Source organism: Mytilus trossulus, unplaced genomic scaffold (genome assembly GCF_036588685.1).
Source record: "Mytilus trossulus isolate FHL-02 unplaced genomic scaffold, PNRI_Mtr1.1.1.hap1 h1tg000373l__unscaffolded, whole genome shotgun sequence".
Classification (NCBI taxonomy): domain Eukaryota; kingdom Metazoa; phylum Mollusca; class Bivalvia; order Mytilida; family Mytilidae; genus Mytilus; species Mytilus trossulus.
Window position 1 is genome coordinate 3,475,125 of NW_026963340.1, and position 144,179 is coordinate 3,619,303.

Genomic DNA, 144,179 nt, shown 5'->3' on the forward strand with positions numbered 1-144,179 from the left:
TGTGTTTGCATAACTAATCAATGGTTATCAATATGATAAAAATATGTGTGTTTCTACGTATACAGTCACATTCTATTGATAGTAGAAACTATATCCTAAAATATATCATTAACACTAAGCTATTTGTTCGATTCAGTGTAGGGGTCCTGTCAGATTGTATTACCTTTTAGTTCTAGATTTTTTACAATCTAGTAAAAGGATTGAAGTTTATCCGGAGCTTATCTAAAATGTCTACATTCCATGCTTTACTCAGAGACTTAAATATAAATTGAATTACACATTTGTCGAATTAATCCTTTTTACGTTTTTTGACACAGTTCTTTATAAGATCTTCAGAATCGAGAGAACTTATGTTTTTTAAACATTTTGCACATCCAAAGAGTTATTGTAGAATTTTCCGTCATCTTAAAGGCTCATCTTAAACATTTTTAACCTAATAAAGTATACATACTGGAAGATGCCAGGAGTTATATGACAAAGGCGGAAACTAACACATTATTCCTAAATCCCGACAATGTTAGGTTTGCCTGAATAATGTATATACTTTCTGAAGGAAATAAGAACGTACATTCCCTTAATATCTGATTGAGGTAATACAGATGAGGATTTAAATTATTTATATAAAGTTACTAAGTTGCAAAATTCAATTTATATATATAGAAAGTAAGACGAAATATACCAAAGGGACAGTCAAACTCGTAAATCTAAAACAAACTGACAACGCCATGGCTAAACATGAAAAAGACAAACAGAAAAACAATAGTACACATGACACAACATAGAAAACTAAAGAATAAACAACACGAACCCCACCAAAAACCAGGGGTGATCACAGGTGCTCCGGAAGGGTAAGCAGATCCTGCTCCACATGCGGCACAAGTCGTGTTGCTTATGTGATTACAAATCCGGTTAATATTCTTATTCGGTAGGTCAAATTGACGAAAGGCAAGGGGATTGTAGTTACGACGTACGGAACATATCCGATATCATGGGTGAAACGGTTATTCCATAACGGTCAAACAACTCGTGATGGCGTCCGTAAAATATTAGAAACGTAAATAGTGTACTTCATGCGAATCTTTTTTTCTGTAAAACGAGTAAGTATTTCTCCCTCATAAATATTATTTAAACTAAAATTAGCCACGCGAATTCTTTACACATTTTAAAATTGGATGACTGTATTGTTCATAAAATAACCAAAATAATTTGCCTACATTTATAATTTGGGGATCGGGGGGAGTACGATGAGGGCAGTCATAGGTTTATGGCACATAATAAATAAAGTCTAAAATTTTCAAAAATTTGAAATTAGACAATTACCTAGTATTATACTGTCCAATATCCGAAATCTAAATGTATTGCTAGATTTAGCCTATCAAAGAACCAGCTGAGAACACTAAGAATTGTTTTTGGTCCCGTTTTGACAATTTATTTCTAGAACTTGATTGTCTGGCAGCAAAGTATTAACGAACAAAAGAAATTTGCCAAAATATTATACGGGGGCTCATCAATAACTTTCAACAATCGAATGCCACCATTCTGTAAAAAAAAATCAAAAATAAAGGCTAATTTTATTTCTCCTATCCCCTCTTTATGGGCGTTTCACATGACTGGTCAATTATATATGTTATTACCCTATCAATGACCGATTTATGTCTATTTTTGTGTCTTTCTTGGGAAAAGTGGTGTATAAAAAAAATCTTCCAAAGCTAAAATGATCAGTAAAGAAAAATTTACCAAAAAAAAACAACCTGAAAATTCATGCATTTACTTCTTAAAAGAAGGCTAACGCTAGGTATAGATATATTGTCAAATGCCAGCCTAGTTTAGTGAGCTACGTCATAAAAGAATCATTTCTTTTATTTAATTACTTTGTCTGTATGTTCATTATTGTATACCCCGTATAATTACTTATTCGGATTATTAAAGGCCAATCAATTAAAACTTAACTTTGCAATTTATGATTTGAATATTTTCCAATAATATCTAGTGTAATTTTTTTCATCTTAAATCAAGGAACAACCATGTCAAGGTTTTTTCCCTTTTTAAACCTCAAACATTTTCCAAATGATAGCTAAAGATTTGATGTAAAAACGTTTCAACATCATAATATCTTGAAGTTAACCACACCAAATGATATAAGATTACAAGAACGTAATATTATGACACTACCACATCATATAAAGTAGTTAGCACTTCAATGTTGACATGAATATCAATTATATGGTAATTTTTATAAATTACCTGTTTACAAAACTTTGAATTTAAAAAAAAAAGTAAGGATGTTCTTATCCAAGAAGAAGATTACCTTAGCCGAATGTGGCACAAGTTTTTGCAATTTTGGATCCTCAATGCTCTTCAACTTTGTACTTGTTTGGCTTTTCAACTGTTTTGATGTGTCTTATGTATACAAAACGCTAATAAGCTGGCTAATTAAATTATAATCCTGGTACCTTTGATAATAATTTTACATCCCTGTGACGATGCTGGTGGACGCTTCCTCCCCGAGGGTATCATCAACCCAGTAGTCAACACTTTGGTGTTAACATGAATATTAATGATATGGTCATTTTTTTTTTAATTTCCTGTTTACAAAACTTGTAATTTTTCGAAAAACTAAGGATTTTGATATCCCAGGAGTATATTACCATAGCCGTTTTTGACACAACATTTTGGAATTTGGAGTCACCAATACTCTTCAATTTTGTACTTGTTTAGCTTTTCAACTGTTTTTATCTGAGCGTTACTGATGAGTCATATGTAGACGAAACACGCGTCTAGCGTTGAGAATTATAATCCTGGTACTATTGAAAACTATTTGACGATGATGTTCAAGACTAAATAGTTAGTTTTTTACTTTTGATTAAAATTCTTTAAATGGTTGCTTGTCGTCGTGGTTAGTTCGACTATCACTCGTTAAGAATTATTGTCATATTTTAAAATGCTAGAAAATCCTGCATTCGGACTCGCTGGTTTACAGATAAAGAATATGTTTAAGCTGAAACCATTTAAACACTTGTTCAAAGGATTGAATGGTTTAAATGTTTTCAAGTTGTTTCAAGATTAAAACATCGTTGTCAATTTGACTTGGTTCTGTTTTGTACTGAAAAAAAGTTGACTTTTCATTAAATCGAATGCATTAATCAAAGACTGTCATTGGTCATATTTGCGTTCTAATTCCACATTTTTGTGTTCAAAATCATTGAAATAGTGTCAACAAGGCTCATGCTGTTCTTTAAACAGCATGCGCCTTGTTGACACGGTGACGTAATTGATCACTTTCTTTCTGTCCGCCATAACCCAGTTTAAAAATTCTGACGCTGTTACATATTCATTAGATAATACTAATTGACAATTGATACTTGGTGTATTATCCAAGAAAAGCTATTAGCTGTTAGAAACACAAAAAATAAAGAAAACAATTGTATTAATTTACTGGTTTGACATGAATAAGGATGTATTATTGAACACTAGGTCGTCTTAATATGCTATGTACTTATTGATAAATCATATTTGTTTGATAATATATATGAACATGTAAGTATATGATATCAGGATTTGACCTTCCAGGAAATATTGTTCCGCCATAGACGTGGCAGGGTACTTATGCTTTCCCAAACAAAAAAGCTAACAAACACAGACTATAGTGTACTTGCACATGTTGCAGTGACTGACAGCTAGTGTAAAGCCAATAAATCAAATCCAACATTTAGAAAAAAAATAGTGTATAATTACCAATTGGAAATACATTCATCTGGTTAATTCTGTACGTTAAGGTCAAGTTACAGTAAATGGGCTATGTCACAGATTTCAGTAAAATTTGGCATACAACTCTGACTCAAAAAACTTCAACCGAAAATCGAAAAAATATTGCATTTATCTCAATTATCATTTGAAATATTACTGATTGAATTCTTACAAAATGGGTGAACATTTGTATAGAAAGCACATAAAATCGACGAAAACCCTTCTAAAATTTGTCTTAAAATCGCCAAATCTCAAATTCTACTCCATAGATTTTTCTTAAAAAACTATATGTTGTTTATACATAAATTTCCAATATAATGATGCAAAATAAAGATAGGGTCACCGACTTCGTTTTTACGATATACATCTTCAAAGTTGCGTTCTTTGTGAAAAAATCCAACAAAACGTCGAAATAATCGTAACGTTATCGCGTTACAGGCCGTATTTACATTGATTTTTGACGTTTTTCACTACCAACAAGGTAACACATTGATAATTAGACAAAAAACGAAGTCGGTGACCCTATGATTATTTTATATCATTAAAACAGAAATTTATGTGTCAACAATATATAGTTTTTTAAGAAAAATCTATGGAGTAGAATTAGAGATTTGGCGATTTTAAGACAAATTTAAGAGGGTTTTTCGATGATTTTATGTGCTTTCTATACAAATATTCACCCATATCAAAAGAAATCAATCTGCAATTTTTCAGATAATAAAAGAGATAAATGTATTATTTTTTCGATTTTCAGTTGTAGGTCAACGAGCCAAGGTTGTATGCAAATTTTTAGCAAAATCTGCGACATTGCCCATTTACTGTTCCTTGACCTTAAAGGTAATGAAACCACGATACAAGACATAGAAAGTGTGGATTGTCAGCAGAAAGTAAAATCAAAAGTATTTAACAGCAAGGGTTTTTCAAAACGGAAAGTCCTTTATAAAATGGTAAAATCAATTGGTGGGATGTATAAGGACTTCAAATACATTTTATAAAAATGAACTAAACAGAAAAGGTTAAACTCATACTAGAACCTAATAAGAAATCTTAACAAGTAATTAAGATAACCAACAACGTCAGTACCGATAATATATAGTCCATTATCATCATGTATTATTTTGAAGTTGATTTGAAATATTTCTCAACAAGATCTTCCAGCGAAATTTTAGGATACTGAGATAACAGCGTTGCTGATTTTTGGCTATTAGACCAGACAAAACAAATGAGCTCCTTCCTCAACGTTAGATACTAGTTTGTCTATCTGTTTGTATTTTAAGCGCATTCAAAAATAATCCAAGAATAACGAACACACAACCACTTTTGGCCACACATTCTGCATATCAAAGAACTTCTAAGACACATTTTTTAGGGGACCATGGATGTTTTATTTTGAGGGGAAATGGCGGTCTCTATCTAAACAAAAAGCATCAGTTTCTAGTTGCAGACAACATATCACGGCTTTTGTTTTTGTTTGCGTACCTTGTAGAAACGTTCAGTTTTACCACTGATCAGTGTGTTCCTCTCTTTAATATGCATGAAGAATTATCGACCATAAAATACTTTATTTTTCAATGAACATTTATCAACATACTTAATTTCAAGAAAGTATAAGACTATTTATGCTATATCTCTTTTTATGATTGAGATGGATATTTCAACATATGTGTAAACAATAAGATGAAAATACATTCTCTTTTTGTTGTGATTTTATTTAGGGGAAAACTTGCTTAATAGTTATGTGTCACTTATTATAGCTAAAACCAGACTATTTAATCAAGCTAGATTTATGTGATCCACTTTTCAAGGCAAAAACGAGTAGTGATAAACAACTTTCCTCAAACTAAAGGATATGCAGAATAATGAGAAGACTTAGCATAGGAAAGATAATCGATCTAAAAAGGTACACTATTTTAAAATGCTCTAATTGAAAATGGGTTTGTTGTATATCATTTCTTGTAAAATAATTAACAACAAACTAAATTAAAAGATTTGTTTTTAATTTTCTTTGTAACAATCTTAAGTTAGTATAGAAGAATATCATGCAGTTTTTCCCTCTGCATGTAAACCCCGTAACGTTTGTATCCAAATTCGTTACGTTTTTTAAAAGCATACGTTGTTTAAATTGAAGAACGATTATTGGTATCAGATTTTTGGAATACTCCTATATAATATACCTTAATTAAGTATATTAGGTTTTGGGTAGTGTTGTGATCCCGCTAGTATGTTTAACCCCGCCACATTATGTATGCATGTGAGAAACCTGCAATTCAGTGGTTGTCGTTTGTTGATATGTAACATATTTGTTTTGCGTTCTTTTTTTGTACAAACATTAGGCCTTTAGTTTTCTCGTTTGTTTTGTCTCACATTTGCCATTCAGGGCCTGTTATAGCTGACGATGCAGTATGAGCATTGCTTATTGCTGAAGGCCGTATGATGACATATAGTTGTTAATTTCTGTGTCATTTGATCGCGTATGGAAAGTTGTCTCATTGGCAATCATACCACATCTCCTTTTTATTTGTAATAAATCGAAGAGGAAAGTAAGACAGGTCATCAATTTACTGACATTTGTTTTATTATTTTGATGTGTTTGAGATTTTGATATTCAATTTTATGAAGAAAAACAATTTCGTTTTGATTTATCCTTGATTGGTTATTTATTTATCAAAGGGGTCAAAACACGACTATAGCCAACGTATTTATATGATCGGTACACCTTATGGCATCTGTTTCCATCTTCATCATTCGATATAACATGGATTAAGGACATAAGATGAACAAACATAGATTTATAAGTCTTACCTCTTTCTGCATTCTTATTTATATGTGTCTGCATCTCGGACATTGTCGCATTATCGTATGTTTCCTTTACTTCCATCTGATAAAGTATACCAGCTGCTGTCGAATTAAGATGTTGTTCAAGTCGCAATAGATGTTTACTAGTATGTGCTTCTAAATCTTTTAACTGATTGCTTGCGTTAACGTATAATTCGCTTACTAATCTTTTTGAATCTATTGTCATATTATAAAGAGCTAGAAAATCCTGACTTCGTGCCCGTTCGCTCACAAATAAAGAATGTGTTTGATCAGAAACTGTTTGAACGGCTTGTTGCAGAGTTTGTATATCCTGCAATGGTTTAATATTTCCAAGTTTTTTTAAGATTAAAACATCGTTCATAATTTCGCTGGTTTTGTTTTGAACTGACACAAGTTGGTGCTTTACTAAATTGAAATCCATTTTCACTGACTGAAGTTGATTATATTTGCTTTCTAAGTCAACATATTTTCGTTCAAGGTCAACAAACTGATGTTCTAATGATTCGTATGCTTGGTTTTGAACGCTTTGATTTTCGCACTTTATAAGTTTCTTCTCGACAATATCAAACTTTTTTTCCAGTTGAGAAGTTAGTATTGAAAGTGACTGGTCGACATATAGCCGCAACTGTTCATCTCCTTGGTGTCTAGCCTTACTTTCAGCAAAAAATACAGACGTCGTAACATATTGATTCGATGTTCCTGATTGACCATTGGTACTTCCGGATTTATCCAGAAGAAAGCCATTAGCATGTAAGAAAAATAGAAACAACGTAAAGAACTGCATCGTACACATGCTTTTGACAACGAATAAAGTATTCTATAATATAATGTTTGTAGACTTAATGATAATGTTTGTTTCTATAAAAACGTCTATGTTTGTGTATGTTATCAAAGCTTAAATACAGTAAGGTAATTTTTTGGTAGCTAGAGTCCGTTCAATTTACAAAGGGTAATACAAATACAAACTTAATCTTAAAATATCAACTCTATGAAAAAGCTAATCGGGAAAAAAGTTTCTTGTAGGAAAAAGCGATATTGTCTAATATAAAATGTAAATATGCAGACGGTCCATGCTGAAAAATTTGTTTTCGGTAACCAAAAAAATATACTAAATTTGAAACATAATTGCTTAAACATGTTAAATACAAACAACATTTATATCTAAATATATATTCAGTTGTTAGTTATTAAAATATGCGTATGACCGTGTAAAATTAAGAGTGCTGTGTTTTTCTTATCAACATAAATAAACAAATGCTATCATTTCTTATATGAATGTGATACTTTCAAAATATGAAATAAGTAGTTGTGTTATGTCAATATAAGAAGAATTGTATGTAAAAAAAGCAGTTTTAAGGTATTTGTTAAAATTACTAACTGTGCTTTGTCATGTTTGTAGCATCTTTCCAATTTTTTAATTGGTGTTGGAAGCAAAACAACACAAATAAAGGTTATGTAAACATCGTAATTAATTAGCCAAGTATCAAAATCATTCTTCATATATGTAACATCTAGTTAATTTATTCATTAACGAAACAACACATATCAGATATTCTCCCTACACACGCATGGAATACTTTCTCTATTGAGAAAAAGTAAACTAACTTAAGCTTGTGCCTAAGATGTATCATACTGTCCTCGATCAGTTTGATTCTACAAAATCTTACCTGTATTTTTCAATCTCGTGTTTTATACAGATTAAACCGTTTGTTTTCCTATTTGATTGGTTTAACACTACCACTTTATATGGTCCTATATGTTGCGTGTTGTTCAGTTGAAACCGAGACTGCATTTTCAGGGCCCTACTTTGACCTATAATGGTTTACTTTTAACAAATTGTTACGTGAATGGAGAGTTTTCACATATTTTGATATCTTTAAATCTTTAAAAAAAATCCACTGTAATAACTGCTTACCATTCCTCTAAAACCGTCTGGCTACTTTATTGTTTCGCATAGCTGATGCAACTTCAGTACATGGTGCAGAAGGTAACAAAATCAAGAAATAACTTATACAGTTTGTTACTAAAAGGTAGAAGTTTATTGGCAAAGCATCTGAAAAGAAGCGTCCAAGTGGCGATCAGCTGGTTATGTTCATTGAAATGTTAAACTGCCAACGAAAAAAAACCCGTGATAAATACATCTTCTGCATTCTTGGAATATAAGGGGGAACATCACACCTCTATACCTGAAAGTGAGGTAAATTTACAGATATAGTTTTTTCTGGGACAAGTTCGTGCGTGGATGTTATTCCACTATATGAATAAACGTACAGTGCACGTGCATGGTTGACTCTCTTCTATAATATTCGATAACGTTCAATATCGTATGGAGAGTTATCGGTCCTTGAGAGCAACAACATGGGAGACTGCAAACGTTTTATAATTATTCTTCCGCAAGCGTTAACACATTTTTTCTGTACGTGTGCATACATTTAGATAATTATGTTTTTTTACTTATAAAAATATATATAACAAAAGATTTTCATAGTATTAAATTATGTCATAAAAAAGTATTTGTTGACTATTTATTTAAGAAAGGAGTTTAGTGCAATCGAACTATTTTTTGCACTCGATGATGCATGCGTTTTTACATAGTATAGATCGGTTACTGGCCAAACACGAACGTTACGTAATGGAAATTTCCCATGCAACCGGAATGCCCTCACGATCGTTCGCTCTAATAATGCAAGTAATTTAAAAAAAAAAAAAAGGTATAAACTAATCTTAACTGTACACTCTTCACGATTTTTTGTTTGAGAATTATTCCCAGTAATCGGTGCTTTTTTCGAAAAAAAAAGTCCGGTGACATTAATACAACATTCGCTGCACTATTGAAGACTGCTCACTTTCAACGAGAGATTCATCTGAACCAAACGACTTTCTTTGTTGCAAACAAAACTGCTGTTTACAATTTTGCCAGATCAGCTTTTTCAAGAATCACTATAAACTGTTGTTTTTACAATATTCCCATTGTTTTTGAAGTAAACAGGACTGTTAACAAACTATATAAAACAACAAGACTTCCATAAAAAATTAGCAGATGTGGTATGATTGCCAGTGAGACCAACTGACACAGAAATTAACAATAAGAGGTCACCATTCAACCTTCACCAATGAGAAAGTCCATACTGCATAGATATTAAAAGGTAAAAAAAAGGACAAATGTGAAACAATTCCAACGAGAAAACTAATGGCATAGTTTAAGTACCAAAAAGTAAGATAAAACGAAAACCAAATGTGTTACACAGCTACAAACAACAACCTCTGAATAACAGACTCCTGTTATCTGGGACAGATACAATACAGAACATGCAGCACATGCTGGGGAATAAATTCATTTGAACCCTCTAAATAATCGGGACTGTGTTGAAACAGTACAACAAAAGAATAAGAATTATAAAAATCAGTAGAAAGAGGTGACTCTTGGCTGTTGTCTTTTTATCACATTTCCCATTTCCATTCTCAATTTCATCCTACCATTGTTAGAAGGGTTCAAACAGAAATACATCTTACAAAAACAGTGAATAGACGTTGACGGCTATTTATACATCAACAGTACAGATTTGAGGCTACTCGCAGTTACCATGGTTACTGACAACTAGTTCAAACCAGTAGAAACTAATTAAAAAAAATATGAATCTTGGACTACAATTTTATGACATCATATTAAATACCATGTTTGTTGATACTCTCATTGTACCGACTTTGTGCAAAATGAAATATATAAATATTTATACATTTAGTAATAACGTCACAAATGGAAGTAGACACGTACTGGTAAAATACGGTTTAGACAAAAATATAAGTTGTGTTATCGTTACATCATCTCGATCAAGCAATGCATGACGGTTTTCCTCTTTATCCGCTAACACTCCCAAAGTAAATGAAATGGCACAAAAGTAAATGACATCAGTAACCACAATAAGCGATAATGAAAATTGACTATAACTTTGTCAATTTCAATAGAACTGAACATCGTTAATCAAACAAAAATAAAACAATGCAGGCACATGACCTGTAAAATAGAAAAGATTACAATCCACCAGTCCACACGCCCTATCTTACCAGAAAAGTAAGTAGGTATCAGAAAAATAATTACTAGTATAGCTTGTATGACGAAATGGAAGCCATGTGTGTGGCAATAACTTATATCAAAATTGCTGTCAGCCTTTTGATCACAAATCCTTGTTTTTATATGTGTTTGGTCAAGTGCTCACAAAGACTCAAATCCTGTGATATCATCGTATTGCCTGTCACAATCAATGAACCTTTAAACAAGCGGTTGTCTTTCGTGTTGTGTCTGCAATGTGTGTTTTTCGTCAATGTTGATATTCGGTGTTGACATGATTAACAATAATGTGATCATTTTTATAAATTTTCTGTTGACAAAACATTGAATTTTTCGAAAAGGTAAGGATTGTCTTATCCCAGGCACATATTACCTTGGCATATTTGGCACAACTTTTTGGAATTTTGGATCGTTAATGCTCTTCAACTGTGTACTTGTTTGGCGTTATAAATATGTCGATATGAGCGCCACTGATGAGTCCTATGTAGACGAAACGCGCGTCTGGCGTACTAAATTATAATCCTGGTACCTTTGATAACTATTGAGGTAAATATAAGCAAGCTAGATACGAGTAGTTGTCTACATTTCTTCGATACAACATTTACTGGTTTGTGTCATGGATGGATACTCCATCATGTCCATGTCGTTCATTTTTCTCTTGTTGTTGATAAAGAAGACAAGCGTCGAAAAACTTAACACTCAACAGAAGGTGTATATTATGTTTATATACTTATTGTTAAAAAGTTACTTTAGTAACGCTGGTACCCTATTTAAAATTGGTTTAGATGGTCTTAATTTAATAAATTTGAAATATCTCAACGTTAGAAACATTTCGACATAAAGGTTTGGCGAATTCGATTAATCATATATTTTACAACCTTTCTTCTTATGCGTAAACAATATAGACATAAGTAATCGAAACGTACGCTTGTATTATTTTTGTTACATATATAGAGTCAAATTAGTAACCGACATTTATTTTCTATATCTGTGTGTATGACCATTATATTCATATTAGTTTAAAATGACAGTAAATGTAAAGCAAATCACATGCAGTACACATGACGCGCAGTTAACATGATTACGCCAAGGTTGTCTATTGAGTTCAACACTTCAGCCGAATTATGTGTAATCGATGCATCATCATAAACTGTCTTTTATTATCTGGGGTTAAACGTAAACTGTGTTAGTGATATACTATGAATAACAGAAAGCATCTTTGTTTAAAAGGATTTGATTTTTAATACATGACAGTTTACTCTTTTTTAGATACAAGGCCAGTGTAGGAAGGTCAAGCCGCTTTACCATTTTTTTTAAATGCTTGATATAAAATAGAACTTTCAGTTATTAGTGCAAACAAAGTATAAATCATAATTGTTTTATGGCAAAGCTATCTATTTCTCTCATGATTACTTGTACTCATAATTAAATACAAGTTACTAATTATAAGCAATGACCATGTTGTAGACATTTTTCATAATGCGATATTGTTAATTTCTAGCATGCTTCTGGTCCAATCTTTCTAAACTTTTAAACTTTGTTTTATGTGCACACCAATACATGATTGCAAAAAAGATTTCAAACTTTTAAATCGTTCAAACTGTAAAACATGTATCTAAACGAATGCGTTCAATTTCACGTTGTATTACTTTCGTCTACAGAGACTTTTTATACTATTGCATGATGACTACGTTGCATATCTATGAGATTGATCTTAATAACTAACACGAAAGGTTTACATGGTAGGAGTCAGGGTTGTTAATAACCAGTTTTTGCTATTGTTCTTTTTCGTTGATGGCTCCTTCACTTTTCATAATGAATAAATGTATTAATGAGTGTCTACACTCTTGCTCATCTGCATCAAAAAGTCATTTGCTTTGCATTCCTAGCAGTAAGACTATTCATTATCTTGAACTCTGGTTCGTCTATATTAGATGTATGAATACACAGCAAAGTTTCAGTCCTAATTGGGCCGTTAGAATAAAAAGTTTCGTACAGAATGAATATCATCCCCGTTTGACCTAGCTACATTCTTCATGAATGTGTCTGTATTAAGTAAGTAGTGTGTAACACATTGATTGTCGTTTGTTGATATGTAACATGTTTGTTTTTTTTTTTGTTTTTTGTACATAAACGTTGGTTTTCTCGTTTGAATTGGTTTTCAATTTCATTTCAAGGTTTTAAAGCTGAATATGCAGTATGGAATTCGCTTAAATGTTAATTTCTGTGTCATTATGGTCTCATGTGGAGAGTTGTCTCATTGGTTTCCATACCACATCTTCTTTGTTATACCACGTTTTTGCATGTCAGAGAACTTTGCTTTGGGCTCATGGATTACCTTTTCTGAGCTTTAATGTATTACCTATGCTCTATTTGTCTTGTGTAAGATAAATTATTACGATATTCGTCCCTGTTGACTTTCCTTACAGAACAGTCTTTTAACCCCGCCACATTTTTTATTAATGTGCCTGTCCTAAGTCAGGAGCCTGTAATTCAGTGGTTGTCGTTTGTTAACGTGTTACATATTTGTTTTTCGTTCATTTTTTTTTTACATAAATAAGGCCGTTAGTTTTTTCGTATGCATTGATTTACATTGTCTTATCGGGGCCTTGTATAGCTGATTATGCGATATGGGCTTTGCTCATTGTTGAAGGCCGTACGGTGAACTATAGTTGTTAATGTTTGTGTCATTTTGGTCTTTTGTGGATAGTTGTCTCATTGGCATCATACCACGTCTTCTTTTTTATATTCTCATTTCAATTTTGTATTCGATCCTGGACTCAAAATATCGGAAATATAATTTGATAGTACACATTATGTAATATCATAAATTCGATTGACTGAGATGAACTATAACAGTTTTCTACTGTTATATAAAATACTCGGTATAAGCCATGAATCTTTAACATAGATATGTGTAACTGTTTATATAGAATAATACAAATATGTCACGGATCGTTTTGAGGATAACAATGAAATATCAAAGATTCAATACATTATGATGAATGAAATTAAATTGCACAACAACATTTGTAAATAGTTATCAAAGGTACTAGGATTATAATGTAGTACGCCAGACGCGCGTTTCGTCTAAATAAGACTCATCAGTGACGCTCATATCAAAATAGTTATAAACCAAACAAATACAAAGTTGAAGAGCATTGAGGATCCAAAATTCTAAAAAGTTGTGCCAAATACGGCTAAGGTAATCTATGCCTGGGATAAGAAAATCCTTAGTTTTTCAAAAAATTCAAAGTTTTGTAAACAGGAAATTTATAAAAATGACCACTCATGTTCCAAATTATCAGAAATTATACAATCTATTCAGATTCTATTCATATTTATTTAAAAAAACGTCAGTACATTTATTTCTAAAAAAAAAACCTGACTCCATTGTCTTCAATATAAATGACGTGCATTCATTTTACTTTGATTATTGTTAATGTAGAAAAATTACCACCATAAAGATAAAAAGACCCAACAGCATACAGCCAAACTTGATCATGTGGGTTTAACTTCTTGGTGATAGTCACTGCACCAGTATGTATTTGACCATTCACATTTTGGCTTATATATGTTTCAGAAATACCAGTCCCATTTATATAAATAATGTAATGCGCACCATTGGTTTGTGACATCACAGACGCAGATATCAAGTACAGGCCTTCATGTTCACATGTAAACTTTCCCGTGGACTTGTAAGCCGAGAGGTTGGTGATCCCTATACTGTTCCTCACATCGCCAAACTTCATTATGGTATTAGTTAATGGTCCCTGTGTCGATGGATGAGCGGTCACGGCAACTGAAATAATTCAGAACATAAATGCAATAAGTTTTAAAAGTAGTGAACTATTTTTAAATACCTTTTGCAACTATATAATATATAACTATGTTATCCTTTAAAGTTGAAGTACAATGAAAAATAAGATACAAAAGACGGAGTATGGTTATGTAGCATTGAAATTGCTTTTCATAAAATCAAAACACGTTCGATAATATGTGTACCGTGACATTCTTGGCAGTTACAGATCATTTATATTAAAAATGTTTGCGATACAAATAGAATTGACTGATTATTTTTTATTAAAAATAAAAATACACAACACCCTTTTCGATTGGGATTTGCATGAAAACTCATTGTCACATAACTAACAAAACAGTTAAAGGAGTAGGTCCGTTAAGGGCTTTAATTTTGAAAGGTTTGGGACACTTTTTAAACATTTAAAAGTTTCTATTTCAATTGATTCGATCAGTTTATGTGAAAGATTTAAACTGATTTGGTCATTAAAACGCTCTAATTCAAGCTTAAATATGAATAATCTATCAAATATGCCAATGAACGGTCCTTTTCAGATGTTTTTTGTCAAAAATGAAAGTGACCGCATCCGTGTTCATCATCCACCTTTATATATGTTTTGTATTATCATCAAATACAACTAACTTTTCAATATTATGAATGAACACGAATGCGGCCACTTTCTTTTGGAAACCGCCTAAATATTACTACATGTAGTAACCAAAATGCTAAAAGTTTGAAGATTTCAGTAATGTAGCATGATTTAATGCTAGAACGCCATATGTGTTACTTGTATTGTCAAAAACAGCTGATATATATGTAGCAGAAGCATTTTACTTTCCAAATTACATTTTCACAATTTTCTAAAACTGCTATATTTTGGGGCCAAAAAGGGGTCTTTCTGAACCTACTCCATTTAGTTAGGTTCAGATTATCAAACCAAATAAAGTTATGTGGTCCAGTTACAAGGCAAACAAAAAGTTCCGGTAAACAATCTTATTTTCAAACTCAAGGTTGCGCAAATCGTTCATATTGTAAGAAGACTATACCATTGTATACAAGAAAAAAATACGAAATTTTAAAAATGAATTGAGGTATAATCTTAGTAAACAATCACAGAAACAATGTTTAGTTGTACTTTATCTCTTGTATAATATATATGTATATAAATACCGACAGTTTTAATTGCTTTTGTGTATCTATTCAAAAAAAGTTCCGTAACTATGAGATAAATAACTTAGTTTGTTTTCCGTTATTTGAAAGCCTTAATTTTCTGTATTGAAAAAGTTACTCTCAATAGAACTCTGGAGCGACATTACATGTACATCCATGATTTCTGAATATTCTTATATAACCCACCTCGTACACCTAAACATATCAAAGAGGAAAGTTAATCAAGATTAATGATTTATTTAGACATAATTTCTTACTGGATGTGTTGTCTATTCTTGTCAAGCAATGAAAGTATGACTAAAGAAATATACATGTTACCTAAAGAATCTTTTCATGCAGTGTTGTTTAATACCAATTCTAATATGACGTCCTTCAAACGCTTTGAGTACATACCCGGTGGTAAAATATGAATATATTGCATTGGCTGTTCCAATCGTACTCCCACTTCATATATGGTTTTTTTATGAATGAAGTAACCGACGTAATAGAATGATGACGTAATAATTTAAGCACTTTACGGGAAAATACACGCTTCTGATACCAAAAATCATCACAACAAAGAAAAGTAAACAAACGATGCTAAAATGTGGTATAAGCCCTTGTTATACATAGAAAACTTATAAGTAAATTATCATTAAAATTCTTCCAAATCTATTTAAGTACGTTATTGTAAATAGTTGGAGCATGTCACTTATTCTGTTTGCTCCGTTCTTTTACGCGTATTTACAAGTGTGTTAATTTATGGGAACGGCAAATATTTGTCTCCACCTAGAGCGCATCGATCCAAAAGAATTGTCGTATTTGTCCTATTAGAATCGAAATAATTCATGGGGGCTTCAAAATATCTAGATTTTACCACGGGTTGTCCCTTCATGCCGATATTTTACCCCTCGCTATTGCTCAGGGTAAAATATTTGTCACAAAGGGCAAACCCGTGGTAGAACTACGATATAATCAAGCCCCCATGATTTATTTCTTAAACATTTTTAATGACAAATAACACATTAATTGGTCTTACCTCTTTCTGCATTGTTGTTTATTTGTTTTTGAACGATTGTCATTGTCAAATTATCGCTGATTTCCTTTGCTTCAATCCTCGTTATAATATCAGCTGCTGTCGAATTTTGACTCTGCTCAATTCTTAATAATTGTTGGTTAGTTTTGGTTTCAAATTCTCTTAACTGGTTGCTAGTTATCGTTTCGGAATTTTTAAAATGGTTGCTTGTGTTTAAGGTTAGTTCGCTTAACGCTCGTTTCGAATCTATTGTCATATTATACAATGCTAAAAAATCCTGACTACGTGCGCGCTCGTTTACAGACAAAGAATGTGTCAGGGCAGAAACAGTTTGAACTGCTGTTTGCAGGGATTGTATTTCCTGTAAAGGTTTGATGCTTCCAAGCTGTTTCAAAATCAAAACATCGTTGCTAATTTGACTCGTTTTGTTTTGTACTGACGCAATTTGACTTTTCATCAAATTGAACTCATTATTCACTGGCTGCAATGCAATATATTTGCGTTCTAATTCCATATATTTGTGTTCAAGATCATTAAACTTTTGTTCTGAAGAATCTTTATCTGGACTGCTTTGATTTTCACACTTTATTAATTTCTGCTCCAGAGAATCAAACTTTTGTTGTATTTGAGAAGTAAGAACAGAAAGAGCCTTGGTGACAAACTGTCGTAATTGTTCATTTTCCTGATGTCTCGCCATAGTCTCGTCTACAAGTTCTGACGCCGTCACATATTGACTTGCTATTCCCGATTGACCACTACTAATTGGTGTCTTATCCAAGAGAAAGCCATGAGCAGTAAGGAACATGACGAAAAAAGGCAAAAAGATCATCGCCATACCTGTTTGACATATAACTAAATCGTATATGATAGAACACTTGATCAAGCAACTATTTGATTTACTTAATGATAAATAATATAATAATATTTGTTTAAATATATATATATATAAATGTTTACATAATTTATCAATTTCTATCAATATGATAATGCGTTATATGTAGCTAGATTGAAAAGTAATCATTTGAAGGATAAAACTGAAAACTCAATCTTATTCGTTATTTTAAATTTTGTGTTACACTGTTGAAAGTGTACTACCTTTCAAAAAATGTCGTTTGAAAGTGCAAACATAATATTTTGGGGCCCTGTTTAGCTTGTTGTTCGGTGTGAGCCAAGGCTCTGTGTTGAAGGCCGTACTTTAACCTATAATGGTTTACTTTTTAAATTGTTACTTAGATGGAGAGTTGTCTCATTGGCACTCACACCACATCTTTCTATATCTATAAACAAAAACTTACTAACTACTTCAAGTGAATGTATGTATATTGGAAATGTACAGACATTACAATACAATATGCACGTGCTGATTGCTCAAAAGAGGGACGAAAGATACCAAAGGGACAGTCAAACTGATAAATCTAAAACAAACTAACAACGCTATGGCTAAAAATGAAAAAGACAAACAGAAAAACAATAGTACACATGACACAACATAGAAAACTAAAGAATAAACAACACGAACCCCATCAAAAACTAGGGGTGATCTCAGGTGCTCCGGAAGGGTAAGCAGATCCTGCTCCACATGCGGCACCCGTTGTGTTGCTTATGTGAACACGAATCCGGTAAATAGTCTAACTCGGTAGGTCAAATTCATGAAAGGGAAGGGGAATATAGTTACGACATAAGAAACATATCCGATATCATTTGTGAAACGGTTATTCCACAACGGTCACCCCTTCGTGATGGCGTCCGTAAAATTTACGAAGGGATGATTTCAACTTCACCATTTGGAACTCTTGGTTTAACGTTTACGTATGAAAAAACTACAATTAATAAATTGAATACACTAAATAAAGATTATTATTCATATGCAGCTATTACAGTCATACTAACGTTCGATAACTCTGCATGTGACTGGTTCAATTAGGATTTGTTTAACTGGTTACCTGATGAATTATTTAAAGAAGATTGAAAAATTTTTTTAGTTCACCTCGGTTTATATCCATTCGATGTCTTCTTTTATGAATATAACATAATATTGCAGAGAATTTAATTGATAATCAGACGACACTAACCGGCATAGGTATTGTCAAAACATGCATCTACATGGGTATTGTCAAAACTTATATCGTGATTAGGTGCCATGTTTGTTTTCTTTGATCACGTTGATGTTATGACTTAATTAATATCTCCTTAATTTAGCTATGTCTAAGGCTATTCTTATAGTTACAATAACGTGTCATATATAATTGCAATATAAACAGTGAAAATAAATTGAATTATGTGCATTAACAAAATAAGTGTGACACTGTGTCGAACATCCTCTACGTTTGAAAATTATTTGTTCGCCATTTTTCAAAATTTTATAAAAATAGCAACAGCATGTTTTAGCTTGATAAAAAGGAACCAATGTTCGATTACATGCTGCTTTAAGGTAAGACAATGACTGAAAAACGCAAGCATCCAACAGTTATTTAATTTTCATTGTAAAAATCGAAAAATTATATTTTTACCATGTCGCCATCTTGAAAAATAATAGCAAATTTTCTGAAAATAGCTTGTTTTCAAATCAATTTGGAAGGGACTTACTATAAAATTAAACTATTCTATATACGATATTTCAAATATTTATGAATATAATAATAAGCACAAAGACCCACAATTATTCCATCTGTTTTGTTTAAATCGCAATTTAAGGTTAAAGACGACAGAAAATCCAATATTTATCGTAGTTGTATGATTTATCAGTGTGAACTATCGAGGCAACAAGACAAATTTTCAAAAGCATTTGGAAGGGAGAAGATCAAAATTTAAACTATTCCAAAAGGAATATTTATATTTCTAAATATATGAGGAATTACTACATAGACCCACACTTTAAGTATTATGAACGTAAAGTAATGTATTTCATCGATTCCAGAAAGCCCCTATGCATTTCTATACAATTTACTTGGGCTTGATACGGGTGATGTGTGCCGTCATAAAAGTCACGTGATGACTGCTATATTAGGATATGGGATGGTATTATAATAGAACAGTGAGAACACGGTGCTATTAAGAAAATGACCTCCTTTACAAGATAGGAGTCAGGGTTGTGGCGACTAAAATTCGTCATTGGCGACAGAATTTGGCGAAAGAAATAAATGTAAGATTTATTTTCAACCATCTTGTTTGTCTAATTTTTTCGGGTGTCTCGGACTTCACCTGATCGAACAATACTCTGAATTAACCTTGAACTCGTTGAGATTTTGACAGAAAATTAATATTCAGCTGATTGCTTTTTGTAGCTATCGACAACAAAAGACTAATTAAGAAAGATGTTGATTGTATATTGTTCGACAAAATGATATGGTTTAATGGCGTCCGTCACGTGTTACATAAAATTTTGAAGCAAAATTTTGACGTCTTCTCTCCTTCGTTTAATGATAGTCACGAAAAGAAAGCTGTTATTATGACGAAATATGTTCAAAAGCTAATCTCTGATTAAAAACTTTATCCTTTGATTTTGATATGGATAATTGACTTCGTTGCAGTGACACACGTGTTTAAAATACAGTTTAATTCTTAAATTTTTCATTTGCGATGAAATAGAAAACAAACTTGTTGTTATTAAGAAATATATCCAAAAGTTTGGGAAGATATTGGAATATCACCTCAAATGAGAGTAACCCTTCAATGTAATGGCTGTGAATGAGGGATCAATTTTTAATGATAAAAAACTTTTGTTTTGTTGTTAAAACTACTGCTTCCATTGTAGTACAAAAAGGCACATATTTTAATTTTGAAGAAACTTTCCCAAAGAACTGTACTTTTTTTTGGTATAAGATGGTTAAAACATGTCCTTGTGGCCTGACATATACTTAAACAATCGACGTTTTTTTTATGCAAGTACAATATAAAATATGATGTCCGGAGTAATCTCTTTTTGGAGGAAACGCATGTAGCCAACACTCTATTTGAGTAAATGTTGTTCAATAAAGGTATCATTTAACTTTACTTTCCGCTTTATAGATAATGTTCTCATTGAGAAAATCTAAAAGGTGACTATGCTTAACGCATCTATCCTATTGCACTAGAGTTAAAAGATACGCCAGATGCAGTTTGCCTCATATCTTGACTATAGATACATTGGCAATGCAGGTTGATTGAAAATTTGAAACTTTACGACAAAAGAGATGATTTCAACTTTAATCTTTGTTGTGAACCTTTAAATTGGGAACATTCTAGCAGCGCCTTGTTGAAAAAAGGACCTTATTTGATAATTTTCCTGTTATCCAAACCTTTTCTCGCATACAATATGTGATGACGCAAGACTGTATTTTAATGTCACAAATAGAACATCGAATTTTATCGAGGAAAAAATCGTTTGCATTGAAGAATACATGAGAGAAAAGTCGAGCTTTATCAGTATATATCATGGTATTGAAATAGACTGATGTAGAAAGTTAGTTTAATTTTATTACTTCATTAATATCATAAAGTTTATTTGAATTTATACATGTTTAATTATTTGTTAAAACTGTAATCATTATATTGTTATTCGGTTCTTATTTTTAATTCTATGACTGATCGGTTACATTCAGATATATGTGACCGTGTTATACAGTCATTTCTTTGCAGAAATGAATGAATTGAAAATAGTCAGTTGTCAGTTTATTCCATTGATATATGCCCAAACCTTTAAATATACGATTATTTTACACGATATGGATTTATTTGGAGAATTTATAAGACGAGGCAGATTTGTTTCGCTTGTGAACTCCCCCTTTTTTTACCACGACATTCATCACAAGCTCTTTTATGCCAGTGAACATAACAAAAGATTTCCATTTTGTTAATCGTTAAGCTTGCTGAAACAAATGATATATTTTCTCTCAAATATTAACTCTGGAACCAACGTTTCTTTTAAAAAGTAACTGTTCATTACCAAATTTTGTTATTATTAGTGCTCGTTACTTTGCAGTCTTAGCGGTAACACATATTGCCGACAGTAAGAGGGCTGTATAGCCAGTCAATGTAGTAACAAACTTTCATTATCATAACACCGGTCCTTATCGTGAGCTATGGTTTATCTATGTTGGATAGTCCTGAAAATGCATGAAATATTTGCCACTGGACGTTAAGCATGCAACCAACAATCAATTAATCAATCTATGTTGGATAACGAATACACTACCAGGTTCAGTCGATATTTGGCCGTTAATTCAAGTTTTTTTCTCAAATGATGAATGACACGCTTTCAGCATGTCAAGGAACTCTCTTATGGGCTCATAGGTTGCCTGCTCTACACTTAATTATTTGTCATTTGACCAATTCATTTATTCTGTGGCATATTAAATAGTCCGCTTTTTATCCTGTTACACCTACGTTACACAACAGTCTTCCTATTTCAATATTTTATTTTATACTTACCTAAAAATATCGGAAAAAACTTGCCGCTGAACCTTAACCATTACACAATGAATCCAGTATACAAATTATGTAATATCCCAGATTGACTGAGATGGACAATAATAGTTGTCTTATGGAATACAAAATACTCGGTATAAACAAGGAACCACAAAACATAGACATTTCTAACTTCTTTACATCAGATCATCCAAATGTTTAACTGATCGATACAGCATGCAAAATAAAATAAGATTGCACACATAAAACATTTATCGGAAATTATATAATCAGCTATTACAATCTTTTTTAACAAACATCAGTAGTATCAAAATAGAGTGATCCAGTTTCCAAGGCAAAAATAACATAAGAGCGTGCTCTGCATATTGTTCATATGATATGGTTATACTTGAAACAAGAAAAAAATATGTATCAAAAGGTACATTTTTACTATTACTCTCTTTGAAAATTAATACTTTGCGTTTTTCTCAAAAGTTTACTTTCCTAGAATTGCAGAGCGATCATAAGAACCACATTTCGGAATAAACCAATGTAACATAACATGATGAAATATTTTAAAAAGTCAAAAAGCAGAGTTATAAAGATGAGAGTTTGCCATTTGTTTGAGCTGATGATTTTACCGATTGATAAAGAACTTTTAAAATACTTGTATTCTACCAAGATATGACTGCAGCCAACGTATTAATATTAACGAACCATCTTTCCCATTTTGAATTAATAACAAATACATAATACTTGTCTTACCTCTTTTTGCATTCTTATCTTTTTGTTTCTGCATCTTTAACATTGTCAAATTATCGTATGTTTTCTTTACTTCCATCTGATTGATTAAATCAACTGTCAAATTTAGATTCCGTTCAAGTCACAATAGTTGTTTTTTAGTATTCGTATCTAAATCTTGTACATGGTTGCTTGCGTTTACGTGTATTTCGCTTACTAATAATTGAGAATCTACTGTCATATTATAAAGGGCTAGAAAATCCTGACTTCGTGCAAGTTTGTTAACAGATAAAGGATGTGTTTGGGCAGAAACTGTTTGGACAGCTTGTTGCAAAGTCTAAATTTCCTGTGACTGTTTTATATTTCCAAGATGTGTCAGAATACTAACTTCGTTGCTTATTTCTCTTGTTTGGTTTTGTACTGACATTAGTTGGTTCTTTATTGAATTGAAATCGTTATCCACAGACTGTAGCTGATTGTATTTGCTTTCAAAATCCGTATATTTGCGTTCAAGGTCAACAGCCTGATTTTTCTCAGGATTCATATGCTTGATTATAAACGCTTTGACTTTCGCATTTTATTAATATCTGCTCGACTTTATCAAAATTGTTTTCCAGTTGAGAGGCAAGTATTGAAAATGACTGGTCGACATACAACCGCAACTTTTCATCTCCCTGGTGTCTCTCCTTACTCTCAGCAAAAAAAAAATGACGCCGTCACATATTGATTTAATGTTCCTGATTGACCACTGGTACTTCCTGACTTGTCCAAGAGAAAGCCATTAGCATGTAGGACAAAAAGAATCAGCGTACAAAACTGCATCTTACACAAGTTTTCGATAAAGAATAATGTAGACTAATCCATCATGTTGACTTGATGAAAATATGGGATTTGTTTTAAACGCATATGTTTGCATTTGTTATCAACGATTATTATAATGTCATATTTTGGTAACTAGATTGGAAAAAATGAACAAGTGGGTCATACAAATAAAAACCTTATCTTCAAATACCTATAATATGTCTTAAATTGTATTTCAAAGTGCGGGTCCCCAAAATATTTGCTCTGGATAGATATTTAAAAAACAAATTCAATGCCTCTCATGTGAGAGCGGCTAAGCTTGGTGATGTTATAATTAAAATTTTTGTCTTATTTTCTTTCGAGGGTTAGGACCACCAGGAAAGGATAACTCTTACTCAGAGTCTGTTTCATTGCAGCATTTTACAAACACATGCAAATATGCAAGAACTTAAATAAAGGCAGCAGTAGTATACCGCTGTTCGAAATTCAAAAATTGATTAAGAAAAATTCACTCCTACAAACTTAAACTGAAGAAAACACATCAAATATAATAGGAGAACTACGACACAACAGAAATACAATATTAAAATGTTACATACACACAAACGTTCTTAAAATATTACAATGGCCATTTTCCAGACTTGGTACAGGACATTTTAAGAAAAAAAAATGTGGGTTGAACATGGTTTTGCGGCTAGCCTAAACTCGCGCATTTATGGCATTATTAGAGTTGACATAAAATACAAATAAACATTACAGTCGGACATTTCGACGAACATGTACTAATAGTTATCAAAGGTACCAGGCTTATAACTAATGTAATACACCTTACGTGTGTTTTGTCTACTTAAGACTCACTAGTGACGCCCAGATCAAATTAGTAAAAAATCTAAACCAGTAATTTGAAGATCATTGGTGACCCAATATCCTAAAAAGTTGTGCCATATACGACTAAGACTCTCTATGCCCGGGATAAAAACAAGTCCTTAGTATTTAGAGTGATTCTTACTTTTGCAAACAGTAAATTTGTAAAAATAATCGTATGCTTGATGTTAATGTCAAAACGGAAGTAATGACTTACCACAGAATAAAAACAAACACGTCGTAAAACAAAAAAATAAAAGCACATAAAACAGTGCAAAGTAACCTTGCATTGGCATCTACAGAATAACGCTGCGCTACAAAATCAATTATCGATAATTTTCGAAAACTTTTATATAGTTCAAAATCAGGTTTGTAGTTATGGCATTTAATGTAAACAATCCTGATATATTGTTCCTATGAGCAGTTGTACAACACGTGTTATTTATAAAATCTTTTCATTCTTGGATAGTCACAAAGTGTACATAAATGAATCTTCAAAGAAATAAAATGGGAACATAAATTGACAAAAGAAAACCAGGAGGTCAGAATTCAAAGTGGCAAATGAAGGGAAACAGTAAAAAACCTACGTTTTAATTTTTGATTCAATATAAAATATCCAAGGAAAATTTCTTGTAACCTTTCAGTGATCTTTAAAGATAACGTCTTTGATGTATCTTATTGATTCAGTTATTTTCGTGGCCATTAATTTTCATGAATTGATGTAATTTTGCATAGTCTTAGATATTTTAGTTCGGGGTTCAGCCGCAGTATGTATATATACCAATAGCAATTTTGTAATTCGTTGAACGCTTAAATCCAAGACAAAATTGGTATCCCACGAATACTAATGGATCTCCAGCATACTTCTGAAGTCTTAACTCCTAAAAGCCAATAAATTTTCCGCATACTAAAAATATCATAAATGTTTGTTCAGTTGTTGAATCGATGGGTCTTTTAATTATCAACTATTACTCGTAACACTACAATAACAGCTGCTAAATAAGGGATACAAAGTCAGTCCTCATTGGAATTCCATTAATTTGACTATATACACGCATGTAAAAATTTCTCCGATTGAAGTGATAGTAATAATGAAGGTTATTCATTTTATATAAACTATTTTATTAGCTTATTTCTTCCGATATCTTCATTTCGGAATTAAACAAAAGAGTTCCAGAAAACGGCGAAGACAAGCAAATCGGAAAATCTCACTTTAAAGTTCTTTTATAAGAAACTGCACCTTAATAAATCTTTACGGCAAGGCTAAAATCACTTGTCGGTCCTTTAATATTTTTGAATTAAATGTCTTTTTCTTGATTCCTCCACTTTTAAAGTAGTAATTCGATGAAAAGATATGCAGTTGCATCCAGTCAGTGTTCCTGCATATCAATGTGTTAACGTTTAAAGGTTGATAATTAGAAGGGAAGTATCGAGAACTGTCGAAACAAGCATCATTTTCTTGAGGCTATTCAAATATCTCGCCCTTCATTGCTGCTGAGGTATTAGAAAAAAATAATAAGATTAATAACTGGAAAACATAGCTACCATTCAACAATTAATCAAACCGCTATGATGAATTGTAATGGATAGTAGTCAATTCAGGGGGGAAGCTGTATTTTCTCCTATAATGTGACTGTTGGCTATGAATGAACTTATCATAAATAACAGGAATGTATACGTCAGACGCTCGAAACGTCTGCAAATACCCATCAGTGACGCTCAAAAAAAAAAGAATGCGTTTAATTATACTGACCACATTTTTCGTTATTGGATACAAAATAATATCAAACATTAACAATTCATTAAACACAAAACGTCAACTTCTACTTACTAATTATAAAATAATATTTAGATTCAGCATTATGAAGATGACAGTTTGATAACTTATTTTCGAAATTCTCAGCAATCAAAATATTAATTATAACTAGCATACGTCTGAATTAAAGTATATTACGTCACAACTTTAAACTCTGAAAATTATTGATTGTAATGTCTTCAAAGTGTTGTCACTTTATTTTCATTATTGTAAACTGGGAATACAAGGCACCATAAAGATACCAAGACCCACCAGCGTACAGCCAGACTTGATCATTTGGATTTAATTTCAGGGTGATAGACACTGCACCATTATGGTCGTTTATACCAACATGATTGTCGATATAAGTGTTGGAGATGTAATTACCATTCAGACTAATGAAGTGATGCGCACTACTAGTATACGACAACACAGAAGCTGATATCAAGTACAGGCCTTCCTGCTCACACGTAAACTTTCCCGTGGTTTGATATGCCAACAGGTTGGTGATACCTACACTATACTGTACATTGCTGAACTTCATTATGGTATTACTTACTGTTCCTTGTGTCGATGGATGAGCTGTTATGGCAACTGAAATAATGTAGAAAACAAATATGATTAGAACTTGAAAGTTACACTATACATTTTTATGTACCATTTTGTAAAATATTTATTTTCTGACTTTGCTGTAAAAAGTAAAATCACAAAAATACTGAACTTAGAGGAAAATCAAATCGAAAAGTCCATAATCACATGGCAAACTCAAATAACAAAACGCATCAAAAACGAATGGACAAGAACTGTCATATTCCTGACTTGGTACAGACATTTTCAAATGTAGAAAGTGGTAGATTAAACCCGGTTCTATAGCGCTAACCCTCTAACTTTAATGACAGTCTCATCAAATTCCGTTATATTTACATTGATGCGTTAAATAATAAAATAAAATAGTCAAAATATGGGTACATCAATCATCATCGTATAAGAATATTCAAAGGAAGAATTTAACAGAACACAAAAACATCTACTATCTACAAACACATTCATTGATTTGAGTGTCTGACGTCAGAAAGTTTTATACGTCATATACATTTGTCATTCAATGTGCATACAAACAATTTTAGAATTCAAATAGGCAATGTTAGCATACAGAGATGAAAATAAATCAAACGTATGCAAGAATACATTTCAGAAATAGACCTAGATTTAAACGTCCAAAAGTTATATATAAAATTTATAAGAATCCACAAATAGTTAATTCCACTACGCGATTGAATGATTTTGACGTTTGTGGTTCAACGTATATTGTAATTCATAATAGAAATAAATTATAATGACATATAATAGAACAATATCATACTGACGGGATCTTTTAAAGTACAGAGTCACGTTATAAGAACAAAAGAAATACAAAAAGTCGCATATAAAAAAACAAACCATCAAAAAATGAAAGCCAATACAAACACATTGACGAGATGTACAAGTATCGAGCCACGTCAAACGGATATCCCATAAAACCATTCAACAGTAAAAGTAATATTAATAATAGAACAAATTTAAGACAAATGCAAACAATATAAAACACGTTGTTAAGATGATAAACAACATCAGTACGCAGAATCTATGCATCAAGAACATCGTGTATTATTTGAGAAGTTGATACGGAATATTTATCAACAAGCTCTTGGTACCTTCCAATGAGCTTTTCTTAGAAAAAAGACGAGACGTTATTTGACATACCCCTGGTTCATCAACTTTCTACTCAGATACTGATGACGTTTTACAAAGTCTAAGTAGGAGCTGCAAGCTCTGGAATATCGAATAAGTTGGGAAATATATATCCCATATGTAGGTTAAGTTGGTATATTGCTACTAAATATAAGGTCGGGGAAATTTATAATTTCAAAATTAAAATCGTCTCGTTTGTCATAGAGTCTGGTACTGAGATGACTGTGTAAGTCAAATTCGAGATATTAGTCTAAAAATGAGGTGGAGGAAGCCGTGCCTGTTGTTTCTTTAATCTCTAGTTCTGGGGGGGTATATTTGATGGAACCCAATCATAAAAGTTCGGATTGTTTATGGAAAGAACATCATCAATATATCTAAAAGTGATATTAAATAATCTGATTTTTTTATCCTCTTGTTTTTGACAAGTGTCCGGAGGAGCTCCTATTCATATGAAAATAAGAAGAGGTCGGCAAGAAGAGGCACACAGTTTGTTATGGATTGCTGTATGCAAAAACACAGAATATGTCGATGTAACACTAAAAGTGACTTATCTTGTTAAGAATATACATAACAGTAAAGGAAATTTTCAATATGTTATTCAAACATTTATCAACACACGTAATTTCTAGAAAGTGTAGACTATTCGAACCGCGACTATCACTATGGTAAATGAGAATTATTATTTTACATATGTGTGAAATAAATACATGTAAGATTGCTTAAAATAAAACAAAATGTAGGGGTTAAAAACACGCAAAGAATTTGGAGACAAACGTTTAAAGTTTTGTATTTAACACTAAAACAACGTACACATCTTTAATGAGAGCCTTAAGAGTATAGCTTTTAATACATATTTTAAAGATCTATTTATCACCACACAAATAGCCCTGTACTAGGTACTCCCTTCCGCAAAGATAGAGAAAATTATTGGATAAGGGAGTTAGGGACTGCAATGCCATATGGTTGCAATGACAATATTAAAGGAGTAGGAAATTTGTCAAGTCCTGCCTGCAGTGATGTTAATGTAATGGGTTTATTTAATACTACCTTACGTCAACAACGTAGTCATGGGCAAAAACATTACCATCGGCCTAATGTAAAAAAGTCTTCCAAATCTATATCACCATCTGGGAGCTTTGATGACCTTCTTTCACATCTTCATCATCCACTAGGGTTACATTACATAAGAACTATTCTCTTTTCACTGCCAGTTAATTTTATTAAACGTTTGAGAGATTATGCACTTGACAAAGGAGGCACCAATACATTTTCTTCAATATACAGACTTGTCAGTATTATTTGTGATGTAGCTCTTTTCCGTCTTTTCAAACCAGTAAGATCTGAACCTTTACATGAAGAAAAGAGGAGATTCCTTCCTGTTGATTTTGCCAATAGAGGAATCGATGCAATCAATATCTGCAACGTTCTACATCACAAGGAGGTAACATCTAAAATTCCTATTTATTTTCAAAATCAGTATGTTCCTATTGTATCCTACAGTTACACCAAAACCATTGCACCTAAAATATTTAACTATAAACAGACATTGCAGGACCTTGACTTAGAACAATACCTTAAAAACCCTCAGACATGTGACTGTTCCCACTCGCCTTATAATTACAGCCCCTCTGGTCATGTTATAACTGGGGATCTAATTATAATTCAACATGAAAATCTCCGAAAGGTGATTTCTCATGGTCCTAAGTTTAGAGAACCCCAACACATCAATTGGAACCATAACTTCAAAATAATTATGGATTCTATTGAGGACTACGCCAGAGCATGGGCTAAGCGAGAAGAAGATGAACTGGACACTTTGTCAGAATTGGTTAAAACTATCAGGTCTCTGATAAAACGTCGCATTCACAAGTTGAAAAACTGTGTGAACGATCGACCAAAGTCCGTTTTCAGAGACAAAGAGGTCATGAAATGTCTATCAACTCTTCATGATAAGTATGTTGTTGTTCCTGCGGACAAAGCTTCAAATAATATTGTCTTTGTATGTAAATCGTATTACTACGAATGTCTTGTAAAAGAATTGGGTATAACGGAGCACTCAGGTAACATACAAAGACATATCATTTGACAAGGATGAGATTTTAGCAAATCATAAGTCCTTCATGGCTTCAATAAACATTACATTGAACACCAAATCGGAGGACTTACCTTGTTTGTATTGGATACCAAAGCTTCATAAAATTCCGTACAAACAACGGTATATTGCTGGCTCATCTTCATGTTCCACTAAAGAATTGTCTATTAGATTGACTAAAATTCTGTCCGCAGTGAAAGAGGGTCTTCAGAAATACTGTGAAACTGTTTACTCGCGTAGTGGTATTAACCATATGTGGATTCTTAAAAATTCTAAAGAACTTCTAGACAATTTCAAATCTCGGTCTCTTTCTGAAATAAGTTCAATCAAAACTTTTAATTTTTCAACCCTGTATACCACCATTCCCCATGTAAAATTGAAAAATCGCCTAAAAGAAATTATCCACAATGCCTTTCAACATAAAAATGGTAGCATACGCTATAAATTTATTACTTTGGGATTTCATAAAGCATATTTCGTTAATAGTGACAAACAAAAAGGTAAATCATGCTACACAGAAGAACAAGTAGTCAGTATGCTGGAGTTTCTTATCGACAACATATTTGTTGAGTTTGGAGGTAGACTTTTCCAACAAGTTGTCGGCATTCCTATGGGAACAAACTGTGCGCCTCTTCTTGCCGACCTCTTCTTATTTTCATATGAATCGGAGTTCCTCCAGACACTTGTCAAAAACAAGAGGATCAAAGAAGCCAGATTATTTAATTTCACTTTCAGATATATTGATGATGTTCTTTCCTTAAACAATCCGAACTTTTCTGATTGGGTTCCATTAAAATATCCCCCAGAACTCGAGATTAAAGAAACAACAGACACGGCTTCCTCCGCCTCATTTTTAGACTTATATCTCGAATTTGACTTACACAGTCATCTCAGTACCAGAATCTATGACAAACGAGACGATTTTAATTTCGAAATTATAAATTTCCCCCACCTTAGTAGCAATATACCAACTTCACCTGCATATGGGATATATATTTCCCAACTTATTCGATATTCAAGAGCTTGCAGCTCCTACTCAGACTTTGTAAAACGTCATCAGTGTCTGAGTAGAAAGTTGATGAACCAGGGGTATGTCAAAGAACGTCTCGTCCTTTTTCTAAAAAAGTTCATCGGAAGGTACCAAGACCTTGTTGATAAATATTCCGTATCAACTTCTCAAATAATACACGATGGTCTTGATGTATAGATTCTGCGTACTGATGTTGTGTATCATCTTAACAACATGTTTTATTGTTCTTTTATTTGTTTTTGTTCTATTATTAAGATTACTTTTACTGTTGAATGGTTTTATGTGATATCCGTTTGACGTGGCTCGGTACTTATACATCTCGTCAATGTGTTTGTATTGGCTTTCATTTTTTGGTGATTAGTTTTGTATATGTGACTCTTTGTATTTCTTTTGTGCTTATAACGTGACTCTGTACTTTAAAAGATCCCGTCAGTATGATATTTGTCTATAATATGTCATTATGATATATTTCTATTATGAATTACTTGTATACGTTGAACCACAAATGTCAAAATCAATCAATGGCGTAGTGGAATTGACAATTTTTGGATTCTCATAAATTCTATGTATAACTTTTGAACTAGTTTGAATCTCGGTCTATTTCTGTAATTTATTCTTACATACTTTTGATTTTTTAACTCTGTATGCGTACATTGCCTATGAATTTTTTTTTAAATTGTTTGTATGCACATTGAACAACAAATTTATGTGACGTATATAATTTTTCTAACGTCAGACACTCAAATCAATCCATGTGTTCTTAGACAGTAGATGTTATTGTGTCCTGTTAAATTGTTCCCTTTAAAAAGTTTTGGATTCTCATATATTCTATGTATAATGTTTGGACTAGTTTGAATCTCGGTCTATTTCTGTAATTTATTCTTACATACTTTTGATTTTTTAACCCTGTATGCGTACATTGCCTATGTAAATTTTAAAATTGTTTGTATGCACATTGAACGACAAATTTATGTGACGTATATAATTTTTCTGACGTCGGACACTCAAGTAGATCCATGTGTTCGTGGATAGGTTTTTGTGTCCTGTTAAATTGTTCCTTTTAAAAGTTTTGGATTCTCATAAATTCTATGTATAACTTTTGGACTAGTTCGATTTCTGTAATTTATTCTTACATACTTTTGATTTTTTAACCCTGTCTGCGCTCATTGCCTATGTAAAATTTAAAATTGTTTATAATCCAGGTACTTTTGATAACTATTGTATGCACATTGAACGACAAATTTATGTGACGTATATAATTTTTCTGACGTCAGACACTCAAATCAATCCATGTGTTCGTAAATAGTAGATGTTGTTGTGTTCTGTTAAATTGTTATACGATGATGACTGATGTTCCCATATTTTGACTATTTTATTGATTGTGACTGTTTATTTAACGCATCATGTAAATGTAACGGAATTTGATGAGACTGTTATTAAAGTGAGAGGGTTAGCGCTATAGAACCAGGTTTAATCCACCATTTTCTACATTTGAAAATGCCTGTACCAAGTCAGGACTATGACAGTTCTTGTCCATTTGTTTTTGATGCGTTGTGTTTTTTTATTTTGCCATGTGATTATGGACTTTCCAAATTGATTTTCCTCTGAGTTCAGTATTTTTGTGATTTTACTTTTTTCTTGTATCGTTTATAACGTTCTCATTCTCTGAGCAATGTGCAGGGTCTTTAGTTTAAACGAAAATTGTTTTCCTACATATTCTATTTCCCCACTAAACAAGATCACACAACTCTATTTTGATATTCATATTAACGACATATGTTTGCATAGGTAGCCTTCGGTATTACATGGATAAAGGACATAAGAATAACACGAGGATTACTTTGTCTTACCTCTTTTTGTATTTTTGTTTATGTCGTTCTTCATCACAGACATTGTCAAATTGTCCTGTTTCTCAATGGCTTCAACCTTACTGATTATATTAGCTGCGGTAACATTGTGATTCTGTTCAATCCTAAAAAGTTGTTTATTAGTTTTCGTTTCTAGATTGTTGAACCGGTTACTTGTGTTGGTGTTTAATTCGCTTAAAACTCGTTTTGAATCTATTGTCATATTATACAAGGCTATAAAATCCTGACTTCGTGCACGCTCATTTACAGATAGAGAATGTGTTTGAGCAGTAACTGTTTGAACAGCTTGCTTTAATGTTTGAATTTCATGTAATGGTTTAATGTTTCCAAGTTGCTTCAAAATTGTAACATCGTGGTTTATTTCACTGGTTCTGTTTTGTACAGAAACAAGTTGATTCTTGATTAAACTTAAATCCTTATTTACTGACTGCAATTGGGTATATTTGCGTTCTAAATCCACATATTTTCGTTCAAGGTTCATATATTTTTGTTCTAAAGATTCATATTCTTGGCTAGGAATGGTTTGATTCTCGCACCTTATTAACTTTTTCTCAATAATATCAAACTTAAGTTCAAGTTGAGAGGTGAGTAAACCAAGAGATTTGTCGACATATTGACGTAATTGTGCATCACCCTGGTGTCTCGCCTTTGTCTCCGCGAGAAATTCTGATACCGTGACAACTTGATTTGATACAACAGATTGACCACTGGAACTTTGTGGCTTATCCAAGAGAAATCCATGAGCAGATATGATCACAAGAAATATTGGAAAGAACTTCATCGTCAAACTGACAAACAATAAGGTATAATATGTCATTTATTTATATAAAGAGATTTGTTTTATCTAGATCTATGTGTGTTTAAATATGTTATCAAATATAATTTATTTAATGCTATATTTGGGCTTTTAATTCATTTAGTCTACATTTGGATGATATGTCTTTTTTTTTCTTTTTTTTAACGCCATCTCGTGGTTTCGGGTTTCCCGGAGAAAACATCCGACTTTCGATATGAAAACTGACAAACCTAGTCAATTAAGTTTTGAGTCAAATGCAACTGAAAAAGCGGGATGAGAACTCACAACATCAGTGGTTTATGGCTAGTGATTACATTAGTTATTGCTTAGACCACTCGGTGACCGAGGCCCTTGGGTGATATACGTACCAAACATAATATCCATGCGGGTTCATTATTTGTGTTGATGAATGTTCGGATCTAGCAAGATGATTTTTTAACATTCTTCTATTACTTATATCAATATCATTTGCAGAGTATATAAAAGACATATGCCTTCTCTGAACTTTATTTAACCCGTGCTTGCATTTCCTATCATGATTTTCTTGACAGAGGGTTGCTGCTCACAATGAAGCTATTAAATTAAGAGTTTCAAATGGTGAAGTTGAAATCATCTCTTCGTAAATTTAACGGACGCCATCATAAATCATATCGGATATGTTCCTTACGTCGTAACTACAATCCTTTTTCCTTTCATAAATGTGACCTACCGAATTAGACTATTTACCGTATGTGTAATCACATGAACAACACGACGGGTGCCTCATGTGGAGCAGGATCTGCTTACCTTTCCGGAGCACCTGAGATCACCCCTAGTTTATGGTGGGGTTCGTGTTGTTTATTCTTTAGTTTTCTATGTTTTTTCATGTGTACTATTGTTTTTCTGTTTGTCTTTTTAATTTTTAGCCATGGCGTTGTCAGTTTGTTTTAGATTTATGAGTTTGACTGTCCCTTTGGTATCTTCCGTCCCTCTTTTATCAACATTAAATGCGAAATTGGTCAATGAACAAGTGTAAATGTTGGAATGTACAAATTGAATACTTTTCCGCAACTTAGTCGATTGTTGTCATCATAGACGTTATACATTTTTAGTTTCAAAGAATGTATATTAAAAGAATGTGTTTTTGAAGTCGCATCAAAAGAGTCAATTGCCAAGATATATTGATAAAAACAAAATAAAGTTAATTTGCAGTTTGTCAATTAAGATTACAACCATAACATTTGTTTAAGTCAAGAAAAAAGTCGGTAACTGAAAATTGTTTCTCACATTGATGTCTCCATTATCTGGTTTTTAAAAATCCTCAATTGCTGATTCATTCTTGTAGTAATTTAATCTGACCTACATCACAGGTATCATTAATGGACAAGTTTGTGTTAGTTTCAGTGTCTACTGAAGTTATGAAGCTGACAACAAATGCGACTTATAATTTGTCAGTTTTTCATTAAAAGACAATTTGGTATTTATCTTGTAGTTGCAAGTTATTCAGGAGGGCATGGACATCAACTGTTTTAAGTAGTAAAATTAAGTTGATTAGAATTACACCTGTATATTATTACTTCCTTCAAATATTGTTTCAGATTATCATTCCTTCTTTGTCTTAAATATTGGTATTTATTGCATAGCAATATAATATTTCCCACAGAAAGTAACTAAAAGTTAGCGTGCAATAAATTCTATTATTGTATAGCAATATAATATTTCCCACAGAACGTAACCAAAAGTTAGCGTGCAATAAATTCTAATATTGCACTAGTGCAATAAATCTTCAAAAATAATGACGTCATTAACGTTTAAATCTAAGTTTAAATCAAGTTTTACTTTCAAATATTATATTGCTATACAATAAAAGGGTTATTGCATGAATATTGGGGAATATTGTCCCTCGTAGAACATATATTGCACTCGAAAGCTCGTGCAATATAAGATTCTACTCGGGACAATATTCCCCAATATTCATGCAATAAACCCTATAATATTACACTAGTGCAATAAATCTTTTAAAAAATCATGACGTCATCAACGAAAAAATCTTAGTTTAAACCAATTTTTACTTTCAATTATTTTATTGCTATACCATAAAAGGGTTATTGCATGAATATTGTGAAATATTGTCCCTCGTAGAATAAATATATTGCACTTGCAAGCTGGTGTAATATAAAATTCTACTCGGGACAATATTCCCCAATATTCATGCAATAACCCTATATTATTAGAGGATACATCATTTTATATCTTTTCAACAATTAAATCTAGATTACATTGAATATAATTGTTCAATTGTGAACACTTATATATCCTGTAATGAACGCCTTTATTTCTGAAGAAAATAGATATTTAATAAGATTATATAAATTAGGCATATCTGGGATGAAAACTCGGATACCGGATAACATATAGCCGTGTAATTGATAAAGTATATTTTTTAAAGTTATTGTTGTTTGCATAAATATATTTTTAATATGATGAAATATTATATAATGTTAGTATAACTGTTGACTGTCCCTTTGGTATCTTTCGTCCCTCTTTTAGTATGATATAAATATCAACAAAATATTCAAAAGGAAGTTGATATAATTTTTCTTGTTTAAGTTAGAAGTTCGACCCTCACCAGCTCATGTAACCTGATAGAAATTGTAATAATTCCTAATAAATAACGAATTAAAATAAATAAAAAAAAAACATTATTGGCATGAAAATAACACCGAGGCTTTAATATTAATTTTTTAGAAGAAAATAACATAAGTTGGACTTGCAATATCAATATTCTCCTATGGAATAGACCAGTCTAGATCGGATCAACTTATACATGCTATATGAAAGATAAATAGTTCTCCGACTAATATATGCTAGTAACGGCTAGTCAACTCGACTTCACATACATTTTCAACTCGAATAATATTGTACAAAATCGTAATATTTATTTTGATATATTTATCTGTTTTTATCACTGTTTGAATTATTTATCACCGACCGTATATTTATTACAAATCATGCACAACCCAAATGATACACAGATTAGGAAAAATCCATAACTGACCTGAAAGATACTGCAAGATAGTCTATAAATATGTCCTCCTTTCTGGATATAATACTGTAAATTAATTGCAATAACAGCTATACAACATTAAGTTATTGATATTGAGAGTACCCAAATAACTTGCTTTTTTTTTAGAAAAGAAAAAACAGTTAATGAAGAATCAGTTGGGATACTGGTTCCTTAATTATATAAGCTTTTATATGTCACGGTAATCTTTTCATTACATGCCTTGAGTAATTGATTTAGAATATTCGTATCCAGGTTAAAGTATTCTTATTCTAATGTCAGATTTGTTTCTTACTATCAAAGCAATTTCCGTACAAATTGTTAATTATGGGCAGTTACATAGTTATCAAAGGTACCAGGATAATAGTTTACATTTATGTTTTTAAGAATGACATTTTATATATTTTTGACAAAATCAAATCGTTATCATTTATTATCTGTATGCTTTGTAGAGCAAATGTTCGTCTTTTATTATTAACAAGTGTAAGAGTATCCAACAGGGACAAATTAAAGACAAATTATATATAGGTGATGATTCGACTGTACAATATAAGTGCTTTTCTATTTAAGATTAAGAAATATTTCAGTTGAATCAAAAACAAAATATTTAGTATAATCGATTTCGAAGTTTCCTATCAGATCTGACAGTAAGTCAATACATATTATGGAGATAATTTTATTTTTTCTGAAAATTTAAGAAGTACATGTCTAACATTCCAAATGGTGGCATATATATCGTGTTATCCCTTACAATCTAAGAGTATGTTGATACAGGTGGACAGTTGGTGGAATTATGATTAAATTACGATATAAGTTAAAATTAAGATTCATAATGAAAAATGACCCGAATAATTTTAACTTTTTATTCTGCTGATCTACAATTACTTCATTAACCTTACAAGTTGGAAAAAACGATTACGGAAGGTACTAAATTATCCGGGTTACAAGAGTTATTAATATACCTACTACTATATACCATTGGATTTTTAAGGTATACAGAATGATCTTTTGATGATAGAAATATTACATTTAATATAGTGTTGTACAATCTAAAACTCTGTTTGATAGCTTTCGTTTTGGCAATCATTCAATATCTCCTCTTCTTATCTTGAAAATAAATGAGAGAAGTCTAAAACGTTGACATGATTTTGAATTTTATTATCTAAGGTGAGATTTGACGTTATAATCTGTGTGAGTATTATCCAAAAGCGACCTGTGCGACATGGACCCCTGAACCTGCAAATAAACAGACATTGATTGAATGACTGCAGTTAAGGAAGCGTCCATCTAAAAGATGAAATAAAAATTTAAAAGCAAAAAAACAGGAACACAGATTTTATTATGAAATAGTAAATAACCACATCTACATTTTAAAAAGGCATACTCACTTCAGCATTTACATACATGATGACAGTTGCAAATCAAAAGCATTTGTGTCAGTATACTTAGGATTGAACATGCTCTGTAATCCGAAACACATTTCAATTTTTTAAAAAGATGAAATCCTTTTTTATAATTCTTTAAAAGGTGAATGGTTTGTTCCACCGATAGGCATATATGCATGTTTTTTTAATTAGTGGTTAATGGCTTTGAACTAGCTTTTGTCAGATAACTGCGAGTACTATAAAATATGTCCCTACTGTCTTTTTGTTGTCGAGATGGAGAAGTTCCCGGCATCATCTACTGTATTTTTGTCCATCTGATGAGTTAAGCCTTTATCAACTGATTTGTATGGTTCGTTCTTACTTCGTTTTATAGTACTTTTATACCACTGTCCCATGTTAGGAGGAGGGTTGGGATCCCGCTCACATGTTTAACCCCGCCACATTATTTATGTATGTGCCTGTACCAAGCCAGAAGCCTTATGTGTTACATATGTTTTTTGTTCTTTTTTTTTATTTAAATAAGGCCGTTAGTTTTCTCGTTTGAATTGTTTAACATTGTCATATCGGGGCCTTTTATAGCTGACTATATGCGGTATGGGATTTTCTCATTGTTGAAGGCCATACGGTGACCTATAGTTGTGAATGTATGTGTCATTTGGGTCTCTTGTGGACAGTTGTCTCATTGGCAATCATACCACATTTTATTTGTATATAGGTTCACATTATAAAAGCTATCAACTCTTACTTCAGAGACTATACTTGTGTTTGGTATATTTAAAAGACTTTTAAAAGAGGGACGAAAGATACCAATATAGTATCTCACAATTTCCAATATTTCCATCACATAAAGTGTTGTTGAGCACTACCTTTAACTATAGAAGTGTATCTGATACAGAATTGCAAACTAAAGTGGTAAAATTCTCCTTTATAGGAAAGTGGTAAAAATGTAAGAAGATGGGGTATGAGTTTTAAGGATACAACTCTCTATCCAAATCACATGGTGTAAGCGTAAACCATTAGAGGTTAAATTACGGTCTTCAACATGGAGTCTTCGCTCACAACGATAAAGGGGCCCAAAAAAAAAACTGGTGTAAAACAATTTAAATTTAAATTTAAACAAATATATACTAGATCAGTGGTAATGAACGCCATACTAATTTCAAAATTGTACACAAGAAACTAAAATTAGAATAATACAAGACTAACAAAGGCCAGGGGCTCCTGACTTGGGGCAGGCGCAAAAATGCGGCGGGGTGAAACATGTTTGTTCATACATTCCTTTCAGTGCTTGTTTAGATATTTCGAACATTTGGTGTAGATGGGATATCATTGGATGTGCTCCATATACTATATAGACCTATTTCTATGGTTAACAATTGTCCATCGAGTTGACGTTATGGTATATTACGGTTATTTGTGTCTGCTAATATGTGCATGATTGTCATTGCATTCAGTTTTATCCTATCGAACACTACTACACATACGGAATAAAAAAAAATGTAACTATTATTACGAAAGTTTTACCTGTTCCCCTGATATGAAATGTTGGGTTTGCGCCATTATTGTCTAAAGTAAAATTTTCAGTATGAATAACTGTATCTTGATGGAGTAATGTCAACTCGTAATCTCCTAAGAACCCTTTGGCATTTATAGTCGAAGCAACTGGGTGGACTTCATTGGTACGCCAGGTTTTATGAAACAGTTCTTGGTACTTCCTTCCTGCGGCATTTGGCTGTAAAAATAAGAAGCACAAGATGTAAAAAATTCAGAATGTAAATGAGGGAAAAATCAAAGAGACAACAACCGGACTAAAGCGCAGATATTCTACACATTGGCAAGTTTATTTGCTAATTTTAAGTGAATATGTGTAGAGTGTTGTTGGATGTATTTACTATGATGCACTAGCTATTCCTTTTATCGGCTGGATTACAACGATGGATACAGATGGCAGAGAAGAGAATACTGTACAACAATAACAGAATAAAGCGCTTAAAAATAGGGGGATTGAAGAACAAATAAAAGGAGGTGCTAAAATATACAAAATAGAGAATTACAGGAAAAACAAATAAAGAATTGGGAGAAGTAATCTAAAAAAAAATTTAGAGAAATCAGGGATCTCCACTAGATCATCAAACAAGCTAGGAACTAAATAAAACATATATTTCTTCTTAAATCCTGTGTTTCAGATGGAATCATTGTATCCCTTTTTAATCTTAAGTTGTGAAACTCAAAACGATTTTTTTATTACACTGTACAATAACTTTCCTGATTTGAGACCATTATACATTGTTGCTGATAATCTTACTTACATGTAACAAGTTAAAACTACTGAAGTTCAGATAAATTATGTTTAATAAGATAACAATCTTGAGTGTTAAAACATTTAAATGGTGTCTTTAAGAATTAAAACTTTAAAATAAAATGTACTCACCACAATATCGTTTGACGTTAAGGCTGCAGCATGATCATGTATCGACGAGTCTTGAAAACCCCAAAATACAATTCCTTGAATAGCTGAATGACTGAAGTATAAAGTCAGGATGTCTTCCAAGACGGCGGCCTTTTTGTTTTCGTCTACCTCATGAATTGTCAGTTCGGTGATCCAGAGTGGTAAATTAGCTTCAGCTATTTTATCAACCCGGTACTGTGACAAATAAATAATAATTTTTGAGGTTTAAAGTTGGATAACTAGAAGAACGTCACCTCAACACATTATAAATATAGAAAAAGTTTTCACTAAGCATGAAATGTTATATTCAAATTTTGGCGTGTGGTGGATGACAACCGTCCTAATATACAGACACTTTTTCTTTGTTGAAGATCGAAAATGACCCTTTTTGTATTTCAATTTATTTCTTGTTTGTTACTTGACATATTCTTATAGTCACATCTGATCAATATATTATAGCTTAAATAAACACAAGTTCATTATTGACAACAGATGCACCAGACAGACACCCAAGAACCACGATTGTACATTTCATACACATCAAATTAATTGAAAAAAAAGGTTTCACAGTTTAAAAAATGTGCACATACATACGACAAAGTCAAGATGCAGACGTCATGTTCCGTGTGTCCAATGTATTTTTGTCACTTATTTTCAACTTCTAATTTAGGTTTGTATCATGATATGATATCAATCTGATATTCTTTCTGAAAATTTGTTATTATATATGTTTTGCCTTTATAATAATCAAAGAAACCTTGGTCTCGAAAATACCTTCACAACGTCGATGCTACTAGGAACTGAATGAAAGTGACTCTGTACACCAAGTCCATAAATAGGTACACCGGAAGTTTTAAAAATGTTACCCTGGTTTCTATATGCCTGGATTAAAGAATAGTAAACTGTGTTAACATGAAAGAGCACACAAAATACGTTATTATTTCAGAAAAGAGTACGTCTAATCTAATATATCTAATATTAGGCAATAATAACTTGCATGTAGTAATTTATGTAAAATTTAAGGGGAAAAAAATAAAAAAAAATAAGAATAAGATAACTTATATACTAAATTTGGTCCTGGTATCTATGATAAGTTTATTTATCTATTCTATTGGTGTGAAATCTGTTTGAATTCAGTTTCTGCATATTGATGTTTTCCAATTCTTATCAGCAAGTTTTAAATTTTTAGATTTTTCGTCTTCATTTTCTATGACTTTAAAGTTTTCAATCATAAATTTTGTAATAATATAACAGAACGCTACTTCTAATTCGTTATTTAAACGTGGAGCTTGCTAAACAAGGAAGCAGAAACTGCTTACTATTCATTGTGTTTGGGTTGGTTTTCATGGTAAGACAATGTGAACTGATATCATAACAATATGCAGTCATGTTATTACAATGTCGATTAACGTTATTATAATGTGGATTAAAGTTATTACAATGTGGATTAAAGTTATTACAATGTGTATTAAAGTTATTACAATGTGGATTCAAGTTATTACAATCTGGATTTATGTAATTACAATGTAGATCGATGTTGTTACAATGTGAATAAATGTTTATACAATACAATGACACAATTTTAGACATTTTTTCTTGTTTTTGTCATGCCATAGTATTGATTTTCTCTCTTTCTTCGCAGAACTGTCTTTTTTACAGTTATATTTCCCAAATCCAATTTCAGAAATATGTAGATATAAAAAGATATGGTTTAAGTGCCAATGAGACAACTCTCCATCCAGGTCACAATTTATAAAAGTTATATATACATGTACGTACTGTTGTCGCAGAAGAATCCATTACGACGTTAAACTCGTTTAAAAATAGTTTCATGTTTTTATCTTGTAATCGCATCCATTCAAACATTTTCATTGTAATGTTAGGATTAGACATGTGTTGTTCGAAGAAATCGCCGTGCAAATTCTCATTGTTCACGTCCCAGTGTTCAACTCTAAAATGGAAAATACCTAAGTATACTCAAGGTTATACTTATAAATATGTATAACTTATTTAAAAAGAAAACTATGTGTGCATGATATTCTAAGGAGATGTTTGCATCGTTGAAAATCGTACGGCAACATGTACATTACAATGAATATATATGCCACTAACTACCATATATAGTCTCTTTTATTCTTTTATTGGCATCCATATTATATATAATTAGCAAAAGTATGCAAGTGTTCTTGTTTTGTAGACTTTGCATCTGTTTCTGATTTGACGACTAACTTAATAAACAGAGATACGAAGACACTCATCAAAGTATGTATTAAAGCAAATTTAAACCGACTGATCGTTATTCATGTTAGTGTTAAACTATGATTTTCGATTGTTGCTGGGGTGATCGACAGTATACAGTGCTTTTATTGTAAACGCTAGATACCAGGCTGTTTCGACCTTTATGGACGGATAAGCATTGTACCTATCTAATATGCACCCCGTCTCTGCATCGTATATTATGTTTGTAAGCATTATTAAAAAAAATAATAATTGGTGAAGATGAAAGGAGAAAAAAAACATCAGTTTTTAATGCGTACACATTTAATTCTTTATATAAAAGAACTGTAATTATTGAAAAATATTTCAATGGAAATCAAACAAAAAATGTTTTTAAATATAAAGGCAAGAATAAAGACTGGAAACGGTACCATAATTGTAATCACACGTATTGATACCGTCTGAACGCATTAAATGCTGATAGTTTTGAATATACAGTTGTTTTAGTTTTCGGATCGCAATATTCAGTATATTACATATATACCAATATCAGATAATACTTGAACCTAGTACCAGGATCCAGGATACTGTACTTGCAACTTATGGAATTGTTAAAATAATACGTACTTCCCTGTTGTATGTTGCAGCATTCCATGAATTCTAGCATGCATGGCATTATTCAGATCTGATGAAGTCATATTCAAAATCCATTTAGGACAATTATGTTGTACTCCCCAAAACATATTGTGACCTCTGACCTTCATTCTAAAAATGTCATACACAAGTTATTTTGATATAAAATGTGCATACAATCTAGTATTGTTTAGAAATAACTTTAATATAAATAATTCAAAATACATATGAGATTTTGGTTAATGTGTAACCTCAATTCACCAGAATATCGCCTTGGTGGCATTGAGGTGATTACGGAAGGTGTTTGACTCCATCACTGTCCGCTTCTTCAAATAAAAAACTTGAAAATTTGTATTTGCTGCCATCCGCTAAGAACGCGGTACTTAGAAGTGAAAGCGAACACTTAAGCGACTATATGTCAGAAGTTGTGTTTATACTCACATTTTGTTTTGTTAGACGTGCACTATCAACCAGCAGGATTTCATACACCTACATGTAAATGTTGAGCAGGAAGATTTGTTTACCCTTCCAGAGCACCTGTTAACCCTCTGGGTTTTTTTAATGGCTGTTGCTTATTCGTTTTTTTTTATATGCTATGTTTTGTATACTGTTGTTTGTCTTTTAAGTCTGATTTTTGCCTTGGCATTGCCAATCTATTTCCTACTTTTAATTTTGATTGTTTTGCCACTCTTTTACAAACCACTGGAAATATTACTACTAATAGTTATCAAAGTTACCAGGATTATAATTTCGTACGCCAGACGCGTGTTTCGTATACATAGCATAAGACTCATCAGTGACGCTCGTATCAAAATATTTATAAAGCCAAACAAGTACAAAGTTGAAAAGCATTGAGGATTCAAATTTTCAAAAATTTGTGCCAAATAATAAATGCTTCCTGTTTTTGAGATAACAACGTTCCGGATCTTGATTGATTCGTGGTCGTTTTTGGAATGATCTTCTAAGTCTTCAACATTCATATTAGCTTTTCATGTTTAAAAGCATGTATGCTTCGGTCATCACTAAAGAAGCATTAATGGTTTGAATTCGTATCTGCTGTGGTATTTATACTGTTTTTAATATTGTATTAATATTCACTCCTTGTTTAAATATACCATATATATTTTCTATTACGCCTACCCTTTAGAACGGAGAAGGTTTAATGCTGGAATTCCTTTATTCCATATTGGGTGACCCTGTAAAATATATATTCAGTTACACTCAAATACAACAGGGTATAAGGTACACAATCTATTTCAAACTTTATTAATCAGATCCTAATTGTATTAACACATCCCAACTACTATGATCGGCAATTTTCAAACCTTGAAGTTCATAAAATGAATTGTTTTTCAATTAAGGGGGGATGTAAACAAAATAAACACAATAAAACAACAGTGTTGACAAAAATCCATAACCTTTTAATAAGTGTTTACATTACATTTTATTTTATCTGAATACAGAAACCCTAAGCGTTTTGTTTCGTCACAATACATCAATAAAACTTAATGCGTTTTAAATTTAGGAATATCAACCTTTATATGCCTAGTTCTTGTCGTGAAGACTTTCTTAGATATATATAAGAAAAAGTGGTATGAGTGCCAATGAGACAACACTTAGTTCAAGTCATAATTTGTAAAAGTAAATCATTCTAGGTCAAATTTCGTTAAATAATGTCTATTCTCATAGAATATTATGTGGTGTGAACATACCCATATTTGTCATTTCCTACTGATGAATATGAACAATAGCTTAACCAATCAAATACAAGTGAAAATGTTACACTATGTATTTAAATAAAAAAAGCGCTAAAAGCACAATTTGATATGATACATTAAACAGACTGCTGCTGGCAATATTTTAAATAGTTTTCGATCATATAACGATGATTCGGTTGTACTTGATACGCGTCATAGTTTCCTAATAATTTGACTGACATGATACTGCATTGACGGAATGATCCAAATTGGTCTCTTTGTATTTCAAAGCAAATAAATTTTGTAATTAATGAAAATGATTCATACGACCTTTTTTGTGTGTACTTCTGTCATAGTTATAGGGAAATTATAAAATTATTTGGCAAGACATAAATCGTAAAAAAAAATTGATTTTGGGGTTACAAATATCAAATGAAATATTTTCGTGCGAACTAAAAGTATACTCTAAGAGTAGTTTACCTGTGTGAATTCCATAAGCCTCCATTTCAGACTGTTTGCAATAGTAGCCCATTCAAAGTTGTTATATACGAAATCATGATACGCCTTTTGATTCTGATCCATCATAATATCTGCACGCACAGCCGTACCAAATGCAAAGCTACTCTTTACTTGTTTTATCTAAGAAATGTACAGGAAAAAAAAACTTAATATTCATTAGCTTTTAGATGTCACGTTCCTCTTCACTATTATTTCCCCCTCCATACATATTGCTCTTGGCGGCTTTGATGAATTGTTTTCAAGATAAAAAAAAATCCGTTCTAGCTTATTCTAAATGTTTTAAGTTTAAAAAAAGCCGTGATAACAACTCATTGTATTATTAGGTATATGAGTATCAAATACATAGATTTTGTCAAATTACAAAGATCTAACTTTTAAACATACCAATTATTATTCACATATATAACCAATGCTATTTCAACTGATCGGGCGGAGCTTATGTTTCAATTTGCATAATTACAGTCTTATTGAAAAATTTTGTGATAGGTTGATTGCCGTTATGAATAATATTGAATTCTTATCATCTGTTAGTGTCACCAAACGTATATAAACTAAGTAACTAAGTGTATAATATGGGACTAAAAACTGGACACTTAATTGATGAGTTTATCAAAAAACTCCTGTTGATAGATGGACTGATCTTAAATAAAAGAACTTCTTAAACCCCGCCAAGTCAAGTGAAATAATTCTAGTAAAACTTACTTCAATCTTAAAATCACTAGTATCAGCGTTGTCATGGTTCTCAATCCTAAAAGTGATAAAGACGTGCAAAAATTAAGTTATCTTTTTTTAGATTAACAGAAAATATAAAAATCATTACATTGTATCTATGACTTTTTGACTGACTATATATGAATTCAAATGAATTCATACCTGCATTAAGGGAATAATCAGAATTGAAACCCTTCATTTTTTCCTGCTTTCTTTGATCTTTTATTGATCAGCAATCAATTAATTACATTGTATTTCGAAACCGAGTAGTTAATATCCTTACGTAAAAATGTGAAACCGATGTATGTTACTTTTTCATCTCCTGTATCTTAATTCCAATTTTTCAATTTCCCATTTTCCGTTTCGTATTTTGTATTTCTAGTTTCCTATTTTCTGTTTTCCATTTCCAATTTTCAATATCCAATTTCCCATTTTCAATATCCAATTTCCCATTTTCAATATCCAATTTCCCATTTTCGATATCCAATTTCCAGACTTAATTTTACTTAAACATGTATTATTCTTGTCACATTATCTAGTGGTTAATTCGTTAACTATAACTAAACTAAGTTTAACCTCCTTTCTTTGTCATTTCAAAATTTTAAATTTTAAACAATGAACATACTTTATATTGAGAGGAGCTTTCCTGATTTTTTCAATCCTTGCATGTGCTTCTGCTTTCCAGTTTGTGTTTGGTGTTATCTCTTGTAATGTTGCATCGTCCAGTAAATAGTTAGCACCAGCCTCGTTTATTTCAATATATATGGTTATACTGTTCACACCTAACAATTTCAAATTATTTTTTTCATAATGCATATTATATCTTAATCGAAATATTTAAGGAACAACCCCTCTACTTCAAAAACGAGAGGGGTTTTGAATCAAAAAAATGTTTTTAAAGTTTTTCGAAGCTATCAATTTAATTTGTATTGTTTAAAAATTATCTCAATCATATAGGGGGAGTCTGAATTCAGAAATATTCGCCCATCTGCTTAACCACAATATTTTTTTATAGAATTTGGGAACAAAATATTTATTTTTTTTTAAAAGAAAAACATGTCCCCTTGTTTAAGTTAAGTGTATTTTCCTTTTAAAAATAATTCGAAAAAAAACCCACAATGAACGTTTTTTCAGGTTTAAATGTTTTTTATTGATGCAGTTTATAATCGAAGGTCAAGGAATACGTCAAATAAAAGTTTCTATAGTCATTATAAAACAATGCATGGTATTGTGAAAAGTATAAGTCACACATATATCATAGAAAAGAACGTAGCTAAAATGACATTTGCATACCATTCAATTATATTAATAACGATCTGTGACTATCCACCAGCAATCATATGAAATATATGTTAAAAATATAGGCCCCTTTATGTGTTTAATTACAAATAGCAATTACTTATATTTTAACTTGATGGAACACTTTTGAAATTCTGTTTATGAAAGTTTAAAAAAGTACGGTGACCTTTAGTTGTTAATGTCTGTCATTTTGGTCTTTTGTGGATAGTTGTCTCATTGGCAATCATACCACATCTTCTGTTTTCTAAGCTCTTTCTAGAGTGAACTCAAGTAGGTTGTTTAACATGCTGATGTTACCCCTTTGACTAAAAGTGATTTATTTTGAAGAAGATGACCATTTGAATTTGATAATTTTTTAAAAGTCAATCATAATTTAGAATTATCATTTAATTTGTTTTCGTTTCTTTCGAATTTAAATATTTACCATTCGGAACATGAAAATCACCGCCTATTTCTTGGTAACCATAACTGACTTGCTGCATCGGTGAGTAACTTATTCTGACATAGTGAACGTGACCTACAATAGAACATATTATAAGAGACTAGAACACACCCGTGACTGAATTAAAGTATATAACTATATGCGCAAGACTTATTTTTGTATTAGTATTGTCATCTGATAAAAACATGTCGATTATAAGACAGTTTTCTCTGCTTTCAAATCTTTCTGTTTGAACCCGTCTAACTGGAACTTATCAATTATTGGTAATATTAATTATTTGGAAAACAAAAGGTCCTGGAATGGAGTATTTTTTTTAATCAACAGCATTGTCCTAAATTAGTTATAAATAAAGTTGAATTCTTTGATTCGCTGTGTTACGTCATGCCCGCTAACAAATTGAAAACTGTACCTATATGCGTTATTTTTAGTATTCGTATTGTTATCTTATAAAGTCTTACTGATTAAAATACTACAATAGGTAACAATTTGACAATTTAGTAGTGTCAACCCTGTGATGATGGCCCGTGTATATAGCATATCTTGAATACACCGTTTGGTGGTGCACCTGTCAAATGCGGAACGTACAGATAAGGTAACAGATGGATATACTATTGGTATCGGTATCGGACTCGACCCGGAACTTCTTAATTATTGGCATTATTAATTACGTGGAAAACAAAAGGGCCTGAAGTGGTGTAATTTTTAATCTACACCTTTGTACTATATTAGTTATATATAAAGTTGAATTCTTTGATTCGTCGTTTTTACGTGATGACGGCTGACAAATTGGACCTCGTAATTTTAGTATTATAGATGTACAGCCTATTATAATTGTAAGAACGATAACTCTTAGTGCTTTTTGTTTGTTTTGTAAGTTCTAGAATTTTCAAATCCAGTCTGACTTGTCGTTTATATTTCTCTCAATAAGATTTCCAGTAAAGGCATGATCTAAAATGCATCCAGGCAATATACGAACGAATTCTGTTGATTTGTTTGTTTATTATTAAGGGAGTCACTACAATGTGTACTGACTGTACGTAGTTTTACAACACTTTTTAAGATTGAACTTGTTATTTTCATTAATAATCATAGATGTGAAGACTTTTTCAAAGAGTATAAAGTAAAATCACAAAAATACTGAACTCAGAGGAAAATTAATTCGGAAAGTCCATAATCACATGGCAAAATCAAATAATAAAAAAAGTATGGTATTTAATCAAATGTTTGTATTCCTTGAACTTATAGAAAGTCAATAAATAAAACGATAAGTTTAAAAAATGAAAAACGAATTATACCATTTTCATTACTTGCTTCATTTAAAAAATTAAACCATAATTTGGAATTTAAGAGACATCATACATCATATGCTTTAGAAGAAAAAATGTTTATTGTTTTATGTTCATTTTCATGTGAACTTTCTTTGGTTCCTAAACATTATTAATGAATAATTAATATGTGCCGTTAAGTGGATAATATTACATAAATATAAAGTCAAAACATATAAATTTAACATGAATATCATTTTGATCTGTACTTGACCGAATTTGACACTGGACGTTATTCATCGAACATTCAGTCAATCAATTGTACTAGATCGACACTCTAAATGTTAAACATGCTAGTCAATATGGTTACATCCAGTTTAATATGTCATCCAATATAGACATATGTTTTGCCCCTCAGACACTAACCTTTGTAAAAGCGTATTTACGTGTGATGAGTGGAAAAGCAAAAATACAAACTCTTTAACGACAAAAAAGATTGTTTCAGTTTATGATTTCATCGATAGAGAGTTGCTGCTTATAAGGAAGCTAAAAAACCAAGAGTTCCAAATAATGAAGTTGAAATCATTCCTTCGTAAATTGTACGGAAGCCATCACTAGTTGGTTGGCCGTTACGGATATGCTCCTTATGTTGTAAGTACAATCCATCCCTTTTCACCACGAAGAGGACCTACATAATAAGAATATTTACCGGGTTTGTTATAAAATGAACAAAACGACGGATACCACATATGAAGCATCATCTGCTTATTCTCTAGGAGAACCTGAGGTCATCCCTTATTTTTTGGTGGGGTTCGTGTTGCTTAGTCTTAGGTTTCTTATGTTGTGTCCTATGTACTATCATTTGCCTGTTTGTCTTTTTTTAGCCATGGCGTTATCAGTTTATTTTCGATTTATGAGTCTGAATGTCCCTCTGATATATTTCGACCCTCTTTAATAAGTTCGATACATCAGAGTCTCGAACTGTAGAATGCCTTCACTCAATGCTAGCTAGCAAGCTTACACGAGCTAGCCAATTTTAAATTCCTAGAGGTTGCCTTTTTATACCTTAAAACAGTACTTACTGTTTACTGTATATTTAAACTTTACACTGATATGATGGTACATATGTCCTGGGACCATGTTAACGAGTTTTAAGTGTGCATTGAAGAAGTAATTGTGATTCGGTTGTACTTGCACTGTCTGTTCAATTCCAGCCCATCCGGCTCGCCTGAAATATTCAGTATGCCACATTTAAGATATACACACATGTATATGAACGGTATAACCCTCATTATTAAGTGACGATCTGATAAAGAAATTAAAAAAAAACGTTGTTTATTTTTTTTCGATTTGAACATATATTTTTAAATTCAGTGGGATTCATTCTATCTTTTCAGTTTGAAAGTCACTGTTTGTACATCTTAAAATACTACTTATATCGGTACCTTTCGGCCTTGTCACCTTTTTATCAACTAACTAAATTAGACTGATCATTTACAAATATCCACCTTGCCATAGCTCTGCAGTCAAGGTTAGATGTATATAGGAGAGCTCGGAGTTGACATTATTCTATCTTAACGGCATCACATTTTTAACCATTATTTAAAACTTAGGATGCACTAAAAGTGGTTGTACTGTAAAACTTTTTTTTTCTGCCAGTGATTCTAAATTTTTTCTATAATTTTGATATGATGATCGATCGGTCCTTTAGCAGCTAGTGCACACAGTTTACGTTAAGGGGAGGAGTTTCATTCATACTAGTATTGACTTCAGGCAAGCAAATACGTCTTGATCGTTTTGACGTTTATATCTGTTTTACGTCATTCATTAATACATAGTTAGGCTGTTAGTGTGTCTCGTTTAAATTGTTTTTTGTCATCTCGGGTCTTTGCTAACTATGCAGTTTAGGCTTTAACCCTTTTTGTTACGGCAAAGGTACGACAATAATCAACGCACGGTAATATTGTCATATACCAGTGATAATGAAACGAAGAATGCGTCAACGAGACAACAAACCAACCAAAAAGTAGAAGTCCAAGGCCACGTGCACCAATAGGTTTTCAACACTGTGGGGAACAAAAAGTTTCCTTAAATCCTAAACAAATAATGTTACCTAAATTTCTTAAATCAAAATAATGATAGCATGAAATGAAATACATATCGCATCGTTTATGCAAATATATCATGACGACTTCTTTCACATATTATAACTCCTCCAGCCCCCACAAAACGTATTTTATATAATAATTATAATAAAGTACAAATGTGTTACTGATATCATAACAAATTGTAAAGTATATAAAGTTATTCATCAAAACTAAAGGTATGATTGAGCATAGACTTTAAGTTGTTTAATTGATATACAAATTAAAATAGTACCTGTGAGAAATCATAATACTTTGCTTTCCACTCAAACTGTCATGCGATATACTAGCAGTGCAGCCATTACAGTGCCAAGGTGCAACTGCCAAACTTTCCATATTTGCATTTTGCACAATTTCTGCATGAGTAACAGTGCATGCGATCGTTAAGATCAACACAGTAAACATTGTATATATACTTAGCCTACAAATTGTGATCCAGATCCACAATAAATAGATAAGTAAGTTGAGTAAATGTGATATACATTAAATGTGTGCTTACTGTTATGGAATGCTTATCTGGGTTGAGAATATATGGTCATATAGGTACTTAATTGATTTTATAGTGTATACGACCTTGTTTAAACTATATATGTTAATTTTGTCAGAAAGATTCAAGTCAGATCCGTTGTTGAAAATCTATTTTTAATTACTCTTTATGTGTATGTTTGTGCTTCATTTCTAAAATTTTTGCCTTTTTTAAATTTTAAGGTAGCATTCACAATATTTTTTCTTGTATATGACTCAATTTTACATCCTATTAATAGAAAACTGGACTAAAATATTCGCAGAATGGGGTTGAAAAGTTTTGTTCTGTCATTTTCTTTGAATGGGTAATTTCATACATTAAGCCACAGGCTAGTGCTCGGTTGATGTAATAGAGTTGCGTTTTATCATCAAATTTAAAATTTAGTAATTTGATATTTTTTAAGGTTAGGATTTGTCGACATAATTTTTACATTTGTAAACTCCTTATAAACTGTATTAAAAATTGCGAGTCCTTCGTTCGTAATTTAAGAAGACAACGCAAAAGATATCGTAAAGCGTGTTAAGGGGCCTATTATTATTTTTATCTTGGGAAAGAGGAAGTTGGTCAACTTACAGGGGGTCAAGTTTTTGTTATGCATGTGGAAAAGCGCTCTATAACGATCATTTCATGATAAACAAAATAACAAATTCACCATAATCTTTCCCTTTTGACATAAGAAATCTAAATCTTGACGCGTTGATATATGCAGTTGTAATAATGAGACACTAAGGACTGAAGGGAGTTACCCTTTGATTTTTAGGGAGGAAAGTGTGGGGGGTGCTACAGAAATATATTATGTCCTGCATTGTTTTTTTACTCTTTTTATTCGGTATTGCATTTTTTATAACTGTATCCTGACATTTTGTACACAATAATGTCGTCCTGCTTTTTTAGCCAACTTGCATGTGCTCATCCTATCTATTTTTCCCAAAAACTTCAGTCCTGCCTTTTTTTGTAAATTTCATTCTAGCCCCTACCATTCACCCTTTCCCCTCCCCTAAAAATCAATTGATAGTTCGCTAACTATTACTGTGACATTTTGAACGTTGTACACAAAAACCAACACCAAAAAAGATAAATACACTATGAGTTGCAAGTGCGAACATTGTATAACATTAAAATAGTGTTAACTGATTAGATAGGTGATCAATATCTTAAGCTAGCTGCAATCTTTTTCTTTGTTCCATACTAACCTAATTTCTAATATTAGGATCTTCAGGCGGATTTATTCGTAATCAAGTAAGTGTAAAACAAATAGTTTTTGTTTCCTTATTCTATTTCCGTTTAATTTTTTTCCTTTATTACACAAACACCATTTAGAAACTATTTGACCATCAAAAAAATGATCATGATTTTCATGTGCGATTACATTTTCTCGTATTCAAATGACAAGAACCGATACTCGTCGTTTTCGCCATTGTTTGTGGTGACCCTCTTGAAAAAAGTACAATTTATACCTGTTGAAAATCACCCTTATATTGCCCACACTTGAATACCCCATCATATTGCATTTCACGTAATAGTTGTCTGATTATTTTGTCAGTATGAATTGAAGTCGTGTAGGTTTGCTACCATTTGATTTGTCTCTGTGTGTGTATGAGTGATAGGGGGAGGAGGGGGTGATAGTATAAATTAGTATATTTCGATATACTTGTGCTATACAAAAAAAATAATGAAATAGTTGTGCTATTTCTTTCCACATACTTTTTGCCAGTCAATAGTTTCAAAGACTATTACACCGGTTAATAGTTTCATAATGGTTTTTCCCGTATTTTTTATGCTTATTTTCCTTGGACAATAATGATGTCACTGACTTATTTGCTTGGCAACGTCAAACTCTAATACTGTAAACGGTATCATCTGTTTTTGACGATTGCAATTTCACATGCAAGAAGCAATTATTAATGTGGAAAATCTTCGCGCGCAGTTTTTAAAGATCTAAAATATATTCATAATATGGGGTCGGTCGTCGTATTCTAAGTCATGCTAAATTACTGAAATATTAGACGGGTTAAGTGTAAAACGAAAGTGGCCGCATTTGTGTTCATCCAAAATATTTAAATGTAAGATGTATTTGATGATAATACAAAACATATATAAAGGTTGAGGTTAAATCGAAGCGTTTTTAATGACTAAATTAGTTAAAATCTTCCACATAAATTAACTGAATCAAATAAAATAGACATTTAAGTTTTTAAAAAAGTGGTCAATATCTTTCGTCAGATGAACCTTAAATTTGAGGCCAAAATCGGTCCTTACCGTACCTACTCCTTTATCATATGTACAATCTGGACCTATTTTAATCTTTTGATTCGGTTAATGATGTAACATATACCATTTAGTAATAATATATTAAGTTGCTTTACACGTGAAGAGTACAAGGAGTATAGATACTAAAATTATTTTCGATAATAGTTACGGGCAACACTTCCTTTCATACTGTTTTATATTTGCTGTTTTTGAAATTGATGTGGTTCCACATGTACAAAAGGAATCTCGTGACCTTCAATTTAAAACATAATGATATTGGCCCACACCAAAAGGTGCAATAAATTTAAAAACAAAATACAGATAGAGGACGACAAACATTTAATTCGCAAATCACATTCTACGAAATGTATGTAAATTCATAAGGTAAATAGTCCCGTTCATGTCGAGACGAGTTAGGACAAATCCAAGCCAGTCTTCTGAATTTATCCCTAAACATTAAATGCAAGAAACAAATGTTCTTACATGTACATTTAATCCACAAAAAAACTACTGCTCACATTGTTCATGTATTCAGACAGCATAGGACAATTATGCAAGGTTAAAATAACGCGACTTTACTCGCCTCCTTTTGTATATTCAGTAAATGTAATATCAAAGTGTTACTGATAGAAAAAAAAGTTCTTGAACATGGGAAAAGACATAACTGACCTTCCATTTCCCTTTTATAGAAATTTTTTACCAATCCAGTGGCAGGCAGTATATTTTACGAACAACTTTGGGCTATATATTACATTTTTTAAATAAATTTTATATAGTTATTTCTAATTCGATTTCAATCAACCAATAGATTTTTTTTAACACGCATCTATGTGTTTATCAGGTTATATTTATCATTGAACAAATATCTGTTGCTGGATATGTTATCACAATTTTTCTATCCTGAAATTTGGCAAATATTTCATCAAATTGGTTTGCAAAATATTATCATAAATGTTCACATCAGTAGAAAACAAAAACAATCGTAGAAAAAATTGTGACCAAATAAACATATATACTTCCGACAATTCCGTGCCTTTCAAAATATTGTTTGGTAAAATCCGCCCATAAATACTCTGACATATCTTTTTAAAAACTGTTTTGATATAAAAATATATAGCCAAAAATTGTAGGCAGCAAATGCGTATTGCATATTACTTTACAATATTATCTTGCAATTAAAAAAAAAACTGTTTATAAATGCCAGAATTCAACAGCATCTAAAACAAATATCAGTTAACTTTACATTTATGAATCTCCTTGGTCCATCAAGATGCACATTTGTATAGAAAAAAAAATAATCAGTCAATATAGTATTATCAAAATACACACCAGGTCACAGCCCATGTGAATGCCGTTCGCGTAGAAAAAAACTACTTTATAAATCAACATGAAAATAATGTCTAAAAAAGACGACGTCAAAATAATTCGGCACTGGCGACGTCAAATTGTTATTGCTTATTTGCAACGTCGAAACGTTGATTTTTTGATATCTGGTATCAAGAGGGTTTACCTTAACTTTTTAGCTTCAGCTGCGATTCTTTTGTACACAAAACAAAAGAAGAATTTTAAAACAACGTACATTTCATCTTGTGTATGTCAAGTTCTGTGACATTTTTTTCTTTTCTTCAGATGATATATGTACACTTTCAGAAAATTAGTAAATTTGGTACATAAAAACACGTAATGGCTGTGTTGTTCGGTATAATAAAACACCTAATGACTGGTTGTGCGGGTAAAAGCAAGTGTGTTGTCCCTTCGCATATGCCTTTGGTTTTAAAATAGTGTGTCATTCTGGCTTTATTTTTTAATGAAAACTACTGTTCTGTGTTTTTAGTTTAAAATTTCGCCCTGAAATACGCGTTATTGTGTACGTGACATCATGGTGAAATGTAGCAGTTATAAACAATAATTAAAGTAAATAACAAATAGCAGAGAGAGTGATAGAGCAAATTGGTACCCTCGAAAATCATTACCGCCCTCGGCTTTGATTTAATGATTATATAAAACCACAAACATTCTGATAATGTAGTGTCTCTTAGTAATAATAGATTCAGTGATCACTTACATTTGATATATCCAAGTGATCTTGAAATTAAAGATACTACCGACACAGATAAATCTGCTTCATATTTAGACCCTTCCTCGAAATGACTACTGACGGTAGGTTGATTTCCAAAATTTATCAAAAATGCGATGATTTAATTTTTTTCCATAGTCAACTTTCCATTTCTGTGAGGCAACATTCCAGCGGCACCAGCATATGGAGTATATGTGTTTCAATTGATACGTTACTCTAGAGCTAGCTCAAAGGACATTGATTTTATTGAACGAGGATTACTGCTATCTCAAAAGTTGCTAAGGCAGGGCTATGAATCAATCAAATTAAGGTTATCACTCAAGAAATTTTACGGTAGCCATCATGAACTGATTGGCCATTATGACAAAAGTGTGCCAGAAATCATTACTGATACTCTTCCTCAGTCATAGTAACCTTCGATCATTACCAAATTTAACAAAGAAATAACAAGACGGTGCCGTATACGGTGCAGGATATGCTTACTCGTCCGGAGCACCTGATTTCACTTCCGGTTTTAAGTGGAGTTCGTGTTGTCTCTTATTTCTTATTTATAACTGTTGATGTGAATGTCCTTTGGTTTTTTTAGTCTTTGTTTACCATGTTTACTCCTTGGTTTTAATTGTTATTGTCTTATTCCATTTTATTATATAGAAATTCATTCCTTTTGTAAAAAAAATCCACCATCACTGATGTCGACTTTGGTCATTGTGCTTGTGTTGTGTTGTACTGTGATTTCTACAGGTAAGTACAATATCATTAGGATAATAGTTAAACCGTAGAATTAAAAAATATATACATTTAAGGGCAACTTTATTCAAATGTCTTTTTCTAGTTGTTGTCCATTCGTGGAATGTGTTTTATCGTTTGATTTTGACATTTGATTAGGGATTTTCTGTTTTGAATTTTCCTCAGTTTCCTCGGAGTTCAATATTTGTGTGGTTGTACTCTTTGCAATGCATGAAGAATGGACAATCCTTTCTACTTTTTCTGCAAGTTGTAACATATGAGATTTTAAATTCATAGAGATAAACAATGTTTTCAAATTCATCCAAAGTTTAAGTGTTACAAGTTAGAAATCTGCTTATGTTACTTTTCCGTAGAGTATAATTCAAAGAAATGAAATAAAAATGGAAACGGGGAATGTGTCAAATATATCCGACCAATGAGACGAAGAACCGCCCATGGACAAAAAAAAAGAACATAAGGGTAAAATGCATATTTTTTGGATTATTTATTTTAAAGTTATGAATAGAGAAAATCTGATTTTTTTTATTGTAACCTATTATCATACGAACTATGGTATTTTAGAGAAACACATTTCCCCTGTATGTCTTATATGATTAAAATTGTAATAGTTAAATTAACACCCTAGATCACAAAAATATAAGCAAAGCTGGAGTTATAAAAAAAAGTATAAATTCGCAGATATTGTTTTTATACTGTGACGGTAACTCCTCAAAGATGTAATTTTCCTTAATTGACGCATGTTTTATGCGCGTTTGCGTTATGAGCAAAAACTTGAGAAGATAGAGAGAACCTAAATAAACTTAACACTGCTAAAAGATTATAAGTACAAGATCAACAAAGTATCGATTTTAGTCACGAAGTCTATTTTGTCTAAAATGTTGGAGCATATCATTTGTTTTATATGCACATAGACCAACGAGAGCTACATAGATATAGGAAGATGTGGTGTGAGTGCCAATGAGACAACTATCCATCCAAATAACAATTTAAAAATTTAACCATTATAGGTTAAAGTACGGCCTTCAACACGGATCATTGGCTCACACCGAACAACAAGCTATAAAGGGCCCCAAAATTACTAGTGTAAAACCATTCAAACGGGAAAACCAACGGTCTAATCTATATAAACAAAACGAGACACGAGAAACACGTATATATTACATAAACAAACGACAACTACTGTACATCAGATTCCTGATTTAGGACAGGTGCAAACATTTGCAGCGGGATTAAACGTTTTAATGGGCCCAAACCTTCTCCCTTTTTCTGAAACAATAGCATAACATCACAACATAGAAAAACATACGATAAAATATCAATTGGCAGACTTAAATCAATCAAAAACGTATATACTCTTTAGAGCCTCTAGTTTTTTTATGTGGCATAACTCTAATATTGACTTATTCACTTCCTCATTTATATATATCTAGGACAAACAATCAAGAAATCTGCAGAGTTGGAAAATGCAGCTGTGTGCATTGGATATACTGCATATTTCTTATGTGACATCAATGGAGACCCAATGCCTCATTATGATTGGTTTCATGATGGCATGATAATAAACAATACCATGCGTTTTAATATGAGACAAACTCCAAAATATTCAAGGTAAATACTATAAATTACATAGTGTTCTAATGTAGTAATGCTAGTTATCTAATACGATATATACATGATATATGTGATTTACTGACCTCATATATATCGTATTAAGCCACTAGCACAATATTCAACGAATATATCTTATCGACTATCTTAACATATGGCAGTTTAAAGGTGTAATACCACCATTGATTTTCCCCTATTAGTCTTTGTTAAATTGGTACTTTTAAAAAATTGTACAGTATTTACCTTTATTTCAACCAAAGAAATACTTTGCATGTGTAAAGTTCAATCCTTTCCAGTGATACAGTGAAAATTTCACACAACATTTCATTGCATATAAGAAAATAATCATCACCGGAAGTAAACAACCCAATTGTTACACTATTATTTACTGGTTACCTGCTTTGGTAGCTATGTAACCTTAAAGTTCCAAAATATTTGATAAGACCATCAAATAAAAAAAGAATGATGCTTTCAGACATCCAACATACATATTTATGACTCAGAAAAAATTAAGTGCATTAAAATGCAGGGTTAATTTTCTACAACTGTCAATTTCAAGGGAATATTTTTTTAGGCCTGCTTTTGTATGCAACCGGATGTGTCGTACCATGATTTGGTGGTATTACACCTAAAACAAGTGGCTTATCGAAATGATCAAATCTTGAATATTAAAAATCTATTTCCATTTGTGTATACAGAAACAATTGCATTCATCATCAATTTCTCAGTGTATTGAAACCCTTCAGATTTGTCCTCAACACCATGTTGTTTATACAAAGGGATGTAACATAACAATATAGCTACTAACCGTGTTTTGAAACAAGTAAACGTTAGTTTTCTCGTTTGATTTTTTTTACATTGTCTTATCGGAGCCTTTTATAGCTGGCCATGCAGTATGGGCTTTGCTCATTGTTAAAGTCCGTACAGTGACCTATAGTTGTTTATATTTGTGTTATTCTGGTTTTGTGAGGATAGTTGTCTCAATGGCAATCATACCACATCTTCTTTTTTATAGGTCTTCTTACCACATATGAAATAAACACGGTATAAAAACGGTTGCTATTAAACAATTCTATTCTTGGAAATATATATAAGGCAAGATAAATACAAATCCGAAGAATATTTTCCTCCACTCGATATACCAATATAACATTTCCAGATCAAATTTAAGAACAAGCAACATCAAGATACCCTCATTCTGTAAATCGCTTTACCATTTGTTCAGGTTAATTTCGTTCTTTTGTAAACTCAGTATTTTTTTTTATTTATCTATACTGGATTTGGAAACAAGTTTTGTAACTTATATTAAAATCCCTTGCATCTTTGCAGGTGCGAGAGCTGCCTTGTAGTGGCATTAGTCCGCTTTATTTACAAATCTACAAGGAGTTTACGTGGAAGAGATACTTTAGTTGGCCTTGTTCATTTTTTTTTTTTGGATTGAGCGTCACTGAGGAGTCCTTTGTAGACGAAACGCGCGTCTGGCGTATATACCGAATTTAGTCCTGGTATCTATGATTGGTTTATTTACAACCGCTGGGTCGATGCCCCTGCTGTTTGAGACTTATTTCTTAGAGAGTATCACAAGCCCAGTAGTCAGCATTATTTGGGCTTACATGAGTTGTCATTGATATGGTTATATTTCTCAATTAACTAAGGCTTTTCTACCTCAGGCATATATTACCTTAGCTGTATTTAGGAATTTTGATCCTAAATGCTCTTCAACTTCGTACTTTACTTGGCGTTTTTTAATTTTTGAATCGAGCGTCACTGATGAGTCTTTTGTAGACGTAAAGCGAGTCTGGCGTATATAATAAATTTAGTCATGGTATTTATGATGAGTTTATTTTCTCTCTTAACATGGGTCAGCGTTTTATCATCCCCTTCAGACGGACTTCATCGTTCAGTTGCTGAAGTTTTCATCCAAGAACGTGAATCAAGCGAGGAACCTTTGTGTTAGTAGTCCGATGCACTAACCACCACACTACAGTAAACTCTGTATCTGTATTGAATGCAAAATTAACATTGAAAACTACATACTGCAAACAATTCAAATATATGGGTCATCAATTATAATTACAAATAAATATCCAATACAAAATTGGAGATGTAGATTGCTTACTTACGAGAAAAGACTGTATGAAGTCATGCAGTACCGTTCATTATTCAAACAAGAGCGAAATATATGCCTCATATTGGTTTTTTTAATTTTTTTATTTAAATGTACTCGAAATTCATTTTGTCTGTATGTGTATGTATTTGTTCAACCATGTTATATGTGCAGTCTTTATAATAGGTTGAGGATCCTTAATACTATAACCACAGATAGTGGAGAGTACTCATGCAAGGCCTTTAATGCAGCTGGAGTTCTAACATCATCTGGTCAACTTCATATTAGAGCAGGTACCTTTTTACAAGAATTGTATCAAAACAGTAATTTTACAAATCGTTTAAACTTTACTGAGTTAGAACGTCTGAAATATGTATACGCACGAATTTAAATGTTCATGATAAAGGTTAACTATTTTCATATAATTATGTGATATAAAATCACAAGACAAAAACAGACAGAATAGTTTTGGAGAAATTATTACGACGAACTCGTAAAAATAATCGATCGAATTTTACCTTGAATGTTCAATACTTATACGCAATTTTATTTTAATAAGATAATTTGAAAAAAATGTTTTGCATTCGTCAAAACCGAATGTACAAGAATACATTCAATTGAAGTTGTTTTGAAAACAAAAGTTAGATACAAACTCTTAAAAGTTCATGTGGATATTTGTGTAATAAAAAATATTCAATTTGAATATTATCAATATAATGATGAATTTTAATCTTTCTTTAGATTGCTGATGATATGAGTTGGGAGAAAGTAAAGTTCCGCTTCATTGATTAAGTTTGTGACGACGACCAAATGATAAACCTTATAGCATAATAATTAGTATCTTTGATGAGTTGTCTTATAACTTTTATAGCAATGTTCTGGTATGAATTAAAGGAAAACAACTGCTTTAATAAAAAAAAACAAAAAAAAACAAAAAAACAACAAAGAAATACACAAAAAAACAACAAAGAAATACACAAAAAAAAAAAAAAAAGTAACTTGTTTCGAAAGCTATAAGACTTTAAATTAATATATGCAAAACACTTGGAACACGCTTTAAAACGCTCTCTTGTTTATCATTTGAAACCAGTAATTTGTAACTATGCTACAGAGTTGGAAGCTTTATGATACAAAAGGACATACACATAATAGTAACATTCATGAAATGTCCACTTTGTCCGTTGGATTTGGGTCCTTAGTTTCTTATGGTGGGTAGAAAGATAAGTTTATATTATAATTTGTTTATGCAGGCAGTATCAACAGTCCTCAATCAATGGTATCGACCTAGAACCAGTGCTTATAGATTTATCAAACATTTTATGGATTGAGTGTGGTCAGAAGGTTTATTTATCGAGTGTCATTTCGGGACAGTTAAAATTTTCAAAACACGAAGCTCGCAGAGTGTTTTGAATGTTAAACATTTAACTATCGAGAATGGATATTGCACAAGATATGGTGATGCCATTTGTTTCTCTAATAATTTTTAGACGATATGCAGTCATTCTTATCTTCCTTCTTTTTGATTGATCTGCAAAAATATATGTTCTTCTTTTTTTAACGTCGACAGGCATGGTCACTCTTGATCATAACGCCTCATATGGAAATTCAGAGAAAACAAATGAAAATTTGACGTCAAACTCGATTTTGACCAATGAAGAACTGAATAAAAACGAACCATGATTAAATTAAAATGATCAGCAAGTCAAGAAGTTGATAATTCGGCAAAAGGAATCGATGATAGTCCGTTGGAAGGGGACGATCACTGGCTGACCTGTGTTAAGAGGAAGCCAAATCTCTTGAACGTAAAATATACCAGCTAACATGTTTAACCCCTCCACATTATTTATGTTTGTGTCTGTCCCAAGTCAGGAGCCTGTAATTCAGTGGTTTTCGTTTGTTTATGTGTTACATATTTGTTTTTCGTATATTTTTTTACATAAATAAGCCTGTTAGTTTTCTCGTTTGCATTGTTTTACATTGTCTTATCGGGGCACTGTTATGGCTGTCTATGCGGGTTTGGCTTTGCTCATTGTTGAAGGCCGTACGGTGACCTATAGTTGTTAATGTCTGTGTCATTTTAGTCTTTTGTGGATAGTTGTCTCATTGGCAATCATACCACATCTTCTTTTTCTATACCAGACTAGTAGATTTCAAAAAAGAGCAGGATAATGCCGCTACAAGGCAGCACTAGCACCCGTAAAGTGAAAAGGGTCAATATAAGTTGCAAAACTTGTTTCCAAAAACTTTTTAACACTGAGGATTAATATTCGTCTACATTTGATCTTAAAAGGAGTACTAAAGGCTTAAATGAAGCATTCTCAATAAGAACTCCCCCTCCTTTATCAAATTTTGTTTGGTTAAAGGGGGCTAAATAGTTTTGACTTGATGTTTTGGTGTATCACAAGCTTAAACGTCAAGACTGCAAGACTACCATGCAATACTATTATTAGACTTGATATTTAGGTGTATCATAAGCCAAAGATCAAGACTGCATGACAACCATGAATTACTATTTTAGGACTTGATATTCAGGTGTATCATAAGCCTGAGATGAAGACTGCATGACTACTAGGAAGTACTATTTCAAGACTTAATATTTAGGTGTATCATAAGCCAAATATTAAGATCACATGACTACCATGACATACTTTTCCAAGACTTGATATTTAGGTGTATTAAATCCAAAGATCAAGACTAAATGATTACCATGTACTTCTTGAATTATTAAAACACCCTTTACCCAGAACTAAAGCCCAAACATGGTTATATCATCAGGTAACATGATTACTGTATAATATCGAAAAGTTTACCGTAACATGTAAAGAAAGTTTACAGCAACATGTACATTAGCTAAATATAGATAACTGCAACCATTGAAAATCCCACTGAAAGGATAATTGAACCTTTGTAGATATCAACAAGATATATATTTATCCACTGGATAACTTTGATCCGCCGGTTAACTCTGAACCGCCGTTTAAATCTCAACCGCTGGTTAACTCAACCGCCGGTTAAACTAACCGCCGGTTAAATCTGATCCGCTGGTTAACTCTGAACTGCCAGTTAAATCTGAACTGCTGGTTAACTAAACCTCCGGTGAACTCAACCGCCGGTTACCTCAACCGCCGGTTAATTCAACGGCCGGTTAACTCAACCGCTGGTTATCATATCTATATAAATAGGGTGCAAACATTAATCCATCATTCTGCCTCTGATGAAGGTCCGTTGAGGACCGAAACCGGTCAGGCTATCAAACATCACCAGGCGCTGTTAATTATGTGTATTGGTATATATACCTTATTTTTATGCTTGTTTCCAAAAACACTTGGAACAAATATTTTTATACTGAATCGGCTAAAATTAGAAAAAAATTAAAATTCATCCATCAGGAGCGCTTAAACCTAAACATTTGAAATCCAGTGTTGAGTAAATAAATGAAATAAAAAAAAACCAGCAAAATCGATGTATGGAAAGTTTTAAATGCATACTCATATATCTAAATTAACATCACCAAAAATTTGATGAATGCAACTTCTATAGAATACATACACATTTTGAATTTAGAGTAACGGCTTAGTTTAGTCGAAAAATACTACAAATGAGTGCATAAAGGTTATGGTAGTATCATTTGCATATAATGAATCATCCCGCTACAATTGCACCTGTCCTTAGTCAGGAATCTGATGCCCAGTGGTTGTCGTCTGTGTATGTGGTTCATAAGTGTTTTTTTTTCTCGTATCTATGTAGAATAAACCGTTGATTTTCCTATTTAAATGATTTTACACATATAATATTTGGTGCCCTTTATAGCTTGCTGTTCGGTGTGAGCCGAGACTCCGTGTTGAAGGCTGTGCCTTGACTTATAATGATTGACTTTTATAAATTGTTACTTGGATTGATGTCACTCATACCACATCTTCCTATATAGATATAGGCAAACAATCATACACCTTTCAAATTGATAGAAATAAAACGATAATAGAAATGATTCGAATATTATATTATAGCAAGACGCGCGTTTCGTACCGCGTCTTCACAAGACTCATTAGTGAAGCTCGAATCGAAAAATGTTAAAAAGGTAAAATAAAGTACGAATTCAAGTGCATAAAGGACCTAAAATTCCTAAACGTTTTGCCAAATACAGCTAAGGTAATCTATTCCTGGGGTAGAAAAGCCTTACATGTAGTTTTTCAAAAAATCAAAATTTTGTCACCAGTTAATTTATATTATGAATATATTATTGATAATTCAAGTTAACACAAAAGTGCTATTTAGGAAGAAAATTTAAAAAATTTTAAATAATTTTTTTTTTGATAAAACATAGGAGGTTAAAAAATGAAAATAGGGATTTATCATCAGCATTGTGTTATAATCTCAATTACTAGTAAAACAAACATATAAACAGAGAAAACCACAAAGTCATACAACCAATGCACATCAGAAAAAAAAATGTTTTTAGCAGACAAGATGTACCGAGCAACGTCAAAAGGACGTCACCAAAAAAGAAATAGACATTTAAAGTAATGATTTACAATAAAAGAACACTATTACATGCAATTAATATATAAGATGACAAACTACGTCCGTGCCTAGAATCGGACTTAAAGATTATGTGCTGCATATTGGAGTTTTGTGCGTAACTTGATATTCTTTCCTGACGGATGCCATATGTGGAGCAGGATGCTTACCCTTTCGTAGCACCTGATATCACCCTAATTGTTTGGTTGGGTTCGTGTTGCCTTGTCTTTACCTTTCTATGTTATGTCATGTGTAATTTTTATTTAGATAAAGTAAGATGTTATATGAGTGTCAATGAGACAACTCTCCATCCAAGTAACAATTTATAAAAGTATATCATTATAGGTCATATACGGCCTTCAAAACGCAGCCTTTGTCCACAGCTAACAGTAAGCTTTACAGCACCCCAACATTACAAGTGAGTGTAAAACTATTCAAACGGGAAAACCAACGGACGGGTGTAATCCATATATTAACGAGAAACGAAACACGCTAATGAAACACATTAACAGACGACAACCACTGAACATCATATTTGTCTGTTTATGTCTAAGATTTAGAGAAACGACGTTGTTTATTTGTTTTCGATTTACGATTTGTCCTTCTATTATCTCTCACAAACTGGTACATTCTATATTTCCCCTAAAGACAAATCCAGCTTTTTAATAATGAAAATTGGTGTTTGTCTTGAGTTTTGATATTTTAATCAACAGGTCAAAGAACATATTTTATCAAGATTTTATGTATTCAAATTAAGATCAAATATTGCAAATGTATATATTTGATTGTACATTTTCTAGAAACATAATGAAGAAAAAATAACAGTATTTACTTCACGTCGTATAAGAGTTATACATTTGTTTTTCGAAGTGATACATTTTTTTATCGTCAAAAGTTAGGAACTTTTCCTGAATGTGACGTGTAGAATTTGACTTATCACCAATTTGCACTTGATTGAGCAACAAGTCAGATGCCATGGACGAAGAAAGATCTAATAGTCTTTCCGGAAAAAATCGATTTCAGACTTATCACCAGTTTACATTAACTTGAGTTACAAGGCAGGTACAACGAATGCAGAAGGACAGTTGCAACATATGCAGAAAAGTAAAATCACAAAAATACTGAACTAATCATAATGATTATTGTTCATTCATGTTAATGTTATACCTTTTAATGATACAGTTAATGACCATTTAAAAGTTGTAATAAATACTTAAAACCTTTAAGACTTTTTAAATACACATGTAGTAAATAAACATTCTCACCTAGTATCCGAAATAGAGACTAAGAAGCAATATTAAAAGTTTTTTCTGATTCCAATAATACTGATAGTAAAGACCCTTTTCCCGAGACAGAAAATAATACCCACACTTAAATTTTCAGCATTTCATCTACTGATAAACTACTGCGAATGAAAGCGCTTTCCGGTGTTTATATTCCAGCTGTTAAACCAGTAGGGTTTGTCCGAAATGTCAAATATTGACACTAAGCATGCACGTTTGAGGGTCTTTTCAGGCCACGGCAGCAGGAACAAAATGAGGCCTTGACAAAAATCTTACAAAACCATTGAAATTGGCCCTGCTGATGAGAATAACAAAACGTGCAGATGAATGTGAATGAACATGGCGGCTATAAAATTGAAACTACCTGTAAAGACTTAGTTGGATAAATAAAGGGATACATGAGTAGAAACCAGATTCAATTTCTTGGTAATGCCACTTTCATAAATGTGTCTTAAATCCCAATGAGGGTTATGCGTGTGAGAGAGATGCTGTGTAAGATATAGTTCAGTAGAGGGCAAAGTTTTGAGCATCGTCAGTGTAAGAAAGGCAGTTGTAAGTCTGGTAGGTGTAAATGTAGAAGAATGAACATTTTGTGCAACTCAAAGGTGTTACATGTCTCGGTCTTGTAGCAACAAATAAAAACAACGTGTTTCTAAAATGTATAAAAATGAGGTATAACTTACCAAAGACTTAAAGAGGATACTGTGGATTCATTTATTTTCGTAGATATCAATTTTCGTGGATTCAGTAAACATTGCAGTTTCGTGGATATCTAATTTCGTGGTTTTGCCAAAGTCTTCTTAAAAGCCTATAGAACATTTTTATTTACATTTGAATTCGTGGCTGACCCAAGAAATCAATAAAAATTGATATCCCACGAATAAAATTGAATCCACAGTATGCAATGACAGAATTAAACAACAGAGATTGTATTTTGGAAATGAACATATCTATTATTCTAAAAACTTGTTCATTACTGAAATCCTCTCAAAAAAAAACGATGATATAAATTAGTCCAATTTATCATTAATCACTCAAGTAGGTCTCGATAATAATTTTCTAAACGACACATTTAAAGAAAATAAGATTAAAATAATTAGTGTAACTATCATTTTTGTTACCTATATAAACTTTTAAATATCCATCAAATTCTAAATCGAGGCGAAATAATCTGTCGTTCATTTCAGAATAAAATTTGATTTCTACGGATTTGGGGATTAAACATTAACTTCATAAGTAAGTACATTGAGGGTAGTTTAATAGGATTTTGTATGAATTCATTTACTGACAGTAATTTCTTTAGATCGATGTTGTACTATATCAGTTGAAAAACTTTAAAGTTTTTAGTGTTACTCATTTTTAAAGTATTGACACGCAAATCATAAGTCTAATGATTAACATTATCAGGTTCTCTGTTGATAAATAAACCAACAAGATTTTTTAAGGTACAAAATTTACACAAAAGACTTTATTAATGACGTGATTGCTGTATTTCTGTATCGTATTTTTTTATTAAATTTTATGGTCGGTTTGTCTTTTTTGACCAGGACATTACTAAAATACGAAAAAGACTAATAAACACACAAAATTATGCAAAAAATAAACCAAACTGAATATTTAGCAACTATAATACAACAAAAAACTAGGGGTGTTTTAAGTTGTTTGGATGGTCGGCAGAATCCGCTTCACCAGGAACACCCTTAGATTATTAATATAGGTGCATTGCCAAATACACACTAGCATATATATTACCAATCAAAATAATGTTATTAGTATAATGAACGTACTTTCATTGAAATATTTTTTTTTGTATTAAACACAAGCAATGATGGTTGGTGACACGGTTAAAATGTTCATGCTATTTTGAAGATATTACGATGATTATGAACTGTACATTTCATTGGCTTCTAAATCAGCGGGGCATGTATTCACTTGCGGTGCTATCAATATTGTATCAGGTAACATTTTTAATATGGAGGTATTTATTTTTCATGCACTGATGTAAACAGTACTTTTGACGTTTCTTAATTCATATTTTACTCTTCATATTATGACACTACTTCATTGGCAGAAAAGTAAAGAATATTGATATTTTATTTCAAAATTTATATTTCACACTTGATACATTTGATATAGAAAAAAAGAAAATATGGCACGAGAAACTGTGAGACAGCCCTCAACTAGACGACGTGGAAGTTCGAAATTATAGGCCACCGTTCGGCCTTCAACAATGCACAATATCTATATCTGAAAGTATGCTATTTATTTTAGGAATGCTGGTTCTCAATGCTGTCCAATATCGTACTTTGTTTAGCCTTTTTTAATTAGTTTGGATTCGAGCGTCACTGATGAGTCTTTTGTAGACGAAACACGCTTCTGGTAAGTTGAAAAAGGTTTAAACTCATCCAATCAATACAAAGCACAGAATAAAATAAAAGACGGATAGATTAAGAGAAAAAATAGCAACTTATAATTGCAGCTGCTATTCAGACGTTGTGAAATATTTTATATATACTTCACAAATGACATAAGAGGGTATTGCGTTATAGATTCTAAGAAATGAAATGGAATTTTATGCGACTATCATACAAGTGAGAAGTTAAACTAGTTATAAAATCATGGATAATCAACAAATTTCTACCTAAAATGCCTGTATCCAGTCCGAAATATGACAGTTGTTATTCGTCCGAATGTTGCGTTAAACTTTTTGTTTCTGCTATCTGCTGACCAACTTTACGTTTAGAATTTTCCATTGACTTTTTTAATTTTTAAATTGTTTACTTTCACTTCTTTTTTTTGTATTTTGCGATAATAAATAACAAAACAAAAGTACACCTCATATTTTATTGAATCTCATGGAGCTGATCGTAAATTCTCCACATTAAACCTGCAAGACAAGAAAGGAAATAATCAGATAAACATTTATAATGAATCAACCTTTTTGTAACTTTCTAATATCCTACAAAATAACAAAAGACATTAAGTCGATGCTTGACCGAGGGTCGGTGACACTGCTGGTGGACGTTTCGTTCCCGAGGGTATCACCATTCCAGTAGTCAGCACTTCGGTGTTGACATGCATATCAATTATATGGTCATTTTTATAAATTTTCTGTTTACAAAACTTTGAATTATTCGAAAAACTTAGAATTTTCTTACACCAGGAGTTGATTACCTTAGTCGTATTTGGCACAACTTTTTGGAATTTTGGGTCCTCAATGTTCTTCAACTTTGTATTTGTTTAGCTTTTTAACGGTTTTGATCTGAGCGTCACTGATGAGTCTTAAGTAGACGAAACGCGCGTCTGGTGTATAAAATTATAATCCTGGTACTTTTGATAACTACTAAGTATAATAGTACAGAGTAAGAACATAAAACTTAACCAACGACTTGCAGAATAAAAGAATTATAGATGAGGGAATTAGAACATAAAGATGGCTCGCGGGTATAAATCATTTTTTTCTAAATGAAGGAGTTCCTTTTTCTTTTCTTTAAATGAACTTGATGATGAGTTTTGTTAATTGATTTTGCCATGTGATTATGGTCTCTCCGAATAGATTTTCCTCAAAGTTCAGTATTTTTGTGATTTTACTTTTTATCATATACTTAATATAAAAATGAAATATAAAAAAATGAGTATCCGTTCATTTAAGCTCACAATCTGCATTTGGAAGAATCGTTCATTTTTGGTAATATACTTTATTTTTGTTGAACTAATATGAGAAATATAGGAAATATCGAAATAAAAAAAAACAAAAACAAAAAAGAAAACAAAAACAGAAATCACATAATTTTACAATTGTTAAGTTTCAGTACAGCTTATTAGAAATAATAATTAAAAGAATAAATAGGTCACCGATGAGTTCAAAAAGATGTTTCAAATTTAATTTAAAAAAATAACATGTTTGCACCATAGGATACATGATACAAACATTTGTTTAAGTCATCTGGGGCCAAAGCGAATCGATGTTTGTGGTTGATTTTGTACCATATCATAAAGAAACAATTAATAGTGTAATAAATTTATAATGGAAAAAAAGATTGTAATGTTTGTTGTATCGAGCCTACTTTTATGAAACGTCAAAATAAGTGTATACGCTTTATCGGAATAAAATGTAACACAATAAAAAAAAACTATCAGATAATTGTAAAGAATAGACAAAAATCAAATATCTTAATTAATTAATTAATCTGTTTTATGCGTTACTCAATCAATCGATAAGTATATTAATAATCAATGTAAATTACAAGTTTTTAAAGGGAAATGACTGTTATTTATATATACGTTGTGAAGGATTTTTTTTTAAAGGAGGGGAAACATACAATTGATTGATTGATTGTTGGTTGCTTTACGCCGCATTAGCACAAAAAGGCTATATCGCGGCGAAGGAAACATACAAGGGGGACATTCAAATGTATAGATCAAAGATAAACTGACAACGCCATGGCTAAAAAGAAAATTACAAACAGAAAAACAATAGTACACTAGACAAATCATTACAAAATCTACAGAATAATGAACAAGAACCGTATAAAAAAACTGGGGACAATTTTAGGTGCTACAGAATGGTAAGCAGATCTTTCGTCACGTGTGGCACCCGTCGTGTTGGTCATTTCCTGACTTACCCGGTAAATAGTCTTATTCTGTAGGCCACATTCATTCATAATTGAATTTAAGTCAAGGTGAAATATTTCCTTTACCATCCTTGGATTTAAAATTACACACTACATACTGCACACCCGATGTTACAGTTTCAAGATATATTAAAAATATTTTCAAAAATATAAAAATGATGTGTCTTGTTATCAATATAATAATAGCAAACCTTAGTCTTCCGTTGTAGTTATACTTTCAGATAAAACATTCACATTTCTTCTTGTCTTTACCATTTTACATTCTAAAGGTATTGTCCAATTTTGCCCTCCGGTGGAACTGTACGTTATATTGTTGTTATATGTTATATAACCGTTAGAAATCTGTTAAAATGAAAGAAAAAAGGCAACATCGTAAATATGAATTTAGATATATGAAACATAGACAGACGTCGATTCTATGACTTAAAACAGCTAAAATGTGTATTGGTCATTCGAGCTGTTGTTAAAGTAATTTTTGAATTGGATTTCTAAAAAAAACGGGTTAAACAAATAAGCATAAATGACTTATTTGTTTTAATAGAGATTCTAAAGCTAAGAATAGATTCATACACAATAGTTAGCAGATAACATTTATTTCGAAACAACAGTATCAGGTAACAATATATTTTCGTTTTTGGTAAGGCTTCAGCGCATGGAAAGTCAAAGTTTATAAGATCACAACATATATCGTCTGGTTAGGCTTTTGCAAATATGTATAAAGTCATGAAATTTAACTATGCAATGTGAATGTATTATGACGTGAAAACTTAAATAAAGTAATCGCACCCCGCAGTTGAGAGATACATACTAAAACACGTATTTGTGGTATATGTGCATTGTTTATTCATATGTCACATTGTTTATTCTGAAAAATGTTAAAATACTACGCATGCCATGTACTTCATAAATATATGAACCATAGCTACATTCAGACCCACGCCCTTAAAGCATGAAAAGGTTTATCAAAGTGTTTAAATTAAAATATATCCATTTACTCTCACGAATATAATGCACGTGTTGTTGTCATAAGCAAACCATCCCTCGTTTTTCAAAAACCCTAAAAGCATGCACGAATAACGACTCATGCAATAGAGGCTGAACGAAATTAAAATGAATTCAATCTAGCCGACTCATATAGTGGCGTTTAAATAACAAATATTTGAATAGTAGTTGATATAGCTTACATATTGAATGATACAGCACGTTTAACATTGTTACGAAATAATTAAATAAATAAAAAAAGACGCAAACTACACTTAAGGGACATTCAAACTCATAATTTGAAATAAACATGATACACTGACACCGCCAAGAAAAAACACAAAACCAATAAACAAACAACAGTACACAAAGCACAACTTATAAAACTAAAAAAATAACACAATTGTATAACTTTTACCCTTTTTGTTGACCCACATCCTGTATATTGCTGTCCAAACAAAAGCAAATCTCCGATGATCTGACCATAACAATCAGTTCTGTTAGATAAAACAATGTCTGAATAGTTTAATTGTTGATGAACCATTTGTAGTAATGTTATATTGATAGCTGCGCCCCATCTGTCTGGTTCACAGTTAACGGTTACTGCATCTCGTAAAGAAAATGCTGCAATAGTCAAAGTGTAAAATGTCGTTATGTACGAGAAACGAATTAGTAACATCATAGATATAGGAAGATGTGGTGTGAGTGCCAATGAGACAACTCTCCATCCAAATAACAATTTAAAAAGTAAACCATTATAGGTTAAAGGTTAAATCATACATATTAGAATATTTTTTTTATTTTTTATATTCATTTAATCTAAACTTGCTATGAATTCATTTAAGAGGTTACATGTATTTCTTTCTAAATCCATTATTGAACCTTAATCGTTGGAAAGATAAAAGTTCTTATTATAAAATATTTAAAAAATTTATCAAAATGTAAAAAAACAACAACATAATACAAAACTAACTTACAGTTAGATCATGTTACCAAAATTGCACTAGCTTTCATAGATATTTGCATTTACCAATTGATTGCTGGTTTTGAAATATTGTGTACGTGTCGTTAATAATTTCTTATAAGGAAATATATGCTAAGTGTTTTCCGTTTTTAACATAAAAGAGGTACGAAAGATAGCAGAGAGACAGTCAAACTTATAGATAAAAAATAAACTGACAACACCATGGCTCCAACATACAAATCATAGTACAGAAGACACAACATTGAAAACTATAGACTAAGCAACACAAAACCCACCAAAATCTGGGGGGATCTCGGGTGCTCCCGAAGGGGAATCACGTATAAAGAATCTACTCACGTGACCAATGTAGTTTGAATCCTCTAGCATTGCCTTGTCCATTAGTTTTAAACCTAATCCAAAATTCATCCGAAACAGCGGCAGCTATATACGATGATGTCGAATAGTAACCAAGTTCCGTTCCAAATGGCTGACTTCGTATCTACGAAAAACTTTTTCGTTAAAATGGTTTGAAAATGTACATTCAGGTTTTATGTTGAAGCATAATTCAATAAACAGTTATTGTCTTTTAATTTTGGTACACATTCAAAAAAGATACATATGCATTTCCCAAATTATTTTTCCATATTTCGAATTTTTGCAAAAAATGGTTTTAAGGAGTCAGCCTGAACTCCGATTGTAATTAGTATTTATAGAATGTGGAAGTTGAAGCTTTTTCCCTCTAAAGGCTTCCTTTATATAAGTGGCACAGTATATGTTTATAATGTAGTATCTTTTACATGTATAGCTACATGTAAGAAACAAATTTATGTGAAGCAGAAAAAAACACGCTTCGTTTAGGACTTAACCTTAATGGTTTAAATTGCGACACTGTGAGTTTTCGTTACGTTATAAGCTAAGATATGCATTTCTAGCTGTATTTCAGGCCCATCGGTGGCCTTCGGCAGTTTCCTGTTATTTAATCGGGTTGATGTCTCTTTTACACATTCCTAGTTTCCATTCCAAATTTGTTTGTTCAATTTTTACGATACCTCAAGAAAATCCCCGTTGTCAGCCATCTGTAATACATCTGTAACCATTGAATAAAGTCCAGGTGGAGGCTTTATAATATAAAGACAGTCTGTATTAGAATTGTATGGTCCAGGATAGTTAGCTGATGTTATGCTCCCTGTAGACGTCCTGTATTCTTTAATACAATCTGAAATTGCAGATACTATGATTTAGTATTGAGTCGCATTGTTCGTTTGGATATATAACTGTTAATAAAACATTATTTAAAAAGGAAACATCATCAAAATGTTGATACAAAGACTATATTTCATCGGAAAACTTTTGTACTTGAATTGTATCTTTTTGGTCGTTTCCGATCAGTTATACCAGTTTTATCAACAATGCTTGACAAAAGATCAAATTTAGAGGTGATGACACACGATATATATGTGAAGCAGAAAAATATAGATACACGTGAATACTTTAAAAAAATAAATAAACGAGAAAAGAAGAACACTTGTGAGTTTAAATGAGCTCACTAATTCCAAACTGTTCACGAGTTTATGATTATAAAAAAATTCGAATGTTGCTTTTTGAAAACCTAAAGTTCATTTGGATAGAGTGTATGCAACTTTTATTTAACATCAACATATTCTTCTTCTTTTGTTTTTCCCTTTCTAGTGAAATATTTAGGGGGCAATTTGTATTATAATCATTTGAATTTGTAATCAGATGTTTAAAACATTATATGCATTTTATATAAGAAATCAGTGTATTTCTGATCGTTTTATTATCATGTTGCATTTGTTAAGAGATGAAGCAAAACAAAAAGTTATATACTTGTTCTGAATGCCATCTTTAATTTAATGGAAGGATAGCATTTGTTTTCTTTTTTCTTCCAAGTTTGATGCTAACGTGTTATACTAGATATCGTTTCTTTTTTCCATATATTAAAGCAGTTATTTAAGGAAACAAACACATCAATGCCAGTTCCCTTTGTGACTGAATATCGAAAAAATAGTATGTTAGGATTCGTGCTAAAAATTATTTTATTACTCTCTAAAGTGTTTTGTAGTTTTGATTGTCTTGCGTAATTTTCCACCTATGTATATTATGTGTCAATTGTTTCCCCTGTTGGCGTCATTTCTCTCAATCTGGGTCCTAAAACGACAACTTGTGATTAAAAATGCTTAAAAGCAACATTTCAGTGTATTTAGTTGTCATGGGAATTATTTGTCATCACCTCTAACTAATTACTAGGTCAAACGTATACGATTGCCAAGAGAAATACTCTCATATTTCAACAGATGTGTCTTATTAACACGAATACAAGGTGCGTATTTACACGAAATAAATGTAAATGAGGTACCGCAACAGTGTGACTTTCCTAATCAAAACATATGTTCTTACCAAAACACCTGAGATGAGCATACCGGTGATTACAATTAGCAGTTTTTGTATATGTGCATTGTGATATATGCTCCTCCCAACCATTGCAGTGTATCTGGTCAATACCAAAAGGAGCCGAGTGTAGTTCCATAGTAGGCAGATGGTAAAAGTACGGTAATGTGTTGCTGAATAAAAATATACTTAAATATATTTAGTTATTTTATTTTCTCTATTGATATACTTCGACAAATAAAAAATTTCATATTTAAAATGGGTACTTTAAGTACAGTAGTATGTCTGTTTCGCCAAATATAAAGCATTACCAGGCATTTTTTTCTGCTTTTGCTAGTCATATTCCTTGCATACATCTGTTCCGTTGAAAACAAAGTCAGATAATATTTTCAATCCCATTGACCATCTAAACACACCTTCTTAAATCTCCATTTATTCAGTCAATACGATATATTAGATGTTCTTTTCATTTCAACAGTAAAATTATTATTTCTTTATCCCCTTTTTTTTTAAAGTGACAAGATGAAGCCCTGTTTGAGTGTTTATGAATTCTCAGGATTAGGGGGTTCTGTGTGTGATGTAAGGATTTATAAATTAAAAAAAATGTTTAGATTACAATCATTAAGGTAGCAAAGTGTAACACAGAAAACAGACTCAAAAGTAAAAAAGAAAAGGCTGAAATCCAAAACCACTGACAAAGTAAAACGTCTTAATTGGGCAATCAATGGGACAATTAAAGAATGTAATAGCTATTTCATACAGAGGCGGTGCACATGTGCTTGCTGACTTATATATATATATCAACACTTACTGGTATCCCATCATTGAACATAAAACTTTGGCCTCGGCAAATCCAAAGTTTTTATCACATAGACTACCCCATGCTCCACCGTCAAGGATATCAACACGACCTTCGCCTACCGTCTTCCCTCCACTCAGTTTGAGTTCAACTCCATCTTGAATAAATATTTTAAAGGTTAAGAAGAAGTGCAAAACGAATGATTTCCAAATGTGATCTTAATATCTGTAACTGTTATATCTATTGGGATGCAGTCTGACTTGCATCTTATCACTAATTTAGAAAAAGATCAGTAAAGAAAAGATTTTTAAAATAATCTCAATCCATCTCCCAATTCAATTAGGATCCTGAATATTGAAGGCATGGTGAACATAATTGCTATATTAAGTAAACGGTCTAAATTTTTAAATGACAAGTGTTTTTGCCATTCCGTTTCTTCCTCTTGATTTCGACTTTTTATTACCCCTTCTGTATTTAACAACAGTTTGAAATTTCAATTATTAATCTAACGATACGAATAAACTTTACTAAAGATATCAGCATTGCTAATAAATGTTTCAAATACATTTCGCATGTCAATTGAGTGTGTAATATTTTGTATTTGACAAAAAACATTTAGACACGCAGGGTAAATACAATTGAAAAGGTCGAATTCATGATGAATTTTAATGCAAACTAGCATATAAATCTGTAGATGTGTAAACCTTTTTGAATAACGTATAACATATACTTTTAATCAAGTACACAGAAGTTCATGTAGCTTGTTGTTCGGTGTGAGCCAAGGCTCCGTGTTGAAGGCCGTACTTTAACCTATAATGGTTTACTTTTTAAATTTTTTTTTGGATGGAGAGTGTCTCATTGGCACTCACACCACATCTTCCTATATCTACATTATATACATATCATATATCGTACCTGTACAATCAATTCCGACAACGCTGTCAGTGCACACTGTTTTGTCAAAGTCCCCTTTACACTGCCCAAGATCTGTTTCATTTCCATTACATCGAATACTACCAATCAAAACTGCAGAGGAGTTCCGGGGTAACGAGAAGGAACGTCCACTTACATTTCTTAAATTAGATTAGAGATGTGTAATTTAATGAAATTCAATTAACCAGAACAAATACTACTGATATAAACACAATTGTGTTATTTCTTTATATGACACATATTGTTTATATCAACCTATTAGATACTGATGGTTGCTTTTACATCCATAACTATTTAATAGATGATTTCTCACATGATTTCAAATAGCACTGCTGATTTATTACGTTTCATTTAAAGTAAGTATCACTTTGGAACTGTTAATCATTCTGGAGTTCATAAACATTTTGTTCTAACTTGCTTCACATAATGGTATAGGTAAAGCCTTGAATTAGAATGTATATTCATGTGTTTTGTCGATATCTGAGAAATTTGCAATCATACCATAATTTTTAAAACACTGTAATGGTCAAATTACTCACCTAAATCCAAGCATCCGGCAAACAACAGCGGTATTTTTAGAATTCCAGAATGAATCACATATAGTTCCCCATTTGTTGTTCACTTTTAGGGTCAGTTTCCCAATACCGTTTGTCGTACCATCAACAAGTTTAATATTGTTTCGTCCTAGATATAGATAAGAAAATCATTATCAGGAAAGAAAACTATTCAATACTAACTTAAATATAGGGACATCACTCTATTCTTAATCTATCATGTTATTAATATGATATGGGAGAAACATGTTGCTTACTATCCCACTTTATATTGATACGGATTCATGTTAACCTAACTATGTGCCTGTAAGTGTAGGGTTCGTTCTCGATACTTTAAATCGTATAATAAAAAAGCAATAAATGAGGTTGTTAGATTTGATGTATGCCTTTTTGTGCTTCCTTGTTAAATATTTGTTTAATTTCATATTGATTAAGATTAAAACAGAATGCTGTCTGCGGTACCCCTTGTTTGACAATTTTACCGATTATGTATGTTTGTTTTCTTAATACAGGCACCGTTTTTATCATAATGAAATTTGATGAGACTGTCGTACAAGTGAGTGGTTTAGCTAGCTATAAAACCATGTAAAGAAAAAGAAATCAAATCACAAAATTAATGAACTCCAAGGAAAAATCAAAACGGAAAGTGCATAATCAAATTGCAAAATCAAACGATAAAACACACCAAACGAATGGACAACAACTGTCATATTCATATTCAATCCACCATTTTCTACATAAGAAAATGCCTGTGCTAAGTCAGGAATATGACAGTCCTTATCCATTAGTTTAATGTGTTCGTGCATTTAATTTGCCATTTGATAAGAGACTTTCCGTTTATAATTTTCCTCGGAGTTCGGTACTTTTGTGATTTACTTTGTATGATACAATTTTCATGATTTGTAATACTACTAATCCTAAGTTAGACTCCTTTTTTAATCATTATTTCTAAAATACAAAGCAATAGCGTGGATTGTTTTACAACTATTTAAATTAAATACCATACAAAGTACGTGATGTAAGGCATCCTACTTAATCAAGCATAACATGTTTTACTTTCATCTACTTTTGCATAATGTGTGTAGGGAAAAACAGAAACAGACAATGTGACTTGGATGGAGAGTTGTCTCATTGGCGCTCATACCAAATATTCCTATATCTAGTGATTTCAGTATTTAGAGCCGAATTGACCTTTCAATGGTATGGCTAGAGTTAACTTTTGAAAGGTGGATTGCAAAGTGTTAAGATCATTTTTTTTATTTCTTAATATACATAAGTATTTGTATACCTATAGATGTAGGTGCGCATTTAACACCTATGTCATGTGAATGTGGACATTCGTCTCTTCCCCATGGCTTATGTAAATTACAAAATAAAATATTTTCTTCTTCTCCGGTGCACTGTGGTTCCAATTTAAAAGATGTACCATTCCCAGGCCCAAACCAGGAGTCCTTATACAAAGTTGCTGAATTACTCCTGTTGATAAGATAAGTTTGAAGTAAAAAATCATGATATACATGTAGCTTGCCTTTATAGCTTGGTGTCGGTGTGAGCCAAGGCTCTGTGTTGAAGGCCGTACCTTGACCCAAAATGGTTTACTTTTATGAATTGTTATTTGGATGGAGATTTGTCTTATTGGCACTCATACTACATCTTCATATACCTATGATATATATGTTAAGCTTTTTCTGCATATCATATCATTAAAGAGGACGGTCAATGTGGGTTTTTTCACGTTTTAGTAATGAAGATTGTAAGATTCTGTTCACATCAGAATAATTCTACGATATCGTTCCCTAATATATTTTTTCTCTCACTATACTGATGATATTCATTTTGTTTGTGTTTGACTGTTTAATCTTGTATTGTGAGCTGAATATTATAAGGTTTGTTGCATTCCATGCTCGACTTCATCTTTTGTCTTTTTTTTTTTGTTTTATAAAGTCAATAATTTTTCTTTAATGAGAGTGTATACGTCTATTTATATATTTACGTGTATGCAGTAAAAAACAAAACAGACATGATATTCAAAAACTACATTAATACATTACAATATTGTATTTATTTATACACAGCCCATAACTTTAACAGTGTTCGCAATGTACAACTTACCAATAGCCTAAACTTTTACAGAGTACCGTAGCAGCTTCTGTGTTTACGTTCTGATCACATATACTTCCTTGCTCGCCAAAGCTGTTAGTCAAGAACGTGCCTTCCGTCAAACTTTTCCCAGTTAATGAAGATGTTGATTTGACTTTAGGAATACAAATAAATGGTTGTATAAATTTATATAATTTAAAGGTGCGAAAATTAACCGGCTTATGAGGTTTTTTTCGGAGAGGTGGTTGAAATTACATGTTCTTTATTATTACTATTATCTTAATCTTACAATTTAAAATGGAACGTACATTTTGAAATTACAAAATCAAACAGATCGTTGGATTTCCCCTTTGAGTGGTTTTACACTAGTCATATTTTGGTCCCTATATAACTTGCTGTTCAGTGTGAGGAAAGGGTCAGTATTAACGACCGTACTTTGACCAATAATGGTTTACTTTTACAAATAGTGACTTGGGTGGAGAGGTGTCTCATGGGCATTCATGCCACATCTTTGTATATATACTAAAACATGTCAAACAACTGTGGTATTCTTGACTAAGTGCAATCAAATCCTTATGTAGAAAATAGTTAATTGAACCAGGTTTAATAGCTAACTGAAAACGTCATTTGAATAACGGTCGCATTAAATTTAGAATTTCTCTATCAATGGCGACTTTCAAGATAGAATACACAACTTGCATATTACCTCTTTGTTCTTGTTGTAGCCATGTCGGCAGGCAATGTCTTCTGAACAAAACTATTATAATCGATCACTCACGAATGATGTTGGCATAATGTGGTTCCAATAAGTAAAATGGTTTGGGAGAAGAGTATTGTTAAAAGTGAACTAACGCAATTGATGCAATTTCACTTGTCTCTTTTTTGTTAACACGAACAACATATGTGGAGCAGGATATGCTCACATGTCTGGCACACCTTATAACCGTGGTTGATTATGGAGATCGTGTCCTTTAAACTTAAGATTGATATGATAAGTTTTGTAAATTTTTAACTGTCTTTTTTTTTTCTTTTTCGGTTGTTGTTTTCTTTGGTATAGCTTTGTCAGATCATATTTTACTTTGACAATACTTTGTCTTCTGTCTTTTTTTTTTAAAGCCTGCATTTGCCTGATTTTCATGAATATTTCATACTCCATATAGTTATTTGTTCCTGATAATAAGAAAAAAGACTATCTATAAATGTCCTCACCACAATGTATAGATTCAAGTGTATACTTACTCATACACGATATGCCAACATCCTGTGTGTGGTCACATTGTGGAGGTCCTCCCTGTGTCATGCGACAGTGTAACAAATCTATTTCTGTACCATCACAACTTACATTTGAAAACGTTGCCAATCCTTTGCCATTGCCAAAATAACTGTTATGGAAAACTTTTCCCACAATATGACTGCGAAAAAGGAAAAGAGAAGCTATATATAATCAAAACGCTTATAGCTCCAATTTTGGATTACCAAAAATGTCAAAATACATAGCAGGTATTTCTGAACGAAACGTTAAAAGTAACAATTAATTATCTTTCAATGTAATCTGCGCCTCTCGTTACCATGTTGTAGAAAATGCCTAAATGTGATGCTCGACAATTTACATTGATCAGGCCCTCAAAGACAAAGATAGAATAGTCAATAATGACAAAAGAATCACAACATAATTGCCATAACTATAAATGGTCGACGTTTCCATAAATATTGGGTTCCTTATTTATTTATTTGAATAATTTTCAAACTTTTTAAATATAACCAAATGCTTACAGACTGATAGGATGAGGTGACAACAGCTTACAGACATACGTAGCGTCTGCATCATTAAACTTGTCATCACATAAAGTCGACCATGTTCCATTTGTCTGGATTTCTAATCGGCCTTCCATTGTATGAGCTCCACCAGTTAGTCGAATATTTTTAGATCCTTTTAAAAATAATCATCATTAAATATTAAAAAAAGGTCATTGCCAAACGATTTGATTTATCGCCTTAACTACTAGTATCTTTATTGTTCTATAAGTAAGCTCGACTGAATATAGTGTATTATTTTTTCAAAGACTCTAAAGAACGACATGTATTGAAGACGTAACAATTTATTTTTTTTATAAAACAGCTTCCAAATATAAAAGAGGGACGAAAGATACCAAAGGGACAGTCAAACTCGTAAATCTAGAACAAACTGACAACGCCATGGCTAAAAATGAAAAAGACAAACAGAAAAACAATAGTACACATGACACAACATAGAAAACTAAAGAATAAACAACACGAACCCCACCAAAAACTAGGGGTGATCTCAGGTGCTCCGGAAGGGTAAGCAGATCCTGCTCCACATGCGGCACCCGTCGTGTTGCTTATGTGATTACAAATCCGGTAAATAGTCTAATTCGGTAGGTCAAATTCATGAAAGGGAAGGGGATTGTAGTTACGACGTAAGGAACATATCCGATATCATTTTTGAAACGGTTATTCCATAACGGTCAACCAACTCGTGATGGCGTCCGTAAAATTTACAAAGGGATGATTTCAACTTCACCATTTAGAACTCTTGGTTTAATAGCTTCCTTGTGAGCAGTAACCCTCTATCAAGAAAATCGTGATAGGAAATGCAAGCACGGGAATATCGTATCAATTGGGAGATATATACCCCGTATGCAGGTGCTGCTGGAATGTTGCTACTTAGAAATGGAAAGTTCACAATTGGAAAGCTGAAATCATCTCTTTTGTCGTAAAGTTTTGTCTTCAACCGACCCTCATTGTCAATTTCTAGATGTAAGTCAAGATATGAAGCCGACTCAACTGTATCTGTAGTATCCTTTATCTCCAATTCGATGGGATAGATGCGATCCACATAGTCACCAAATTTTGAATTGTTTAGTGAAAGAACGTCATCTATATAGCGGAAAGTAGAGTTAAAGGATATTGCTAACTTCTTATCTTTCTTCCTAAGAAGTTCATGCATGAAGTCAGCCTCATAATAATAAAGAAACAAGTCAGCAAGTAGAGGGGCACAGTTTGTTTCCATTGGGATGCCGACAGTCTGTTGAAAAACACGTCCTCCGAACGTAACAAATATGTTGTCAATCAAGAAATCAAGCATCTTGATAATATCGGTTTCAGAGAATTTTTTGTTTGAAGCAGAATGATTCTTTACAAAGTATGATTTATCCCTCCCTAAGACAAGATACTGTCTACTGTAACAAGATGAAAGAGGATTAGAATGTATGTACTCTAAAAGATCTTTGGATTTTTTAAGTATCCACATCTGATTTACGCCACCTCTATAATAGGCAGTTTCACAATAACTTTGAAGCCCGTCTTTGATTGCTGATAAAATGGATGTTAATAATTTAGAAAGGGGTTTCGTGGAGCACTTGGAAGACCCAGCATTATACCTTTGTTTGTAAGGACACTTATGTAGTTTGGGTATCCAATACAGTGATGGAAGATCCAGTTCTTCCTCTTTGGTTGAAATACCAAAGGAACAAAGAACAGACCTATGATTATCCAGGATTTCCTATTTGGTAAGTGTCGTGAGGGTATATGTTGGGTTTCCAAGTGAATTGTCTATTCCTAATTCGTTTATCAAGCAATTAATGTAATGACTTTTACAGATAAAAACGATGTTATTTGGGGCTTTGTCTGCGGGGACAACAACACATTCATCATGGAGGTCAGATAGGTGTTTAGCAGTCAGCGTGAAAGATATTATAGTTGTTTGATTTTGGTCAGTATTTCAAAACAGTCAGATTAAAGCGCACACATCAATACGAATTATTTTGTAGTGATGTCTCTAATACTCAGACTTCCCCTTTGATTTTGACGAAGAACCTGTTTACATTACATATAAATCAATACGCACTGCATGTAACACCAGCCTCTTCATAGTTGGTACAGCTATGCTTACTCCATGCCTGTGTTCTACAGATATTTATGTCTAATTCGTTACCATAACAAGATAGGTTGTCCAAAAGGATGCTTTTATCACTTGTTCCAAAGAAGGATGCATTTTTAGGTTCTGCAGTAAACGTGCTGAAAATAAATTGATAAAACTGAAAGGTTAATTATATGAATATAAAAAAGAAGATGTTGTATAAGACATCTGTCCACAAGAGACCAAAATTACACATGAGACAAATGTCCACAAGAGACCAAAGTTACACAGACAATAACAACTATAGGTCACCATACGGCCTTCAACAATGAGCAAAGACCTTACCGCATAGTCAGCTATAAAAGGCCCCGATAAGACAGTGTAATACAATTCAAACGGGAAAACCTACGGCCTTATTTATATAAAAAAAATTAAAGTATATTTCCCAGACTCCATAGTTCTTCGAGCTAGATAGGCCATCGTTTTAGAATAACCAAACGCTCTTTGAACAAGTATCAAATACATATTTATGTTCTCATCTATTTGAGCTTGAATGTAAACAATTAAACAAATTCACAAGACATGACAAAAATGTGTAAGGGTTCCGTGGAACCCAGTGTCTCGCCTAGTTTTTCTGTAAATCGCAGGCTCAACAACAATGAGGAAAAAAATTAGTGTTGTCAACGGTTAATCTGTTAACAGGTTAATCGGTCGAACGACCGAATACCGAATACTCAAAACGCTAACCGGTTAACCGGACTTTTTTTCAATTTCGATAGATTTGATATAAATTTGTGCTGAAAATCAAATCATTAAATAGTTATGTTTTATTTAAAAATTGTCTTCGTGGTAATTAGTTTGACAGATTAATTGTCCAGTTAATTGATTGCTATTGTTAATCCTTAAAACATAAAATTAATTAAAGTTCGGGGCAGGATCTTAATATAATTAGTAAACATGTCCAGGATAGTTTGAGAAAGTTATTAAGATTCTAAAAACTTTAACCACAGAGTGAATGTTTTGTTTCCCTGCAGAAAAAACTAAGTCCATTTATAGTAAAATACGGAAAAAATGGAATTTTATTTTTACAAAATTTACTTCTGGAAACTATCTTATGATCATAAACAAGCTTCTGTCAAAGTTTTGTAGAAATCAAGTATAGTTTAAAAAAGTTATTAAAATTTCAAAAACTTTAACCACAGAGTGAATATTTGTTGACGCCGCCGACGACGACGGAATGTAGGATCGCTTAGTCTCGCTTTTTTGACTAAAGTCGAAGGCTCGACAAAAATGATTTTGAAATTCTCAATTAAAAATGTTCCTTTATGAACCATTGTTATGGGCAACCTTTGGACTTTAATTAGTATTTTATGTTATGAGACAATATAGTTAATTATACCCTGGTTGAAATCCAATCATGTTACAAATCACAGCTGCCTCTTTGTCTCCAAAGTTTGTATCGCATATGGTACCCCACTGTCCATTGTGTTGAACTTCAACACGTCCTTCCCACGGACCACCACCATTCACCAGGCGTACTGGTGTAGACACTGGAAACCAAAAGGCTTACATTTTTGAACAGCGGTATACTACTGTTGCCTTTACTTACATATCATAATACTTGTTATATGAAGTCTTAAATATTATTTTGGTAAAACGTTATACATCTGTTCCGTGCTTAATCCAAATTGAGCAGTGTTCATGACTCGTCTTTACGATCATGATTTGCCATACAAAATGGGCGTGTATCAAATTTACGTTGCTTCATGACAGAAGAATCAAATCATATTATGATATACAGTAGTTGTATCATTTGCACTTATACCACATCTCCCTATATCTATAGACATAATATATAGTGTTCATGTTAACAGCTGATGTCCCTGATTTACAAAATAAATTGCTTGGACAAAAATTAAAGAAAGAGACAGTGAAATCGAAAATATGAACACATCATGATGCTGCTAAGTGTTTTGAAGGCCGTAAACACACTGCAAATAGTGTACCATTCAGAATATAAGTAATTTGGTCTGATTGTCTGCTTGTCTGGGATTTTTTATATTATTATTGTCAGTTAATTTTTAAGTTTGAATGTCATAAACAGCCCGGAAATTTGGTATGTGAAAATGATGATTAAATTACAGATATTTAGGAAACATAAATATTGTGTATATTCTCCAAATTTTTTTTTTTTAATGCATCTATCGAAAAAAACTTTGGAAAATAGTATTGAATAATTTCCAATATCAATTCTAAGAGTAAAAACCATTTGAGAACCGAAATAATTACCACATGATATACCAACTGTGTTGTTACATGTTTTGGCTTTCCAGTTTGGAAGACATCCTGAAATATCATGTTCTGTTCCTGTACATGACAATTGTTCCAACCACACTGGTCCTGTAGACTTTCCAAACTTATTATCCAGGAAAACGTCTTTGCTATGAAAATGTAAGGCAAAAACATTAAAAACAAACCTAACTTTCATTGTTTTAAACTATTCTATCGACTCAGGAACAAATGTTCAATTAAATTTAGCCCCTTAATATACCTATCTAAGAAAAAAAAACACCATAAAGTTTCGTTTGTGTAATTGTGAAGACAAATGTTTGTCGTGCTTTAATCTATGCTTTCCGTGTGACAAATTAACGTTAACTTTTGTTTGTCAAATGAATGCTTTGTTTGTGACCATTGATTTTTCTGATATTTTTTTATACTTCCTTAAAGTTTGTTTATATCATCTTGATGGTTTCATGTTGTTTTTTTCCTCATAATTACATCACATAATTTTTCATTTAAAAAAAAAGACAAAAAACAAAGATAATACCTGTCCGTGAATCCAAGCATTTTACAAATGACATCAGCATCGTTTTTCTGAAAACCTTTGCCACAAATTGATCCCCATTGTCCGTTATGAAGTACATCTACGCGTCCTTCGAATCCCATTTTACCATTAACAAGTCTAATCGGAGTTGTTGCTATAAGTAAAATTATGGAAAATCTATGTAAAGCAGACAAAAAAGAGATTTACTTTCCAAATATTCTGATATTTCATTAAAACCCTGCACCATTGGACATCATTTCTAATATTTTCCTGAATATACGGTAATTCTTTCTCCTTGCTTTACATCATTATTTCATTTTAACAAACATTGTTTTACATATTATTTAATAATGTGAATCCAAATCGAGGGGGCATGGGTGGTACATGTGGTAGGAAGAATCGTAAAATTTGAAGCGTGATTCCTTAAGGGCAATTCGGATATTTTAATACTTATATATGTTTAGTCTTTCAAATATTTTTGACACTTTTTTTTAAGGAGGAATGTAAACAAAAGGATGATGAGGATAATAATGTATTATGAGTTGAGTTTCTCTATCGACAATATTAAAATTTTTACTTACGACATCGTATACTCTGATAGGTCATGTTGCCGCATTTCGATTCAAATTCATTTACAGTACAAAGTCCAATATCTATTTCAGACCCTGTACAGCGAGTTTTTACTGGATTTGTATTCAGTAACGTTGTCTGGAATGACGTGCTTTTCAGTAATATTGGATCTGTACTAAAACTGAGATAAAATGGGACAATGTTTTACGAGGCTTAAATTATCATACGGAAGAATTGTTCCAGTTTAAATTATTTTGATTGATTTATGTCTCGAAGTTAAATGTGGTGTCTTTTGCACTGAACGAGCATTCATAGCAGTGTTGGCAAGCTGAATCCAATCTGCAGTTGTGTAATTTTCTAGCTTTTTTCTGCTTTTTTTCCGGGTTGTTGTCTCTTAGACAACTCCGTGTTTCCGTGTGCAATAGTACGAGATGTTTGCTTTCCACTATTTTAACTTTCAAATAACCTGTATATCATCAATCTACGTTGTTCAAGTCATATTCTAATTTAGAGCTCCTGGAAAGATATCTTTATTATTAATGTTGATGATGGCTGTAAGTAATGTCAGGTAAACGTCGTTGCATTGATGCCTTTATTTGTGAACTGAAAATTAGCCATGGTACCAACCAGTGCTGACTATGCAAATAGCTGTTTTTGTTGTAATGACAAAGTCTGACTTAAATTGTCAAAGAGGGTTGTATTGTACCTGTCGACAAAGCTACCAAAAATGTGTTAGTGGTGTGTCGTGAAAATTACACGGCTGTTCCATTGTTAAAAAGGTAAAAAAAAAAAACAATGAACTTCATGACTCGATCTTCCCCATCATGTTTTCCGTCCTGTATACGTTTACGCATGTGTAAACGTCTTTCAGCATGTGATACGTAGTAGAATTTCATAAAATGTTTCGAACAAAAATAACGTAGCTTCTAAATTTGCACCGGTACTAATCTCTTGAATGCAAATTGCCAGTGATTATTCGGATAACCATGTCATTAGGCCATTCCATTTAATATCTGATAATGGTGAATGGATGGTCCTTTCTGAGGGGTGAACAACTTATACATCCTAGGGGTGAAATTGTGGGTTTTTTCAACTGACAGGTACACTTTTACGTAACCATTTCTGAGGGTCTTGCGACAGAAAATAATTTAAAATAATTACATCTTAGGGGTTACAAAAATTCCTTTGTCAGATCTAAGGGGTGCTTTGGAATGTAGAAAGTTTCCTATTATGCACTACCTGGTATTGGATTTAAAATCCTGATGGATACAATCCTTGCAGTAAAACATTCTGATAGGTCAACTTGTCCCATGAAAGTCCATCCACCCAATATGAATAGAATCTCTACATCTGATAATTCTTAATTTATAGATCTGATAGGTAGTTTTTCATGATGTTTTTTTCTGATAGGTATGAACACAAATCTCCCCATCCATCCCCACTTGTCAGAAATTAACTGAAACGGCCCATTAGAGAGAACACTGGCTTAACATTTTGACAAATTGACGTTTAACTTATTGTTCAAATGACTGCGAAACAGATTAAAATGTCGGGCGGTCAATTAAATTTATTTTATAACATTCTACCTCAAATCAGCATACCTCATGTCGAACCCCAAACTTTGACAAATGACCCTTGCAGTATCCATACTTAGGTCGTTAGCACAGACAGGATGCCATTTATTTCCATTGTATATTTCAACTAATCCTTCATTTCCAACTTTACCACCTCGGAGTCGCACTTGGGTATCTTGACCTATTAAATATTTACTAGATTATTAAGGTTATGTTAAATAATGTGTATATAAGGAGTAAAAATAGTTATCAAAGGCACCACGATTATAATTTAATACGCCAGACGCGCGTTTTATCTACATAAGACTCATTAGTGACGCTCAGATCAAAATTGCCAAACAAGTACAAAGTTGTAGAGCATTAAGGACCCACAATTCCAAAAAGTTGTGCCAAATACGGTCAAGGTTATCTATTCCTTGAATAAGAAAATTCTTAGATTTTCGAAAAATTCAAAGTTATGTAAAAGGAAATAAGGCATCTTACATGTATTAATCACACTTTTTGTTAATACTATAATTGAAATACAAAACATTAATACGCAACACTGATAAAAATATGTTTAATATACATGTAATATATTGCATGTTGTTCAAAGTGGAAATGTGCAGTGTGTACCCAGAATGGCAAATAGTGAACTAACAAAGCGTATTTAAGAAAGAAATAAAACTTATTGTATTTAAAAAGTTCTTAATGGTTTATTGTCTATTAAATAGTACAATTGACAAGCTTTACTTTGGATACTTATAGTTAAAAATTATGAATCGCTATTGGTAACCTAGCTCTCATATGGGCGTATATTTTCTAAATATAGATATACACAAATAATAAACTGACCACAAAATACAGCCGCTTTCTGCTGTTTGCAAGTTTTTACTCCAAACCCATCTGATTTACAAAGTGCAACATCTTCCTCGTTACCCATGCACTGTAGTTTATCTAACCAAACCAGTCCAGTACTGTTGCTAAATGTTGAATTTGCTACTCGAATGTTCCTTATAAAATAAGATTTAATAAAAGTTTTGTTTCTCTACCGGACAAGAAGTGATTTCGACCTTCAAAATATAGTACTGTTATAAGAGTTTGCATGGATTGATTCTAACATTAACACAACAAATGACAGCTTGTGAATGCTACTTGTATTGTTCGACATGGTAACAATTACTGTAAAGATAAAAAGTAAAATAGTGAAAATACCAAATTGTAGGAATATTCAAATGGGAAAGTCCCTTATCAAAATCTCAAACACATCATACAATGTGTAAGACATTTGTTATATTCTGGACTTGGTACAAACATTTCCGTATGCAGAACATGATTAATAAAACATGGTTTTATAGCTGTCTCTCACCAGGTTTAATCCACCATTTTCTCCATTCCAAAATGCCTGTACCAAGTCAGGAATATGACAGTTCTTGTCCATTCGTTTTTGATGCGTTTTGTTATTTGATTTTGCCATGTATTATGGACTTTCCTAATTGATTTTCCTCTGAGTTCAGTATTTTTGTGATTTTACTTTTCACATGTATTACAATCGCATAAAATTCAATCATATTGATACTGAACAGAAGATAAATTAGACTACTTTAAAGCATTTGACATACATGTGTTAAAATGAATTGAATAACTAAAATGTGTATATATTAAATAGGTTAGCATTGAACGATACTTCATTTTTCTTAATGAAGATATCACTTATTCTGTACACCTGTACATACCCCTGTTTATATCCCAACATTTTACAGATGACAGCGGCATCTTTGTCATCAAATTCGTTGCTACATATTTCGCCCCATTTGCCCGAATGATATACTTCCACAGTTCCTTCGAATGGGCCTCGTCCACCATAGAGCTTGACCTTAGTAGCTTTATACAAATCGATTTTAAAAGGATAAGTCGGCAACATTTGAAAAAAAAACATAATACAAGCACACAATATATATATATGCATTATACAAACTTTTTTTTTTAATTTTAAGGAACTTTCAGAATCATTTTTTTTTCCATGTAAATTATGAGGAAGATATACTATGTCTTATTCTTGGAAACACATCGAGGCAATGTTAATATGCACATCTAATTAATGTGTATCTTATAAGTCTTTTGTAAAGAAAAGGCCTGTTGGGCGTTCACACTTCTATGCATAATACCGATAATGATCATTATAACCTACAAATTACAAACCATTTTATAATACATTTCGTTAAGATAAAGAGGGAAACAAAATCTTACCACAGTCGATTCCGATATCGTTAGCGTGGTTGCAATGTGAATTTTCCCAGTTTGAAAAAGTACAGTCTTCTATGTCCATTTCCTGACCAAGACAGTTTATATTTTCGAAAAATATTTTGCCTTTGCCTGGTGATATCACTGGTGTTTTTAGTATAGAAGCATCCCTGTAGATACAACATTGAAAAAAATTAGGTAAATGTAATTAAAACAAAAGGAGAGATTTTATCGGATAATTTATCAACTCAACCTATTGTGTCTTATGACTTAGAGTAGAAACCTTTTGATTTAAATTTGTTTTTGCTTGGATATACTTTATTATGAGGTACTTCCAAAGTAGATACTTGAAGTGTTTTTCCTCGTATATTTTTTAAATAAAAAAAACTATTGTTGTGTTGTCATTTGAAATTTCATTGCCTTTTCTTTAATATCACACACAAATATAAACCAAACATCATTACCGTATTAAGAGAATTTGTTATATAGGGATAATAACTGTCATTGCTTTGGTATACATTTTTTATCTTAAAACTTATATACGCATGTTCTTTTTGTATAGTTTATGAAGGTATGATAGTGTGTGTATTGTTGTGTTTTTCTTTTTTCTTCATTTTCTAGAGATATAGGGGGTTTGAGATCTAAAAAAAACAGGTTTAACACCGCCGCATGTCCCCAGTCAGCCGGAGGCTCTGGGTTTTGTTTGTATTTCATTTTTTAATCTAAGTTCATTTTCATGTTCTGGAGTTAGGTATCAGGTCCATTTTAACTAGGACACTGATTGTTAAGAAGCCAGCTTGGGCCAGACTCAAGATGCCGGATATTCTCACTGCTTTGAAAACCAATTGATGGTGACCTTCTGCTGTTTTTGGTCTATGGTCGAGTTGTTGTATCTTTAACATATTCTCCCTTTAAATTTTCATGTTTATGTTATATATCATATATATGACATCAAAAGTTGTAATCAATAAATGCTGATTTATTAAAAAGAAATGTCTGTCGTGTATATAGAAAAAATCTATATACTAGATGTATTATGCCTTTATTTGTTACGTACGAGTTGTTATAACCCAACATCCGGCATATAACAGTAGCATGAGCTGCATTAAATGATGTGTCACATACTGTACCCCATTCACCATTGTGAAATATTTCGATACGTCCATTAGATGGTTTTGTTCCATCAACTAGTTTAACCATGGTATCTAAAAGAAAAGTGTTATGTCCATTTTTCTTTAAAACAAGAACATTGAACGCGAAATGCGGGGATATTATATTACATATATAGCTAATTATTAAAACTGTTGGCATGAATATAACATAAAAGCGCTGCTTGAATAAGGGTATGTAATACAAAGTTTCCCATCGAAACAGGAAGATGGAGAAATGTACCACGAAATGAGAGGATTTGTCCACTTTGTAAAGCTGGTCTTGGAGATGTATACCACTATATATGTAAATGTACCAACTATGAAGTTAAGGATTTAAGGGGGAAGTTCATACCTCCATATTATTTAAAATATCCAAATGAAAAAAAAGTACTTGGCATGCTTAAATATAGTAATAGTAATGTGCTGTCTAAGCTGTCAATTTTTATTCAAAAGGTAGAAAAGATGCTTGTCTAATTTAAAACTGTAATAAACACAAACTTATTTTTGAAGATGTATAATTTAAAAATGTATTATGTTTGTATGATGAACTATGTTGTAATTAATATTGTGTATATAAATATGCTCCTGTTACGCAGTCTTCTGCGGCTGAGTTTTCTCTAATAAACTATCAAACTATCAATATAGTTAATGTTTAAAATAATAATTTAATATATAGTGTTCATAAAATGATTATGTTTTGATATTATTTTGGTCTCGATTGATCAAAATTAGACAATGTAAACTATTTTTTTATTATAGGATGAAACCCTTTTAATGAAGAATATTTCCGTTCGATGTAAATCAAATTGCACGAGCGTTTGATTTAAAAGTTATATATTGAACTGGTTAATAAAATTACTAAGCTATAGAACCAAATATATGCATAGAAGTAGCATCATTACTGGTACCTCATTTGTGGATATCTGTGGTATTTTATTGTTAATGAACATCTCTATTGCGTACTTAACTTAAATAAAAGTAATAAATAACTCATTGTAAAAGATGCAATATTATAAAAAGATTTCAAATGATTCTATTGTTCACAAACTGGATATAGTTAATGCTAGTATATAATGTTATATAAATAAAGGGAACTAATCACAGATAACAGACACATCATGCGAATGTGCGCACTTTTATTGTAAACTAATTTTACTATGAATTTAAGTGACTATAGATTGTAATATGACGTGCTTCCTTCGTCTTGTAAACAAATAAAGGCAACATTAGTATACCGCTGTTCAAAACTCATAAATCCATGGATAAAAAACAAAATCGGGGTAACAAACCAAAACCGAGGAAAACGCATTAAATATAAGAGGAGAACAACGACACAACACCGAAACGCAATACACACAGAAACGGACCAAGCATCAGACAAAACACCACGAGAATAACAAATATAACAACACTGTGATAAAAGTCTCGATATAACTATATTTAGCGCATACTCAGAGATATAAATAAAAATGGATGTAACAACACGTAACTCCATATGTATTGGGAAAAAATAACCAACCCTTTGACGACTTTATTGTTTTAAAAATTGCTATTCAAAAAGATCAAATATGTTTCGTATTCAGGTGCATAATTAACAAATTAATGCAAAGAGCTCGGAGAAATCAACAAAATCAAAATAAAATAAAATTCAGCGAAAGTCTAATAAAGTGTTCTGACCGTATTTGTTCTATTTCAATCGAAATAAATTATGTGAACTAACCGCAAATAACAGAGACATCACGAGAATGTCCACACTGTGATACACCCCATCCTCTTGATCCACATTTTCCAATATCGTCCTCTGTACCATTACATGCAAGCTCATCTAACCATACTCTATTTGTACCTTCTCCGAAGTATGCACCACCAATGAAATAAGGGTTGCTGTTAAGTAAAGGTTATACTAAATAATAAAACGAATAAGCCCATGTGTATTTAGATGAAATTAAATGTTTACGCTTCAATATAAAAAATATTTAATGTCTTTTTCCTCGACAAATCTTTATATAAAGCAATACTTGACATATCATATGGCGTTGTTGTCAGGTGAATATTACACTCGTCTGGTGTTTTATGCATGAATTGAAAGATGATTTGTTTGTGTGCTTATTGTGCAGCATTTTCTATCGATAAAATCTATGACTGCTTTTAATGTAATTTTTGGTTTAACAAAACATTTACCGATTTTTTTAAAACACTGCACGAGTTCATTTAAAATTAATGTACGAAAACATTCAAAGGTCTTCGATCACCGCCAATTACCAGTGGTGTCATTGTTTTTTTTTGTTGTTTTTTGTGCCTTGAACTTATTTACGGCTTATGAGTTAGAATGTTTCTTGGTATAGCTCGCCTCTCTTTTACCTTGTATTATATCCTAGTATCTGACACACAGTAGCAGCATCTGTGGCGTCAAAATTCTTATCACAAACAGTTCCCCATGCATTGTTATGGAAAACTTCTAACCGACCTTCTGATGGTCGAACACTGTTTACTAGTCGAATTTGTGTACCGCCTGCATTAAGGAAAGTAACAAGAATATCTTAAGTATCTATGTTTAAATGTGTAAATGGCTGGATACAGTTATAAGAAGAAGTTAATTTGATATGTGTATTTTCACGTATTTAAGGCGTACACAACACATAAAAGGTTGATGGAATATAGAAAATTGATAAAGTACTAAAATTGTTATTCTTTTACAAATATTTGAGAAAACTTATAATTCTACGTATATATTGGGTCTTGTAAATTTATATATATGTCAAATTCAGTATGCGCTATTAACATGATTAACTTCTGATTTTGCCATCTGATTAGTGACTTTTCCTTTTTGAATTTTCCTCGGAGTTCAGATTTTTGTGGTTTACTTTTTTTCTACAAATGTAAAAAATGAAATTAACAAAATGATGCTGAATGTTGATAAATACGGACAAAAGCGTTGGTTGTATGTCCATTATTGTAACGAAGCGCTATCACGCTCTATACGCATGTGTGTCGTTCACCGCTTTTACGTCCCAATTAATTATAGAAAGAAGCATTAAATTCCAAATTGAAACCTTTACCGCAAATAATTCCAACAGCATGATTTTGTTTACACGTGAGATGTCCCCAACCAGTAAAATTACAGGCCGCAATGTGATTTTCTAGGCCAGTACAATTTAGTCCTGATATCTTTACTTCTGAAGTTCCACTTCCGAAATACGCGGAAGACAGCACAGTCACGTTCCTAGAAGTAAAAAATATCATTTAACAAAATAATAGTGTCAATATGACAACTATGTATAATTAGTGTCACTTGACGGATGCAACATGTGCATCGGAATCTTCTTACCTAACTGGAGAATATGAGATCACCGCTAGCTTTTGGTGAGGTTCGTGTTTTTTTTTTACTAATTTTGTGTGTTGTTTACTATTGTTTGTCTCTTTGTCTTTTTAACCATGGTGTTGTCAGTTTATTTTCGAAGTTTAAATGTCCCTCTGGTATCTTTGCCCTTATTCTTTGACAATTTTCGCTGATACGATTCATTTAAACTGTTTTCTGAAGAGTGGACGATTGGGTACGTGTTTAAAAGGAACACAAAGTAATTGAAGTGACAAATTTAAACAGAAATGAGGACATGTTTTCCATTCAGAAGGTTTCGAGCATCACTGAAGATACATTGATTGTCGAAATGCGTTTATGGTGCAGACAAATTGGTTCCATTGATGTCATTTCCGGAGCACCTGCGATCACCCCCAGTTTTATAGGGGTTCGTGTTGCATAGTCTTTTTTTTGTAGTGTATTCTGTACTATTATTTGTGTGTTTGTCTTTTTCAGTTTTAGCCATGGCGTTGTCAGTTTATTTTCAATCTATGAGTTTGACTCTCCTTCCGATATCGTTCGTCCCTCTATTGTGCTCAATATGATTATATCGTACTATCGCAAATCAATAATTAATATAATTTCTATTTACTCAGTGTCTAGTCCAAGCATTCTGCATATAACTTGACCATCCTCGGTATTAAATGTGTCATCACAAAGTGATCCCCATTCATTGTTATGGAATATTTCTACTCGTCCTTCATTGTAGGCAGATCCATTTACTAATCTTGCACCTATACCTAAATCAAAATATGTTGAAATAAAGTTTAGCGCGATGAAGAGTGATTCATATGCCAGTTTATGTTGACGATTCTATGATAAATTGGTTTCATGAAAGAAAAATAGAACAGAACCATAATGACAATGATATGTAATAAATGACAAAATATCGTATATATTTTATTAGACGATTTGATCATGCCTTGCATGTTAGATGAAGGAAAGATCTGTATAAAATTCCTGTTGACTAGAACAAAAAGTCAAAACGACCTTGCATAGCTCATTCGTGCTGTTGTTCATACGTCTTATGTCGTTTTTATTATTAGCATAGAATGTTATAAGCTACCCATGCTACTGAAGTAGAGCGTACTTGATGAAGTTTTTTTTTCTGTGAAAGGAAGATGGTATATGTACTGTCGTTATTTAAACATAAAAGCAAACTTGTTACACGTCTAAACAAAAATATGCACTTTTGAACACCTATCAAACTATTACTGTTAGAGCTCCAGAAATACAACTTTTAACTACGGATAATTTACCACATGAAATGCCAATATCCTGTGAATGATTACAAGTATTGCGTCCATATTTGTCAAATTCACATTCAGCTAAATCCTCCTCTGTTCCCCAGCATTCTACATTATTCATCCATATTGGTCCATTACCAGGTAGAAAACGTGAATCTTTGTAAACCTTTGGATATCTGAATTATAAATATAAAAAGTGTAACATGTCTTTATTGCCGATGCCGCGTTGTTTATTAGGATTGTCAATTTTCCTATCCGAGGTCGGTGGATTTCTCCGGCCATTTCTGTTTCCTTCAACAATAAAATTTGGCTGCCATGAAATAGTTCTAAAGTGAAGCTTAAAAGTGGTGCTAAAACACCAAAAATCAAATAAAATCTATGCATGTAACATATACTTGCATTTGCGTTCAATCGCATTTATCGTAATGATATGACATATCACACTTGCATTTGTGTTCAATCGCATGTATCGTAATGTTATGACATATCACGATGAAATTTTGTAACTGCTTTCTTAGAATACCATTTATCAAAGTTTCAAAATACATATATATGTCAGTCAATTGGGTAATTTAAAATAAATTTTGACCATTTAACTTCATTGTGAAGACATGGTGAAGATAGTCATTCGCATACGCTTATATTACTAACAAACTACGTAAATTATTGATAATATGCCCAGTATTTCATAAAAACGAAATAATGCGTATTGCAGCCTCCACGAAATCATACATAAATCTAGCTTTTGATAATTCAAGACACATTACTAAGGAACGACTGATATGCAAATTAATTATAAAATTGAGAAAGAGACTGATTTCATAAACTTCACATTGACTTAGATATTATCAGAATTCGATAGAACATACAAAAATGTCGTTGACACAACTCATAATGACAAGTTGAAGTAATTCTTACTCAATTTTGTGTACGATTTGGTATCGACTGCCAGATTAACAGAACCTCATAAGTATAAATGATATGTGTAACTATTATAGAACTACTGATATATCTTATACTTACAATGGGTCGAAACCAAGCATCTTACAAATAACACTTGCGTCTTCTTTACCAAAGTTATCACTGCAAATTGTTCCCCATTGATTGTTATGGTATACCTCTACTCGTCCTTCCGATGGATTAGCCCCATTCTGGAGACGAATTTGGGTCCCTTTTATAACAAACAATATTGATTAAAGATGATGTACTTATGTTTGCATTCACAGTCAGCAAGGTGTAGATTGTATAAGTACCCCTGCTTGCATTCACAGTATCAACGTGTAGATTGTAAAAAAAAATAACATTATTATTTTTGCCCACTATATATGGATGTCATGACTATCATATAAAAACATAGTTATGCAAATTCAATACAAGGATTTTAATATATATTGGAAAGGCTTAAAACAGAATTTTGTATCAAAATGGTTAACAGACGCCTAAGAACAATGTGGTCACAATGGTATTCATTGGTATTAAGCTTATTTGTCAAGCTAAACTGGGATAAATATTCTGCACTTCAATAAATAATATATACCCATGATGCCCTCGAATTAAATATCTTTGATATTGCGTATTTGAATTAGATAGGTAACTTCGTATGTTTCCATTTATTTATCCTTTTGAAGAAAACATCACACATCAAAACAGCCATTTTTTTTAATATCAATATTTGTTTAAAATGTAATGTGACATAAGATCATCTAGAAATACAGTTGTATATCTGAATTTCATCATCAATTATTGCAACTGTTTGTGTACCACACAATGACTTGTATCTAATCAATAGTAGCACTTACTGCATCTTACTCCTGCATCACCCAGACAAGGAACATCTTCCCATTTATCTATACATTGAGAAATATCAGACTCATCGTTTGAGCAGTTCACATTGTATCGAGTTGAATTATCATTAGCCACACCAAAACATGACGAACATACTTCTGGATATCTAAAACAAACACAACGCGATGTTGAGCTATCAAAACAGCATGTGAAAAAAGGCATAACATTCAGTAGGAAAGAAGGCCAAAAGAAACTTAAAAATCAATGTACATGTAACACATACGAAACAATATATATATATATATATATCTGAATCGCTTGCTTAGACATATTTTATCCAAATAAAAAAAAATAGGTTTTTTATCAGTACCAAAATAATCACTCACATTTAAAAAAAAAATTGTCACCAGAGTTTTTTTTTCTTTTATATGTCCTTAAAACGTTAATTATTTAATGTAATATCTGATCTATTCTGGAAAAAAAACCAATAACAACAACACGTCATCAATATTTCAATGCAACCCTCCAACATTTGACGTAATAGCAACACTTCTACCAGAGCTTAGCAGCAATATTTCTATAAAGGGACATGAACAACATTGTCGGTAGGAAACTTCAATATCTTCCCTAATAAAATCGATTTTCAACAAAACTTCAATCTTCGAATTTGTAAAATAAATACACGTGATATAGTCCCATAAATCCTGCACAAACAGCAGTATTTATAAGTCTTGAAGAAAACTGAAAATGTTACAACATGAATCTAATAGATAAGCATAGAGAATCCATTATTTTAAAGTTTTAAAGTTCTTACTTCGTGTATTGTAACATGTAAAGATAGAAGAAAAAATGTCATACTGGTTAAAATGTCAATAATTAAAAAGCAATTAAACTAGAAATTTCTCAAAAAAAGAAAGTTTATTCGCCCATAATTAAAGAAAGATATACATACTCAGATACAATAATACAAATTGATCATTGCTAAACATGTATTACACAGGTAACTTACGGGTTATTATATCCTAACATAGAACACACAACTCTAGCATCCTGTACAGTAAATGTATGATTACACACAGATCCCCATGTACCATTGTGTTGTATTTCTATTCTTCCCTCATTTGGATATCTTCCTCCCACAAGTTTTACATTTGTTGCTACAAGTATAACCAATGCAGTAAATAGCTTACATATCTAAATGCCCAAAGTATTCTTCGGCTTTATGATTTTTGTCGAAAGGGTATATATTAATATTTGTTTGTATATATATGTGTAGAAAGAAATTTTACGTCTCAAATGCGTGTAATGTGCCATTGAGACAACTCTCCACAAGTGACCAACATGACACAGAAATGACTAACTATAGGTTGCTGTACTGCCTGCAACAAAACCCACACTACAAAATAGGCTTTCAAAAGCCCCGAAATGACATAGTAAATCAATTCAAACGAGACAACTAACGGCCTTAATTATGTACAAAACATGAACGAACAATGAATATGTTGCATATAAACAAACGACAACCACTGAATTTTATGCTCCTGACTTAGGACAGGCACATACATGCATACTGTGTGCATGTCTGCAAATCGATATAGCTTATTAAAAATTATAAGAACAGATGAGTTTAATTGATTCCTTTTTAAAAACAATTTTTAAAAATATACTTCCAATTACAAGACCCTTGTACAGCAAGTTTTACTGTTATAGGTTGATTTTGCTCTTTTTGCAAGTCATTCTGTGAAGTCTTCATGCTGTACAGTCAGGGGAAACACAGACACGTTACCATTTGAATAGAACTTTCCACTTCCCGATAAAATTAATATAAATGTGTATGTACGACGATCTATATGTAAAGTCAAATTAAAACTTACTGCATGATATAGCCACTGTGTTATTTGGTGAACATGTTGTGTTCTGTGAATTACTTATACTACAGTCTGCTATATACTGTTCAGAACCGGAACACTGAATATCATCTACGGCAGTATGATCCTGTCCTACATCTATTGAACTCATGGTAATTATTTCTGGTGCGCTGCAATTATAAAACTTTTACATATTAGCGTAATTCATCTAAAAACAACCAGGATTTAATTCCGTGCGATACTTAATTAACAATTAGTAATTTAAAACGCTAATTATATGCATAATCCCTGTCGCTCGTAACAATTTTTCTTTCAATGTCAAATAAAAAGTCCACATTTAAATACAACGGAAATCGAGAAATGTAGAGTCACTTGTATAAATTGACATTTGAACATACATATTACATATATCATGAATGTCAGTGTTAATGAAATAGCCAAATCTTGGCACCTGTAATACAAGACAGTCTCTAGCATTTAATTAATCTTATGAATACAAGTTTGAAGACAAATGGTATGAATAATCAACTATAAGTAAGTACAAATATTTCTAAATAAAGTGTCTACGTTTAAATCGCGAAACCAAGTTTCCTTCACCAGAAATACGAAGTAATTCTAAACTCATTGATTTGAAAACAAAAAGTAATGAGTTGTTCGTGTTCATTGAGGTGATGACTAGAAAGTAGCAAACGGCAACATCAAACACCAGCTGATAGAAGTAACTTTTTCCAATCAAAATTATTGATTATAAACCACTATTTCAAGGCTTTTTGATATAGACGTATATCATACATCTAACGGAATCTGACCTCTAGAAAAACCACATGCAAAATGATCAAACTATACTTTTCGATCAATTAATTTTCAGGTATCTTTTATGTAAAGAGAAAAGTGTTATTAATTGAGTTTAATTGAAGTCTGGAGCTGGCATGTCAGTTAACTGCTAGTAGTTTATTGTTATTTATGTATTGTCATTTTGTTTATTTTCTTTGGTTACATCTTCTGAAATCAGACTCAGACTTCTCTTGGACTGAATTTAAATGTGCGTATTGTTATGCGTTTACTTTTCTACATTGGTTAGAGGTATAGGGGGAGGGTTGAGATCTCACAAACATGTTTAACCCCGCCGCATTTTTGCGCCTGTCCCAAGTCAGGAGCCTCTGGCCTTTGTTAGCCTTGTATTATTTTAATTTTAGTTTCTTGTGTACAATTTGGAAATTAGTATTGCGTTCATTATCACTGAACTAGTATATATTTGTTTAGGGGCCAGCTGAAGGACGCCTCCGGGTGCGAGAATTTCTCGCTACATTGAAGACCTGTTGGTGACCTTCTGCTGTTGTTTTTTTAATTGGTCGGGTTGTTGTCTCTTTGACACATTCCCAATTTCCATTCTCAATTTTATATTTATTTTATTTTCTACCTCGCACTTGACATTTTTCATTATGAAAAATGTATTGCTCAAAAATATTTGGAAATAACTAATTATTTTAAACATCAGAAATTCTTGTAATTTTTTATAAGAAAATCAATATGTTAACCAAAAAACAAATTACGCATTTTGATATCCAAGTGAATGACAGATCACGACTGCAGCGTTCTTGGTAAAACTATGATCACAAACACGTTTCCAAACTCCACTAATTAATAACTCAACTGCTCCTACGCTTGGTTTCCTGCCTCCATATAAACGCACTGGTATATCTAATTTAGACAAAAAACGCACTAATTTAGTTTCAGTGTGTAAATAAACAATGTCTCAACTGAAAGAAGATTTCACATTATCCACATTCCTTTTTTTATAAAACAACATGAAATAACGACAGCTTTGGTGAACCATAAAAGTCTATGAGAATAACAATTCACGAATAGTAAAATTTTACGAGTTTATGATTTAAACATGTATAGTTTATAGCAAAATAACTATGGTTGTTTACTTATATATATCAATGTTTATTCGTATCTTGTACGACTTTTTCAATCTCCAATTTTACATATGAATGATTATTTGTACTATGAGTGCTGCTTTTAAGAGTTCAATTGAACTTACGGTAATAGGGCAGCAACATGAAGTTTGATATATGACATCAAAATAGTTCTGCTATGACGCGAAACAACGGTTAAATTGTAAATTTGTTGTAATGTTTAATACACTTCTAGTTTTATGTCATTTTTTGCAATACATACTGCATTTCACACCAACAGTGTGATTATTCGTACAAGTACTAGGATTCCATCCCTGGTAGCTACACATTGATATATCAGACTCGGTTCCGCTACAGTGGAGGTCATCCTTTATGATAGGTGTTGAACTATATCCATACTTCACCACGCCTGCATTTCTGAAAATCGAAGAAGTTACAGTATTCAAAGTCACAAATAAAGGTGAGCTTATGAATAAAATTTAGTCCTGGTATCTATGATGAGTCTATTTAATTGTTTCCTTTTCATTAGCAATATTACAAATGAAATTCTAATTGATAGACGCATATACAACAGGTGCGTGTTTGTTTGTTTTTTACATATCATTATTTCAAGTTATAACGTAGTCATGCTCTTTAGTCAAATGAAACGTTTATCACTTATGTTATAATCAAATGTTCTTATTAAGTTTCTTTTAGATTTTATATCATACATTAAATACTCAAGGTACAAACTATCAGCTTGTCTTTATCGTCGTCTGTTGTTTTATGCACATCAGGCATAGTTATAAAAGACAATTGAGTTGAGTTTTTTGTTTATCAATATTCGTCTTTTACAAGAACAGATCACTGTTTATCACTAGGTATAATTCATTTGACTTCGAAACTAACATACTTTTCTTCAAATCCAAGCATTCTGCATACTACGTTTGCCTCAGATTTGTCAAACGTATCATAACACATTGTACCCCACTGTCCATTGTAGCGAACCTCTAACTGGCCGTTTGCAAAACTAGTACCACCAATTAAACGAATACGGGTTTCTGTAATAGAAAACATGGATACAAAATGTTTTGTAATGCTATTATCATTTACCTTGTATGTTCTATATGCCAATGTAAGCATAACTAGGAATAAATTAAGTAACATGAATTTTAATTTGCTTTTGAATAACGCTTTATTTTTTTAAAACCCAATATAGAGCTCCAAGTGAAAGAATAAAACCACAACAAACACCTCCACCGGGGACCCTTTGTTCGCAGGATACAATTGGATATTATTAAGTTTCGATATTGTTGAATAGCAACTTACAATTCAAAACTTCAAAAGCGAGTTAACATGTATTCGGTATCCTCGGATAAGAACAGTCAGCCTGTATAGGTACCTACTCAGTGGTAGTAATAACACTGACAAATCGGAAGAATTTAAAAAATGGTTGAGAGTCAAAACTTTAAGAGCACTATGAAAATTAAATAAACATTTTCGAAAACTAATAAGGACAACAGATTAGTATATTAGTCATTCATTGTAGCATGCCTTTCATCTTCAGTTTGGAATAAATTGGTATGTGCTCATTATGATTGTTTTAACTGAAGTATCTGAATAAATAAAACAAAACGATGTCCATTCATTTTAACAACTGATGAATAAGACTACATGGAAGAATGTTATTACATTAAAAAAGATGACAAGTGAAAATACTTTTTATATATAATATATGGGGCGGAGGTTAACAAAAAGCACAAAAGAAACAACAAAGTTACCTCAATAAATACCGTTAATATTTTAGAGTAAGCAGCAAACAATACTATAGGAATTAAAATGAACAATCACGTAAGTGATAAGATTTGTATAGGTAAAACCAGATTCAGAGCCATATTTTTGTATGATTATTGTATGAAGTGACTATCGACATGAAAAACGAATTAACTCAATCTTTATTAATTGTTTTAACAGGTTTATAGTGCAAATACGTTAAAACTAAGGTAATATCCCACCACATGAAACTCCTATTATTGATGGATCTGAACATGTGCGGATATTCCAGCTATGTCGACAACTCCAAACATCCTTTTCAGACCCACTGCAGCGAGCACTGTACATTACATATTGTCTGATACGATTCTGTTGCAACTTGTAGATTTCTGCATATCTTAAATACAGATTTGAATAAACGGCTATACTCAAAGTCAATCCTATGTCTTGATATTCTTTTAAGCAGCATAACGTAGAGGCCTGCTGATCCCTTACAGTTCATAAGCACTAGAGTCATTCTTTCTTATGCCAGTTTACAATAATGGTTTAATGATACACACATAACTGTTCCTTCTACATGAAGGGGTATATATGAGCTGATAACAATCAAATTCATTTAATTTAGCAAGTCGCCGAATTTATATTCAAACACAATACAATAAAGACTGCAATAGATGTTTTCGAAACTCTTTTTTATACGTAAAAAAAAGTAAAATTGGTGAATTGTATACAGTGCAAGATTACTTGAGTCGTTATTATAAATCACACGTTGTTGTGTATGTTACTCGTTAAATCATAGTTGATACGTGTAATCCCTTATTCTTCAAATACGTTCGTTGAAGTGTACACTAAACAGTAATGATATTAGAAGATACCAGTATTTTGCAAACTTTTGGTGTTTTATAAACAATATTTTGTTCAAATTTTCAATCTTAGACTAGCTGATATTTTCTGCCTTTATTTTCATGAGCATTACGGTATCAAATTAAGTGGTGACATTTGCACAATTTCGTAAGAAAAAAAAACCTCTTTATTATGTTGTTATGTTATTGCTAAGAATCGTTAGAATTATAGAAAAGGGAAATTGTTGTCTTTTTTAAAACACATTATTATCCACAACGTACGTACTCTTCAGTATTTCCTAATGATCGGCAGATTACTTTTGCCAATTTGATGTCAGGATTACTGTCACAAATTGGTCCCCAATGATTATTTTGGAATACTTCAACAGCTCCGTTGTAAGGGGTGCTGCCATTTACCAGTCTGGTATTTGAAGCAGGTGCTTGACCTATAAAGAGTCCAATGCGTTATAAAATCGAGTATATACAGTTTACTGTTCTTTTCTCAAAATTGTTAATTGTGTTTTGCTTAACCCAAGTAAAAACGGATGAAGACTTGCAAAATATTTCTGTATTCTAAATTTATAAGCATGTCAGAGGTAAAAGGGGAATCCCGTTTACATGTCTAACCCCGCCACATTATGTATGTGTGTGTCTGTCCCAAGTCATGAGCCTGTTATTCAGTGGTTGTCGTATTTGTTCATTTTTGTACATAAATTATGCCGTTAGTATTCTCATTTGAAATATTTTACATTTGTTATTTCAAGATCTTTTATAGCTGACTATGCGGTATGGGATTCGCTCATTGTTTAAGGCCGTGCGCTGACCTATAGTTGTTAATTTCTGTGTCATTTGGTTTCTTGTGGAGACTTGTCTAATTGGCTCTCATACTGCCTCTTCTTTTTTTTATCTAAAGAATCCTTGTCCGAATCCTTAAGATGTGAACTCACACATAGTAACATTGATGTATGCAGCATAGTGTTTGATATAAAAAATTGACTAATATGTATTTAGACCTCTTAACAAGGTATAAAACCCAGGGATTTAAACATGCCGCATACACTTACCCTTCCGAAGCACCTGACATCACCCCCAGTTTTTGGAGGGGTTTGTGTTGCTTAGTCTTTAATTTTCGGTGTTGTGTCCTGTGTACTATTATTTGTCTGTTTGTCTTTTTCTTTTTAAGCCATGGAGTTGTCAATTTTTTCGATCTACGATTTTGACTGTCCCTGTGGTATTTGTTGCCCCTCTTTTACTTGGTACCTGACACATACCAAGTCCCGAGGATTAAATGTTTTCTGAGAACTTAGTTTATAGATATAGAAAGATGTGGTATGAGTGCCAATGAGAAACTCTCCATCCAAATAACAATTTATAAAAGTAAACCATAATAGGTCAGGGTACGGCATTTAACAAGATGCCTTGGCTCACACCGAACAGCAAGCTATAAAGGGCCCCAAAAATGACTAGTGTAAAACCATTCAAACGGGAAAACCAACGGTATATACGAACTGAAATCATATTTTAATATTCCCTATTTTCTCTGTGAATGTGTACTTATGATTTTTGCTGATTGCGAAACAATAAATGTTTTTGGATTTACACAAGTTATAAATTTAAGTCACCAATGTTGATTTGTTCTTTAAATCAATAATATTTAATTAGATAAATTCTAATTTCCTAGAACAAGTTGAAAGAATGCAGAAGCTAAAAAAGTAGTAAAACCTTTTTCAAATGTTTTAAATGTAATTCTTTTTTAAAACAATAAACACACATTACTAATATGACTAACGAGCTCTAAGATGGCTAAAAATACGGAACCCGTCTAGAAAATAAGGAGGATGGCTATTTAGAGAAAAATTACTATTCTAGTAAATTTTTGGTTATTATTCGGACTTTTACGGTATTTTCGCTAAAAAGCAGTGATAAGTGTTTAGTATTTCTTGTGTAAATTATATATTACTGTGTATTTGTAAATCGTATGTTATATATTTTTTAACATAATTAAACAATTTAAATTCAGTAGATAAATGCATGGTACATGTATCTAACGTGTTTCTAACATATGTTTCGATAACAATCATTGTCAGCAGTAAATAATATAAGTGGTGTCGCAGTACCTCGTTGAAACCTATAGCCTATAATGGATCGGCCTATGAAAAAAGACTTCCAACAATACGTTAAACGTACTGCGTCAATATTACAATACACAGTGTATATAAAGTGCGAATCCAGCTAGTTCATTTTTACTGTTATATGCGGGTATGTCTATTGTAGAATAAAGGATCATGGGAAAACTGTATTTGTTTACGTTTTGAAAATATCAAGTTAAAGGATTTTAAGTTAAGTTTTAACATATTTATATTGTGATATGTCTTTATAATATACAAACATAGCATTAAAGTTCAAATAAGTGTTATGAAAGCATCGTAATATAGCATATCGATTATTGAAAGCGATCCATTTTAACTATAGATGCGATGAATTATCACTGTTAGGGCAGTCATTATTAATGTAGAATTTTCAAAGATGCGAGGAATTTTTATTGTTGAATTATGTGATAAATGCACTTGCAGCAAATGAAAAAAAAACTTAGTTGATGACTTTAGGATTTATGAAACATGTATTTTCAAATTGAAATACAAACTCCTCATTCATTCTTCATCAAATATATAGCTTTTCAAACTTGTAACAAAAGCGATTCTCAAAATGTCATATTGTATTCTTCTGATTACGTTTCTCCTTGATTTTAACTTATATAGGGAATCACTGGAAGGTGACAGCAGCGGGCCCTCTTAGGCTGTCAGTGGGCCCCTACTTATGAAAAATTCTAGTTACGCGAATGGATACTACCGCAGAGGTAAAACCATGCACATTTGGGTTATTGTACGCGAAATGCATGCTACAGTTCATTTTTGTTGATTTTACACCCTTTGGAACTCTATGTGGGCTATTTCATCAACTAGGCAAAAAAATCCCCAAACTAGATACACGGTTAGATTCAGCATGTCAACGAATTCCAAATATCTATATTAAAGGACTTTTGTCTATAAATTTGGACCCCACAAAATTGAAAAAGGGACCAAAAATATAAAAAAAAAATGCATGCATCGGATACATTTGTTCTTGAAGGCATGACTGCAACAATAGGATGAATATACAAAAATATCTTATTCTTGGGTCTCATTGGGGGGTTCTGATCCCGGATCCCGCTTACTGTTTTGTCAGATTCCCGTATTCAGCTTATTGTTTTGTCAAATTCCCGTATCCCGCTTATACTATGCAGTTCTAATTTTTATCCGTGTCCCGCTAGACTTCATTTCCCGTTTTTCACTACACAATCATTTGACTTTCACCTGTCACGCTTGCAAAAACTCGGCAATCCGGCGTGACGCTTATACCCAAATGCGACCCACTATTTTACTCTATTTTGACTCATATTAAGCCCATTATAAATATATTAAAAAAGTAGCGTAGATTTTTTTATCCCTTTTTATCCCGTCTCGTTTCGTTTTTGAGCCATATATAGATGTCGTATGTGACAATGAGACAACTCTCCATCCGAGTCACAATTTATAAAAGTAGACCATTATACGTCAAAATACGGTCTTCAACATGGAGTCTTGGCTCACACCGAACAGCAAGTTATAAAGGGCTCCAGTGTAAAACCTTTTAAACGGAAAAACAAAGGTGCAATCTATATCAAGATGTACTTAATTAGTGGTGAAGTGTCATGGAAATGGATAAAAAAAAATGAGGATAAAGATCCCTATACGCTTTATAAGAAACTAAATGGAATACATTTGAAATTAATGTTATTTCTATTGAATTTATTAGAGTGTTTTAAAACCAAACTTTCCTCCGTAAGTTAATTTTTATCAAATCTTTCTCTTACTTTTAATTATCTATTGTTTGAGCAAGTCGGCTTAATTAAGGCTTTACAGCTAATTTCCTAATGCATGTAAAGCAAAACTTTGGTTGGCTTGCTTTGTTTGTATAATTGTTTATACAAACTTTGTAAATAAGATGGACATTTTTAAACAATATGAATAGGCATAGTTTAACCTGTATTTTTAATATTTGAATTAAATTGGGTGTTATTATAATGATTATCCAATAAAAAAAAGCAAGCAAATCAACTAAAGTCTTGCTCTACATGCTTAAAGAAATGAGCTGTAATAGATAAAATAAAATAAAATTATACAGTGAAAATGCACCGCATATACAATAATAATGATTCGCTCCACAGTGAAAATGAAAGAATAGTATCATTATTCGACAGTAAACATGACTAGCATTACAAAATCATCATAGTGGAATTTAGTTAAATATGAAGAAACTGAATGACAAAACATATTCTACGTTATACAACTTTAATAATTGTATTAAAATGAATATTTTTTACTGCAACAACATCTAACTTGTTAGTTATAAAGCACCTGCACGATCTGTTCGTGAAATGTCCTAAATATTCACCTATTTTGGTATATATTTCACAGCTGGATGACTTTAGGCGCGATAAAACCCCGCTCGCATCTCTTACTTTGTTTTATTAGTATTGTGTATTTCTGAACATATACATTTTAACTAATTTTCTTGATTTTCTTCAAAAATTAAAAAAAGTTCGTCTGTTTATTTATCATTCTACAGTAGACATTTATGGCATATACAGTAAAAATGATATTTTAAGATCCGCACTTTACATACACTGATACAGTATAAAAATTAAATGCATAAATTACCAATAATAAAACTTGTTCTTGCGCGACCTTAAGAAACTTGGAAAAATACAAGTCTTTTCCAATCCAATATTTCACAAAGTAATTCTTTTTGAAAAGACTGATACTTTAATATTTTTACTAACCACACTTCAAAATAGCTTCATAGTTGGAGTAACCATATCGAGCACCATTGCACTGGGAGTAAGAACCGTATCGTAACGAACATTGTGAGGGTGACACGGCATTACTGGGACAACTAGTCATAGCTACCATGTATCCACTACCGCTGAATGCTCCATACTTGGTTCCGCTTGTGAAGGTTGGATTCCTTGTCAAAACAAAGCATAACTGATATATCATTGGTAATAGTACAGTTTCTTTTAAGATGAGTCCAAAAGAAATAAAACAACATTTTAAAATACAATTGTGTATATATCAAAGGATCAGGACCTTGATTGTCAATGCTGTTTTGCATGTTTACACTTAAGTAAAATTCGTTAAAAAATTTAAGTTGAAGTTTTTACATAATCAGTTCTTAAGCTTAGGACCTGATTATTTTTTACTGGTTCATTTAGAAAATAAGTAGTTTAGAAGTATCTATTGTAAAATTATATGATTACTAGAATATAAAGATTAAGATACGTTTATGTTCATTTTTGAAGGGTATAATTATTTCAATTTTTACTCCCACTTGCCGGGAACATTTAGAATTATAGTTTGTGCAGCGTTCGTAATCTGAAGGTGTATCTTGTAATTGCATGTGTTCCTTCTGGTTAGTTTTTTATTTGCTCTATAATGTGTTACTTTTTAAAAAAATATTAACATTGAAAATATTGAATAATGTACAGGTACTAGTACATATTTCAATTTTTAAAAATGGCCTTTATATGAAATTTATTTATAACATTCAGCAATTTTTTCGGTCGAATAATAGTCTTGGAGACGAGTTTTCTATGAACGTCTTTTGTTTAATCAAACAACAGCGTGTAAAAACCAAGATTATACTGTAAAATAAAGAGACGACTTACGTGTCATCCAGTCCTAAAAGTTGACACATTACTTTGGCTTGTGATGTATAAAAGTAATAAGAACAAACAGTGCGGAAAATTCCTCTGTACATGATTTCCAGTCGACCTTCATTACTTGTACCACCAACAAGACGTACCTCAGAAGTTCCGGCATCTTTAATGCAAATTTACAAAAAATAATAATACGATTTCCTTTATTCTATTGTTTGGCAAGAAAAGTAGTTTTATGATTTTGTTTGTCTTCGCACATATTTATAAAAAAAAACATTCATAATAAACAGGACTCAGATTTTCTAGTCCCTGTTAAAAATCGGGGACTTTGTTTTCTAATTTGGAGTACTATAACAGAGTTGAAATTACAAAGTATTATATGATTAGTTGTTAATAAGCTGACGTTTTCAAAATGTGTTTTATAGACTTATGTGTGTATCAAAGTCTTTCTTATTCTTTTTTTATGGCTAGGTCAGTTCGTTTTTTATGTAACATTATTCTACCCTTGTTGCACCAAGTACCCTAAGTCAACCCACTTAGAACAAATTGCAAGAATGAATAAAAAGAAATGTATGCGTGAGATGGATATTCAAGGTCCAACAGGTAAATGTCTATTACGTCCAAGTAATATCAAAAGTGACCTTTCTGCATTAGAATGTCCAGATTAAAGTTACCGTTTTGAAAAGGCTTCTATAATTTCTAACAGAAATAATGATATGAAAAAACAGCAAGACAATTAAATGATTGAAATTTTTAAGGGGAAACATTACAGTTATTACATTAAATGCCTTACGGTTGAACTTTTTTTTTTTATATTAAAACCAATCAAGAAATAGTATGAGGAAGAACACTTACAATGTTCTAAGTACTTTTTATCAGGTTTATTGAAACCATTTATTATCATTTAGGAAATACTCATTGTATATACTACCACAAGATATCCCGACATCTTGGTTATGTTGACATGACGTCCTTCCCCATCCTGCGAATGAACATGTACTGATATCCGTTTCCCTTCCTGAACATCCTAGACGATCCATCAATACTGGTCCTGACGTTTCTCCAAAATGACCGTTTGGATATACCTTTGGTTGACTTTTTGAATATATATCATCAATAAGTTTCATAAATATATCAACTAATAATATATACACATTCGTTATATACGACTGATAAGTTAAACTATTACATTAACCTATAATTGATTATTTGGTTTTTGGTGGATAATACGTAATTTGTACTAAAATGTTTCTCGTTTATCATATACTTTAACGACAACAATCCAAAACGTAACCCGCATATATAAATGTATTCACTTAGATTTCTTTTCGAACGGACGAAACCAATATCAACGTTGGTGCCCGTATGTAAGTGCAGAATGTATAATTATTTTGCCACATCCGGGCAGAACCCAACGACTGTTTCAACTGTTGGACGGCCTGGCCTTAAAAGCTCAAAACTTTGATCAGTGCTCGGAGCACAAAATTCATGCTCGAAACATGAAATCCAGCAATTTGAAAGGTTGATTTTGGAGTCTGAGTACAAAAATCATTCTCGGAAGTTTTATGACCGTGAGGCCTGAATTTTCTCCCTATCCAATGTACCCTCTTTTTCAAGTGGCATTCCAAAATGCTAGCCATTTATCTAGCACGATCCCTTTCACGTTAGGGTAAATTCGTTCTCGGCCTGAATATGAATGACATGTGTGTCTCTTGACCAAAAATAGAAACACTCAATCAATATGACCATTTTTTAAATGTTAGTCATTTAGTTAAGGTGTTGTGTATATATACATCTGTAATAAAACAAGGACCGCCTTCATCATGGTATGCAGCCAATCATAGGTTTCTAATGAACAATTATAAAATCGGTGTGAAAAACCGTTATTCCTTCTTATATATAATTACCTGTTATGGAAACCAAGCATTGAACACACTACCCTGGCGTCGTTTGTATCAAAACTAGTACTACAAATTGATCCCCATTGTCCATTATGTAGGATATTGATAGTACCTTCTTTCGACGAACTCCCACCAGATAAGTATACCTTTGAATCTAAAAGAATACTTATCTATTTAACTAACTGACATTTCATAGATGTATGACACCCTTTCTTGAGTATTTCTTTGCAGATATTGCAATATGATTTAATTGCTACATTTTCCTTAAATAATGGTTATAAGATACTAGTCAGTACATTTTCATAAAATATCACCAGATTGCGTAGTTCGTATTGAAGACCTTTATGGTAACGAAAGTTATCGAAATCATGATACTTTCGTTACATTATCATTTATCCGAATGAAGTTTGGGTAAATAAGGTTTAAAGACGTTAAAACACAGACAATTTGGTAAGATAGAGTCTGACATTAATCATATGATTTATTACTTATATAAGAATAACTACCAAATGTAAAATTGTAAAATTATATTTTCCCTTCAAAATCTGCATGTTGGGTCTGATATCATGATAGCTCCGACAAAATACAATGCGACTACTTCTATTACACGAATTCATACGAAATATATGAAAGAATATATATGCATTGAGGTTGGTTTTTCGGTTCATTGTTCATTCGACTTAATATTTAATTGAAATCCATGCCTTTTGAAAAAGTTTAAATTAATAAAATAACAACGTTAAACGTTTACCACTTAATGTATCTGATCTAGTCTACCCCGTTTTATTTCTTATTATCAATTTCTTACCACAATTAACGTTAACAGTACCGCTACAATTTCCAGTTGACTGTCTGTCATATTTGCAGTCATGAACATCAGTTTCAACACCAAGGCATCTCATATTATACATGGCTGGATAGGAGCTGTTTTTATTATAGCTCTTGCTATGATAATTGTTTGCCCTGCAATTAAGCTTTATATGCATTGTGTATGTTTGTGTCTGTTTCATATATGAAATAATATCTATACTTTTAATTCATTAGTTTCGCCTACTAAGACATATGCATACTTTCATTTGACTAAAGGTATGTCCCTACCCAAATTATTATCTCTTCCTTTCCCCAAATAATACAAAACATATATCAAAACTTAATTTTGTAAACTTTCTAATTATTGTTTTTCATAAAAATAACGAATCAATACTATGTTTTTCTAAAATGCAATACTTATTATCCGTGGCTGAGTGGCTTTTAAATTTTTCATAAGAAAATCATTAATCGTATTAAAACGGAAATAATCGGGTTTTTTTAAGGTTACAAAATGTTCTTTATCGTGTAATCTGAACATATGCAAAACACAAGTAAAAGATGATGGAACTACAACGACATTTTTTTCCTAGACCTTTTGAAAATGTCATGTGCATAGCATATATTATTGTAAGAAACTACATCTAACAATCATTAGAAAACAAAATTCTATACAAACTAAATTACAATATTGGACAGTTTATAAAATTTGTTTAAATTTTTATTGGATGTAAAAATCACTTAGTGCTCGATTTGTTGCGTTTGCGTTGATTCGAGTAACCTTTAGTGACTATAACTGCGGTTTGTATGCAATCAAATTCGCCTGTTGACACATTTCATATATATGTAGACTAAACTAACCCAGTATGATAGCCAAGCATTCTGCAAACTACACCAGCTTCCTCGTTCCCGAATCCGTTGCTGCAAATAGGTCTCCATACACCGTTGTTGTTTACTTCAACACTGCTAGATTGTGATTGTGACGACTTCGATAGTCGCACGTCCAGATCTTTAAAATGTTTGAAACAGTTATATATTATTATATACAAAATATATAATACAAAATACAAATAAAACAACTTTTACAAAGGTAACTCACTTTAACCAAAAATAGAAAAGTGCCTACTCAATGAACACGAAAAAGCTTGAAGCTAGATTGTTAGTGGCATAAATCTGTAACAATATGCAATGTATTAGAGACCTGGCAAAATTTGGATTGTTTAACAACAGTTTTTTCTTATCTTTTAGAAACGTTACTCACGACATGTTATAGCCACCGCTTCTGTGTAATCACAGTTAGATATTCCCCAGCCTCTAAAATGACAGGCAGCTATATCTGTTTCATCACCTCTACACTCAAGGTCATCCATTAGTATTGGTATATTTCTTGATCCAAACGGACTCTTTTTGTAAACTGTAGGATAACTATTAAAACAAACACGAATCTTTAGTACGGTGACCGAGTAAGAAAAAGTCGCTTATTTAAGGTGGTACCTAACACTACAGGGAGATAACTCTGTAATATCAACTAAACGTTTTAATTACGCTGTGTTGTAAAAGGAATGTTAAGCTTCTCAATGATCAAAATTGGTGTTAGTCAAATTGCTATATAACCAGTGTAATTTTTCTGACAAAACGGTTGGTTCAAATTTTTTTTATATTTTAATATTGTTATTAAAGGGTAAAAGAAGATACTTTGACAAAATTTAATGAAAATTAAACGAGTCAAATTAATTTAAGTGAAAGTGTTGGGTACCACCTTAAGGAGTTTAATTGTCATTCGGACTATTTGGCTACAAATCACAGTATTGGTAATCAAAGGTTAAACTTTACATTTTGACTTGTCGTCAAAACATCGTACGGTGCAATTTTCGTAAAATGGGCTTTGAAGTACGGTAGTTTACTTGGACGAAAAAATCGACTAAAAAAAGTTTCGAGGTCAACATTGTAAAATTACATCCGTGATATGATTTCTGTTATTATATACATTGTTGTTACTCCTTATTCGTGTTATTTTAACGATTTCAAATAAAGTTTAGCAAAATTAATTCGTTATTAAAGAGTTTTTGTAAAAGTTTTACACTACGAATACTTTGCATTTAACAGGGTACGATCCAATTTAATTTCATCATTTTTATTACGCAAAATTAAAAATAATTAACATTGATATAATATTTCATACATTTGTACCTTTATCAATCAATAATATCAAATTCATTTGTCTCAGAAGCACTATTTCAGCAATTCAAGCCAGACAAAATTCACAACGCTCATATGACGGAGCTATTCGGACTCATTTACAGCCTCTTATAGATACATATACGCAATTGGGATGTGATGTATGACTTACATTTACCTACTTGGATATGTTCCTTGGAGCAGTAAAAGATATTCAGCTGTCGCATGTAAGAGGAGAACGAGAGGGAAATTGGTATCTTCCTTAAGCTAGAGATCGTCATCTCAAATGTAACATTATCTTTTTGTAACCAACCGTACCGCACAAAGGTGGATACTCGATATTCTTCAATTTTCTGAAAACATTCGATCACCTTTTATAGATTGCTACTTTACTTTTAAGACAGATTCCTGGACATTTTAACAGTACTATGATATGGCAACACAAACGACCGTTATATAAGCCTCAAGAGGATTAGGTGGCACTGTAGGCATAACAAATCAAAAGTATGTGCTTGTCAGTAGATGGACCCTTACTAGACATGTCATATAACTCATTAGTCGTGCTATGCTGAAAATGGATGGAATTGCTGCAAATTATGCAAATCACAAGAAAAAACTAAACCAACAGCAATGAAAAGACATTGAAGAACATGTTATTGCCATTGTGAACCATCTATGATCCATGACGGATCCCTTTGGAGTGGAATCCCACCCTCAATGTCTTATATATTTATCTTTTAAAATGGATGCTTCAAGACAAAGTCGAGGTTATTTGCTCACAGTTATCGAGAAAGACTTGAACATGTCTAAACATTTTATCACTAGTGCTCTTTCTTAAGATCACAAGGATTTTGTATAGTCCAATATCAAAGTCAAACACAAACCTGAAATATAAATCGGGGGAATTACTTTCAGGTCGCATAAATCCATAACTTGTGATTAAACGTGCACTGATTTCGGCAAAATGTAGAGATGATGTTATCATATAACATGTTTTGCCGCGCCTTTTCAAAATGACGACACCATGAGAAAACCATGCAAATCGAATTTTGTGAAGCAATTCGAATCTTAAGTCTCTTGTGCACTTTCCCTACCTTCCTTTATACTATCACTCACAACTTACATAAGAGATGGTATGGCATTGGTTCAATTTATAAATGCTAATAAAACATACGGCTACCTTTCAGCTTACTATCATATAAACATGTCCCAATGAATTTATATGGCGCACACAGTAGCACATGTTTTTGACCGCTACGACACGAACAACTCTATAGAGTCTGCCGAAAGGAAACTCCGCACAGGGACTACATGCAGCTTCCATCAAAGTGTATTAGATTATAAAGCGGAGAAGTATTCCTGACTGGAAATCTTTGACTGGAAATCCCTTAAGATTCCACCTGATGTGAGCTTTACATAGTCATAACGTTTGTTAATTCCGAAATTGTCAAAGTTAATAACTAGTATACTAACACTGTTCATGGCTGTTGTAGCTTGTTCAGCACTCAAGAGAAGGCCTATACCCAATGCCTTAAAGTTTGACACGGAGTTTAAGGAAATGTGAAAAAGTGGAAGAACAATCGATCATACGGACCCTTATACAATTGTAATTGTTCTTTGTGTTCGCTACTATAAAAAAAAAATAGGTCACATACAAGCGAGTTGTGGTTGCAGATGTGGCACATTAGCAGTGTAAATGATAGGCGGAGATTTTCACCCATTCAATAACTATGTGTCTGTCTTTCCCCATCAACTTGTAAACCTTGTGCCTGCTGCACATGTAATTACCGGATGAGACGCAATTTCGTCTCTGTTTGGAGTAGGTATACAAACTGTCTGCTAGACTTCGAAGGACACGCACCACTATTTCAGTTGTTTTTCGGTAATATTGACAATAATGAAGCCCTTGTTTTTGGCATGAAAGATAATTTGAAAGGATTATGATCAGAAATATCTCTTTAAAACCACTCCATCATAATCATTATTCATGTTTGCTACTAGTGAAGATGTCAGTTTTGTCAGGTTACCTTCCTACGAGACGGCACTAAAACAGTATGTTTTACGTACTTCGTTTCAAACTGAAAATTTGGACCGCATGACACATTGCTAAGCCCTATTCGGTCACCTATAGAATACGACTGGCGAGAGTAAAATGATGCATTACACCCCGTGTATTTTAAAGGGCATATGTCAGCAAAATTCTTGTAGGATCTTGAGTTTTTATTAAAGGGAAAATCTGAATGTGAAGATTCCTGAGTTTGTTAACTACACAACCTATATGTCCGGAGATTTAATCATATAAAGGGTCAGAATTCTGTATAAAATTTCAAATCATTTTCTTTGACAATTAACCAGAAGATATAATTCTATTGTGTGGATCTATTTGATTGGAATGTTGAATTGTTTTCGTTGAAAATATTTTCGAATTATTGAGTGCGTTTTAGTTTAAATGAATTTTATGAATGATATTATGCAAAATATGCCTCCATGACAGTAGGATGCAGGTAAAAATGATATTTATCATTTATTGATGAGGTTGAATGTCCGCCGGCAAGGTAACTATTGTAATAAAATATGTGTTGATCTTGTGTAATAGGCCAAGCATTTGAAAAACGCCAATTTCCGGAAAAAATCGATTTCTTATTCATTTTTGTTTTTTAACATTTTCGAGATAAATTATTGATAATTGATATAAGAAAATGTCTGTATCTAGAATTTAAACTAAATTGTTATATATTTCTTCAAATTTTTAAAGTATGGGAGAAAAAAACAGAATTTGATCTTTGACCTCCTTTTATGCAAAACTGTTACCACATTTCTTTTTGACGACATCGATATTTCAATAGTACTAATTTTTCCGAATCCAATGATATACAATATAGCCATATAGTATGTTTGACGATTAAATCTGAAAAATATTGGGTCTGGTCACCGTACTACTAGTGGTGCTTTGAATCTATCATATATTCATCATGACATAAAGGAGTACATAATGTACAAAATGCATGTTTAAACGAACACAATTATTTCTTGATCCAAACGGACTCTTTTTGTACACTGTTGGATAACTATTAAGACAAAACCAAATCTAGTGGTTCTTTGAATCTATTATATTTTCATCATAATACAAAGGAGTTCACAATGTACCAAATGCATGTTTAAACGATCACAATTATTTGTAGTAAATTTCATGTTCAACTGATAGTTATTAGAATATCTTTAAGGTTTCAAATTAAAATTAATTTTCGGGAATCAAGCGATAACGGTATTGTTTAATAAGACGTTAAGACTGTGAGGTGAAATTTTAAACTTGTGATGGCCTTCGTAAGATGTGGATATTTGAGTTTAATTTGTTTTCTGTAGTCTACGTACGATAATAGCAACAATGTGTCATGTTATGCTTGTTATGTGACTATCCAAGCTAAGATATTGAAGGTGTTAATTAATAATGATTTGTCATTGACCTATGTACGATAAGGACATCGAATTGTCTTGTTATACAGATGCTGTAAATGATTTAAGTCCACTGTAGCAAGGGATTAATTTTTAATGATCAAATGCGCTACATTCGTCATTGATGGAAAGATATTTTCATACTGGTTATTTGATTGCTCCTTGTACGATGATGACAGCAAATTGTTATTCTCTACTTGTCATGGTTTTGCCCTAAGTATGACGTAGACATATGTAGGTATTTTTCTTGTGGTCATGTAATTTCTCGACGTACGATGTAGACAGCAAGGTAATCTTTTTATACTAGTCAAATGATTGCCTTCATACGGTGTTGAGAGCAAGATTTTCTTTTAAACTGGCACGAATATGTGATTGCCGAAAGTATGATGTAGAAAGCAAAGTGAAGGTTATACTGGTAGTCTTATTGTCTACGTACGATTAAGACAGTGGTGTGTTTTCTTAAGAATGACCATATAATTGTTCAATTTACGAAGAAGAAATGCAAGGTGAATGTTATACCGGTAATCGTATCGATAAAGACAATGATGTGTTTCATTTAGGAATGACCATGTGATTGTCAAAAAGTAGAATGCAAGATGAAGGCTATATCGGTAAGTTTGTTGTATACGTACGATTAAGAAAATGATGTGTTTTTTTTTAAAGAATTATCATGTGATTGTCCAACGTACGAAGTAGAATGCAAGGTGAATGCTATACCGTTAATCTTATTTTATACGTACGATAAAGACAGTGGTGTACTTTTTTTAGTAATTACCATGTGATTGTCCAACGTACGAAGTAGAATTCAAGGTGAAGGTTGTATCGTTTATCTTATTGTAAATGTACAATTAAGAAAATGATGTGTCTTTTAAGAATGACCATGTGATTGACCAACGTTCGAAGTAGAAAGCTATGTGAAGGTTATACCGGTATTGTTTTTGTATACGTACGATTAAGACAATTATGTGTTTCTTTTCAGAATGACCATGTGATTGTCCACTGTACGAAGTAGAAGCAAAGTAAAGGTAATACTGGCTTTTCCCGAGCATAAAAACGACAGTGATATGTTATTTTAGAATGGCCATTGTATAATCTTACGTACGAAGTTGATAATCCAAGTGTTCTACACACAACCTGTGCATCACTGATATCAAACATGTCATCACAGATAGATCCCCATGTACCGTTGTGATACACCTCTACTCTACCCTCAGATGGAGATTTGCCATTTGACAATCTTATTTGAGTTGCTATGCAAGATAATAAATAAGTTTGTCAAAGCAGAAAGAAGAATATCGCAATTGTTATTCTTTTAATTGTTAACTGAAAACAAAAATAGGAATGTATGTGGAATATTACATATACTAGTATGTATCTACTGTTATGTTAATCACAATGAGTGCTTTGGCTTATATAATATGTATGTCTTTTTCTCATTGTTGAAGAACGTACGATTGCCAATAACTGCTTACATTCACTTCTTTTGAAATTTTGTTGGATATTTAAATATATATTGCAATTTAACTACATTTGATTATTTTTATAAAAAAGATGACTTTCTTGAGTTAACTTTTAGCAGATACATTTTACTTCGTGATCTTTTATCAGCGTCTTTTTACACATACCGGTTTTTGATATTGGTTGGAAAAAGGGATAATGCTATCATTAACGTCTTCCTCAAATGACACAATTGTCCTTAGATTACTAAAAATAAACAGTACCTACCACATGAAATCCCGACATCTTTATCGTGTTGACATCCATTATGTCCCCAGTCGTTAAAGCTACATTTACTGATGTCTATCTCACTTCCACTACATGACACATTGCTCATCCAGATATCACCTAGTCCCTGTCCAAATTTGGATACTGGATAAAACTCTGGAATTCTTTTAATTCAAAACAAAAAAATAATTTATCGTTTCTTTTCTATTAAATAAACAGGCGTTTATTAAAATGGATTAAAGCTTTTAAATGTTATCACTAAGTTATTTGTCTTTGTGATTTCCATTGGTTTTTTTATTCGATTAAACCAGTTTTCAAATGAACTTTAAACAAATGTTATGTTACGCTTTTGTTTTTATTTATTACATCCGAAAAATGCATATCTATAATTAATCATTTTTTGTTTCTGTTTTAAGGAAGTAAAATTTATACATGATTACACACGTGACGCACATTTTCAATTAATGTCTAGTATTGTTAAAACTGCAAACATATATCTTAAACTAAATTAGTTACGCATAACATTTAGATACATCTATAAGCAAAATATGTTATTCAATTCAATGTTTTAAAACTCATCACACGTAGTTACACATTTGTTTACAATTAATACAGCTACATGGTACAACTATATTGCTAGATTATTTTGTCTTTAATACAGATCTCAATGAACATTCAATGGGTGATATTAGGTTGATATCAATTGTTTACTTTTCATATAAATCCTGTTTAGGTACAATCATGTTAACCAGTCAACTAGAATATGTGAATAGAGTTGTGAATTGTTGATCGTTGATTGTGCATTGTGATTTTATCGTTTCAATCGATTTGATTAGCATTACATTTTTCGACCTATAGCTTTTTCGTTTGTATATTTGTCGTTTTATATTATTTTTAAAAAGACTAAGCGCTACTGTCAATTGACGCTTTCACGTGTGACCCGTTTCAAAACACACATGATACGTGTCATACATATATATACATACACATCTTTGTATCCCAACATTTTACATATAACCATTGCATTTTGTACTGTAAAGTTATCATTGCAGACAGTTCCCCAATATCCATCATGGCTTATTTCTACTCGTCCTTCTGACACAGTTGTACCATTTGATAACCGCACCATTATATCTAAGATGAAAGGAACTATAAATGTGGTATCAATGATTACAAAACCTACTATAGCTGGTAAGTACGTCATCAGCCATGTTTATTGGATTTTCAAATTTGCTGTCGACACTTAGGATTATGCCAGGCAATGGGCTAAGCGCGAGAAGGAAGACGTAGACACTCTATCCGAATGGATTAAGGAAGTGAGGTCGTTAATACAAATCAGAATTAAGAAACTGAATGGGTCCATCAATGCCCATGCTAGGTCAATCTTCAAAGATCCAAATGTTGCTAAACACCTATCTGACCTCCATGATGAATATGTTGTTGTCCCCGCAGACAAAGCCCCAAATAACATCGTTTTTATCTGTAAAAGTCATTACATTAATTGCTTGATAAACGAATTAGGTATAGACAATTCACTTGGAAACCCAACATATACCCTCACGACACTTACCAATGAGGAAATCCTGGATAATCATAGGTCTGTTCTTTGTTCCTTTTGTATTTCAACCAAAGATGAAGAACTGGATCTTCCATCACTGTATTGGATACCTAAACTACATAAGTGTCCTTACAAACAACGGTATATTACTGGGTCTTCCAAGTGCTCCACGAAACCCCTTTCTAAATTATTAACATCCATTTTATCAGCAATCAAAGACGGGCTTGAAAGTTATTGTGAAACTGCCTATTATAGAGGTGGCGTGAATCAGATATGGATACTTAAAAATTCCAAAGATCTTTAGAGTACATACAATCTAACTCTCTTTCATCTTGTAACAGTATTAAAACATTTGACTTTTCTTCTCTTTACAAAAGTATTCCACATTCCAAACTAAAAGACAAATCAAAAGAGTTGGTATTACTTTGCTTCATAAAAAAGAATGGCCAACGTAGATACAAGTATCTTGTCTTAGGGAGGGATAAATCATACTTTGTAAAGAATCATTCTGATTCAAACAAAAAATTCTCTGAAACCGATATTATCAAGATGCTTGATTTCTTGATTGACAACATAATTGTTACGTTCGGAGGACGTGTTTTTCAACAGACTGTCGGCATGCCAATGGGAACAAACTGTGCCCCTCTACTTGCTGACTTGTTTCTTTATTATTATGAGGCTGACTTCATGCAGGAACTTCTTAGGAAGAAAGATAAGAAGTTAGCAATATCCTTTAACTCTACTTTCCGCTATATAGATGACGTTCTTTCACTAAACAATTCAAAATTTGGTGACTATGTGGATCGCATCTATCCCATCGAATTGGAGATAAAGGATACTACAGATACAGTTAAGTCGGTTTCATATCTTGACTTACATCTAGAAATTGATAATGAGGGTCGGTTGAAGACAAAACTTTACGACAAAAGAGATGATTTCAGCTTTCCAATTGTGAACTTTCCATTTCTAAGTAGCAACATTCCAGCAGCACCTGCATACGGGGTATATATCTCCCAATTGATACGATATTCCCGTGCTTGCATTTCCTATCATGATTTTCTTGAAAGAGGGTTACTGCTCACAAGGAAACTAGTAAACCAAGAGTTTCAAATGGTGAAGTTGAAATCATCCCTTCGTAAATTTTACGGACGCCATCTCGAGTTGGTTGACCGTTATGGAATAACCGTTTCACAAATGATATCGGATATGTTCCTTACGTCGTAACTACAATCCCCTTCCCTTTCATGAATTTGCCCTACCGAATTAGACTATTTACCGGATTTGTAATCACATAAGCAACACGACGGGTGCCGCATGTGGAGCAGGATCTGCTTACCTTTCCGGAGCACCTGAGATCACCCCTAGTTTTTGGTGGGGTTCGTGTTGTGTATTCTTTGGTTTTCTATGTTGTGTCATGTGTACTATTGTTTTTCTGTTTGTCTTTTTCATTTTTAGCCATGGCGCTGTCAGTTTGTTTTAGAATTACGAGTTTGACTGTCCATTTGGTATCTTTCGTCCCTCTTTCAGTTCTTACCGTATGCTATTAATGTAAGTTAATGAATTGGAAAGTTAAAACATGTAAAAGCTGCGGGTGTATTATTTTGTTTTAAAGGTGAATACAATATCATTGATCCTAAACTATTCATATTATATTCGACGACGCCTACGTAGTCATATTTCATTACTTTGCAATTTTTATTCGATGCTATTTATACTTTGATATGATTTTTTCTGTTTTTAAATGAGAAATATAAGTACATTTCATGTTTTGTGTACATATAGTTACCACAGTTTATTCCAACGTCATCACCATGCTGACATTTTGTCATACCCCATCCGCCATTGGTACATAGGGATATGTCAGATTCATGCCCGAAGCAATCAATGTTGTCCAACAAAACACTTCCATTTCCCTTTCCGAAGTACGCTGATTTATATATAATTGGATGCCTGCAGTATATGGAAGACATTAACTTCGTACGGTTGTTGAGGTTTTTTTGTTGTTTGTTTGTTATTTCTTCTTGCATAATGTTGTATGTATTATACGCGAACATTTCAGTTATTTCACACGACTTCGATGTTAATTTTTAATTTATATCTGAGGGTCGTACTCTGGGCTTTAACATATTTCATCAATTTCATTTGTTTTGGTATTTTAGGGGAGGGGTATTATATAATTTTCAAGATGAATAAAAAATGAAATGTTTCAGAGTTTTAAAGTCAAATGGGTCCAAACCTAATAGTCAATTTTGTCTCGTATCAATTTTTCCAGCGCAATTATATTCCTATTATTAAAGATTAAAGTATAAAATTTGTTTTAATTGTTATTGTCTCACAGAATACATTGAACAAGAATTTAGTCAAAAGATGAATGTTTTAATTAAATTATGTCATAAGCTATACATAATAATTTGCATGTTGTACCAATCATTCGGGCTACAGTTTCTCGTTTTGTCTGATATCACATACATTTAAAAAAACAATATTTAAAGAACAACAGTATTATAACTCATATTGAACTTATCTTCTATAATAATAATTTTCCTTTTTTCTTCAGCTTACAGATTTTCCTTTCCGAGCATTCGACAAACTACACGTGCATCTTTTTCATCAAACTGATTTCCACATACAGTTCCCCATGCTCCGTTATGAAATAATTCTATTCTGCCTTCGTATCGACTTTTTCCGCCTTCTAAATGTATTGGAGCTTCAAATACAAATAATAACTTTAAAAGTAACTGTAGTGTAGTCATAAACCAGTATATACATATTTTTGATATCATTAATTAGCCTAAAAATTGATAGTCAATGTTTTATGCAACTTTTTAGTATTTACCAATTTATTTATTTTTGTCGTATTATGCATTCATCAATTTTTCTGCATAATTTATAAGCTATTTGTTTGTTTGTTTGTTATAAGCTGCGTACTCAAAAAGTCAAAAATACTACAACATGCTCACAATGTCAATTTCATATTCATTCGAGAGGAGAAGAAACATAACAGATTACATTAAAATGGCTAGGGTATTTAAATATGACGTTTGAAAGAAAAATAAAAAATCAGTTATTGGTGCAACATGTGCACATGGCGGTTTTAATTGGATTATTGAAATGAACAGTGCCTTGCTGTTGACAACTTATTACTAATCGTTTTTGGCTTCGTTTGTCTGGACGACATTTCCATCGCTAAAGCAGTACAACGTTTAATTAAATTCAACTTACTGTGTTGGTGTGTTTCCTTTATGGCAAGTAGAAGTATTAACTGTAAATAATTGAATCTCGTTTATTGACAACTTTAACACATAACTACAGTTGTTTTATTAACATGTTATTCAATACATCCTAATAAAATATATTTTTAATACAAATTCAAGAGACACAAATAATACTAATGGATATTATAACTGATAAGCCGAAAACAAACCGAAATTTTAAAATGAAATTAAGACAAAACAACGATAAGAAAAACAACAGCACTCAATAAACAAAATGTAAAAATATAGACTGAGCAACACGAATCCGACAAAACGGTGTTTATTCAAGGTGTTCTGAAAGAATAGGCAATTCCTGTTAAATGGGACATCCTTAATTTGTATACATGAAACTTACCTCGTTCATGTGGTGAATAGCGAAGAGATCAAACTAATCTATTTACTAAGTAAATACATTTCAGAGTTAAATTAGAACATTATTGACAATGGAATATATCAGAGAATACGGATATCATATAGATGAATGAACAATGAATACAAAATGTTTTTTACTATACCTGAAATGCAGCAATGTGAATGACTATGTATGATTTCATTTTATTGTCAAGTGGAAGGTCATTATATAACAAATCGCTTATCTGACCTGGAACAAGATGTCTGGGTGATAGTTCCTTACTTAATATTCTTAATTTATCTGACCAGAAACCTTATCATTCGTGTGTTGTAAATATAAATATATACTAAGTATAGACTAAATAGCGAATATATTTTAGATAATATTTTGACAATATGACAATCCATCAGAAACGTTTAATGTCTCTCAATTTATCAAATATAAGGCTAAACAGATTGTAAGATTACCGAAAAGATGAGTTTTACTTTGTGTATTGCTGTGTGCTTGTTTAGTCTACATTGGCTAGATGTATGGGTGGAGGGTTGAGATCTCACAAAACATGTTTAACTGCGCCATATGTTTGCGCCTGTTCATTCCTTATTTTATCTCGTATGTGTTTTTGTATATCTTTAATTTATTTATATCTTTTTTTATTTAGTGAAAACGTCCATTTTCAAGAACATGTTTTCGTGTAGAAGCCAGTCGAAGCCCGCCTCCGGGTGTGGAATGTTCTTCCCGTGTTGAAGACCAATTTGTGACCATTGGTTGTTATGTGCTCTTTGGTCGGGTTGTTATCTCTTTGACACATTTCCCATTTTCATTCTTACTTTATGGATAAAATAACCATTTCATACATTTTCAATAACAATTTTGTATGTATATTTGTGTTAGGCAATACCCAGCTATGTTTTTTCTGTATATTTTCCTCATATAGTCATATGATCATTTCCAATGAATGGTATAGGAAGGATTTTACATTATATTACTAGATCGAACGATAAAGAATTCTTTATTGATAGATTTAACATAGATTTATAAAATAGTATAATGAATAAGCAATGAGTGGGGTTGTTAAATTTGAAATATGCCTCTTATGCTTCTTTGTAAAATATTTGTTTGTTTTTATTGTGATTAAGATTATAACACAATGTTGACTGCTGTGCTTCTAGTTTTGACATGTTTACCTTTCATGTATGTTTGTTCACGCATCGAATTTTATTGCGACTGCCATACAAGTGAGAGGTTTTAAAACAGGTTTAATCTACCATTTTTATATACAATATTACCTGTACCAAGTCAGGTTTATGAAAGCTGTTATCCGTTTGTTTGATTTGTTTTAGCTTTTGATTTTGCCATTTAATCAGTGACTTTCCTGTATGCTTTTTGCTCGGAGTTCAGTATTTTGTGATTACGGAAGGATGGACGGTCATATATAAATGCTTTGGTACTAACATGATTTAGAAAAACTCTTTTCGAAAATATTAACTCCGAAACCAATGACGTAAACTGCTCTTAGCTAAGTTTGTATGAGTCTTTCATGGTTATCCAATGTGTATTCTTATTTACACACTCCTGACTAAAACGTTTGAAATTTTATTCACTCTCATGATGGCGGCAAAGACATTCAGACAGAATAAAACGTGCCCTATTATTTTCAATGATGATCTATAAAATGTATTATCCTCAAACATTTACCAGCAACCTTACACTTTTCAAATAACAGAGCATTAATGTTGATCATTATTATTCTGCAGTGTACTCGATTTTAAAAACTAATCAGTTGAAATTAACCTACATCATAGTGTGCCCAGTGCTTGTATAAGTTTTCTTATTGTTTTTATATTTGACAGTGTCGATCGGGCTTTTGAAACCATTATCATTAAAATTCCTTTGCGAGATATGATTTGATATTTCTTGATATTGTCATTCATATATATCAAATGTAGTTGTCAACGCATAGGTATGGCGACTTCTAGTTATGATTTCAGCTGAAACGGTCCCGGGAATCGCAAAAGGTGCGTGTTTTCTGTTCAATGTTTTAAGGTACGTATCAATGTGATCGCGAGTGTCATTGTGTATTAATGTACGCGTTCAGATTTTGATAGACATTCATATTCTTCTGTCTTCTTTTTATCAAATTATAACACTACAGTAAGGTATTATAAACGCCTTTGAACGACAAGTAAATGAAAAGATTTGTTTTGTGTAACGAAGTTATAAACCATTTACGTTTTTTGCATAGCTTTCTTTTCCAGTTTAAGATTTAGAAATTTTGGATCTAATCTTATTGAGTGAGGAAATTGGTATTATAAAGTACAAAGTACTTCAAAGATAGTGTTGCTTTAATTAATCAGTTTCTTATAAAACATGTTGTAATTTTGTCTTTGCTGGTAGATGATTTATTCTTTATAAAAACGATTAATTAAACTCTTAAATTTGATAAAAAGTTTGCCAATGGATGTGTTTCTTGTCAAATAATAAAGGTAAATCTTCAGAATGGTCTCACACAAGGTCAACAAATAAGCCATAACTGTCAGATTAATCCAATTTTATTACATATGTGTGTATTGTTTAAGAACAAATTTGATAAATTTTAGGTTTTTCATCTCATTTGTTTATTAACTTTTGAAGATAACAATTTTGATACAAAATAAAGAAATATCTTCATTACAAGTCAGTTTGTCAGCTAGCCTGATTCTCATACAATGGATTTATAAGTATTTTATCTTTCTATTTTGCTAATATCTGTTCTTGAAGCGTTTCTTTTAGAAACAAATATTTCACACATTGGAGATAAAGTTTCAACAAATCGTCAATTGGTGACAGTTTCCGAATTTTTCGACACAAAAAACATTTTACAACACGAAGATAATGAAATACGTCAAAAGGTTATTCAAATACAAAATGATATGAATCAAGAATTTAAATTATTAACCTCCCAATTACAAACAGAACTGTCTTCCCTTCATCAAAGATTAATTGTCTGCGAACAAAAGAATCAATCCGAAAACGTGACTTTCGAAATAAATCGAAAATATTGGGAAATTGAAAACCAATTTAACTATTTGCAGCTGAGTTTTGAAAACTTTAAACGACAACATGAGAATGATTTATCAGTCATCGGGAATAAGACTGTCCATTTAGAAAAGGAATTAGAGGATATTAAACAGTTAAAATCAGTTAATCAACTTTTAGATTTTCGTGGGATGCAAACAGATGTTCAACGATTAAACAATGAAACACATCAGTTGATCATCAAGGAGCACGCAAGAGGTCAGGACTTTTTAGCATTATTAAACCTGACTATAAAGTACAAAACGGAACTGGACCAGATACGACAAAAAGGTACACAATGTTTACTACTTATTTATTTATAAAGACTAAAAACAGAAGCAAGTCAGAAGTATGAAATTTTCTATCAATTCATTTCGTGTGTTTCAGATTTTGATTTTTTTACGCATATAAACCTGATTGTATAGATAGCTAAGCCTCTTACTTATATTACAGTAGCGTACATGCATTTGTGTGTGTGACCGAAACAAGAAGACGTAATAAGTAAAACTGTCTAGATGTTTTATAATTTTCTAAGAAAAATGAAACTTCTCAAAAATAGGCATCCACCAGAACTGTTATACTCATCCCGACTGGCCATGAGCATGATGAATTTGAATAATAATTACACCTTATATAAGAATGCCAGCTTTTGATTGGCTGATAGCCAGTGTATTTTTCGCATATTCTAACATTTCTTCCTCATTTCAAACGAATCTGACTATTTTTCCCCACTGCCGGTGAATATGCCTCAAATACCAAGGTATTTGCCATTTTGGATATTCCTTGTTTACCCTCGCATCTTCCCGCCATTTTATTTCTTTCGGATATGACGTTAGACAACGCGAACGCGTATAAGTACATGTATAGTTCCCGCGGTATATTTTATGATAGAACTTGTCCTCAAATAAATAAATTTCCTTTTCCTAGTACAGAGAGTTTAAATTAAAATTTATTCGGTTTTATTAACCAGATATATCATATTATGGAGGGGTATTTGCAAACAATACAAGTCTTGGGACAAAATTTCCCTTGCCTAGCGGCTCGGGAAATTTAAGTCCATCGACTTGTACTTTTCGCAAATACCCCTCCATAACATGATATATCTGTTCAATATCCACAAAGCAAAACGGACGACCGTTCATGCATTTGATTACTGAATATAAATTCATAACCCAATATAATCATCTGATTTGATTTATTTAAATTAATAAACACATGCATTGTTAAAATATATTTATTGCATGTCTTTGTATTTATTACTTAACGTGCATCTAATGTAATGTTTGAATGAATGAATGATACCAGTATAACTTACATTTATCATTCGGGCGACACTGATGAGTCTTTCGTCGACACATTGTGCGTCTGGTGTAAAAAAAAATAAGTCTGATATCTATTATGATTGTAACATTTCCAACTTCCTGTTTTGATGATTTAAACCCAGCGAGTTTTGTTGTGTAGTAACTCATCACAATACGTTATGGTTTGTAAGAATTAACTTTAAAAAAAACAGTCAACCCGAATATTTATGAACAAAATCTCCTGTGTTTTTCAGTTGCTGTTTTTGCATGTGCTCCAGATGACTTAACGTATTCTAGTGGACAAATTATCAAGTTTCCGACGATAGTAACGCAAATAGGGATCAATAATATATCTGAATTTCAGATAACCGGTAAGTTTACTTGTCCGTCGGAGGGACTATACTTGATTACCGTTGGGATCTTATCAGAATCAAATCCCTCTAATATAAATATATATAAGAATGATCAGATTGTTCTTTATGTTTACTTCTCAAATGACAACCAACACTGGAACCTTGGAACTGCTGTTGTGGCACTAGAGTTACAAGTGAATGACACAGTTGATGCACGTTCTGCCAACAATGTGATTGTCGATAATGAGGGTTCGTGTATCACAATTATAAAAGTAAAATAAAGTTGTATACTGTGTTATCTCATATTTAATCGAGTAACATGTCTGTGTATCGTTGTTCATATATAGATGATATAATATTATTATTACTGGTGTGTTATTTATTATTTTATTACTACTTCTAACAAATCTTACATTTCTTTATTTCATTATTTATTTAAAGATGCCATGATATATCTGTTGACATATTAATGTTCTTATGATTACTTTTTCACTTGATAAAAGATTTTTCAAGATTATATATTCAAGACAAAACGAAGAACACGCTATAAGCAAAGGCTTATCAAAAGTGCCTTTGATGCTTGACTGTCTCTTTCGTGGACGTTACAGATAAAAAAAAAGATCGAAATCGGCAATATTCAGACTTGAGTGAGACAAATGTTCTGTTGTAGATATAAGAAGATGTGGTATGAGTGTCAATTAGCCAACTCTCCATAAAAGTCACAATTTGTAACAGAAAACCATTATTAAATGTAGGTTAAACTATGGTCTTCAAAACAGAGCCTTGATGTCTGATTCAAAATTATGATCGTTAAAATATTTAGTTTCAAGTAGATACATTATTCGCTACCTTGTTGACTTTCTCCACCAATAATACAAACAAAATATTGATTACTGTCCAAAAGGATATATCGTGATTTTTGCGTCAAAACGTTGCTTCCCTAAAAAAAAAAAAGGCGTAGTATATGAACAGATACAAGTAAAATGTATATCAAAAGAATGTATAATTGTCTGAAGCCATTTTATAAGATATGCTTACTACAAATGTTCTGCATAATAATTCACACAAGAGAAGATACAGTAAAACCGACTCTAAAATAAATAATCAATAATCAATTTGAAACAAAGACGTTATACATACTTGTTTTTTTTTCACACCGCAAAACAAAAATGGTGTACGTCAAATTATTCATTAATTATATTCCTATTTCGAAGTGTGCTTTTCGGAGCTAGAATGGATTAATAATATGTATGGTTAGCAGAATAGTCCCATCAGATTGGTCGACTAGTTCCACAACCAGCACGGTCTTTCAAACATTATTCATGTATTTCGGGAATAATAATGTAAATATTACTTTACTTAATAAAATACATTCACTTTTCTACATTGGCTACAGGTATAGGGGGAGGGTTGAGATCTCATAAACATGTTTAACCCCGCCGCAAATTTTGTACCTGTCCCAAGTCAGGAGCCTCTGGTCTTTGTTAGTCTTGTATTATTTTAATTTCAGTTTCTTGTGTACAATTTGGAAATAAGTATGGCGTTCATTATCACTGAACTAGTATATATTTGTTATGGGGTCAGCTGAAGGACACCTCAAGGTGCGGGAGTTTCTCGTTACATTGAAGACCTGTTGGTGACCTGCCGCTGTTGTTTTTTTTCTTTGGTCGGGTTGTTGTCTCTTTGATACATTCCTTATTTCCATTCTCAATTTTATGATTATCTATGATCATTTAGGTCAAGATATCTCGCCTACCATAGTCATAATTAACAATTTTATTTCTGTTATATCAAATGTAAGTTCCCAATTGCGGTTTTATCTTAAAAATGAAAATTAAGACATCATACTAGTATTTGAATATTTCGTTCAAAAACTTGATTTGGCATATCATTATTACAGCACTGCAAGCACATCATTAAACAAAGATGTACTAAGTATTGGGGTGGCCAACAGTTTGTGCGTTACAGTCTTACATGTAACAAAATCGTTAAACCTGATACCTAAAATTGAGAATGGAAATGTCAACAGGGTGAGAATCTCAGGTCAGGCTTCAGACTCACATATTTCGGAAATCAATGTGCTGCTTTCAAAATCCAAAAATATAATCAAGATCCATAACCAAAAGACTTTAGTGTGCATACATAGATATCCGAAATACTAATTACTATATGAAAATATGCAAATGGTTTGATATTCATTTAAAGAACTATTGAAAAGTTCAAATCAACTTCGAAGTATTTGTCACTACGCTCGAGCTCCCTTTGTAACTTACGTGCATATAGTGCATGTTTAATACCATTGACAAGTGATAAACAATAAACTTTCAAGCTTCAATTTCAAGACTGCAATAATCATGATACAATGAAGTCTATAAACAATAATAGTGAAAGACTTGAGATATCAACGATTTAAGAATAAGGGTTAGAAACGGAGTAATACGAGGCTTTGTCTAGCTTTTTCCCCGTTTCGGGCCGAATCCTTATATCGTTGATATGTCAAGTCAATGCACTATTATTGTCTTCATACTGCAATCTAGAAAAAAAAACATTTCAAGTGTTGTTTATTGTGTTATTGCTATTTATTTGATTCAAACATTTGAAAAATCCCTCTTAAAAAAGGCTTCATATCTAGCGGAAAAATATACAACACAATGAAATGTATACATTACCTGTTGAAACCAATCGATGGTGAACGAATTCGTTTGAGTACATTGGATAAGGACATGTTAAATGAGTCGTCACGAATGATTAAATATTGTTCCGGCTCTACTATTTGAATATTCATAAGAAAAAGTAATATCGGGTCAGTGGCTGTAAATAGAACTAGTGCAGTATAGATAAAGATATCACCTGCAAATTTTGTATGCGCTTACAAAAAGTCATACTTCGCGGCTTCAACCTCTACACTAGTGATATGGTCAATATGATATTATATATTCGATGTTGTTAATCAATCAAGAATACATATTATCAATTGATTTCAAACAATATTTAACAATGTACTTAGCAAAGCTATTTTGTGATTGCATTTTTAGCAAACCAAGGATAAGATACGACGAATGATAAAAAAAATCAGATATTTTATAACATTTTTATTTCAAGCGGGAGGTTTGGTTAGCTATCATACCAGGTTCACCAACCATTTTTTCTAAAAACAAAAAAAAATAGTCCTCTATCAAGTCTGATAATATGACAGGTAATATCAAATAGTTTGTTTCTATGTAAAACTTGCACATTTGAACTTCCTTTCAAATTGGAAGATTACACAAAATGTTTTAAAAGTTTAATAGTTTCTTTGTGTTTTGCAACTATTACGGGTGCTTCATTTGATTCAAATCGCAGGACAAAACATCAGCTTGCACCAAACTTAAAAACACTCAATTAAGCACCCAGTTAGCAAACTCAAATCCAGTGTTACAACTTATTTCTAATACTCATGCATATTATGTAATCATAAGAACAGATTCATATAAAGTCAAAGATGGAAACGAAAAAGTAATTGCCGTTGGCTCAAAGAAATTAATTATTCACAGCTACCTTACAATGATACACGGAGAAAAATTTACCAGTAGACATTGTCTTCTCGGAATTGTTTCATTGAACTGACCAAGTTCTCTATGATAACTTTCAGTTTGAAAGTTACGCAAGACCAATTAGCCAGCTGTCACGACGTTTTGTCACAATACAACTTGACATATAGCATTGGATCGACCCAAGCATATCAATACTGATGCACTGTCATGAATAGACTTTGCAAATTATCCAGTGCAAGAGAACACTATTCAGTCTAACTGGACCGAATTTTACCATAATAAGATAACTGTATTGTATTTTAAGCTCCGACGGCATCAATTGCGGATTTGATGGTCGCAAATTAAGTTTACTGGCGACGTGTTAGCGGAGAGAGTAAACGGGTATTTGCGACCATCAAATCCCCAATTGATGCCGTCGGAGCTTAAAATACAGTATTGTTATCTCCATTCTAATGGAACTGACAGAAAACAACGTTAAAACATGTATTTAAAATCTTTCATATGCCGTCTGCGCTTGCACGTACGTCCCATAGCATCAATTGTCAATTAATGCCATGTAAATAAGTGACGTTATACAATCAAAATGAACGTTACAAACGTTGTTGCATTAGAATGAATGAAATCAGTCGATATAAACAACAAGAATTATTTCCAATAGATAACAGCAATAAGATGTGTCTTAAAGAATTTCCGTCGAAAGTTCAGATTATTTGCCTTCATTATATTGGAGGAATCAACAAAATTACAGACAACAGATGAAAATGAAAATTATCCGAAAATAGGTACCGGAGAAACTTGAAGATGAAACGGAAAATCTGCATGTTCAGTTTAACCCAGCAGTGTATAATACTGTTCATAGTATTGCGACATCAAGTGTTAATTCCAATTTAACAGTTGAAGATCATTGGAACCATGTGATACAGTATTCTTCATTCTAAAATAGAAACCATCTTTACTAATAGCGGTCTCTTTTCGAAAAAGAACCGGTTGCCTAAAATGTCACTTGATTTCATAACAGGAAAACGGTATGCAAACAACAAACATGACCAAACTAATCTCCGGGCAATCAAAGCAAACATCTTGATACCGATTCAATGATTCAACAGTAACATATCCGCAAAATGTATTTAAAATCAATAACGAATATTTTGTTTCCTTATGGCGTAAACACTCGACACGGACAAACTGTTTGACAACAATTATACTAATGGGTTCAAATATTGTCAATTTGTACCACTCAGTTTTGTATGAAAATTAAATTATGTTTTAAGAAAACTACTATTATTATAACCAAATCGTTTAAATAAATAGAACGAAAAAAAATAATATTGCATTTAGAAAATTGAAATTCCACAGGTACCTCACGTCAGAAACATTAATATTTTGTTTGAAAAAAGACCCATTTTATAATCGTCAAGACTCCAGTATTACATTAAAGGATGTTATAGAAAAACAATCTGTATTTAAGGTAGGTTGGGTGTCTTCTTCTATCTAGCATTTCAAAAAATAACAGATAACAATCGGTCTAGATCTCTTATAAAATGTGCAAAATTTGGGTGTAGAATGTATTTCATGTGTAAATCTGTTAATGTCAAAATAGCAATGTATGTATCTCATTTTTTAGTAGCATTTTTTTCCCTTGTCACCATCTTACGGTTTTTATATATCTCAACTTGTACGATTCGCTCGTGTATGTAACAATGTTTAAGATTTTAACGAGAGAAATTTATGTATTACTGAAAAATTATTACACAAGGGTTTTCGATATCACAAACTAGTCAAAACATTTACTAAATTTTATCATCGGTATAAACAGTCAGGGGCATTACTTAAACAAGTAACAATTAAAATTACCTATACAAGTTATGTTGAAAACGAGGCCAATTTAAATATAACTTATAAAAGTAATTTTTCTGAATATTATTTTTATAGGTGTCCAAGAATTCAGATTTTACTAGCTTTAAATAATTTTCACAGTTATCTGGTTATTTTTCCCTTGATATATAAAAACTAATTCTTCAGAAACACTAATTAACTTTTCGAAGCACTAATCTTTCATACCGACGCTTCTGGGTGAAAGATTGGTCTCTTGGGACTATTAAATTATCATTTCCCTCTAAAATCTTGAAGATAGACTGATATAAATAGAGAGATACTTGTCAATTAATTAAGATCTGAAGTTATTTATAATTTGTAACCTAAATTAATTACATATGTGCCTTAGTTAAGTGTTATTGCTATTTTTTTCAAAAATGTTTAAAATGACTTATTCAAGTAATATTTTTGTCATTATTTTCAAAGTAACCTTTTATCTCTATACTCCTCTCAAATCTGATAAATTCTTTATTTTATGATATAAAATGTTGTTTAAAATCATGAAAACTACATTTAGTCTATGTTTCTATTGAAAATTTAAATAACTCTATCAAGTAACTTTATTATTTTTAAAATAAAAAAAATACTTATATAAGTAATTACAAAAAATAACTTGTTTAAGTAACGCCCCTGACTGATAAAGACATCATTCGTAAATATAGCTGAACCAGACTTCTTATGCGTTCAGGTATTTCACATCCAATTTTTTATGGAAATATTCTTTATAAAGCACAAAGGTGTCAGTATTAACCTCAGAAACTTACAAAACCTTTGAATAGACTTATTAAGAAGGGAGACAATTACGATACTGTTGTCAAGTCATTAAAGATTGCATATTTTGGCGTTAATATTGAGTCACTGATTAGGTCTTTTCGTCGGAACTAAACACATGTATTCTAAAACAGTTGTTGGCATGACACAGGTTATGTTCTTTTCATATATGTTATGATGGTATGATACTAAACCCCTAACGGGAAGGATTTTGCCTGATGTTCATATGATGAAATCATAATCTTTCAGTCAGTTTAATTGAAGTCTGGAGCTGGCATGTCAGTTAACTGCTAGTAGTCTGTTGTTATTTATGTATTATTGTCATTTTGTTTATTTTCTTTGGTTACATCTTCTGACATCAAACTCGGACTTCTCTTGAACTGAATTTTAATGTGCTTATTGTTATGCGTTTACTTTTCTAAATTGGTTAGAGGTACAGAGGGAAAGTTGAGATCTCACAAACATGTTTAACCCCGCCGCATTTTTGCGCCTGTCCCAATTCAGGAGCCTCTGGCCTTTGTTAGTCTTGTATTATGTTAATTTTAGTTTCTTATGTACAATTTGGAAATTAGCATGGCGTTCATTATCACTGAACTAGTATATATTTGTTTAGGGGCCAGCTGAAGGACGCCTCCGAGTGCGGGAATTTCTCATATTTTTCGCTCCATTGAAGACCTGTTGGTGACCTTCTGCTGTTGTTTTTTTTTGGTCGGGTTGTTGTCTCTTTGACACATTCCCCATTTCCAAAAAACCGTAGAAAATGTTCGTGGTTTTTTGTGGAAACAAGTGAACCACGATTTGAAATATTCCACGAATAACAAATGTCCTAACAGGTTGTATGCAGACTTTGGCTAAACCACGAAATTACATTTCCAGAAAAGGCAAATTTTCTGTAATCCCGAAAATTGGTACCCACGAAAAAAAATGAATCCACAGTATATAAAACAAGGATTTCGTACTAAATTAATTGATTGATGTTATGGCAAATAACAGGACGAAAAAACTTCAAACAAACTGAATAAGGTATAAAACAAAATTACGACGAGCTTAACATGTTAAAAAAAGTTTGGTCAGTTTGCATTGCCATTGTAAAATGACAATGAGTTGAAATTCGTTAAGAGGCAGTTTACCTTTTGATCTTTAAATAACTACACCTATGTTGTTTGTTTAACATACACTGTGCTTGAATCTTTCCCGAACAATTGAACGTACCATTCACACAGGATACAGTTGCATATTTATACTTCCGCACGCTAAATGGAATCTCCATTTAGCCGGTGTTATAGCCGGACAATAACACCCGTTGCCAACCCTCCATCTTTGTCCTGAAAAAGTTTTCTGTTTATTTCAATATTTTGTGTTCTTATAACAAACGGATTAAAAGTTTGTCAAAATATAACATGTATAACAACATCTAGTTATTTTACTTCGAACAAATAATTAAAGACATTGTTCATTAGACTTGCATGTACCTTTAGGAGCACATCTATGGCATTTAGAGGAGCAGTATTTAACCTACTAAATAATAATATGATTAGACTTAAGAGAAGGCAATCAAGTTACACTGTATTTTGTTGTTGAAAATGCAACATATATATATATAACCTGACAGACAATGATATGACATACTGTAAAGTGCCATTACAGCTTTTCTATAAAAGCCTGCAAAGCAAACCTTTGATTATTTATTAATACCTTATAATTGTAAATTTCTTAACACACAGAAACAATATGCAGAACAAGGTAAAAAAAGCTATGTTCAGTATGAGAAGAACTGCATCATCATTATGTTTAAATGTATTTACAATGCTTAGTCTTTTTGATACTTATGTTAGTAGTATATTAATGTATGGGTGTAAAATATGGGGCGTACACAAATCTCCTATGATAGAAAAGGTCCATTTGGACTTCTGCAAAATGTTATTGGGTGTCAGAAGAAAGACCTCAAATGTGATGATTTATTTTGAATTAGGTAGATTTCCACTGCAGTATGAGCGTAATTATAGAATAATTAAATTTTGGTTCAACATTTTGAATAGTGACAATTGTATATTAAGGTCTTGTTATAAAGAAGTTGTGTGAAATTGTTTAAAATGTATGAATTGGGCAACATATGTAAAAAGATTGATATATAGTCTTGTTATGAATAATTTGTGGAATAATCAGTGGTTTAGGAGTAATAGAGGATGCATTTCATTTTATTCTTCAATGTAGTAGATATACTGACTTGCGAAAAACAAAATATAAAAAATATTCCTGGTCTAGGCCATCAACTTTTAAATGAATAAAATTATTATCAGGTGAAAACACAAAACACCTTTGTAACTTGGGAAAGTATATACATTTCTCTCCTAAATTAAGAAACAGTTTATTGGAATAAAAGATATTTTGTATTGATGAAACTTCTGACGTCACCTATTGTTTATTATGCATATTGTTTGAAATATGCCATATGTATACACTGTACATGTACTTGATTATACTGATGAGCTGAAAGACTCAAAGTTAAAAAAGAATTTGATTAACTGGCTAGCTTCGTTTGTTTGAATTTGATTGGACAATAAACACACACTTCATTTTAAGGTGCAGTTCCACATTGAATGTCAATTAATTTAGCACAGCTGCAAAAAAAAAATTCCCCTGGTGGTCCTTGAAGAAAATTTGCTGGTCCTCACTATTAACTCTATTGAAAGATACTAAAATTGTGTCAGTACTATGCACAATTTTGGTAGTAAAATCCTGAGGACCACTACTTTTGGAGAACACTATAATTGTCAAATGAAATCCCAGTATATAGTAATTAAACAGATTGAAACTACATCTACCTAGTGTTATTTGTCTGATATCTTTAATTTTGTTTATTTATGGTCTTGTCAGTTTATTTTCAAAGTATGAGTTTGACTCTCCCTCTGGTATCTTATTCCCTCTTTTGCAGACAAAATAAAATTATTTCAATGGATGGTAAATAAACTGTATTAACCATATCAGTTGATGTAAGATGACTGCTTTATAAATGTGTTCACACAATGAAGGGCCTAAAATCAAGAAAATTAAAAGTGACACATTCCATACTAGAACTTCATCTGTGTTTTGTGGAAATTAGGCTTAGTAAGCATCATGTTTGAGTTTCAAATATAATGTTGAGGGAGACTTAACTTCATGAACAGAAACAACAGATTTTGCAATCTTTCTATTAATAAAGGGGTATAACTTGGTGACACCACCCAGTTTCAAACTTGATCTGAGTTTTCAGATAATGATTTGATTTTTGGTGTTTTCACACCACTTTTAAGCACCTCATTTAGGCTATTTCATGGCGGCAAATTTTATTGGTGGAGGACGCCGGAGTGACCAGAGAAAACCAGAAACCTTAAATAGGAATACTGGCAATCATAGTCAATTTGATTTGAGTCATGTGCACCCGTATGAGCGGGGTTCAAACCCACAACCTCAGTGTTGACTGTCTAGTAATTGCAGGAGTTACTTTTTAAACCACTCAGCCACCGGTGCCCCTGTTGTGATAATGAGCATTGTGTATAAGTTGTACATAATATTTGGTTGATGCTAACTTAAGTAAGAGAATGGAAACGATAAAAGAGCGTGGACAAAGGTACACTTAATTCCCCCTTTGCATAGTGAGTAGTCATTAAAACAATATGTACACTTCACACTACATGTAAATTGTAAAAATATTCGAATTAGCTCTCTCCGCGATATAGCCTTTTTGTGCTAATGCGGCGTAAAGCAACCAACAATCAATCAATCAATCACACTACATGTACATTTCTTATTACTTTGCTCTTACCTATTGTCAGTCAATGAATTTTTCAATGGCTTTCTTTTTCTGTCCATCTTTGGTTTGACAATAATTATGCTTGGAACAGGAACAGCTTTAATCTCTGTCCCACTTGGCTTTCCACATTGCTGTGTTAAACTAGTGCAGCATAATTCTGCAGGTGGCTCTGTGAGACCCATCATTTGCCATCAAAATAATCCTTGTATTAAGCCCACAATATGGGAACAGCATCCACTCAAACTGTAATAAAATACAGAAACATGAAATATGTATTTTCATGCCAAATATATAAATACATGTACAAGTATAACATGTACAAGGGGCAAGGTTTACAAAAAATAGGTCAATACTAGTATTTACCACGCCAGTGGTAAATACCAGGAAATATTGGTAAGTTCTGGTTGCAGATTTAAATTTTTAGTGGTCGATTCTATAAAAAACACTCTCTACCTGGTCAATTATTGTCATTGTCAGTAATAAAATAATGAAAGTGTTCAAGTCATTTGATGCATTTATTTCTATATTTATTTTAAATTCATTATTATAAACATTGATTTAAATTGATACATTAGTACATAATACTTAAGTAAACGATAATAACTGTTTCGTCCCTGCCAAGGGTACTCATCAGGTGGCTTTTTAAAGGCTTCCACCACAGTTTTCTTTTCCTTTATTTCTTTTCTCTTTTATTCTTTTTTTCTTATTATATTCTCTTTTTCTGATTCAAATATTTGTATACCAATATATTATGTATATTTAAGGGGATATATACATGTATACATATAACATAATTTAGTAGATTATCTTGGTTAAGCATGCAATTTGATTGTTTACCTTTACAAGGGTATAAGGGTCCACATGCATGTACCTTCAACAGTCCCCCACCCCAAACAAAAAATAAAGGTTCCGAAATTTGAAATCTGGGCACCAAAACATAATCTAATATTTTTTTATAAATCTGTTCGAACCTGTCCTAAGGGGATCAATAGATACATGTATTTAACTCTGACAGGAAGTATATCATGTACATGTATATTGAGCCTACATCATTATAATATATGGTATACATGTGAAGATCTTGAACAAAAAATATACATATTATATTTCTTAGTGCATATTCTCGTCTGTGTATTTTCTATTCCCTCCCTAGTTTGTAAGCTCAAAAATGGCCTACATTGTACCTTAATAACCCTAAAGGTTTTTTTTAATTTTTCAAGAGGCATTTCACACTGTTATAAATGGTATTTCCCTTACAATAGACAAAACCATTGTATAAAAATCACAAAGAAGTGGGACAGTTCCCCTTATCTTAAAGGAACATACTTCTTTTGTGGGAAAAAGAGACTTGACAGAATATTTTTGTAATGTCAGATATACAACTAACAACGGAAGCGCTGTAACCTTGCTGTCAATCAAGGGGTGCGTCTATATTGGCGAAATCTCGAAGTACATAGTTACAGACAGAAGATGTGGCCATAGCCATGTAGTAAATAAAGGGGGGCGTTACCTTTTATGGTTGAGAGGATTACATGGATTATGATTACAGCTGAATCGACATGCAGATAAAATTCATGATTGAAAAATAAACGTACCCTGCAGTGCATGAACAGTTGGAAAGTTCTATCTGTCCTCCATTAACATCGATCTCAACACTGTGTGGGATCTCGTTCTTTCGTTGACTTCTATGACATTTTGCGGAGATGTTTACAGTCATCCAGAATACAGAATACTGTCTGCCCAACGACTTGTTTCAACATTTTCACATTATGAATGTAACCCTCGCTGAAATATTTGAAACCAGTCTGCTTGCATTTCAAAGAAATTTCACAATTAAGATACCCCAACTGGAAATTGTTTGGCAGATCAGACAAACTTGCCGCTCGGTAAGGCTTGGCGGTCGCCATCTTTTTCGCTTTGTTTGTCTGAGTCTCCGTGGCAATAGCTAATTAGCATAAATTGGTGGAGCATAACCCAATATGGGCGATAGGTGAATTCTCAAACATGCAGATAATTTAGACAGGCATATATGATGCTATTTGAATTTAGTACAAATGTTTGGAATGCTTGGTTTGCAGTGATCTTTGCTTTTGTTATTTCTCTAACTTTAATTAATGTTAAGACCACTAATTAATCTCAGGATAAGGTAAACAACACTCCCGCTTTTCTTAGAAATGATATATCAACCTTATATGATAAGCAAGTTTTACTTTTATAATTACAATACCTGGAAAATTTAGCTCTTTATTTTTTTTGCAATATCTCTTTTTATTTTTGTTTCAGACCTACGTATTCGTAATAATTATAAACATAAAGGTATAAAACCCGTACAAGACATTTTGACGTATTTCCATGTCCCAATAAATCCCCAGCTTTCCATAAAGAGAAATTGTTTTACCAGAGGTTCTTCGTAATACCAATATCAAGTCACCTTGTACTTTTGTAATCATGTTTTGCGATCATTTCTAGATTAACAACTTAACAATGAAGTTTTCGGTTTAGATTTCAGGACACTAGATTCTCATCCGTGTTAATTGGAGACAAGTATTTTTAACTTTTATCAATCACTTACAATCTTTTTATATTATAAATAATATGAGAAATTTCACGTTAATTGTTTCTATTTCCTTCAAACGAAGCGTTTTCATATCATGTTATATCTTTTTCTAATTATGAACATATCAATGACCACTCAAGTGAACACAGAAGTGCTGACTACTGTTGATTCATAAAATCTCGCGGGTACTATGTTTCGTGGTTTGAAGAACACTTGAATATTCATATATATTTAATTTCGTGTTTTTTGCAAACTCTGCATACGTTCTTTTAGAAAATATGTAATTCGTTGAACATTTAATTTCGTGATTTCCATGTACCCCCGAAATCCAGGAAAATTTGTATCTCACGATTCGGAATATTAATTAATTCATAGTACTAGGCTGATGATACGCTCGGGGTATTAAAACTCCACCAGCAATGTCATCGACCAAGTGGTTGTAAACAAACTCATCATAGAAACCAGGATTCAAATTTTAAATTTAAAGCCAGACGCGCGTTTCATCTTTAAAAGTATCGCCAGTGACGCTCGAATAAATATGTTAAAAAGGCCAAATAAGGTACGATTTGAAGAGCATTGAGGAATGAAAATTCCAAAAAGTTTTGCCAAATACAGCTAAGGTAATTCATTTCTGAGGTAGGACAGGGTTAGTATTTCCAAAATTCAAAGTTTTTTTTAACAGTTAATTTATAATTACGAACATATCAATGATAACTCAAGACAACACAGAAGTGCTGATGTAATACTAGGCTGGTCATTCCCTCGGGGAAATAAAACTGAAACAGCAGTGACAAAGAACTAGTTAATGCGTTTTACCATTGATATGGCCTGTAAAAAAATGTATGTACTCAGGGAAATTCCACTCACATCAATTTCATTGAATTTTAATTCATTTCAAATTTCACGTCAATTTCTTGTGAATTTGAAGTTAACTTTCAGACTTGAGTAAGGTTTTGAATAAAGATTC

At 32.1% G+C, this 144,179-nt stretch overlaps 4 protein-coding genes across 4 annotated transcripts; all 4 read right to left on the reverse strand.

The window, feature by feature from the left end:
- Positions 1 to 37,897: 37,897 nt before the first annotated feature.
- LOC134702027 (uncharacterized) lies at positions 37,898 to 51,951 on the reverse strand. Its single transcript, XM_063563134.1, has 13 exons — positions 51,760 to 51,951; positions 50,463 to 50,608; positions 48,098 to 48,190; positions 47,000 to 47,156; positions 46,366 to 46,411; positions 45,625 to 45,783; positions 44,588 to 44,643; positions 43,442 to 43,579; positions 42,377 to 42,548; positions 41,372 to 41,479; positions 40,580 to 40,792; positions 39,673 to 39,880; positions 37,898 to 37,999 (listed from the first exon to the last, which is right to left on the reverse strand). The coding sequence occupies exons 1-13, from the start codon at positions 51,927 to 51,929 to the stop codon at positions 37,962 to 37,964; spliced, it is 1,704 nt and encodes a 567-aa protein (XP_063419204.1). The 5' UTR covers positions 51,930 to 51,951; the 3' UTR covers positions 37,898 to 37,961.
- A 17,521-nt stretch (positions 51,952 to 69,472) lies between these two features.
- On the reverse strand, positions 69,473 to 96,206 carry LOC134702028 (deleted in malignant brain tumors 1 protein-like). Its single transcript, XM_063563135.1, has 27 exons — positions 96,187 to 96,206; positions 95,296 to 95,459; positions 94,598 to 94,748; positions 93,957 to 94,120; positions 92,143 to 92,290; positions 91,092 to 91,255; positions 90,578 to 90,725; positions 89,697 to 89,854; positions 88,890 to 89,043; positions 87,300 to 87,469; positions 86,722 to 86,872; positions 86,184 to 86,335; positions 85,294 to 85,444; positions 83,883 to 84,052; positions 81,827 to 81,944; positions 81,254 to 81,426; positions 80,027 to 80,168; positions 79,203 to 79,390; positions 77,900 to 78,044; positions 77,343 to 77,500; positions 76,440 to 76,584; positions 75,638 to 75,801; positions 74,269 to 74,435; positions 73,577 to 73,718; positions 72,674 to 72,879; positions 71,466 to 71,616; positions 69,473 to 69,527 (listed from the first exon to the last, which is right to left on the reverse strand). Exons 1-26 carry the CDS (start codon positions 96,204 to 96,206, stop codon positions 71,467 to 71,469), a joined length of 3,963 nt encoding a protein of 1,320 aa, XP_063419205.1. The 3' UTR covers positions 69,473 to 69,527; position 71,466.
- Positions 96,207 to 97,860: 1,654 nt separating this feature from the next.
- Positions 97,861 to 111,651, reverse strand: LOC134702029 (scavenger receptor cysteine-rich domain superfamily protein-like). Its single transcript, XM_063563136.1, has 12 exons — positions 111,603 to 111,651; positions 110,757 to 110,910; positions 109,872 to 110,056; positions 105,297 to 105,456; positions 104,411 to 104,565; positions 103,309 to 103,456; positions 102,679 to 102,833; positions 102,048 to 102,195; positions 100,501 to 100,664; positions 99,636 to 99,783; positions 98,641 to 98,792; positions 97,861 to 98,012 (listed from the first exon to the last, which is right to left on the reverse strand). Exons 1-12 carry the CDS (start codon positions 111,649 to 111,651, stop codon positions 97,861 to 97,863), a joined length of 1,770 nt encoding a protein of 589 aa, XP_063419206.1.
- Positions 111,652 to 114,708: 3,057 nt separating this feature from the next.
- LOC134702030 (scavenger receptor cysteine-rich domain-containing group B protein-like) lies at positions 114,709 to 121,912 on the reverse strand. The gene is made up of 4 exons (XM_063563137.1): positions 121,798 to 121,912; positions 120,812 to 120,975; positions 120,189 to 120,336; positions 114,709 to 114,880 (listed from the first exon to the last, which is right to left on the reverse strand). The coding sequence occupies exons 1-4, from the start codon at positions 121,830 to 121,832 to the stop codon at positions 114,709 to 114,711; spliced, it is 519 nt and encodes a 172-aa protein (XP_063419207.1). The 5' UTR covers positions 121,833 to 121,912.
- Positions 121,913 to 144,179: the final 22,267 nt, after the last annotated feature.

Excerpts from the sequence above, each read along its gene's own strand:
- LOC134702027 (XM_063563134.1), bottom strand. The coding sequence starts at position 51,929 with ATGTTTACTGTGTTGATCTTAACGATCGCATGCACTGTTACTCATGCA. Across the intron at positions 50,609-51,759 it reads AGTATTATGATTTCTCACAG|GCGAGCCGGATGGGCTGGAA; the intron begins GTACTATTTTAA and ends TGAATATTTCAG. Across the intron at positions 39,881-40,579 it reads TAACGTCAAACGATATTGTG|CCAAATGCCGCAGGAAGGAA; the intron begins GTGAGTACATTT and ends TTATTTTTACAG.
- LOC134702028 (XM_063563135.1), bottom strand. The coding sequence starts at position 96,206 with ATGCTTGGACTAGACACTGA. Across the intron at positions 84,053-85,293 it reads ATGATTGGATTTCAACCAGG|CACGTTTACTGCAGAACCTA; the intron begins GTATAATTAACT and ends ATTTATTTTCAG. Across the intron at positions 79,391-80,026 it reads TGTAAAAGTTTAGGCTATTG|GAGTAATTCAGCAACTTTGT; the intron begins GTAAGTTGTACA and ends TCTTATCAACAG.
- LOC134702029 (XM_063563136.1), bottom strand. The coding sequence starts at position 111,651 with ATGATAATAAATGGTTTCAATAAACCTGATAAAAAGTACTTAGAACAT. Across the intron at positions 105,457-109,871 it reads TGAAGCTATTTTGAAGTGTG|GTCAAGCACCTGCTTCAAAT; the intron begins GTTAGTAAAAAT and ends GACTCTTTATAG. Across the intron at positions 102,834-103,308 it reads ATGCTTGGATTTGAAGAAAA|AAATGCAGGCGTGGTGAAGT; the intron begins GTATGTTAGTTT and ends TTCGATTTTCAG.
- LOC134702030 (XM_063563137.1), bottom strand. The coding sequence starts at position 121,832 with ATGGTTATATGTAAAATGTTGGGATACAAAGATGT. Across the intron at positions 120,976-121,797 it reads ATGTTGGGATACAAAGATGT|AATTCCAGAGTTTTATCCAG; the intron begins GTATGTATATAT and ends TTGAATTAAAAG. Across the intron at positions 114,881-120,188 it reads ACACTTGGATTATCAACTTC|TTATCCTACAGTTTACAAAA; the intron begins GTACGTAAGATT and ends TTGTTTTAATAG.